Here is a 114,678-nt window from a genome sequence, read left to right on the forward strand (position 1 = left end):
GGAAGTTAATTTAGAAGATGTTTATTTAGAACTTCCAATAACTAGAAACTGGAGGTACAACTGGGAACACTTCTCTGACTTAAAAGGATACTGATATACACCAGAGTTTTAACTTGGAATGAAATGGAAATACTATATGCGATAGTAAATAAGAACGCCTGGTGGCGCTGCAGGCTAGGAGTATGAATGAAGGGCTTTGAATGCCACGAGATGCCTCTAAGCTGGGAATCAGCACTCTGAATGCTTCTTAAAAGAAGGAAGCATTTTAGGTAAGATCTAGGGGCAGAGATCTTCAGATGAGGGCATCATTCTAGCGCAAGTCAGTCAGAAAGATCTAACTCGAGTTTATTTAACAAAATCATCTGGGTTGATGGTATACCGAGTTAAAGAGACTGCACCTTCTTGAACCGGGTCTGAACAATGGAGACTGCGCCATCAAAAACGCTACAGAAAAGGCAAGTTATCTTTCTTGCTGTTTTGTTGCTTTTGTGGGAGGCTGGCTCTGAAGCAATTAGGTATTCCATGCCAGAAGAAACAGAAAGTGGGTCCTTTGTGGCCAACTTGTCAAGAGACCTGGGGCTCAGGGTGGGGGAACTGGCCGCTCGGGGTGCACGAATCCATTACAAAGGAAACAAACAGCTCTTCCAGTTGGATAAAACGACCGGGAATTTGCTTCTATATGAAAAACTAGACCGGGAGGGGCTGTGCGGGGCGACAGATACCTGTATACTGCACTTCCAGCTATTACTGGAAAACCCGGTGCAATTTTTTCAAGCTGAGCTGCAGCTCACAGATATAAACGACCATTCCCCAGAGTTCCTAGAAAGGGAAATGCTCCTAAAAATCCCAGAAAACGTCCAGAGAGGGACTGTATTTTCTTTGAAAACAGCTCAGGATTTTGACATAGGTAGCAACACTATTCAGAACTACACAATCAGCACCAACTCCCATTTTCATGTTGTCACTCATAATCGCGGAGATGGTAGAAAATACCCAGAGCTGGTGCTAGAAAAAGCGCTGGATAGGGAGGAGCAGCCCGAGCTCAGGTTAACCCTCACAGCGCTGGATGGTGGGGCTCCGCCCAGGTCTGGGACCACTACAGTTCATATTGAAGTCGTGGATATCAATGATAACGCCCCTGAGTTTTTACAGTCGCTTTATGAGGTAGAGATCCCAGAAAACAGCCCCCTAAACTCTTTAGTTGTTGTTGTCTCAGCCAGAGATTTAGATGCAGGAACGAATGGGAATGTAGCCTATGCTCTATTCCAAGGTGATGAAGTTACTCAACCGTTTGTAATAGACAAAGTAACAGGAGAAATTCGTCTGAAAAAGGCATTGGATTTTGAGGTAACTCGATATTATAACGTGGAGATTGCAGCCACAGACGGCGGGGGCCTTTCAGGAAAATGCACTGTAGCTATAGAGGTGGTGGATGTGAATGACAACGCCCCTGAACTGACCATGTCGACGCTCACCAGCTCTACCCCAGAAAACTTCCCAGAAACCGTAGTTGCTGTTTTCAGTGTTTCTGATCCAGATTCTGGGGACAACGGTAGGATGGTTTGCGCCATCCAGAATGATCTCCCTTTTCTCCTGAAACCCACATTCAAAAACTTTTACACCCTAGTAACAGAGAGGCCACTGGACAGAGAGAGCAAAGCCGAATACAACATCACCATCACCGTCACAGACATGGGGACTCCCAGGCTGAAAACCCAGCACAACATAACGGTGCTGGTGTCCGACGTCAACGACAACGCCCCCGCCTTCACCCAGGCCTCCTACACCCTGCGGGTCCGCGAGAACAACAGCCCCGCCCTGCACATCGGCACCGTCAGCGCCACAGACACAGACGCCGGCGCCAACGCCCAGGTCACCTACTCGCTGCTGCCGCCCGCCGACCCGCACGTGCCCCTGGCCTCCCTCGTGTCCATCAACGCCGACAACGGCCACCTGTTCGCCCTGCGGTCCCTGGACTACGAGGCCCTGCGCGCCTTCGAGTTCCGCGTGGGCGCCGCCGACCGCGGCTCGCCGCCGCTGAGCAGCCAGGCGCTGGTGCGCGTGCTCGTGGAGGACGACAACGACAACGCGCCCTTCGTGCTGTACCCGCTGCAGAACACCTCGGCGCCCTGCACCGAGCTGCTGCCCAGGGCGGCCGAGCCGGGTTACCTGGTGACCAAGGTGGTGGCGGTGGACGGCGACGCGGGCCAGAACGCCTGGCTGTCGTACCAGCTGCTCAAGGCCACGGAGCCCGGGCTGTTCGGCGTGTGGGCGCACAACGGCGAGGTGCGCACGGCCAGGCCGCTGAGCGAGCGCGACGCGGCCAGGCACAGGCTGCTGGTGCTGGTCAAGGACAATGGCGAGCCGCCGCTGTCGGCCAGCGTCACGCTGCACGTGCTGCTGGTGGACGGCTTCTCGCAGCCCCACCTGCCGCCCCCGGAAGCGGAAGCGGAGGCGGCGGCCGCGGCGCCGGCCGACCCGCTAACCGTCTACCTGGTGGTGGCCTTGGCGTCCGTGTCGTCGCTCTTCCTCTTCTCGGTGCTGGTGTTCGTGGCGGTGCGGCTGTGCGGGCGGGGCGGGGCTGCGCGGGCGGGTCGCTGCTCGGTGCCCGAGGGCCCCTTCCCGGGCCACCTGGTGGACGTCAGCGGCACCGGCACCCTATCCCACAGCTACCAGTACCAGGTGCGTCTGACTGGAGGCTCCGGGTTAAATGAGTTTAAATTCTTGAAGCCTGCTCTCCCCAACCTCCCTACCCGGGGCGCTGGTGAAGAAATAGAGGCAAACGCCACCTTCCGGAATAGCTTTGGATTTAATTAGGGATCTGATCGTGATGCGATGGATTTTGTCAATTATCTCTAATTTCCCCAGACAAAAAATTTGATAACGTCATGGAGAAAAATTCCACCTTCAGTTATAGCCTTGGTTTCCCTTTTGTAATGTCCACTTAACTTTACATTGTCCAGTTTGGGGAAAACTGAATTCTACTGTCACTGAATTTATTTAGAGTGCCATTCCAAATCCTTGCATGCTGTTGATTTTCCTGAAATTTTTGCTCCTTCTGTTGGTATTTGTTGCAATGAGATGTCTTAATAAAATAGAATGTAGAGAAAACAATATTTTGTTAATTTTGTTTCATCACAGCCTAAGTTTATTTGATGCCAATAGCAAAAATGTTAAATGTTTACATAATATTCTTTATTTTGTTTTCAAAGGAATACATGCATATGATAATCAATATGTGAGAAAGCTTGATGAAAACCAACGATCTTCTATTTACACTTCTTTCCTAGCTCTCATCTGTACTGGCAAATATTTTTTAAAACAAACATTTTTATTGAATTATACATACAGAAAGTGAATGAATCCTTAGTGTTCAGCTCAATATATTTCCAGAAAGTTAACATTTTTGGTATCAGCGTTTTGAAGAAATGAAACGTTATTAACATCCCAGGTGCCACACAAATTACCTCTTAAAATCACAACCAGCTCAAGTATAACAAATAACCAAACTTCCAATACTATAGTTTAGTTCTGCCTGCTTTGAATTTATACAAATGGAATAGGAGAGTGTGAACTGTTCTGTCTGGCACCTTGAACTCAGTAATTTATGTTTATGGCATTTACCCATGATACTGCTTTTTAGTTCTTCATTCTCATTGCTATATAGGATTCCACTGTATGAATATTTCACAATTTATTTCCCATTGTACTGTAGATGGATATTTGCGTTGGTGCAATGGTTGGCTGTTTGAATAATACTGCTGTGAACATTCTTCTACATGTCTTTTGACAATGTATGCAATATATATGCATTTCTTTTGGGTATATACATAGGGGTGGAATTGCTACTCTTTTATTAAGTGCATGTCCACTTTTAGTGGATATTTCCAAATAGTTTTCCAAAGTGGTTGTACCAGTGTACACTGCTATCAGCAGTGTCTGGATGTACCAGTTCCCCCACATTCTTGCCAACATCTGGTGTTAATCTGTTTTTCATTTTATCCCTTTAGAAACACTTTTAAACCTTTATTTTCTAGCTTTTAACATATTTACTTCTTTGTCGCTAAAGACTATCTCATCCATCCTTTACACATTTTCTGGTACATCTCACTATTTTCTGGTACTTCTCTGCTCAAACTGTAACCTCCATTTATTGTTCCACTAACTTGTATGAAAGAAACTAAAAAATTCTTTTTCCTGTTACCAGTTTCTCTCTTACACTTTCAAACCTCTGAAAAATGAACTTTTACTTTTATATAGTCAAGATTAATGGCATATTTTACTCTACAACTATACATAAGAATTCCTTGTTTTATCTATAGATCTGTTTTAGAATCTGAAAAGCAATATTAAAAGTTTACTTTTAATGACCATATAAATTATGAATGCCCTGCACCCAAATTCAGCAGGAACATATTCTATCAGAACAAAGCTGAGTTTATTGACTTATAATGAGGGAGACTGCACACCATGGGGAACCGTGAGTCAACTCAGTAACCGTGTCCTACCAAGTAGTTAGACGGTTTGGGCTTATGTTAGGTGATTTGGGGTAGGGTTCAAGGAAGTCTCCTTCCTTTCTTTCTTTTTTAAAAAATTCCCTCTCTTCACTACACTATATCCTCAAGTGGCTTCCTAAGAGAGGGTGCACAAAAATAAACTTTGTGTATATGCATGCCTGAAAACACATTTAGTTTTCTCTTCCACTTCACTGATGTCTTATATATTACTTACATCATTCAATGTCTTACGCTCTAACAATCCATGCCTTTTCATATCTAGGATTATTTCATCTCTAGTATTATTTCCTTAATAGTTGTATGTCTAAGTTTAGCTTTTTTTTCTGAGACTTGTACTTATTGGATATTGAACATTTTTAATTGTTTCTCTATGTTTCTTATATTTCTCCTTTATTTTACATATTTGTTTACATACTTGATTTTTTCTTCTCCATCCTCACTTATAGTCCCTCACTTTGAGTATTTTTATTGAATTTTTAATTTTAGTGGCATATTTAAGTCCCTAAGAGTTTTCTTATTATCTGATTGTGTCTCTTCCATAATTGTATTTAGGAATTTCAAATTTCACTATTTTCTGAATGATCTGTTTCCTGCAGGTCCCATTTTCCCTTTTGTGTTTCTTTGCTGTGTGTATTTTTCATACATCCAGTGAGCAATTATCTGTTTATGTGTAAGAAAGAGAAACTGAGTAGCTAGTGTATGGCAGTTGCTGACTTGTTAAGTCTTCTCTGCTTTTGTGTGATAGGGTGGTCTGCACTCAAGTTTCTGTCTTGAATGGAGATTCTGACAGGGTGCTCCATGTGAGGCAGTGCAGAGCCAGGTTTATAAAATATGACTTTAAGGTGCATTGTGATGAATGGGCAGAGAACTCTTTTAAGGATGTGGCCCTGCAAGTGTCAGGATAAAAAGGTTTTATGCTGGTATTACAAAATCTCCACTAAATATCCTAGTGTTCTCCAAGAAAATTCCTTTTATTTTTTTAGAAATGGGCCCTCATGTTTCTCAAGGGAGGCCTGGAAGGGAAACAATAATTATTAAACGTACATGTTGCATGTAATGTATTATTATTTTTTTTTCACACTTTCTATGCACTTTGCTGTTTCCTAAATTCTTTACACATATTTCATTTAATCTTCAAAATAGTGGAATAATTGGTATCCCAGTTTTAGAGATGAACAAAGTGGACATACAGAGTTAAAGTAATTTGTCCAAGGTCACGTCACCTAGCTAGTAAATGGTGGAATCAGGATTTGAGTCCAATCAGCCTGACCCCAAAGACATTGCTTTTTGTTTTTACTTTTTTCTATTGTGAAATCTATTAAACATTTCAAAAAGTGTATATAATGCATATGTGCAATCTGAAATAATAATAAAATATTCATCACCTAGCTTAAGAATTAGAACTATGCCAAAACCTTGGAAATCCCTGTTTGCCTCCATCCTCATTAAAATCAACCACTATCCTGAATTTTTATTACTTATTTGTTATTCTTTATAGTTGTACAGATATGCATATATCCCTAAATAATATATTGTTTAATTTTGTCTGTCTTTGAAATTTATATAAATGGATCCATGTGGTATGGATCATCTGTGGGCTTGCTTTTTTGGTCATTATGGTATTGAATTCATCCATGTTAATGCCCTTCATTCATTTAAACTGCTTTATGGTTTTCCATCATGTAAATACACCTTTACTTTTAAATTTATTTTATTGTTGATCGACTTTTGGGTTGCTCCAAGAGTTTTGTTACCATGAACAATACTGCTATAAGCATTCTTGAATATATCTCCTCATGCACTTTGACAAGAGTATCTTTTGCATATAGGCACATCTAGGAAGGTACTACCTGGGTCATACCAAGAACTATAACGATATCAAAATGAATAAAACAGACAATTAAAAGATGCCAACACAAAGATGAAATAGATGTTGGAAATATCTGGCAATGATTTTTAAATTGAATTTTAAAAATTGCTTCAATGAGCAATTATAAACATGCTTGAAACAAAAGAAAAATATTCTCAGAAAAGAAATGTAAAGTTGTAGCAAACAGAAGATATAAAGAAATACAAATGGGAATTTTAGAAATTAAAAGTACAATCACTGATATGAAAAACCCAGTGGATGAGCTCAACAACTGGGAAACAAAGAATTAGTGAACTAGAAGATAGCGCAATAGCAACTACCCAATCTGAACAGACTAAAAAATTAACAAAGCCTCAGGGATCTGTTGGACAGTAACAAGAGGTCTAACATTTGTGTCACTGGAATCCCAGAAGGAGAGAAGACGACTTCCCAAATTTGGCAACAGATACAGACCAAGAGAAACAAGAAGCCAAACAAATCCAAAACTACACCAAAAAAAAAAAATGACACTGAAAGACATCATCAAATTTCTGAAAACTAAAGAGAAAGAAAGAAATCTTAAAAGCCATGAGAGATAAATGATACATTACCCATAAGATAACAATCTGAATGAGAGTAGATGTCTCATCAGAAAGGATGAAGGTCAGAAGAAAATGGCATAATTAATACAGAAGGAAAATTTGACCAAAAAATTACAATAGAATGAGTGAGACTAATAAAAATCATGACCAATTCTACCCATACAAAAATGAAGTAGAATCCTAAAATGCTTACTTATGATAGATACTTAATTGCTCCTAGTCCCTCTTAAATAATTTAACTTGATTAGATTACTTCTATCATAAATATTTCTTGGCCTCAATTTTCCTAATAGCCTAATTGTTCCCTTTACCGTGCAGATGTGATCATAAAATAAAGTATTTTGTGCAGGCCATTTTATTTGTCATAATTTAGCAAAGTGATTGTTTGACACTGGTCTTGCTAACCAATTTTTGTTTTGTATAGTTTGTTGATGGGACAATTAAACAGTGTACTTCTTGGATTCAGAAATTACATTGTTCCTCAGAAATAAATTGCACTGCTGATGAATAAACGTTGATTAAGGAAAGTTTATATTACCTGAGGGAATGATTCTTAAATGTCTTAGTATGCATCAGAATCACAAAGGAAAAGACTGAAGTGTGGATTTTTGTTAGCACCCACCGCCAGAAAATTTGATTCAAGATCTGAAGGGGAGCCCATGAACTGACTTTGAAAAAACCCCCAAGACTCCCAGGTAAATCTTTAGGTATGTGGTTCACACACTACAGTTTGAGGGATACTGACTTGTCCTAAAAATCTCAGATTTGGGGATGTGGAACTGACCTGCTGCACTTCAAGAAGTTACTAATTTGAACGCATGGTGGCAGTGCAGGCTAAGAGAGTGAATAAAAGCCCCGCAGACTGTGTAGACTCCATTTCACTGAGAAACTCAACAAAAAATACAGAACAAGCTTACAGCTAGAGCTAAGAGAGAAGTGCTCAGGAAGGCAGTAGCTGCCAGACAAGTTATAAGAACAAAATTGATATTCTACAGAAGGCAATTTGGAAGGTGAACTGTGCACCTGGTGATTGGGATTGGAGACGGATTATTCCCCAGGAACGAGATAACAATGGAGGTGGAACGAGACATAACAAAGGAGATGGAACAAACAAAAATACATCATAAGAAAAGGCAAGTGATGATTTTCATCATTTTGATGCTTTTATGGGAGGCAGGTTCAGAATCGATTCAGTATTCTGTACTGGAGGAGACTGAAAGTGGCACACTTGTGGCCAACCTGACAAAGGACCTGGGACTCAGGATGGGAGAGCTGGCTGTCCGGCGTGCCCGAGTTGTTTTTAAGGGGAATAGACAGTATTTGCAGTTTGACCCACTGACCTATGATTTACTGCTAAATGAGAAGCTGGATCGGGAGGAGCTGTGCGGCTCCACTGAGCCCTGCGTGCTACCTTTCCAAGTGTTACTGGAAAATCCCTTGCAGTTTTTTCAGGCTGCCTTAGTGGTTAGAGATATAAATGACCACGCCCCAGAGTTCCCCGCCAGAGAAATGTTACTTAAAATACCAGAAATTACTACGCCAGGAAAGTTATTTCCCTTGAAAATGGCACAGGATTTAGACGCTGGTAGCAATAGCCTTCAAAGCTACATAATCAGCTCTAATCCTCACTTTCACGTTCTCACTCGAAACCGCAAAGACGGCAGAAAGTCCCCAGAGATGGTGCTGGACAAAGCGTTGGATCGCGAGGAGCAGCCTGAGCTCCGGCTAACCCTCACGGCGCTGGATGGCGGGTCTCCGCCCCGGTCTGGGACCACAGAGATTCATATCCTGGTCTTGGACATCAATGATAACGCTCCCGAGTTTGCTCAGGAATTCTATGAGGCTCAAGTCTCTGAAAATAGCACCCTGGGTTCTCTAGTTATCACCCTCTCAGCGACAGATTTAGATTCAGGATCCTTTGGGGAGGTATTTTATGCCCTATTTCAAGTCGATGACGTTAACCAACCCTTCGAAATAAACCCAAATACAGGAGAAATTCGACTGAGAAACACACTAGATTTTGAGGAAATTCAATCATATCATGTGGATGTGGAGGCGACAGATGGTGGGGGACTATCAGAAAAATGTTCCTTAGTCATCAAGGTCCTAGATGTGAATGACAACGCTCCAGAAGTGACTGTGTCCTCACTAATCAGCCCCATCCCTGAAAACCTGCCAGAGATCATAGTAGCAGTTTTCAGCATATCAGATGCAGATTCTGGACATAACCAACAGGTTATTTGTTCTATAGACGACTATCTCCCCTTTTTTTCTAAGACCGTCCGTTGAGAATTTCTACACCTTGGTAACAGAAGGAGCGCTGGACAGAGAGAGCAGAGCCGAATACAACATCACCATCACTGTCACAGACATGGGGACTCCCAGACTGAAAACGGAGCACAACATTACAGTGCTGGTGTCCGACGTCAACGACAACGCCCCCGCCTTCACCCAGGCCTCCTACACCCTGCGGGTCCGCGAGAACAACAGCCCCGCCCTGCACATCGGCACCGTCAGCGCCACAGACACAGACGCCGGCGCCAACGCCCAGGTCACCTACTCGCTGCTGCCGCCCGCCGACCCGCACGTGCCCCTGGCCTCCCTCGTGTCCATCAACGCCGACAACGGCCACCTGTTCGCCCTGCGGTCCCTGGACTACGAGGCCCTGCGCGCCTTCGAGTTCCGCGTGGGCGCCGCCGACCGCGGCTCGCCGCCGCTGAGCAGCCAGGCGCTGGTGCGCGTGCTCGTGGAGGACGACAACGACAACGCGCCCTTCGTGCTGTACCCGCTGCAGAACACCTCGGCGCCCTGCACCGAGCTGCTGCCCAGGGCGGCCGAGCCGGGCTACCTGGTGACCAAGGTGGTGGCGGTGGACGGCGACGCGGGCCAGAACGCCTGGCTGTCGTACCAGCTGCTCAAGGCCACGGAGCCCGGGCTGTTCGGCGTGTGGGCGCACAACGGCGAGGTGCGCACGGCCAGGCCGCTGAGCGAGCGCGACGCGGCCAGGCACAGGCTGCTGGTGCTGGTCAAGGACAATGGCGAGCCGCCGCTGTCGGCCAGCGTCACGCTGCACGTGCTGCTGGTGGACGGCTTCTCGCAGCCCCACCTGCCGCCCCCGGAAGCGGAAGCGGAGGCGGCGGCCGCGGCGCCGGCCGACCCGCTCACCGTCTACCTGGTGGTGGCCTTGGCGTCCGTGTCGTCGCTCTTCCTCTTCTCGGTGCTGGTGTTCGTGGCGGTGCGGCTGTGCGGGCGGGGCGGGGCTGCGCGGGCGGGTCGCTGCTCGGTGCCCGAGGGCCCCTTCCCGGGCCACCTGGTGGACGTCAGCGGCACCGGCACCCTGTCCCACAGCTACCAGTACGAGGTGTGTCTCCGGGGAGGTACTGGGACTAGCGAGTTCAAGTTTCTGAAGCCGATTCTCCCCAACTTCTCTCCCCAGGCAACTGGGAAGGAAATGGAAGAAAACTCCACCGTTCGGAATAGTTTCCTATTCAGTTAAGTATCAGATTATTATATTAAGCACTACTTAATAAATTTGGAAATCTCTTTTAATTTAAAGCTACATGTTATTAATGCATATCATTGACAGTCCGTTTCTTGATATCTTACTTGTCTTCCATAGGGTGAAATTTTTAAAAAATCAGATATTGGACATACACAGTATTTTCACTATATTATCCTTAGTAGCGTTAAAAATTATTCTTACTCAAATATATTTGAAAACCTGAATAAAAAGTAAATTTTAGTTGCATAATTTAAAGTTTCTGCAATTCAATAATCTATTAATAATTTTACAAAAATTATATTCCAAATTCCTTAAGATTGTATTTCTAAAGAGTGAGTTATCATAATTATTGCTATATAGGGAAAATCTTTAAAATGTATTTGATATTATTTAATCTTCCATCATTAGTTTCATTTTGAGATAACTTGTACAGTGTTAAAAATAAACGCTAAAGATGGCTAAATGCTAAAATAGCCATTCATATTTATATGTATTTCAGCATACCATAATAGTCAATTCATATTTTCTATGAATAGACTTTAGGAAAGTGTTAACACAGTAAATTACAGTTTGTGAGCTTGACCTCTTGACCTTGATGATCTGTTTTTTTTCTTTTTATCCCAAATTCCTATTTATCCCTCTCTCCCCCCTTTCCCTTTGGTAACCATAAGTTTGTTTTTTATGTATGTGAGTCTGTTTTTGTCTTGTAAATAAGTTCACTTGTGTCATTTCTTTAGATACAAGTGATATTATATATTTGTCTTTAACTTACTTCACTTAGTATGATCATCTCTAGGTCCATTCATTATGATGGCCTTTTAGAAACAACAGCAAGTCAATTATAAATGCTCAATAAATATTTGCTAAATGTTATTAATATTCCAATAGTGAATTTAAAAATAACTTTTAAGGAATAAGTAATGCTAATATTCTCTCTACAATATACTATCCTTGCCAATAAGTGAAAGTATTAAATATTACTCTTTACTTCCTTCTAAACAGAAAACTCTCATTCACTCTAAGCTATTACAGAATATAAAGTGCTTGAGGGTACATTTTATCTCCTTGTCTTTGTCTAATAATTTGAAAGTTGAAAGATATTTTTAGTAAAATCCAAATTACATTTTCCAGTATAGTTTCTCAAGCTTCTATATGTGTAATACCTACCAAGACTTAGGTAAGTTACTAGTAGCAGGTTACTGGATAATGTCATGTTTTCCCTTCCAGTGCTGTGTATGCACCATTTATCTTTATTAACCACAAAATAATTTACTTTCACAATTTAACCCATATTTGGTCTTATTTGTTTTGGTTATATTTGTAGTATTTTACAAAAAGTTCTCTTTTCAAGTTCCCATTAAAGTCAGGCAATTTATACTGGAGTGACAATTGAGTGAATTTTTTTATCCTGAATGTAAATGGAATTGGGCTTAACTAAATTATATTTAGCCGTGTTTCATGTCCAAACAAGTGAACTGTCATGGCTCTTTTGTCATGGATGATTACCAATTAGTTCAATGATTGTAGGGAACACTTTCTGTTTTGTATTCCCAGGTATTTACCCTGTCCTCCTCTATTCTTCTTTGGGGGAACTGCTTCTTCCTGCTATTCTTACTGCAACCACATGGCTTTAGTTGGTGCAGTGGATTTTTTCAATAACTCTATATGCATAGTCTTACAGGGTGTATACTGGGATAGGCTCTGTCCGATGCTGACAGGTCAAAATCCTTCCCTAGAAAGTGTATCTTTGACTTCATTGACTTTATTGCCTTCTTCATGTTAGCATCAAGACATTACCTGAATTCAGAACTTACTGATATTTAATAAAACAAATGGCCATTTCCTCTCAACTTTACTGGACTATGCACACAATGAATTTATGAAGGAAAAAAACTTCCCAAAGGTTATGTATCCCAGAGACTGAAAAGAAATCACATTTTCCCCGAAGTTACAGGCACACTGCAATTTGGGAGTAGAAACTGGATTTTAAAAATTTATAACATCTTCTAATACAATAGAACAAATCAGTATTTTTGTAATAGAATGTAAGCTCCTGGGAACAAGAATTTGTGGTTAATTTACTGTTTTATTCTGAGAAGCTAGAAAAATTCCTGCACAGAGAAATACTTATAAAACAAATAAATAAATTTGTCCTGAGTCCAGTTTTATCTACTGAACTTGTACATTTATACGGAAGGTGAATATAGATAAATAGGTATTACTTTGCTCTCACAACTACTGTAAGCTACCTTAACAAGACTGCATCATAGGTGAGGGGGAAAGAAGTTTATTACACTGCATTACCCAAAAGGTGTTCAAAACAGTTTAGCTATTACATTATGCTTTGAAATGAAAACTACACGAAGTTGTAACGCAGAACGCTTGGTGGCGCTGCAGGCTAAGAGAGTGAAAAAGTCTGCAGATTCCTAGACTGCACAAAAGCTGATCAGTTTCTAGCAGCTCATAAGGAAACAACACTGCGAGGGGTAGGTTTCAGAGAGGCAGCTATCCGCCTGTCAGTCAAGGTTAAGAAGAACTAAGTCAAGATTACTAAAGCAAGATAGCAGAGTTGGCTGCAAAGCAATTATTTTGTGATTAAACACTGCATCTTTTGGACTTGGACGAATGACGGGGATGCCAGTACCCAAAGCGACACAGAAAAGGCAAGTGACCACCATTATTATTCTATTACTATTGTGGGATGTGGGTGGTGTGATCATTAAATATTCCGTTCTAGAAGAGAGGGACAGCGGCTCATTTGTGGCCAATCTAGCAAAAGATGTCAGGTTGGGCTTAGGGGAACTGGCCGCGCGGGGCGCCCGGATTCTTTCCAAAGGGAATAAACAGTATTTGGAGCTCGAGCAGAAGAGTGGGAACGTGTTCCTAAAAGAAAAACTGGACCGGGAAGAGTTGTGCGGTGACACAGATCCCTGTATAGTGCATTTCCAGGTGTTACTGAAAAACCCAGTGCAGTTTATTCAAGGTGAATTACAGCTCCAAGACATAAATGACCATGCCCCAGAATTCTTGGAAAATGAAATCGTCCTGAAAATCTCAGAAAGCAGCCACCCAGGGACTGCATTTCCTTTGAAAATAGCTCAAGATTTAGATGTGGGCTGTAACACAGTTCAGAACTACACAATTAGCACCAACTTCCATTTCCACCTTTTCACTCGAAATCATAGTGATGGCAGGAAATACCCAGAGCTGGTGCTGGACAAAGAACTGGACCGTGAGGAGCAGCCAGAGCTCAGGTTAACCCTCACGGCGCTGGATGGTGGGTCACCGCCCAAGACTGGGACTTCCCAGGTTCTCATCCTGGTCCTGGACATAAATGACAATGCTCCTGAATTTGCTCAGCAGCTCTATGAGGTGCAGGTCCCAGAGAACAGCCTTGTAGGCTCCCTGGTCATCACTGTCTCTGCTAGAGATTTGGATGCTGGGACCTACGGAGAGCTCTCCTACTCGTTTTTCCAATCCTCAAATCAAGTCATTCAGGCCTTTGAACTAAACACAGTTACGGGGGATATTCTATTAAAAAAACAGTTGGATTTTGAGGAAATTCGATCTTACCATATGGAAATTGAAGCCTCAGATGGTGGTGGTCTTTCAGGAAAATGCACCGTAGCTATAGAAGTGACGGATGTAAACGACAACGCCCCTGAATTGACCGTGTCATTACTCATCAGTGATATCCCAGAAAACACCCCTGACACTGTGGTAGCTATTTTCGGAATTTCAGATCCAGATGCCGGGGACAATGGCAAAATGATGTGCTCCATCCAAGAACATCTCCCCTTCCTTCTGAAACTTACTGTAGGAAATTTCTACACTTTGGTAACAGAAGGAGCGCTGGACAGAGAGATCAAAGCACAGTACAACATTACAATCACCGTCACTGACATGGGGACACCCAGACTGAAAACGGAGCACAACATAACAGTGCTGGTGTCCGACGTCAACGACAACGCCCCCGCCTTCACCCAGGCCTCCTACACCCTGCGGGTCCGCGAGAACAACAGCCCCGCCCTGCACATCGGCACCGTCAGCGCCACAGACACAGACGCCGGCGCCAACGCCCAGGTCACCTACTCGCTGCTGCCGCCCGCCGACCCGCACGTGCCCCTGGCCTCCCTCGTGTCCATCAACGCCGACAACGGCCACCTGTTCGCCCTGCGGTCCCTGGACTACGAGGCCCTGCGCGCCTTCGAGTTCCGCGTGGGCGCCGCCGACCGCGGCTCGCCGCCGCTGAGCAGCCAGGCGCTGGTGCGCGTGCTCGTGGAGGACGACAACGACAACGCGCCCTTCGTGCTGTACCCGCTGCAGAACACCTCGGCGCCCTGCACCGAGCTGCTGCCCAGGGCGGCCGAGCCGGGCTACCTGGTGACCAAGGTGGTGGCGGTGGACGGCGACGCGGGCCAGAACGCCTGGCTGTCGTACCAGCTGCTCAAGGCCACGGAGCCCGGGCTGTTCGGCGTGTGGGCGCACAACGGCGAGGTGCGCACGGCCAGGCCGCTGAGCGAGCGCGACGCGGCCAGGCACAGGCTGCTGGTGCTGGTCAAGGACAATGGCGAGCCGCCGCTGTCGGCCAGCGTCACGCTGCACGTGCTGCTGGTGGACGGCTTCTCGCAGCCCCACCTGCCGCCCCCGGAAGCGGAAGCGGAAGCGGAGGCGGCGGCCGCGGCGCCGGCCGACCCGCTCACCGTCTACCTGGTGGTGGCCTTGGCGTCCGTGTCGTCGCTCTTCCTCTTCTCGGTGCTGGTGTTCGTGGCGGTGCGGCTGTGCGGGCGGGGCGGGGCTGCGCGGGCGGGTCGCTGCTCGGTGCCCGAGGGCCCCTTCCCGGGCCACCTGGTGGACGTCAGCGGCACCGGCACCCTGTCCCACAGCTACCAGTACCAGGTGTGTCTGAGCGGAGGTACTGGGACGAGCGAATTCAAGTTTCTCAAACCTGTTGTCCCCAGCTTCCTGAGTGAAGGGACTGGTACAGACTCCGAGGAAAACTCTAACTTTGGAAATCATTTTGAGTTCAATTAGGAATCTCACCTGAAATACGTGATAAATGGTAATATTCACTAATGTATTCATTTCCAACCCTTTTATTCACATAAACAGCTTACATACTCATACATCTGTAAGTATTTTCATATTTATAGTTATTTTAACCTAAAGTATTTGAAGTACTTTACAAATATCTAGGTGTTTTATTGTTGCTTCTTTTTTTTAAAAAAGCCCTTCACATTTTGCATGTAAGATGAGACATTTAGCAAATGGTGTTTCTCAGGTTTTGTGAGGTCAGATTTTGGAAGTCACAAATGTTGTGAGGTTCCTGATATTTGAGCTTGTTCGTTGATATCTTGTTATTATTAGAACTGTTTTACGATTATCATCAGCATGTCTAACTATTGTAAATGATGGCTTTTAGTTTTAAAAATTATTTTCACTTATGCAAAAAATTCTGTGCCCCTTTAAATTGTTGGACTTCTGTAGTTTTGTTTCAAAAACACCACTGTCTTTCCTCAAATGAACTAATATTTTATCTGGATGTTTTCTTAGTATTTTCTTTCAAAATTGTTATCACTTAAGTAGACCATCTACTATAATTTTAAAGCATTTAATCCCAGTTAAACAAAAAATGTTGGTAAAGTTATAATTTCCTTTTCACAATAAATGGTTTTTGGTATGCAAATAATGATTCTAATTTTTTTAAATAATGTATATTAATTAAATTAATTTAATTAAAAATTTTAAAAATAATGCAGGATTCAAACATATTCAATAAGAACAAAAGAGAAAGCAAATCAGTATCATGATTCTCCCACTAAGAGATAACTATCAATAAGTCAACATCATTCTAAAATATTTCTATGATGCTTATAATAGGTAGATGGAAATAATTTTATAAAATGGATCTATACTAAATGGCTATCTTTATGATTAAAAATACCAGATTTTACTTGAATGTAATAAAAACAAAATAATATGAAACTATAGAATTTGCTGATACTTAAATAATCTCTGTAAGGTTAATAAACAAGAGTATGATGAATACTGAGATACTAGCATCAGTTAACTACCTGCTTAAAAATGAGGGAATAAATATTCTTACACTTCTTCCCTCCTCTCCTCACTTTACTTTATACTTTTGTTATAGTTACCATATCATTGTTTATAACACTTACAATATATTTTAAAAGGACAGTCTTCATAATTGTTAAGATATTTTATGTTTTAAATACTTGTCATATAATGCTACAGTTTTTTCAAGCTTATTCAAGTCTGATTATTCAGAAGTAACTTTTGAACCTTTTAATTTTTTTCTATGGTATTTGCTTCCATAATTCTAAACAATATGCTTATAAAGTCCATTTTCTCAAATTTAAGTTTTAGATATTATCCATTTACTTCTAAGGGTCACACACACACACACACACACACACACACAAACTTGCACATTTCTTCTACCCCATTCTCTCTCATACCAGTATCATAATTCTGTTCAGTATTGAAATAATTATGACTATGTGAATATCACTTAGACCTCAACTTCAAGTTGTTTCTTTCCTTTACTCTTAATAATTGCCTCATTTTCCACTTTACTTACTGTTCTATGTACGTATTTTTGTTATCCCCGTATTATCTAAAGTCTAAAGCTCCTCATTATATTATTAAACCCATTTAGAAAAACCATCTCAGTTCCACTATTTTTTCTGGGAGCCATCCTGGAGCCACCCAGACTCCTGCTCAGTTGTACAGTATTTGCTCTTTAGATCTACTCCACAGCTGGCAGTTTGGGACTTGCTATACTCTTTATGCTGGGAATTTCTTTTCTCTTTCTCCGTGTTTGATTTCATTTTCTGTATCTTATGTCTTCCTCTTTATTGGTTTACTCCCCTAAGTTCCTTAAGTGTTTGGTGATAAATTTATTGAGAACTTGAACATATGAAAATTGTGTGTGTGTGTGTTTTCTTATGAAGGTACTAGGGATTGAACCCAGGACCTCATGCATGCGAAGCATGTACTCTACCACTGAGCTATACCTACCCCCTCCCCTGAACATCTGAAAATTTTGGATGCCACAAAATCACCTGTTGATTTGATTTTGTTGGATGTAGAAGTACGGATGAGGAATTACTTGCTTCTAGTATTCTGAAGGCATTCCTCCTTGTCTTCTAATCTCCAATGTTGAGATGTTCAACATTCTGACTACCCATTCTCTTCAGAGACTTATTTTCTTTGTAGATCCCAGGTTCTCAATGGAGGGCAATACTGACAGCAGGCAACATTTGGTAATGTCTGGAAACATTTTTGATTGTCACAGTTGGAGGAGATGGCGCTACTGGCATCTAGTGGTGTGCCAGGGATGCTGCTAGATGTTCTTACAACACACAAGACAGCACACTCCACCCAACCACAAAGAATGACCTGGCCCCAAATGCCAATAGTATTGAGGCTGAGAAAACTTAAGATTAAATTAGGTCATTGTATATTATCTCCAGTATATTATCTCTAGAATTTCTTATGTCTCATGTTGTAAGAATTTTGTCTTCTAGTGTGATAATTACTCAATTTGATTTGTAAATCTTGTGACATACGTTCTTTAGAGTAGGACAGGATTTGGGACTTTTGTGTGTGTGTAATTTTAAAAATTATTTCCTCTGCTCAATTTTCTTTGTTTTCTTAGTCTGTAACTCTTGTCAGTTGCATAGTGAACTCCTTGGTTGATAATTTAATTTTTCTTAATCTTTCTCTATTTATTACCTCTTGTCTTTATTTCCCTGGATTCTAACAGTTTTTCTCAACCTATTTTTTAACCCTTCTAATTGAGTTTTAAACTTTTGCTATTATAGTTTTCCTTTCATAAAGCTTCCTCTTGTTCTCTTTTTCTTTCTATAGTAACCTCTTAGTTTTTAATTTTTAATTGAGATATAATTTACATACCCTAACAGTCATATTTTAAGGCTATTCAGTGGTTTTTAGTGTACTCAAAAGGTTGTACACTCATTACCACTATCTAATTTCAGAACATTTTCATCACCCTGAAAAGAAACCTGGTACCCATTAGCAGTCACTTCCCCTTCCTTCCTCCCTCCAGCCTTTGGCAACCACTAATCAACTATATGTTTTGGGTTTTTTTTTTGTTTTGCTTTTGCTTTTAACATTTTTTATTGAGTTTTAATAATTTTACAATGTTGTGTCAAATTCCAGTGTAGAGCACAATTTTTCAGTTATACATGAACATATATATATTCATTGTCACATTGTTTTCTCTGTGAGCTACCATAAGATCTTGTATATATTTTCCTGCTCTATACAGTATAATCTTGTTTATAATTCTACATTTTGAAATCCCAGTCTGTCCCTTCCCACCGCCCACCCCCTTGGCAACCACAAGTTTGTATTCTATGTCTATGAGTCTGTTTTTGTTTTGTATTTATGTGTTTTTTTTTTAGATTCCACATATGAGCAATCTCATGTGGTATTTTTCTTTCTCTTTCTGGCTTACTTCATTTAGAATGACATTCTCCAGGAACATCCATGTTGCTGCAAATGGCGTTATGTTGTCAGGTTTTATGGCTGAGTAGTATTCCATTGTATACATATACCACATCTTCTTTACCCAGTCATCTGTTGATGGACATTTAGGCTGTTTCCATGTCTTGGCTATTGTAAATAGTGCTGCTATACACACTGGGGTGCAGGTGTCTTTCTGAAGTAGGGTTCCTTCTGGATATATGCCCAGGAGCAGGATGACTGGGTCATATGGTAAGTCTTTTCCTAATCTTTTGAGGAATCTGTTTCCCACAGTGGCTGCACCAAACTGCATTCCCACCAGCAGTGTAGGAGGGTTCCCTTTTCTCCACAGCCTCTCTAGCATTTGTCATTTGTGTATTTTTGAACTTTGTCTCTATGGATTTGCCTGTTCTGGACATTTTATATAAATGGAATCATACAGTATGTAACTTTTGAGTCTGTCTTCCTTCACTTAGCATAATATTTCCAAGGTTCATCCATGTTGTGGCACACATCATCAGTACTTCCTTCTTTTTTTATGGTCAAATAATGCAATATGGTATTGATGAATTACATTTTATCAGCTGATGGACATTTGGGTTTGTTTCCACTTTTTGGCTAATATGAATAATGCTGCTATGAACATTCATGTACAAGTTTTTATTTGGACATTTGTTTTTGATCCTCTTGGGTATATACCTAGAATTAGAATTGCTAAATCACAATGACTCTGTTTAACTTTTTAAGGAATTGCCAAACTCTTTTCCTAAATAACTGTACTATTTTACATTTCCATTGACAGTGTAGGAGGGGTTCCAGTTTCACCTCACTAACACCTGTTATTTTCTTTTTGATTACAGCCATCCTAGAAGGTGTGAAGTAGTATCTCATTATAGTTTGATTTGCTTTTCCCAGGTGATTAATGATGTTGAGCATCTTTTAATTTGTGTATTGACCATGTGAATATCTTCTTTGGAGAAATATGTACTCAAATTCTTTGCACATTTTAAAATAGGATTTTGGTCTTTTTATTGTTGAGTTGGAGTTCTCTATTTATTCTGGTTACTAGACCCTTATCAGAGATATGATTTACAAATAGTTCCTCCCATTCTTTGGTTTGTCTTTTAACTTTATTGATAGTGTCCTTTGAAGCACAAAAGTTGTTTTTTTTATTTTAAGGAAGCATAATTTATTTAGTTTTCACTTTGGTTGCTTATGCTTTTGGTGTCATATCTAAGAAATCCTTGCTTAATAATCCAACATCATAGAGATTTACACCTATGTTTTCTTCTAAGTGTGTTATAGCTTTAGCCCTTATATTTAAGTCTTCATCCATCAATGGCAGCCTTTTATTGTTTTATTTTTCCCATATATTTTCTTTCTCTTTTTTGGTAGCCTTTTATTGTATAACAGAGACTTGGTCCTTTCTTACATCTCTGAAGATACTAGTTTTAGGTTTTTAAATTTTTCTTCTGATCCTAGCATTTCATTTTTCTTTGGAATTACTTTTATGCTCTTTGTCTCTGGTCTCTACCCTCATGTTAGAGACTTTGCCTTATCTGTATTATGCTGCTTGGCTGTCTTTTTATGAGACAATAAAAAGCTGATTAGGCAATATTTATATTGCATCATCTCTTGGTTTGCTGGATTTCATCAGGTGTAATCCTTTAAAGAAGAGTTTATAGGTACTGTTATTTCTTGAATTGTCACATACTTGAGAAGTATTATTTGGCTGTGTATAAAATTCTTCAGCCAGCTTTTGCACTGTGGCAGTATTGCAGCCAATGAGGTTTACCCAAGGCACAATTATTGCTAATTGAAAACTTTTCCTAAAATTTTTCAGTCCACTTTCTTTTCTTCAGAGATTTGTTGACACCAAATATTACATTAGCCCCCTTCATCATAGTTTTAGTTCATCTATAAGTTGACTGAATTTCATCCTTAGGTAGTTTTTTCTTTCAGTAAGCACTCATGAATACCAATGCAACGTTTTATCAATTCTTTCTGTTTGCCGCAGTTATCTTTGTACCTGAACAACGTCTTGGCTAGGTATAAAAGTATTGAACCATGATTTCTTTCTCTCGGAACCCTTCAGACATGTCTATTGTGTTCTGGCATTAAATGTTGATGAGAAGAAATCTGAAGCCTGTTTTCTTCACCTGTAGGTGACTTGCTTTCTATCCTTGAAATTTATTATCTTTAACAGGTTATGTCATAATTTTGATAATTTTGTATCACTTTTCCTGATATTCAGTGTACCCTTTCAATCTGTTCCATGCAGATATTTTCAAGGATGTCGTTTATATATTTATATGTGGTCAGTATAATTGGTTTTTAAATCTGTCTGATAGTTCCCATAACTGAAGTTTGTATGGGCATATTTCTGCTGTATTGTTGCTGATTCTTCTCATTCATGTTGTCTTTGTTTCTTTGTGTGAATCATATAATTGATTACCCTTGAAAATGTATTTGTATGGTGTCCTCAAGGCCTCAGTTGCGTGTTCTATCCTTCAAAACTGATTTTCATTTGTTTCAGCCAGGATCCTGGAAACACTGTAAGCAGGGGACCATCACAAACCATGTTTATGACTTGCAGTTTCGTGCAGCTCAAACCATGCGTGTTCAAAATACAAACATACATGAGGACCAATCTGTAACTACAATTCTCCTACACATGTTTTCTTTTCTTTTTCTTGTGCTCTACTTAACACCAGGAACCTTCCCTATAATTCCCTGGAATTGAGGGAGGGAGCAGGTTTAGATTTGTTGGTGTTTCCACTGTGTTTGCATTGTGGATACAGCCCTGTGGGGTCACTTAGAACAGGTAGGATCTTCATACACTATGCTGCACATTCAGCTGGCCCTGAGACTTGATCTTTGATCTCACATAGCTTCAAATCAAAGTCCAAGGGAAAATGTTTTTAAATGCCCTGAGAGAATACTAAGTTTTGTTGTTCTGATATACTGTTTATCCCTCTATTACAGCTTTCCATCAAAAATTAGACTTTTTTCACTATGTTTTTAGCTCTTCAGTATTTTTAAGTGATTTTTTAAAAGTCTTGTCCATTACTTTTTATTGTTTTTCACAGGAGGGTCATCTGAATTATCTATGCCATCAGTTTCAGAAATGAGAAGCTCTGCCTAATGTCTTTTCAAATTGAAGATTCAATTTTGCCATTATTTCAGTGACATATTAGGCTATTTTTTCTTTGAATCTATTAAATCAATTGTTCTATTCATTGGGTACTCTGCCCAGTCAAATCAGTGATCTTGTTTCCGCACTAGGTTATAGTCTCCTCATGGAGAGAGCTTTTTCTATTGTGTTTAGAAAAATACATACTGAAGTAACTATAGATGAATGAGTATTGACTAAATTAGTGAGTAAATTTCAATCTGTTATTTTATTGTCTGGCTTTATAAACTTAAAAACTCTTAACAAAATATTTATTTTTATAAATGCTTATGTACTATTTATACTATTTGATACTTGCTTCCTTCACTTAACTATATATCATTTAGAATATGTGAGCTAGTTATCATCTTTTAAAATGTATGTGATGTTGAGTCCTTTTCTTATTTATTCACAAATAGAGTGCACCCATAATGACATTTTAAAACTAATTTTTATCTATTATATTACACATTAGGGGAAAGAGTTTCTAATTCACTTTCAGACCATGTTATATATTTCTTAAAATATATACATTAAATTTATTAAACACTTTTATCCTTAGTCTCAGGAGTGCACCCATAATTTTTTATTCTTCCCTATTCTTAAACCAAGATGTGTTAGCTTAAGAGAATAGTGCCTTAACTGCTTAATAATTTTATATTTATGTCTTTTCCTTTACAAAGTCTAAGTGAGAAGCTCCTATTCCTTATAATTCAAGGTGTAAATTTTTTCACTCAAATTATAAAGAAGATAAAACTGAGTTTGGGTGACTTATTCAGAGTTCAAGACAAAAACAAAATAAAACAAACTAGAAACCACTCTATGTACATCTAACCAAAGGGAAAAAAGAGATATTTGACAGAGGGAATTAGACGCTTACAAAGTTGGAAGAACTGGACAAGTAGAAGCAAGAGAGTCAACACCAAACTCCTGGTTTTGAAGGCATTCTACCGTTGCTGCCATACAGAAATCAGGAAGCTGCTGCTATTGCTGCTCCCAAAACTCTTGCTGCCAAAATGGCCTCTCCCCTCCCACCTCCAAAACTGGTGACTACACACTGGAACATAGTGTCTGGCTGCCACAATGGCCTCCAGTTCCCTATGAAACTGATGGCTGGACATAGATGCTGACTTGGCTGCAAGCACTCACATCTTTCTGATCTGCTGGTCAACAGCAATGACAATGGAAAGATGACCTCTACCTGTCTTCAAAGGTTCATGTGAAGGTATCTCATTGGTAAAACCTAATTTACGTCCAGAATAATAATTCACAGGATCCTGTAAAATGGAATTTTAAGCTTTGCAGACCCTGAACTTTTAAAAAATTAATAAAAGGAAGTAGGAATGGATGACAGTGCCAACAACACAGTGGGGAAGCACCACTGGTCCAAAGGATCTTGTCCCAGAAATTGAATTTATTACTTCATTACTTTGAGGGCTAAGCTTTTAGTGGAACAAGAAGTTTTTGGCTACAAAACACATCATCAGTATGGAGAAATACAATCATATGCTCATCTAATAACCAATCCAAGTTAGTAGCTAGAAAGTACATGGATAACTCAGTAGACCTGATAAACCAACTACCAATCCTGAAGTGGGAAAAGCTGAGAACCAATCCTGCTTAGACTGCAAGATTTTCAGAAGTATCAGAACTGTCAGCCCTAGATACTATGGAAATGACAACAGGATGCCAAATAAGTAGAATTATGTTAAAATTGCTTCAAAATCAGTTAAACTTTTAACAGTCAGATCACTTTACCCCACTCCAGTAACTGAGTAACCTACTCCCCTGACCCCAGCAAAAGTCTGAAGTTTTATCTTCTGATGACTGAAGAAAAAGAGAGTCATTATATTAGAAGGCCCATGGTCAAAATTGAGGGCAGGGGAAATATGTGTAGCGGAAATAGGTGATCTCTAGATAGTGAGCACTGATTGTTAAAATACTATGATAGTCACTGGGACCAATTACAAATATTTCAGTTCTCTTCTCAGACACATGGTAGAATTTCAGTTCTATTCCCTGTTTAAAATACTCGTGGCCATGTAATTTCATTTGTCCAGTAAAAAATGAGAAGTGACATACTTTACTTACAGGCTGGAACTTTTGGAGACAGTGCATGGTTTAACATATTTAGTTTCTCCACTATAGTAATCATGAAAGACTTGTAGAGATGGAAATCTCCAAAAGCCTAGATAGATCGCTCACTGAGGACTGGGAGGAGGGCCCTGTGCTGAACTGTATGGGATATATAGTGTGAGCAAGAAGTCAACCTTCATTGTGTTAAACTATTAAGATGTGTTGTAACTGTTTAGTACTGAAGCATAACCTAACCTATCCTGAATAATGCAGGCCTACACACCTCTTCCCTCACTCAGTCCTTTATCTTTTCAATCTGTACCTTTTCCTCCTGGGTAGGAGATTTTTAAAGAGTTGGGGAATCTGACCAGCCCAAGGGAAAAGACCTAATCACACTGACACTGGGGTTTCCTCAACCACAAGAGCTCCCAGTTCACCTTAGAGTAATGATCAAAATGTACAAGTCCGGATACCACAGTCAAAGCTACTACTCAGCTCTTTAGTATCCCAAACTAAATCAAGAATAGACACCTGAATTAAACTCCTGAAGAAAGTTTCTAAAAAGAAATACAGAAATAAAAACAAAGCAAAAAGGAAAAAGGTAAATTAAATGAAGGAAATAGAAAGTTTCTAAGAGCTACAGGAAATTAGTTTTTTAGATGAAAGGGCTTACCAATTGTCCTGTACAATGGATGAAAATAAGCTCAAATCAAGATACATTCGCATTTAAGTTTAAAATGCTTGAGACAATAACAAAGTACTACAACAGGAAATAAAAATATGGGTCACCTATAGAAGATATGAAATAAATTCTGCTTTAGATTTCTTAACACATTGGCTTAGGGAACTCACTGACAAAATATTTTAAAATTCTGAGGAAAATTTATTTACAATCTAAAACTCTATGATCAGTCAAACTTACAATCAAGTTTGAGGACAAAATAAAGATAATTTAATACACTCAAGGTCACAATAAAATTTAACTCTCATATACCCTTCTCAGGAAACTACCAGAACATATTTGTCAAAATGAAAGATTAATCTGAGAGGAAGTCAGAAGAAATAGAAAAGAGACAATCCAAAGCAGAACAAGTGAAATGAATCTCCAGATGACACTGAAGGATGATCCCAGGATGACACATGTCTCCAGCACAGTGAACAACTAGTCCAGTTTGAAGATGTATGACTCAAGAGACAGGCATTTTGAAGGATATCATCAGCAAGTCCCCTGACATATTTTCAATCAGATGAAACTACTGGAGGATGTGATTGATTAAAGCTATAGAATAAGCCAAAAACTAGGAAGAAATTAAATCTTTCAAACAGGAAACCCAACCAGAATAAAAGGCAAAGAGAATTCCAAGAATGAGAGCAAAGTAAAGGTCCAGGATGAAAACTGTACTGCAGATGTAGAGAGCAACCACTCAATTTAAAGGAGAATTGATATCTCAGGAGATATGGGAATGACCACGTGGAAAATTGTACTGAGAGGCAATTGGAAGTGTGGGAAGAATAGGTGATAGATAGAAAGAAAACAAGTAAATGAAAAGGCAAGGTTATTATTAACTTCAAGGAAAAAAGAAAGAAGATATAATGAGTACACAACAAGGATCCCAATGATACTGTAAATGAAAGAAGGCATGAAAGAGCTAAAACCTAATCCAACATAATAAGGATTCAGCTGATAATGTCTAAAACTAATTAACCAAAATACAGCAGAATACAGATTAGAGGCAGAAGAAATAACTAAAGAGTTGAAAATGGCTGCTTAATGCTATAATAAGCAAAACAGCATGGTACTCACAGAAAAATAGACGCACAGATCAATGGAACGAAATGAGAGCCCAGAAATAAACCCATGCATATTTGAACAGTTAATTCACAGCAAAGGGGCAAAGAACACAGGAGAAAGGATAGTTTCTTCTATAAATGATGTTGATAAATCTGGAGAGCCATATGCAGAATAATGAAACTATACCACTATCTTATGCCATACATAAAAATCAACTCAAAATGGATTAAAGACTTGAATATAAGACCTGAAACCATAAAAATCCTTGAAGAAAACATATGCAGTAAGCTCTTTGATACCAGTCTTAGCAATACCTTTCTGGATATGTCTCCTCAAGCAAGGGAAACAAAATCAAAAATAAACAAATGGGATTACATCAAACTAAAAAGCTTCTGCACAGCAAAAGGACAACCTAACAAATGGGAGAAGATACTTGCAAATCATATATCCAGTAAGGGGTTAATATGAAAATATATAAAGAACTCATAGAACTCAACAAAGACAAAACAACCTGATTTTAAAATGAGTAGAAGATCTGAATAGATACTTTTCCAAAAAGACATACAGGTGGCCAACAGCCACATGAAAAGATATTCAACCAGCACCAATTTTAGGGAAATGCAAATCAAAACCACAATGAGATATCACTTCACACCCATGAGAATGGCTATTATCAAAAAGGCAAGAAATAACAAATGTTGAAGATGATATGGAGAAAAGGGAACCCTCATACACTGTTGATAATATCAATTGTGCAGCCACTATGGAAAACAGTATGGAGATTCCTCAAAAAACTAAGAATAGAACTACCACATGATCCAGCTATTACACCTCTGGGTATTCATCTGAAGAAAATGAAAACACTAATTTAAAAAGATATATGCACCCCTATGTTCATTGCAGCATTATTCAAAATAGCCAAGATATGGAAACAACCTAAATACCCATCAACAGATAATGGGATAAATAAGATGTGATATATAATACGTATTTTGTATGTATACACACACAAAATGGAATACTACCAGCATAAAAAAAGATGAAATCTTGCCATTTGCAACAACATGGATGGACGTTGAGGGTATTATTCTAAGTGAAATAAGTCAGAGGGAGAAAGACAAATACTGTATGATTTCACTTATATGTGAAATATAAAAAGCCAAGAACAAAACGAAAAACAAAGCAAACAAAAACAAACACATAGATACAGAGAACAGAGCAGTGGTCACCAGAGAAGGTGGGTAGGGGTAGGGCGAAATGTGTAAAGGGGTCAAATGTGTGGCGACACATAAAAGCTAAACTTTTGATGGTGAGCACAGCACACACCTGTATACAGAAGTGAAACTGTAATGTACATATGAAACTTGAATAAGGTTATAAACCAATGTTACCTCAAAAAGTCTCTTTATTGGGAAGGTGAAGAGGGAAAGGGCAGAAAACCATTGTATTTTATTAAAAAAAACTATTTGATATTGAATCAAGGTCATAGATTATTTTGAAAAAGTGTGTTTTAAAAGATCAGAAAAATACAGATCTTGCAAGTCTCCCCAAGAATAAAAAGGAGGTAAAATACTAAATATTACTAATAATAGAGACATAACCAAATATAAATAATGCAAAGAAAATATAATAGCAAAACATTTGCAAATCCAGATAAAATAAATGTTTTTCAAATAAAATACAAATTACTTTAAAAAGAAACAAAACCTAGTGGGGGAGGGTATAGCTCAAGTGGTAGAGCACATGCTTGGCATGCTTGAGGTCCTGGTTTCAATCCCCGGTACCTCTAAAAATAAACAAACCTGATTACCTCTCCCCACCAAGATAAAATAAGATAAAATGATACAACAGTAAATAAATAAAAAAAATTTAAAAAAGAAACAAAACCAGACAGATTAACAACCAAAAATAAAGTAGAAAATATAGTCATAGATTTACTACCCAAACCCAACCCGTTTTAAAAGGAAAATTACAATAAAGCATGTAGAAAGACAATTATAAAGAACTATTATGTTGCATAAAAGTAGATGTAAAGCTTCCTAGCCCATACTACGAGACCAGGATAGTTTAATACCAAAATTACAGACACTACACACACACGCACACACCCATAGAGCAACATGGGCCAGAAAAATTCTAAAACTGTGTTGGCTCATCAAATCCAACTGTGCATTAAAACAGTAATATGTAATATCAAGAGTTCAATAATTAAAAAGCTAAAGAATAGAAGTACAAATTCAACATATGTCAAAAATTGCTCTAAAAATTTGAAAGAATGAAGAAAAATAAGAAAACTTTTTTGATCCAAAGAAGGGAGCACTTACCCCCAAATTGAGATCAGCTATCACAGTTAAAGATGAAATACTAGAAGAACTTCCACAAAGGCAAGGAAGACACCTGCTTGCTACTATCAATTTTAAGAGTATTCGGGGGGAAGGGTATAGCTTAAATGGTAGAAAGCATGCTTAGCACGCACAGGTCCTGGGTTCAATTTCCAGTACTTCCATTAAAAAATAAATAAATAAATAGACCTAAGGGTCTCCCCCTCCAAAAATTTTTTTAAATTAGAAAATTTTTAAAGATTATTCATTGCATACGCTTGGAAATACCAGTCATTGAAATTATATGTGAACACTAATTTATACATATAATGCTTAAATCTAGTGAGTAGTGGAGGTTGAGGGGTAAAAGGTGTTCCAAAAAATATCATGGGTAAAGAGTGAAGACCTTGAAACTGGGAGGGTTAATTAATATACAAGAAACTGGAAAAAAAAAAGGCCAGTTGCTTTGCAGCATTATTGTTAGGCAGTTTACAAACAAATAAAAGGCTCTCAACCAATATTTGTTGACTCTTTGATGGAGACTTCATTTCCTTTTATATTCTTTATTATCAAACTTAAAAACAGGAAAAGGTTTTCTTACGATTTATTCCTGGTAGGGAGCCAGAGTTTAATTCTGTGCACTTAAATTAAGGAAAATAACTGATTTATTTTTCTACAAATTCAGACTAACTAAGAGGAAAACGATGTGAACACTTACTTACTAGGACTACTGTGGCCATTTGAGGAAAAAGATGAAACAGCAAAGGCACTTGGGGGAAAAAATATCACTTCTACTGCAGTTTCTCCTTTAATCCGCCATCTTTCTGTTCTATTCTTGAAAACGGGAATAACATGCACAAAACGCAAGGTGGCGCTGCTGGCTAAAAAGAGAAAAAAATAATCGCATAAAGGATGTTGCAGATTCCAGTGTTAAGAGCAAAACTGGCCAGACCAGTAAAGTAGAGGAAAGGAAACCACTGTAATAGGAGTTGGGGGAAAGTGGGGATCCCTCCCCACAACCATTGCTATTGTCCAGCTCATTTCTAAGGATTCCGCTGATGTCACTTCTGAGAGTTGCTTGAGGCTGAAAGTGTTTTTGAAAGACTGGTTAAATGAAGAATGGAGGCCAGAGTGGTGCGTACTGTGAAGAAAAGGCAAGTCCTATTTCTTTGTGTATTTCTGGGAGTGTCTTGGGCTGGTGTGGAACAGCTTCGGTATTTTGTGGAAGAGGAAACAGAGAGAGGCACCTTTCTGGCCAACCTAGCAAATGACCTGGGGTTGGGGGTGGGGGAACTGTCAGCAAGGGGACCCAGAATTGTTTCAGATCAGAACATGCCATTTTTACTACTTGACCCGCTTACTGGTCATTTACTTCTAAATGAGAAATTAGACCGAGAGGAACTGTGCGGTCCCACAGAGCCGTGTGTGCTGCCTTTCCAGTTGTTACTGGAAAAGGCTCTTCAGATTTTCCGTGCTGAGTTATGGGTCAGAGACATCAACGATCATTCTCCAGTATTTCTAGATAGAGAGATTACCTTGAAAATATTAGAAAGTACCACTCCAGGGGCAGCATTTCTCCTAGAAAGTGCACAGGATTCAGATGTTGGAACTAACAACCTGAGAAACTACACCATCAGCCCCAATGCCTATTTCCGTATTACTGTCCATGATAGTGGGGAGGGGATTATCTATCCTGAATTGGTTCTGGATAGGGTGCTGGATCGTGAAGAGGTGCTTGAGCTCACTTTAACCCTCACAGCCTTGGATGGTGGCTCTCCGGCCAGATCCGGGACTGCCTTGGTACGCATTCTGGTTTTGGACATAAATGACAACATCCCTGAATTTGTACAGTCTCTCTACAAGGTGCAGGTGCCAGAGAATAGCCCTGTTGGCTCCCTGGTTGTCACCGTGTCAGCTAGAGATTTAGATACTGGAAGTAATGGGGAAATAGTTTATGCATTTTTTTACGCTACTGAAAGAATTCTCAAAACGTTTCAAATCAATCCAACATCCGGCAATCTTCATCTTAAAGCTGCACTGAACTACGAGGAAATGCAAACTTACACATTAACCATTCAGGCCAAAGACGGCGGAGGGCTTTCTGGAAAATGTACTGTGATGGTTCAGGTAACAGATATAAATGATAACCCACCAGAACTGCTCATGTCATCATTTACTAGCCCAATTAAAGAAAACTCACCCGAGACGGTCGTAGCTGTTTTCAGGATTCGAGACAGAGATTCAGGGAACAATGCAAAGACAGTGTGCTCCATCCCAGATGACCTCCCCTTCGTTCTGAAGCCATCTATAGAGAATTACTATACCCTGGTAACCGAAAGCCCGCTGGACAGAGAAAAAAGAGTCGAGTACAACATCACCATCACCGTCACAGACATGGGGACTCCCAGGCTGAAAACCCAGCACAACATAACAGTGCTGGTGTCCGACGTCAACGACAACGCCCCCGCCTTCACCCAGGCCTCCTACACCCTGCGGGTCCGCGAGAACAACAGCCCCGCCCTGCACATCGGCACCGTCAGCGCCACAGACACAGACGCCGGCGCCAACGCCCAGGTCACCTACTCGCTGCTGCCGCCCGCCGACCCGCACGTGCCCCTGGCCTCCCTCGTGTCCATCAACGCCGACAACGGCCACCTGTTCGCCCTGCGGTCCCTGGACTACGAGGCCCTGCGCGCCTTCGAGTTCCGCGTGGGCGCCGCCGACCGCGGCTCGCCGCCGCTGAGCAGCCAGGCGCTGGTGCGCGTGCTCGTGGAGGACGACAACGACAACGCGCCCTTCGTGCTGTACCCGCTGCAGAACACCTCGGCGCCCTGCACCGAGCTGCTGCCCAGGGCGGCCGAGCCAGGTTACCTGGTGACCAAGGTGGTGGCGGTGGACGGCGACGCGGGCCAGAACGCCTGGCTGTCGTACCAGCTGCTCAAGGCCACGGAGCCCGGGCTGTTCGGCGTGTGGGCGCACAACGGCGAGGTGCGCACGGCCAGGCTGCTGAGCGAGCGCGACGCGGCCAGGCACAGGCTGCTGGTGCTGGTCAAGGACAATGGCGAGCCGCCGCTGTCGGCCAGCGTCACGCTGCACGTGCTGCTGGTGGACGGCTTCTCGCAGCCCCACCTGCCGCCCCCGGAAGCGGAAGCGGAGGCGGCGGCCGCGGCGCCGGCCGACCCGCTCACCGTCTACCTGGTGGTGGCCTTGGCGTCCGTGTCGTCGCTCTTCCTCTTCTCGGTGCTGGTGTTCGTGGCGGTGCGGCTGTGCGGGCGGGGCGGGGCTGCGCGGGCGGGTCGCTGCTCGGTGCCCGAGGGCCCCTTCCCGGGCCACCTGGTGGACGTCAGCGGCACCGGCACCCTGTCCCACAGCTACCAGTACCAGGTGCGTCTGAGGGGAGATTTAGGGACCAGCGAGTTTAAGTTCCTGAAGCCGATTATCCCCAATCTTGCATCCCAGAGCATAGGCAGGGAAGTAGAAGAATATCCCTCATATCGGAATGATTCGAGTTTCCGATAAAGCATGGGGTATAAAATGCCGGTATTATGCCTGTTATAATCCTATTAAGAAATTTATCTTGATTTACCTGTAAAGGAGTGCTTTCTCACTAGTTGAAGTAGAAGTATTTTTAAAGTCATAGAATAAATTTTTTTACACTTTTCATGATCCAGTTTTAGACCTAAGAACACTCCACAAAGCATGGTATGTGTATTGTCCTCTATTTCAATTATGCTTTGTGTGCAATCTATTACATGACAAATCTTGTTTGAGACATTTTAAATTGGAATTCACTGTCCTCAAACATTATTGCTACTTTTATTTTCTGAGTTGATTAGAGTGCTGTACAATTATACCTACCCTAAATGTATTTTTTTAAAAAACTTACTATGCATCATACACTATTTTAACACTTTATATTCTAGAGGTAAACCTGTAAGAGGAGGTATTTTAGAAACGGGCAAGTAGGTGTCCACAGAGGTTCAGTGAGTTCATTAAGGTCACCAACTAATAAATGGCAGATCTGAGCATCTGTCCTAAATCCTCTGATTCTGGGGCCTGGCTATAATGCTATACTGTTTTCTCTGGTTAGATTATCATCTGGCATGTTTCTCCCTAATTAAGGAGAAATCTTTTTCTCATATTTATATTCCTGTTCAGTTTTCTCTATATTTGGAAAGAATAAGATATGTACTTGTCTGTGGCTTTATTTTTGTATAAACTAGTAATCCAGTTTTTCTGGATCAATTATTCAACTATTATTTTTAAACCTCTGATCTACCCAAATCTCAAGTGGCAAAAAAAAAACGATCAATCTGTGTTTTCTCCTTATTATCTGAACATATGACCTTCATTTCATAGAAAAGATTAATGGCCATGAATAGAAATATTACATAACTTTGATTGCTTTATTTGTTTCCTCACATTGCTGTCATTTTCCTACAGTAGTCCCGGTCTACTCTTTTTAACATGTTTTTCCCCTGTAATTTGAAAGTTTATTTTTTAAAGTTTCTGTTCAATATACTCCAGTGATTGAAAAAGTGTAAGAAAAATAATAATTTAAATATATAGTATTAAATAGAAACTAATTATCACTGAATTACTTACAGATTCTGGAGACTTAAGGAAAAGTCTTGTCTGATATAAAATTTGTAACTGCTTTTTCTTTAACAATTTTCCAGATAATTAATGCAGAATTTTGTATTCCAAATATATCAAAAAGCTAGTGCTGATAATTCATAATAGTAATATTACTGTGCATTACTAATGATATATAGTCTATGGACCAAAAAAGAGAATCTCACAGCAGTAGAACCTTAAGTTGTTTATATAGTATCAGAATAAAATTACTCATTTTTTCCAGCAAATCAATGGCATGGAAAAGGGGAGGAGGGAATTTTACACAATGAGAGAAATTAATAGACATACCAACCAGATGTAAAGGATGGTGGATTGTGTTTGGATCTTGATTCAAACAGCCATAACAACTTTGAAACAATTGGAGAAATCTGAATATAGGTGGATATTAAATAATATTAACCAAATTTCTTAGCTTGGTAAGGACATTGTAGTGTTTTTTTTAAGATGTTAAAAGCTAGAGATGTATAATGTAGTATTTATGGGTGAATATTTAGTTTTTCTGGGATGCGAAAATGTTGGGGAGATAGGGTAAACAATTATGGAAAATAGTGATAATTGTTCTAGTTAGTTATGAGTACCTGAGTGTTCATCCTACTATTTTCCTTCATTATGGGATTTGAAATTTTTCAAAATAAAAGGTTTTTTTGAATTTACCTTGAAAAAAGAGAAGTGGAGTTAACAAAACTATGACAGCCTTCTGAGATACAGAATCAATGCTAGCATCACAGATTATACTTCTATTAGACAAACTCTCCAGCCTTTCCTGTCTAATCATTTGATATGAAAACTTCTGAGATAACCCTGCTTATGCATTCTTCTACCACAAGAATCCTAAGGGTGTTTTTTAGTCATGGCAATGAACTAATGTAAACTTGTGGCATCAAATTACATGCCAGGTGTGTCTGTGTGTGTGTATAAGGTTAATCTTTTTCTGCCTCAATTTCTTTATCTGTAAAGTGGGGAACTCACAGCAGCCCTATGTGGTAAGCACCATTAATATCTCTACCTTACAGATACGCAAACTGAGGCAGAGTTTAAATTATTTGTCCAAGGTACATAGCTACTAATTATTCCCATAGTTCCTGGCAATAAAAGTACATGATTCTGAAAGTTTCCTATGTTACTCAAATTATGCATATATATTTTTTAAATTTCTGCATATATTCTTTCTTCTCAACCAGAATGCTACATAAATATTTTCTTTTTACTCCAAACTCAACTAGCATTTTTCAAAGTAGTCTCTACTAATTTCATTTCTCCTGTAAGGCCTTCAGAAAGTTGTCTCAACCATAGGGTTTGGCGATAGTAAAAAGTGTTGTAACCTTACATAGCTGAGTGGTACATACTGGCAAGAGTTGGGAATACTGCATCCATTTTCATCCCAGAAAATGTACGATCCTCTGAGGACGCGTGGTGGCGCTGCAGGATAAGAAGGTATAAACCAGAACCGCAGCTGCGGCTCTATTTACAGGCAAAACTCCCCAGCAGAACTAGGAAGCCCAAGGAAACCTTGGATGCCACAGGAGAACTGGGTCCTTTGTAAAGGACTACGCACCAGAATATTTCTGAGGTATCTTGTGGAAGAACCAGCCTCTGATACTGAGGGCTTTACAGCACAGCGGAACTATCCTCGCCTGAAGCTACACCGAGGAAGAACAATGGAGTCCAGCAGGAAGCTCATTTGCAGACAAAGGCAAGTCCTTTTTTTCTTTCTTTTCTTGGGCTTGGCTCAGGCAGGCTCTGAACCTAGGCGCTATTCTGTGGTGGAGGAAACTGAGGGGAGCTCTTCAGTAACCAATTTAGCAAAGGACCTGGGTCTGGGGCATGGGGATCTCTCCAGGAGGGGAGCTAGAGTCATTTTCAAAGGAAATAAACTGCATTTACAGCTCGATCAGGAGACTGGGGATTTACTGCTTAATGAGAAACTGGACCGGGAGGAACTGTGTGGTCACACAGAGCCCTGTGTGCTGCGTTTCCAGGTGTTGCTAGAGAATCCCTTAGAGTTTTTTCAAGCTGAGTTACAAGTAATAGACATAAATGACCATGCTCCAGTGTTCATAGACAGAGATATGTTGCTAAAAATACCAGAGAGCACTTCTCCTGGAACTACCTTTCCTCTGAAGAACGCTCAGGATGTGGATGTAGGCCGAAATAATATTGAAAACTATATAATCAGTCCTAACTCCTATTTTCGGGTCATCACCCGAAAACGCAGTGATGGCAAGAAATATCCCGAACTTGTGCTGGACAAAGTGCTGGATCGTGAAGAGGAACCTGATCTCAGGTTAACCCTCACTGCTCATGATGGCGGCTCTCCACCCAGGTCTGGCACCGCTCAGATTTACATCGAAGTCGTGGACATCAACGATAACGCCCCTGAATTTGAGCAGCCTTTCTTTAGGGTGCAGATCCCTGAGGACAGTCCAGTAGGCTTCCTGATTGCCAACGTCTCTGCTACGGATATAGACACAGGAGTCAATGGAGAGATTTCCTATTCACTTTTCCAGGCTTCAGAAGAGATTAGCAAAACCTTTGAGATCAGCCCCATGACAGGAGAAATTCGACTGAAAAAACAACTTGATTTTGAAACAACTCAGTCCTATGAGGTCAATATCGAGGCCAGAGATACTGGAGGTCTTTCTGGAAAATGTACTGTTCTGATTCAAGTCATGGATGTGAACGACAATGCCCCTGAAGTCACCATGTCTGCACTTACCAGACAGATCCCTGAAAACCGGCCCGAGACGGTGGTTGCAGTTTTCAGTGTTTCAGATCTTGATTCGGAAGAGAATGGGAAAATACGTTGCTCCATTCAAGACGATCTACCTTTTTTCTTGAAATCCTCCACGGAAAACTTTTACACCCTCGTAACCGAGAGACCGCTAGACAGAGAGACCAGAGGGGAATACAATGTCACCATCACCGTCACGGACTTGGGGACACCAAAGCTGAAAAAACAGCACAACATAACAGTGCTGGTGTCCGACGTCAACGACAACGCCCCCGCCTTCACCCAGGCCTCCTACACCCTGCGGGTCCGCGAGAACAACAGCCCCGCCCTGCACATCGGCACCGTCAGCGCCACAGACACAGACGCCGGCGCCAACGCCCAGGTCACCTACTCGCTGCTGCCGCCCGCCGACCCGCACGTGCCCCTGGCCTCCCTCGTGTCCATCAACGCCGACAACGGCCACCTGTTCGCCCTGCGGTCCCTGGACTACGAGGCCCTGCGCGCCTTCGAGTTCCGCGTGGGCGCCGCCGACCGCGGCTCGCCGCCGCTGAGCAGCCAGGCGCTGGTGCGCGTGCTCGTGGAGGACGACAACGACAACGCGCCCTTCGTGCTGTACCCGCTGCAGAACACCTCGGCGCCCTGCACCGAGCTGCTGCCCAGGGCGGCCGAGCCGGGCTACCTGGTGACCAAGGTGGTGGCGGTGGACGGCGACGCGGGCCAGAACGCCTGGCTGTCGTACCAGCTGCTCAAGGCCACGGAGCCCGGGCTGTTCGGCGTGTGGGCGCACAACGGCGAGGTGCGCACGGCCAGGCCGCTGAGCGAGCGCGACGCGGCCAGGCACAGGCTGCTGGTGCTGGTCAAGGACAATGGCGAGCCGCCGCTGTCGGCCAGCGTCACGCTGCACGTGCTGCTGGTGGACGGCTTCTCGCAGCCCCACCTGCCGCCCCCGGAAGCGGAAGCGGAGGCGGCGGCCGCGGCGCCGGCCGACCCGCTCACCGTCTACCTGGTGGTGGCCTTGGCGTCCGTGTCGTCGCTCTTCCTCTTCTCGGTGCTGGTGTTCGTGGCGGTGCGGCTGTGCGGGCGGGGCGGGGCTGCGCGGGCGGGTCGCTGCTCGGTGCCCGAGGGCCCCTTCCCGGGCCACCTGGTGGACGTCAGCGGCACCGGCACCCTGTCCCACAGCTACCAGTATGAGGTGTGTCTAATGGGAGATACTGGGGCCAGTGAGTTCAAGTTTCTGAAGCCGACTGTGCCCAATTTTCAAGGCCATTCCCCAGGGCCAGAAATAGAACAAATCCCTAACTTTAGTAAAGACTTTGCTTTCAGTATTAAGTGACAATAATTGTTTTTCATATTCCAAATATTTTAAATTGATAATAGTTCAAGGTGATAGTTCTGTCAACCTCTCATGAATTTTTAAATTATACTAAACTTGCTTGCAAAATCTGTTTTAAAGAATGGTATCTTTTCTTCATTACTATAAAAAGCTTAATGGTCATAAATCTTGCCTCTCAAAACACTGATGAAGTGAATAGTTGTACAAGTCCTTGTTCTGGCATAGCTTAGAAATGTATTAGGGGGGGAAATGGGAAATTAATTCTATATAATTAGTTCTATTTCCTTCAGTTTTTCTTACTAGTTTTAAAACCATGAAGTATATAAGGCAGTACTGTGCTAACACACTGAGTCATGCCTAATTGGTAAGGAAAGAGAACTGATACAGTGATAATTTGGCTTTTGATTTATTATGCTCTCCTAGCACTTTGATCTTACTTTCTCTTAAAATGTTATACTAATTGTGCTTCCTTTCACTAATATGCCGGGTTTAGTTTTAATATAATTATTTTAATTGCTTTCCATTTAGTTTCATTGATGTTAAATGGTGGGGGGTGATGCTACACTGTTTATCTAGTGAGATGAAAGGGCATAGTAGGAAATTTGCGTTTCCCACTTGAGAAACATTGGTCACCTGTGACAGAAATGCAATAGCCACCCAATTTCCATTCATCTTTTCTTCTTTAGTGACAGACCCAAATTTCATTTAGAGCATTTGTGTACTTAGTCAAAAGAAGACATTTTCCCAGCCTCCTTGGCAGCTAGAACAGGGGCATTTGACTGGGTTATTGGCAATGAGAAATATATATAAATGTTGAAGACTTCCAAGAAGTCTGTTAAAAATGAGATGACTCATCTAGGAAGGGGGTCCCTTTTTGTCCTTCTCTAACTGCCCTTGCTGCTTGGAATGTGTGAGTCATGGTTGGAACACAGTCAGTCATACTGAGCCATAAAGCAACACTAAGGACAGAAGTAATGGACCAAGACAGACAGTATAGAATAAACTTCAAAGAGATAAGGATCCCTGATAATCACGAAGTCATCGTGTCATCCCTGGGTTGCCTACTGCTGAACTTTTTTACATGAGAAATAAAGGAACTTCTATCTCATTTAAGCCACCATCATTTTAGTTTTGTGCTACCTCCAGTGGAATCCAATCCTAATGATTTCACAGTAAGATTTTTGTTAAAATATTATATAATACAGTAAAATGCACAAATCTCAAGTGTATAGTTCAATCTAACTAATCTTTGTTAAGTTTTTATTCCTTGATTTCTAGTTTAAAGTAGAGTGCTTTACATTCATTACTTTTCCAATCCTCTGCCAAACCTGAAGGAAGCATATTATCTCCTCTTTTACATATGATAAAACAGCAGCTTTGAGAAGCTAAATAACTTGCTCACAATTCTGAAGTAATAAAAGGAAAATCTGAAATATATTCTGAGTCCACTTGAATTGAGTGCCCCACTTCTTAACCCATACGGTAGGCATTAATTGATATCATTTTCTTCCTAACTAAGGAAGTGAAATCCACCTACTCCACGAATTGAACTCCTGTGTAGAAATGTGACTTTTAGTCTATAGCTTGCATTTGTTTCTATATCAAGGACCACAGTGCTCTGGACCAATAAACCCAATGTTCTTACAGAAGTACTGACTTAAGTAAGCTGGGTCAGACACCACAATCAACCTTCATTATGATCAGATAGCCTGATTATCTTCCTGTACCTTCACAACATATCACATTCGTTGTTGCAGAAATGAATGTCCTGAATAGGGAGTAGAATTACCCTATGGTTGTATTTCTCCCCCAACCCCATTTTTATTTAAAAATCATAGGGTTGTGCTTCTATATAAAGTTTGTGTATCTAGCAATATAAAATACTGGCATATTTTAAAAAAACAAAAAAGAAGTGGAAACTTAGAACCCTTTTGATTCAATGGTCTTATGACTTTAAAAAGAAAAAAATGCAAGACTCAGAATTTTGGAGTGGTTGGTGTGCCTCTCTTCATTTTAATTTTTGACTGGCTGCCTGTATGTTGATGACGATGTAGCTGTGCTGTTTGTGCCACTGCTGCTGCCATGGCCATTTGATGCTGCAAGAATTGCAGTTGTTGGATCTGTTGCTTCTGCTGTTGAAAGGCACTATATGGTTGTATTTCTTGAGCTTCTTGTACTATTCCTTTTTCTGTCAACCCTAACATACATTTCTCTATATTTTGAAAGTTTAAACTTGTTTTATTGTATACATTTTGTAAGTCCCTTATTCACATTAAATATACTCTTTGAAATCAGTTGCTATTCTAGTAGTAATTCTAAATGAAATAACTAATTTCAGAAAAGTATAGGCAATGATGTGGAGGAATTTTTATCACTAAATAATTTAGAGATTCTGGAAATTTAATAGAACTAAAACTGGTAGGCTACAGTTATTTTCTATTAAAATTAACCATATATCTTTGACAATTCCTCTTTAAAATTATGCTGAAAAAAGATTTAGAGGGTCATATATTACTTTAGTTCTGACAGGATGGCTCACAAGAGCTGAATCAGGCATTCTTTAGCATTTGCTGTGATTATGTTATTCTTGTAGAGTGATAAATTTTTGTGGAGTCAGATTCTTGGTGCATAAAAATTCATGCCTATGTTATATATTAGTTTTCACTGCTACTATTAAAAATTATCACAAAAGAAGAAAATTACCACAAATGAAGTTGCTTAAAGCAATAAAAATGTACTACTATATAATTCTCTAGGTCTAATGTCTGATATGGGTCCAACTGGACTAAATTCAGGATGTCTGCAAGAGTGAATTCCCTCTTGGTGGCTCTAGAGGAGAATCCATTTCTCTGTCTTTTCCAGCTTCTAGATGCTGCCTATGTTATTTGACTCAAGGCCCCTTTCACCCATCTTAAAAGCTGGTAACATTGTGTCTCTTAGTCCAGTTCTTCCATAATCGCATCTCCTGATCATAGCCAGGAAAGGTTCTGTCCCACGTAGATAATCTAGAATAATCTTCTCTTCATGAAGTTCTCAATTTAATTACATCTATGAATTCTCTTTTGCCGTGTGAGATAACATATTTACAGACTGTGGGGATTAGTGCATGGATAGCTTCAAATGGGTGACCATTATTCTGCCTTCCCAGGTTAGATGCTTGGAGGAAAATTATTCAGTCTAGCAGTACCACATATGGCCAAAGAAAAGCATATAAAGACCTTTATAACAGGAGTTCAGACCTCAGTGCCTAGATACTTTAACCCTAGACAAGGTGTTTAACAAAATTCTAAAGACTGTTAACAAAAACACTGAATTTATAAAGATATCATTAATCTTTACCACAATCCAATTTAAATTATAAAAATAGAAAACCTGAACAGAAGAATTCAAATACAATAAGCAACTTGTTCTAAATAACTCTTAAAACTCAGTTACAAAAAGACAAGTAACCCAACATAACAATAGGCAAAATCTGAATAGACATTTCTCTGAGGAAGATACACAAATGACCAATAAGCATATGAAAAGATGTTCAGCATCATTAGCCATCAGAGAAATACAGATCAAAATCACAATGACATATGACTTCATACCCACTAGGATGGCTAAAATTAAAAAGTCAGTAACAGTATTAAATAACAAGTTTTGGGAGGATGTGGAAAAATCAAAATGCTGATACAATGCTGTTGAGAATGTGAAATAGTATAGCCTCTTTGGAAAACAGTCTGGAAGCGCCTCATTTAAACATAGAGATAACAAATGACCTAGCAATTCTACTCCTAGAGAAATGAAGACATATGTCCACACAAATATTTGTATATGAATGTTGATAGCAGCGTTATTCATAATAGCCAAAAGGTGAAAGCAACCTAAATGTCCATCAACAGATGAATGGATAATCAAAATGTGATATGTCTATACTGAAATGCTATTTGGCCATAAAAAGGAATAAAATGTTGATACATGCTATTATTTGGGTTAAACATGCTAAGTGAAAGAAGTCAAGTCACAAAACTCCACATATTATTTTTTTCATATGAAAGTCCAGAGTACAGAACTCTGTAGAGACAGAAAGTAAATTAGTTGTTGATTAGGGCTCAGTGCAGGAGGGATAAGGGTATAGGATGACAACTAAAGGGTATGGGTTTTTTTTTCTGATGTAATGAAAATGTTCTAAAATTGACTGTGGTGATGGATGCACTACAGTGTGTGAATATACTAAAAGCCGTTGAATTGTATACTTTAAATGAGAGAGTTGTGGTGGTATGTGAATTACATCTCATTAAAGCTGTTTTTTAAAAAGAATAAAACAGAAGTTATTATTGTCATGATAAAAAAAAATCCCCAAACATGGCAAGCCTAACCTTGAGACTATCTATTTGGGAAATAACTTTCCAATAACTTGAAAGTTTTGAAAACTCACAGCCCTCAGCTTAGGTGTTGGAAAGAAGAGGAAGTTATCTACTCTTTCATAAGGTATTGGTAAGGCATCACTGATTGCTGTTTTGCAGTGTTCACTCATTTGTAATTCTACCATAAAAATGATGTACTTGTGAAGCTGTTCCCATGTTACTGCGGAAATATTTTGCTCCTACTTGGATATTTTTCTCAGCTTAAATGTTAATTAAATTATTGTATTTAATCATTAATCCCAAATAGCTTTAAACAGCCAACATAAGTGAAAGTTTGCTCTTTGTACTCCTCCTGTGCAACAACACAGCTCCCTCTGAACTCAAAAAAAAACCCACACAAGAATAGAACTCAAGTGTTTTATATTACAGAAAACAGTTTATACAAGCTACTTGGTATATTTAGGAGAATTTTGCATCCAATGTTAAACCAGAAAAATAAGACGCAGTGAAAACACATGGTGGCGCTGCAGGTTAAGGTGATGAAAACCAGAATTGTCTACGTAGCTCCAGTATTCAGCCAGTTTCACACTGCCTGGAAGCTGAAGAATCTCAGGCAGAGCAAAAGTGAGTGTGAAACCTCTTCAGAACTATATTTAGCGATATAGTTCTGATTTGCTGGAGTGCAGGTCCCAGCTACTAGGATCCTGGCCATATATGAAGCTCCTGTGAACCGAGTTTTCAGGAAAGAGCAATGGAGATGGGATGGATGCACAGTTGGAGACAAAGGCAAGTCCTAGTTTTCTTTGTTTTGCTGAGCATGTCTGGGGCGAGTGCCGAGTTGGGGCCCTATTCAGTAGTGGAAGAAACAGAGAGAGGTTCCTTTGTGACAAATTTAGGAAAAGACCTGGGGTTGGGGTTGACAGAGATGTTCACTCGAGCGGCCCGGATAATTTCCCAGGGGAGCAAAGAGCATTTGCAGCTCAAGGTTCAGACTGGGGATTTGCTCATAAACGAGAAACTAGATCGAGAGGAGCTATGCGGTCAAACTGAGCCTTGTTTACTATATTTCCAAGTGTTAATGGAAAAACCCTTAGAGATATTTCAGGCTGAACTGAGGGTGAAAGACATAAATGACCATTCCCCCGTGTTCACTGAAAGAGAAATGATTTTAAAAATACCGGAAAACAGTCTGCCAGGAATTTCATTCCCTCTGAGTAACGCTCTGGACCTGGATGTAGGGAGCAACAATGTTCAGAACTATAAAATCAGCCCCAACTCCCATTTCCGGGTTCTAACCCGCAATCGCAACGACGGCAGAAAATACCCTGAGCTGGTACTGGACAAAGAGCTGGATCGGGAGGAAGAGCAAGAAATCTCATTAACCCTAACAGCATTGGATGGAGGCTCTCCGCCTCGGTATGGGACTGTCCAGGTGCACATTGAAGTGATTGACAGCAACGATAATGCCCCCGAGTTTGAGCAGTCGCTCTACAAGGTGCATATTCCTGAGAACAGCCCTGTGGGTTCACTGGTTGTCACTGTCTCTGCCAGCGATGTAGACAGTGGAGTCTACGGGAAAATATCATATACATTCTTTCAGCCTTCAGAAGATATTAGTAAAACTTTGGAGGTAAACCCTATGACAGGCGAAATTCGACTAAGAAAACAAGTAGATTTTGAAACAGTTCTGTCTTATGAAGTGGACATCAAGGCTACTGATGGGGGAGGTCTTTCAGGAAAATGCACTCTTCTCCTGCAGATAGTGGATGTGAATGATAATCCCCCAGAAGTGACAATCTCTGCACTCACCAGCCCCATCCCTGAGAACTCGCCTGAGACTATGGTTGCAGTTTTCAGTGTTTCAGATCCTGACTCAGGGGACAATGGGAAAACTATTTCCTCCATCCAGGACGACCTTCCTTTTCTTCTAAAACCTTCAGTCAAGAACTTTTACTCCTTGGTAACCAGGAGAGCACTAGATAGGGAAGAAAGAGCCGAGTACAACATCACCATCACCGTCACAGACATGGGGACTCCCAGGCTGAAAACCCAGCACAACATAACAGTGCTGGTGTCCGACGTCAACGACAACGCCCCCGCCTTCACCCAGGCCTCCTACACCCTGCGGGTCCGCGAGAACAACAGCCCCGCCCTGCACATCGGCACCGTCAGCGCCACAGACACAGACGCCGGCGCCAACGCCCAGGTCACCTACTCGCTGCTGCCGCCCGCCGACCCGCACGTGCCCCTGGCCTCCCTCGTGTCCATCAACGCCGACAACGGCCACCTGTTCGCCCTGCGGTCCCTGGACTACGAGGCCCTGCGCGCCTTCGAGTTCCGCGTGGGCGCCGCCGACCGCGGCTCGCCGCCGCTGAGCAGCCAGGCGCTGGTGCGCGTGCTCGTGGAGGACGACAACGACAACGCGCCCTTCGTGCTGTACCCGCTGCAGAACACCTCGGCGCCCTGCACCGAGCTGCTGCCCAGGGCGGCCGAGCCGGGCTACCTGGTGACCAAGGTGGTGGCGGTGGACGGCGACGCGGGCCAGAACGCCTGGCTGTCGTACCAGCTGCTCAAGGCCACGGAGCCCGGGCTGTTCGGCGTGTGGGCGCACAACGGCGAGGTGCGCACGGCCAGGCCGCTGAGCGAGCGCGACGCGGCCAGGCACAGGCTGCTGGTGCTGGTCAAGGACAATGGCGAGCCGCCGCTGTCGGCCAGCGTCACGCTGCACGTGCTGCTGGTGGACGGCTTCTCGCAGCCCCACCTGCCGCCCCCGGAAGCGGAAGCGGAAGCGGAGGCGGCGGCCGCGGCGCCGGCCGACCCGCTCACCGTCTACCTGGTGGTGGCCTTGGCGTCCGTGTCGTCGCTCTTCCTCTTCTCGGTGCTGGTGTTCGTGGCGGTGCGGCTGTGCGGGCGGGGCGGGGCTGCTCGGGCGGGTCGCTGCTCGGTGCCCGAGGGCCCCTTCCCGGGCCACCTGGTGGACGTCAGCGGCACCGGCACCCTGTCCCACAGCTACCAGTACCAGGTGTGTCTGACTGGAGGTACTGGGACCAGCGAGTTCAAGTTCCTCAAACCAACTATCCCCAATCTGGAATCCCAGAGTACAGGGAGGGAAATAGAAGAAAATCCCTCGTTTAGGAATAGCTTTGGGATTTAATTATTGATAAAAACCTAGTTAATAAAGATATTTACTCCTAATATTTTTAATTAAACTTTTTATCCACACCACCAATAGGGTATTATTTAATTTTCTCTATTTGGTTTATCCTCAATTTCTATTTTCTGCTTAACTTTACAAGTTTCCTTTTCTTCATATTTTAGTCCAATGAAGTATTTCTCACTAGAATTCCAATGAGTGAAGTTAAGCTTTGTTGTCAAAGTGGAGATCACTTACATTTTTTCCCACTTTATAGAGGTCTTCATTGATTTTGTGTTTACATTTGAAATTTCAGTTTTCCTTTTCCTAGAACTTTGTCAATTATCTGTCCATGGGATCTAGATATTTACTATTCGACATTTCTAACATTTTTATTTCAAAATTGGTGTTTTTGTTGGTTTGTCAGCTTCAATTTTCATTACAGCAATTTTCTTAAACCATGTTACTTTTTAAAATAATTCCCTTCCCCTGTATTGGTATCTGCCTATTTAAAATAGAATATCCCCATTGGGTGCTATAATAAATAAATCTCTAATCAGTCTTATCTGAAAATAACAAGAAACACAATTGTAAGATACTGAGTTTGCGTATGTGTGTTTAAGTTTGGAGACAAAAAAGCAAAATTTAGGTATTCTATAATATCACATAGAAACATTTAATAATTTGTTCCTCTTAATTCTGTTTGAAAAAATCAGAGGTCCCCATTAAGTTTTTAATGGCTAACACAGTCCCATTCAGTTGGAAAAAAAATAAAGAAGTCATCAAAAAGAGGTCTGTATTACATGTTGTGGTGTTTATATTCAACCATTAGTGTTTTTGACAGTAGCTAGCCTTTTCCCAGTACAATAGCTTTCAGTTTAATCTGTATCCTTTGCTTATCGTGGAAAAAATAGTGTCTTTCTAAATATGAGGGCTTGAACAAAATTCTCTGTGAGGCAAATGTTTTAATGTTGTTCTTACTTTCAGTAGTAGTTAGGGTGGGCTTTAGTATGGTCTACTCTTTATTTTGTGCAGAGAAATTAGATCCCACTAAAATTCATTAAGAGCAACATTAAAATAAAAGTCAGTTTCTTTAATTCTACAAGTATTTTAAAGCAATTGTTAGAAAAATAAGGATATATGAAAGAACAAACTGCAAAGAATGAGTAAGTTAAAGAGCAGTTTTCAAATTATAAGGATTTAAAGGCACTAAAAATTATCTCATATCCTACTCACTAGAGTTTATTTATGCATGCCTTAATACAGCAAGTATTTAGTGAATGTCTGATATGCCAGCCAATGAGGAATAAGACATCATTTCCATTCTTAACTAGATCACATACTGAAGAAAGGACAGACTATCATGAAATCAGGGAACAAAAATAGTTACAAGGCAATTACGCAAGTTTTTTTTTTTTTCAGAGCACAGAGGAGATACAGCCTAAATGCTTCCTTCTAGATTATACAGTGATTATTCTATTGAGGCAGTGTAATTAGGTTTTGAAAAAGTTTGTTGAAGAAGGTGTGAAAAGTTTCTTTTGTCAGTTTGGGGGGTTCCTAGGCCCAATTTTGGAAAAGTAAAATCTATTACTTCGATGGTCCCAGAGATCACCATAATTTTCCCCTAGGTTCCTCACAGTGCATAGGAGTAGTGTTTGGAGTGAAAGGCTTAGTACAGAACTAAATCTAGTACAATGAAGTGGACAAAGTTAACTGCTAGAAACATTCTTTTTCCAACTGTTGAATTTTTAACTTTCCCCCATGAAGCAGTAAAAAACTTCAACAATGTGAACAGTTCTCCAACATTCTGTTTTGTGAAACAAAGAAAATAAAAATGAAATATTTAAATGATCCACTAAAGAACAAATTTATAAATATTTACAACCGCTCAAATCAGGTACAGCCATTTGAGTCTGTTGGAGGCCACGCGGTGGCGCTGCAGGCTAAAGAGATGGGGAGAAAAAACAACTGAGAATGCTGCGTAAGTCACTAACAAAACAAAAAAACAAAAAACAAAAAAAACCAAAAAAAAAAAAAGAAAGAAAGAAAGATTGCGGCAGGTAGGCCAGAAGAAAAGCTGTAGCGGCTCAAGATTAGAAAAGGAAAAATCCCAAGACCCTTGCTCCTACATGGATTAGGTCTGGGGTTTGCGGCTGCTGTTTCTTAATGCTGGTATCTGTGGTTGTGACCAGTATTGAGGAAATACTTGTTCAGAAGAAGCTATGGAGGTTGGAAGGTTGCGCTTCTCAAGACAAAGGCAAGTCCTGTTTCTCTTTCTGTTTTGGGGAGTATCCTTGGCCGGTTCTGGGTTTGGACGTTATTCAGTGACAGAGGAAACAGAGAGAGGATCGTTTGTGGTCAATCTAGCAAAGGATCTGGGGCTAGGGGACCGGGAGCTGGTTGCAAGAGGAGCCCGGGTGGTCTCTGATGATAACAAACAACACTTGCTCCTGGATTCTCAGACTGGGGATTTGCTCACAAATGAGAAATTGGACCGGGAAAAGCTGTGTGGGCCCACAGAGCCCTGTATGCTGTATTTCCAAATTTTAATGGATAACCCCTTTCAGATTTACCGGGCTGAGCTGAGGGTAAGGGACATAAATGATCATTCACCAGTGTTTCAAGACAAAGAGACAGTCCTAAAAATATTAGAAAATACAGCCGAAGGGACTGCATTTCAGCTAGAAAGAGCACAGGATTCAGATGGAGGACTTAATGGTGTCCAAAATTATACCATCAACCCCAACTCTTTTTTCCATATTAAAATTAGTGACAGTGACGAAGGCATAATATACCCAGAGCTAGTTTTGGACAGGGTGCTGGATCGGGAGAAGCAGCAAGAACTCAGCTTAATACTCACTGCGCTGGATGGTGGGTCACCACCCAGGTCTGGAACCACCACTATACACATTGTGATTCTGGACATCAATGACAATGCCCCTCAGTTTTCTCAGGCAATCTACGAGACCCAGGCTCCAGAGAACAGCCCAGTAGGGTCCCTTATTGCTAAAGTCTCTGCAGCAGATGTAGACTCTGGAGTCAATGCAGACATATCCTATTCATTTTTTGATGCTTCTGAAGATATTCGAACAACCTTTCATATCAATCCTATTTCTGGGGAAATAGTTCTCAGAGTGTTGCTTGATTATGAGCTAGTGAAGTCTTATAAAATAAATATACAGGCAATCGACGGTGGGGGCCTTTCTGCAAGATGTACAGTTTTGGTGGAGGTATTGGACACCAATGACAATCCCCCCGAACTGATCATGTCATCACTTTCGAACTGTGTGGCTGAGAACTCTCCTGAGACGGTACTGGCTGTTTTTAGGATTAAAGACAGAGACTCTGGAGAAAATGGAAAGATGATTTGCTTCATTCAAGACAATCTGCCTTTTCTTCTGAAACCCTCTCTGGAGAATTTTTATATCCTAATGACAGAGGGAGCGCTGGACAGAGAAAGCCAAGCAGAGTACAACATCACCATCACTGTCACAGACATGGGGACTCCCAGGCTGAAAACGGAGCACAACATAACAGTGCTGGTGTCCGACGTCAACGACAACGCCCCCGCCTTCACCCAGGCCTCCTACACCCTGCGGGTCCGCGAGAACAACAGCCCCGCCCTGCACATCGGCACCGTCAGCGCCACAGACACAGACGCCGGCGCCAACGCCCAGGTCACCTACTCGCTGCTGCCGCCCGCCGACCCGCACGTGCCCCTGGCCTCCCTCGTGTCCATCAACGCCGACAACGGCCACCTGTTCGCCCTGCGGTCCCTGGACTACGAGGCCCTGCGCGCCTTCGAGTTCCGCGTGGGCGCCGCCGACCGCGGCTCGCCGCCGCTGAGCAGCCAGGCGCTGGTGCGCGTGCTCGTGGAGGACGACAACGACAACGCGCCCTTCGTGCTGTACCCGCTGCAGAACACCTCGGCGCCCTGCACCGAGCTGCTGCCCAGGGCGGCCGAGCCGGGCTACCTGGTGACCAAGGTGGTGGCGGTGGACGGCGACGCGGGCCAGAACGCCTGGCTGTCGTACCAGCTGCTCAAGGCCACGGAGCCCGGGCTGTTCGGCGTGTGGGCGCACAACGGCGAGGTGCGCACGGCCAGGCCGCTGAGCGAGCGCGACGCGGCCAGGCACAGGCTGCTGGTGCTGGTCAAGGACAATGGCGAGCCGCCGCTGTCGGCCAGCGTCACGCTGCACGTGCTGCTGGTGGACGGCTTCTCGCAGCCCCACCTGCCGCCCCCGGAAGCGGAAGCGGAGGCGGCGGCCGCGGCGCCGGCCGACCCGCTCACCGTCTACCTGGTGGTGGCCTTGGCGTCCGTGTCGTCGCTCTTCCTCTTCTCGGTGCTGGTGTTCGTGGCGGTGCGGCTGTGCGGGCGGGGCGGGGCTGCGCGGGCGGGTCGCTGCTCGGTGCCCGAGGGCCCCTTCCCGGGCCACCTGGTGGACGTCAGCGGCACCGGCACCCTGTCCCACAGCTACCAGTATGAGGTGCGTCTGACTGGAGGTACTGGGACCAACGAGTTCAAGTTCTTGAAGCCAATACTCCCCAACATTCAGGGACAAGCGCCTGAGAGAAATAGTGACGAAAACCCTCCGTTTCGAAATAGCTTTGGATTCAATTTTAAGTAAAATTCCTTTTATATTTTCATGCGCTTTTGAAATGTTATGTCAATATTAGTTTAGTTTTAAAACTCCAAGTTAAATTATTTTGCAACTTCAAGCCTCAATTTACAGTACTATACTGTATCTATGTTTTCACAACATTATTTCTTCTTTTTGCATTAATCAGCCGTTAGCTTTAATTAGCACCCGTATCTAAATAATAGCTTTAGGTTTTAGTTATTTCCTATTGTACAAGGGCTTAGTTATTATTTTCATTCTAGAAAATTGAGGTTTTGATTTTTCTCCTAGTATATTTCATAGGCTGTATCTCATGATCCTATACACCTATTATACTTCCTTCACCTAAGAAGACACCTTTATTTCTGACCTTACTCTAACATTCCTTTTAACCATGTTAAGAAACCATAGCATCTTGTTCTAAACAATAGTGTTTAAAAATAAATATTTCCTTACTACTCTGCTCATAATAAAAGGAGACATCCTTTTGTGAGCAGTATTGGACTAGTATAATATTCTTGTGTTCATGCTATTATTTTCATTTTAAATATACTACTTATTTAATGTTTTCTAATATTTACTTTTCCTACTGTATAAAACAGCAAAATGTCTTTAAATTGAAACAAAGTGTAATAGCCTGCATGAAAATAAATATAAATAAAAATATTTTGAAAATTTGTGTAAGGCTATTGGTAGATTGTTGGAAAGATATTCACTTTATTTTGTAATATATTTTAATCATCTCAAATTCAAAAAGTAAGATGAACTAAAGATCATAAAGAACAATACTCTTAAATCTCCAGCCCTCTTCTGAGTGGTTTCTCTATAATTTATCTCAATATTACTAAGAAGTATGTTTATACTGCTATACGCTGACATTCAGTTTTATACTTTAATCACTTCTTCCATGATAAAAAAGGATTTAATTTTCTTACTTTTTAATCTCTTAATTACTTGATCTCCCCTTTCTTTCTTTTCTTATTGATATATAGTTGATGTATAATGTTAGTTTGAAGTGTACCACATAGTGATTTGACATTTGCATACATTATGAAATGATTATCACAATAAGTCTAGTAACCAACTGTACCCATACAAGTTATTATAATATTATTGATCATAATCCTGTGCTGTATATAGCCCCGCGGTTTTCAAAATGGGTTTCTAACTGGAGGTTTGTACCTCTTAATCCTCTTTACACATTTCATGCCCCTCTTACTTTCCAACTAAGAAACACACTTACAAACATTGTACATTCCATTTCTTCTATTCTCCCAATTGTGTTGTCTTAAGTTTTTTTTTAAGTTAAACTAATAGTTTTTATCTATATTGTGAAGCTATTTCAAGATATATATTAGTGTAGTATGATTACATTTCCTTTTTGAACATCTTTCCTAGAGCTGATGATTGTTTTTATTTGCATCATTTCTATTAATTATACTGATTTTTCATATTATCTCTTATTTGACTATCAGTCTTTCCATTTAAATATTAAAAACTGTCAGAAACCTATCAATTATATTTCTTTTCTGGAAATATTTTGCTGGGATTCCCCCTATATCTCAGCTTCAGTTACACTGTTCTATAGGCTATCGCCCTAGAACTTTTTCTCCTTTAATACTTTCCTGTGTTGGTCCTCTTTTATAGGAAACAGTATATTCAGTTGACTAACAATAGGGTTTTGAACTGTGAGTGTCCACTTATACGAGGATTTTTTCCAATGTATATACAGCTGGACCTCTGTATCTGGATTCTGCATCCAAAGATCCAACCAACTGTAGATAGCAAACTTAATACACAGTCTGAGCTTGGTTGAATCTGCAGATGCACAACCCTTGCATAGGAAGGGCCAACTATGGGACTTGAGTGTCCTGGGAATTTGATATCCATTGGGCATTGGAACTAATCCCCCACAGATACCAAGGGACAACTGTTCTACTTTCTTAGTTTACTCCCTTATTTAGCTGACACATCAGTCAATACCTCCATAAAAATAGATGCAGAGGAGGTAAATTTTTTTTTGAGATCTTGCCTTGTGAAGGTATCTTTGTTTTCACTTCATTGATAGTTTGACTGGATATAAAATTCTAGGTTGAAAACAATTTTCCCTCAGATTTTTGAAGCAGTGTTCCTTTTACTGATTGCATATAGAGTTGCTGTTCTGAAAACTGTTTCCATTCTGATTCCTGTCTCTCTTAATGTCACCCCATTTTTTTTCATTGTGGAAACCTTGGAAATTTTCCTCCCCTATTCCAAAAATACTTGTTTCAGTTATTTATTTATCTGGTCACATGGGTATAATGGTCACATTAACCCTGTTAATGTTCAGAATCTCACTTTCAGTTCTGAGAAATTTTCTTGTTCTATTTTCATCATAATTTCTCCCTTGAATTTTCTACATTCTCACTCTAACCATAATCGCATTAGTTAAATATTGTCTCACCTGGATTGATTCTCTCTTTTTTTTCAGTTCTTATTTTCTTTTTGTCTCTTGTTCTACTTTTTGGAAAATGTATTTTATCATTCAAGCTTTGTATTTAAGTTTTTATTTTTGGCCAACAAACATTTATTTTTAAGAGCTCGTTTTGGTTCTGAGTGTTTTTCATAGCACCTGTTATAGATCTGTAAATGTAATATCTTCTGTCATCTATAATTAATCTATTTATTCTTTTAAAATGCATTATGCAGTAAAAACTACTATCATATCTATTTTTTAAATGAGAGTGCGTCACCTGGAAATTAAGAACTTGCCTAAGATTATATAGCTAGGAAGTGGCACTTAAACCCTTATCTATTATTTATCCTACAATAAGAATACATACTTCACATTACTGTTGAGATTAAATGTGTAAACACATATGTAGCACTAGAATAATGGGTAGCACAGAGTAAATACTCAATAAATATTAGCCCTTATTAGATTTTACTACTCTGAGGATATTAGACATTTTAAAACACTTTCTTCTATTTTCACTGTGTATCTGTTTCCTCTTATTCCTTCCCCCTTTTTTGGTGATGGTGGTTTTGGCATGTTGTAGGGACTTCCTCATGTCTTGTGGTCCTTGACTGCCTTCTCATAGTTAAGAATGATAAGTTATCAAAATACTGACAGTCAGCTCTTTGAGTATGTGAGAATGCAGCACCTCGATGGTAAGGCATCACTCTAATGTAATTATGGTAGGATAGAGCTATTACCTTAGAAGACCCCCATATATCAGTATGTGTAAGTTTTTATTTGAGTCTTTCATATTCTCTAGATTAGAATTCTGCAATACCATCTGTGGCAGAGAGAGTCAGAGAGTCAGGCATATACCTGTGTCCTGCAAATGGAGAGTATTGCATGGAAAGGGACTAGAAGTCTCACCATTTAGGATGCCAAGTTTTGCTTGATCTCCCTATTTTGAGTTTCACTCTTCTTCTCACACCTGCACTCAGCTCTGCCTAGGGTCTCCAAAACTAGAGGTAGTCCCATTTAATTTCTTCATAGAACAAACTTTCCATTCTCTAGCCCTGAGTTACTTTCCTATGTACGATGCTGAGAGGATTTGAGAATTCAACTCTCCTATATATGTCTATAGTACCTAATAACTTCTTTTTAGTCTTTAATGGACTTCAGCCTTATACACTGGTTTCCTCCAAATCTTGTACCTAAATGGGATTATGTGGGACAGGCCTATGATTTTCTTGTGAGTACCTCTAATGCAGGAACTTTTCTTCAGACATTTCTTGGAACTGATAACTGCTCTTTCATCTGATTTCTGTCATCAAACATATGAGTGTGCATTCTTGATCTTTGCAAGTTCATGTCATTTTTATTAATTTTCTATCATTTATTGGGTATTTTAAAAGGAGGGAGGATAAGTGTGTGTGGTCAGTCCACCTAACTTTTCAAATTCTACCATTTTGTAGTGATTGATTTTTCAACCATGTTTCTAGCTTACATTTTTTAAGAGTGTAATTTGAATTTAACATTCAAAAAATGAGAACTTGTTAGACCCCTCTTCCACCCATTCTTGAGAGCACTTTTGAGACCTTAGTAGACACTGTTGGTGAAGTCTATCCAAACAATTTCCCTCATTATGTAGCAACCATGCACTTTGGTTACAACTGAAACCACCCAAACCTTAAGAGGTGGCCCCAGACAGGATTAAAACAAAGCAGAGGCCAAAGATGGGTCTTCAGATTCTGGAACTAAAATCTTTACCTATACTTCTATACCCCTGAAACAATGATTGCTTCAGCAGCAGGTACATGATCTTAGTTGGTCTGATCAGAGTAAAACTTAAGTCTTTGTTCTATGATTGGGAAAAAGACATCTCACTCTCTCTTCCTGTGCTGAAAGAGACAGCAGATTACCATAGCTGTAACTGGGCTAAATCTCAAGAACCCAAGAGAAGCTAGCTTTAGGAGTAAGCCTGCAATAGAAACTAACATGTTTTGTTTGTGTACTTATTAAATATTTTTTGTAATTTATGAGATGCTGGAACTAAATTGTGGATTTACATAATGTATTCCACCCCAAAATCTTACTTCGTTTCTCTCTCAGCTCACAGTTCATTGCTACCAAGTAAATCTACAGAAAGCCTTCATTTCTATCTGTATATATCTATTTACATTGCACCTTATGGTTAATCAAGTTTCATATCCTTTGAGAAGACTTCTGAAATCACTTATGTACACCTCCCCTTCCTACCACCTAAGGAAGGCCAAGGAGTGATGGAATTCTCTTCAGTTAAACAGTCATTTATACTCTCTTTGTTTCCAGTTTTCAATTTTCTCAGAAAGACTACAAGCTTCTGGGGGCCAGGCATCACATTTTTTATTTCTGTATTCACACAAACTGAGCATTTTCAGTTGTGTGGACAGTGGGAACAGATACTTTAATGCTTTAAAAACAAATATTAACAGCATCACAAATTATAGAGTATAAAACAGTTCTTATGGAAGATGGAATATATATGTACTCACCTAAACACAATAAATAAAACAGTATTTGCTTCTGGTGGATATTTATGTGAATAGAATTTAGGTAGCTTTCATCAAACTCTGAAAATCTGTGGAGACGCATGGTGGCGCTGCAGGATAACGTCGCTGGGGGAAAAAAAAAACCTACGACGAATGATGTTCTGGACATTGTTAACCAGTGCACAGAGAGCACTAGGAAGACAGAAAGAACAAGGCTTCAAGGGGCAAACTAGAAGCTATTCAACAGGGTTAAAGCCCTTAGGCCTCCCAAGATTCTGTGGACATACCAGAACCACGTTTCCCAGAATTGTGAAGAGGAACTGAAGCGATTCAGCAGGAAGCCTTTGGGAAAGGAGTTATGGAGACCGGAGGGGCAGACACTCTGCGGATAAGGCAAGTCCTGCTTCTCTTTGTTTTGCTGGGAATGTCTCAGACGGGCTCCGAGTCTGGGCGCTATTTGGTGACAGAGGAAATGCAGAGTGGGAGCCTTGTAGGCAATTTGGCAAAAGACCTGGGACTGGAAGTGAGTGAGCTGTTATCGAGGGGGGCTCAGGTGGTCTCTAACGATAACAAACAGCGTTTGCAGCTGGACATAAATACAGGGGATATGCTCTTAAGCGAAGCGCTGGACCGGGAGGAGCTCTGTGGTTCCACGGAGCCCTGTTTGCTGCATTTCCAGATATTAATGAAAAACCCCATGCAGTTTTTACGGATTGAGCTCCAGGTCAGGGATATAAATGACCATTCTCCCATCTTCTTAGAAAAAGAAATGCTCCTAGAAATCCCAGAGAATAGTCCTGTCGGTGCTGTGTTCTTACTAGAAAGTGCGAAGGATTTAGATGTAGGAATCAATGCTCTAAAAAGCTACACGATAAGCCCCAACTCTCATTTCCACATTAAAATGAGAGTCAATCCCGATAATAGGAAATACCCAGAGTTAGTTCTGGACAAGGCGCTCGATTATGAAGAGCAGTCTGAACTCAGCTTCATCCTCACCGCTCTGGATGGTGGGTCTCCGCCCAGGTCCGGGACTGCCATGGTTCGGGTGGTGGTAGTGGACATTAATGACAACTCCCCAGAGTTTGAGCAGCCATTTTATGAGGTGAAGATTCCAGAGGATAGCGTACTAGGAAAGCTGGTTGTCACCGTTTCAGCTTGGGATTTAGACTCGGGAAAAAATGGGGAAATATCATACGCTTTTTCCCATGCTTCAGAAGACATTCGAAAGACGTTTGAAATTAATCAAAAGTCTGGAGAAGTTAGTTTAACTGCACCCTTGGATTTTGAAACAACTGAATCATACTCAATAATCATTCAAGCCACAGATGGGGGAGGCCTTTTTGGAAAATCAACACTCAAAATTCAGGTGGTGGATGTGAATGACAATGCTCCTGAAGTGACCGTGTCATCAATTACTAGTCCAATCCCAGAAAATTCTCCGAAGACTGTGGTTATGGTTTTTAGTATTCGAGACAGAGACTCTGGGGACAACGGTAGGATGATTTGTTCTTTGTCAGAGGACCTCCCGTTCATGCTAAAATCTTCACTTGAGAATTACTACACGCTGGAAACGGACAGAACGCTGGACAGAGAGATCACGGACAAGTTCATCATCACCATCACCGTCACAGACATGGGGACTCCCAGGCTGAAAACCCAGCACAACATAACAGTGCTGGTGTCCGACGTCAACGACAACGCCCCCGCCTTCACCCAGGCCTCCTACACCCTGCGGGTCCGCGAGAACAACAGCCCCGCCCTGCACATCGGCACCGTCAGCGCCACAGACACAGACGCCGGCGCCAACGCCCAGGTCACCTACTCGCTGCTGCCGCCCGCCGACCCGCACGTGCCCCTGGCCTCCCTCGTGTCCATCAACGCCGACAACGGCCACCTGTTCGCCCTGCGGTCCCTGGACTACGAGGCCCTGCGCGCCTTCGAGTTCCGCGTGGGCGCCGCCGACCGCGGCTCGCCGCCGCTGAGCAGCCAGGCGCTGGTGCGCGTGCTCGTGGAGGACGACAACGACAACGCGCCCTTCGTGCTGTACCCGCTGCAGAACACCTCGGCGCCCTGCACCGAGCTGCTGCCCAGGGCGGCCGAGCCGGGCTACCTGGTGACCAAGGTGGTGGCGGTGGACGGCGACGCGGGCCAGAACGCCTGGCTGTCGTACCAGCTGCTCAAGGCCACGGAGCCCGGGCTGTTCGGCGTGTGGGCGCACAACGGCGAGGTGCGCACGGCCAGGCCGCTGAGCGAGCGCGACGCGGCCAGGCACAGGCTGCTGGTGCTGGTCAAGGACAATGGCGAGCCGCCGCTGTCGGCCAGCGTCACGCTGCACGTGCTGCTGGTGGACGGCTTCTCGCAGCCCCACCTGCCGCCCCCGGAAGCGGAAGCGGAAGCGGAGGCGGCGGCCGCGGCGCCGGCCGACCCGCTCACCGTCTACCTGGTGGTGGCCTTGGCGTCCGTGTCGTCGCTCTTCCTCTTCTCGGTGCTGGTGTTCGTGGCGGTGCGGCTGTGCGGGCGGGGCGGGGCTGCGCGGGCGGGTCGCTGCTCGGTGCCCGAGGGCCCCTTCCCGGGCCACCTGGTGGACGTCAGCGGCACCGGCACCCTGTCCCACAGCTACCAGTATGAGGTGCGTCTGACCGGAGACTCTGGGAGTAATGAGTTCAAATTCTTAAAGCCAGTTTTCCCCAACCTTCCGCCCCAATGCCCTGGGAAAGAAATAGAGGAAAATCCCACCTTCTACAATAGCTTGGGGTTCAATATTCAGTGACTATAACTTTTATATTCCATGTGTATTTTGTTTTTGCCATTTCCATACCAACGTTATTTTCCCCAATTTGTGTGTATTTGAAGTTATACTGATGTTATTTTTGTTTTCACACGTTCTACCCGCCTTTACTTTTAAGTGAATGTATTTGTGGTTGCAATGGAATAGTAACTTATTCTCTAACCTAGAAGATCTTCATCTGTAATTAAGTTGCCTTCTTAAATAACAACACTAAATCCCTTTTTGTTCATGGCCCTCTCTCCAGTTGAACTTACACTCACAATTATGCTTATGATAAAATAAAGCAGACCACTTTAAAAGTACTTCAAGTGTTCAAGCCTTTCTTCGTTTTTTTTTTTTGCATTTTTTTCTTGTTGTTTAATAATCATTATAAAGAAATGTCATTTTACTTCAAATTCACACTTTTAGTTAACATTTTAAAATGTTTATTACTGCTGAAAATATACGTGAAAAAATCATGTCCTATGATACAGTCATAAACATAATCACTTTGTTAGAAAGGGCCAGAAGGCAATTTTCTTAGCATCTCTTCCTTACTCATCCTAGAGAGTTATTGTTAATACATATTAATATTGTGGCCACTCACCATGGAATATGAAGTTACAATTTTCCAGATGTCTCATTGTTACAAAGGTGTAATACAATCTAGTTGAAAAGAGGCTCCCGAAGAATAATTTGTTTATCATAGAGTTGACTTGTGTGCTAATGTGTATAACTTTTTGCCTCCTTGTGTTCTCCCAGAATTTAATATACATATACACTGGGCACTAATTTTCAAACTTTAAAAACTTACAGCCAATAGAAAAATTATATTGTATATATTACATAACATACAACAGAAAGAAATGTTTTATTAACAGTGTTCAGCTTTTTTTGTGATGCATCTGGCATTGCCTATATTATTCCACTCTCTTTAATTTACAAATGTAGTCATGATCCACTAAGTTGACTTCATGGCCTACTAATGGGTGGCAATCCAAAGTTTTAAAACCACTTTTCTCAGAGATATCTGTAGAGTATTGAAAAGTATGAAAACATAGTCCTTTAGGGTTTTAATTTTTTTAAAAATTCAAGCCATTGTAGGAGGAAGTTTTGTCTCATGCTATACAAGCACCAACCAATCACTCTTGCCTTTCGTGAACTGACTACATTACAGAAGAAAAGGCCTTCATTGTTGGGGGAGAAGTTTTCCAATGAATTTAATCAAAAAGTCTAAAGTCTGTATGTTGAAGAAGGAAAGTACAGATGAACAAAATGAGTAAGGATATAGAGGGAAATTAAGTGTGTGCCTGAGAGAGAGTGGCAGGGCAAATAGGAAATGCATGAGGGTGAGTCAAATTATTGCTTTTATTGATTCTAGTGCCACAGACTAGAATAAATGCCAGAAACTGCCTCTTGAAGATATTTTTATCTTAACATTGTAGAGGGGCTGGGTATTAGTCAGTTACTAATGCCTGGAAGTACAGTCTTTTGCTCTAGCATATCCAAAATAATCTAATGTTTCACTTCTTGAAAGCTAAAATTTAACTACCAGTTCTTTTGAACTGTGTGGACTGATTAATTATTCTCTGAATTCGAGAAAAATGGAAGGAACAAAAGTCCATGCAGACTAACTAAATTCTAATTTTCTATTTTCAGAAGTGGAACTAGGAGTAAGTTCTTTCCTCCCTAAGAAAGCTTCTTTACATAGAGAACAAATACTCATAATATAGCAATATATCTAAGTTAAGTATTAAGGTTACCTCCTATCTTTACTGCATTTAGTGGGGAAAAGATGGAGGATCACTGGCTTAAAGAGATGTACAGTGTTACAGGCTGTCAAAAATGAAGGTGGGGTTGTTCTAGCAGCCTGTGTCCCAAGTAAGCTGGACCTCTCTCATCTATAATGGGGGAGGGGACAAGGGCATTTCAAACAGCTCAAGCAGAAAAACCTAACAGGTCCAACAGCAGAGAAAAGGGTCAGGTACTTGTCCTGTTGCCTTGAGTTTTTCCAGCTATCTGAACAGGAGGACTTGTCTAATTATGGAATGAACTATGTGTTTCCTGACTCTAACGGAGAGAGGCCAGGCCTTCAAGAGCTCAGATGCCCAGATACAAATAACCAACCAGTTCTCTTAAAATGTATTGCTAAAAACAAATTTTACTCTTATGCATAAAATACCTCATTTATAGTTAAATTTAAACCAGTACATAGGAATCAAATTGTATCAGCCAATTTTATATTAAAGGACTGTAGGTGATCCAATGGGAAAAGGTCACTTGTCAAATGGAAATGCAAGAGACTGCCCAGCCTCCCAGAGTGGATTTTCTTGAAAACCATTACCAATAAGAACTAAATAACAATTTAGGTTGGCATTTGCCAAGAGCATGGGAAAGAAAGGACATAAGGACATTTTTCACTTACAAACACATTGTTCTCATCTCCCTTCTACCTCAAGTATCTCTACCACTCCTGCATCCAGTGATTAACCTAACATGGACTCTCTGACCTCTGTTCCAGTTCAGTCATGCTGTACTTTTTCACCACCCAGAACTGTTCAGTCTATGAAATAATTTCAAATATCTCCAAGAACACAAACTTCTATGCCTTTAACCCTCTCATCTTTTTACTCCTATCACATCTTGTCTTGACCTTATCAAGACCTCCATTCCATGCTGCTGCTACTACCTATTAGCTCCCTCCTGTTTTAATTTCCTTCCCATCTAGCTGATTCCCTGTTTTACCACTCCCAATAACTCACATACTCATATTCTCAATACTGTTCAGTGTTCCTTCTCTAAAGGATTTCCTTCACCACCTGATGAAACTCCACGTGAAATGAATATAATTATCACCTTCCTCTTCTCTTACACCTGGGAAGCTGCACTCCATAAAACAAAACTTAGAAAATTATCAATACTATTGCCACTAAGTTTATCACATCCAAACTTAATTGGGCTTTCACAGTCAAGAAATCCTTTTACATTTTCATAAACAGCTTTCTCTTTTATTCTCCATAGCAACTACTTCAAACTTACTTACATTAAACTTCTCACCCTACTACTTACATATCCTTCTAGCATTTGAACTTCCTTACAGAGAGAATATAACCCATCAGATGGAAATTATCTCAATTTCCTCTCTCCAAACCTGTTCTCTTGATAGCATATGTACTATAATTTTCTCTGCTGAGGTCCTTCCCACCTAAGTCCAATTCCTTAGTATATTTGTGGGATCCTATCTTTAACCACTTTCTAGGGGCTTCACATTGATTATATCCTTTCTTTTGAATCTTAATTTTCTCCCTCTCTACTCAAAACTACAAATCAGCATTTAAAATAAGTTCAAGTTTCTCTAGGCTTAAAAAACCCTCTTGAATCTAAATTACCCTCCAGATACTGATTTACGTCTTTTACAGCTGCATTTCTCAAAAGGATTCCATTTTTACTTTCTTATCCCTCTCACTTTTCAATCCAGTACAGTCTAATTTTCATCATAACCACTCTACTGACAATTGCTATTGTAAAGCTCATCAAAGATTTCTGTATAAGTAGTGATAAAATGACACAGTGGCTTATAAAATTGTGTCTCTTTCTTGTAATGGCCACAATGTAACTGATAACTGGGTAGATAGAGCAGCTTTGCTCCTCGCGGTCCTTTTGGAGCCAAATTTTGTTCCAAGTAATTGCTCTTACATTCCCTAGTGCAATATCATAATCTACATGCCTGTAGCACGGTCACTGCCACATCTGGGTTCTAGCTGTCTAGGAGGGAAGAGACACATCCAGAGGTCTTCCATTCCAGACCCAGGAGTGGCAAACAAAAATTCTGTTAACAATCTGTGTGAACTTAATTAGCCACACCTAACTATAAGGGAGGCTGAGTCACCATGTGCCTGGGAACAGTTTGATTACTATAAACAAAAGGAGAACAGATTCTGGCTGGCATATATCAGAGTCCTCCATAATGACCATCTCTTTAAATCCAATGACCATTTTAATACTACTTTTTCTTGAGTTTTTTGAAGCATTTGATCTTTTGTTCTACTGTTGATCTTCATCTCCTGGAAATGCTGTTTGTTTTTGATTTCATGATTCTGAACTCTGGGCTTTCCTTATCTTTTAAAAGATACTTCCTTACCTCTCCTCTAAATGAAGATGTTTCTCAGAGTTCTGTGCTAAGCCTCTCTTACTCTTAATTGACACACTTTGCTTGGTTCTCTTAGAGATTTCATGGTTTCAATTACTACTTTGCTTTATTGCACTTCAATGATAAGGTGTGTTTTACAAATTAAAGGTTTGTGGCACTCCTGCAGTGAACAAATCTATCAAAACCATTTTTCCAACAGCATTTGCTCACTTTGTGTCTCTGTGTCACATTTTGGTAATTCTCACATTATTTCAAACTTTTCATTTTTATCGTATTTTTAAAATTCTGGATGGGGTAATTAGGTTTATTTATTTACTTTTGATGGAGGTACTGGGTATTTTTTATTATATTTGTTACGGTGATCTGTGATCAGTGATTTTTTTAGTCTTTTTAAATTTAAGTAGAGTCAGTTTACAATGTTATGTCAATCTCTGGTGTACAGCATAATGTTTCAGCCATACATATACATACCTATATTCCTTTTCATATACTTTTTCATTATATGTGACTACCAGATATTGAATGTAGTTCTCTGTGCTATACAGTATAAACTTGTTGTTTATCTATTTTATATATAGTAGTTAGTAGCTGCTATTCTTGAACTTCCAATTTATTGCTTCCCATCCCTTTCCCTGCCTATAACCATATGTTTGTTTTCTATGTTTGTGATTGTTTCTGTTTTGTAGACAAGTTCATTTGTGTCTTTTTTTTTTTTTAGATTCCACATATAAGTGATATTATATGGTATTTTTCTTTCTCTTTCTGGCTTACTTTACTTAGGACAATCTCCAGATCCATCCATGTTGCAGCAAATGGCATTATTTTATCATTTTTTATGTTTGAGTAGTATTCTATTGTATAAATATACCACAACTACTTTATCCAATCATTTGTCAATGGACATTTAGGTTGTTTCCATGTCCTGGCTATTGTAAATAGTGCTGCTATGAACATTGGGGTGCATGTATCTTTTTGAATTAGTTTCCTCCAAATATATGCCCAGGAGTGGGACTGCTGGATCATATGGTAAGTCTATATTTTAATGTTTTGAGGAATCTCCATCCTGTTTTCCATAATGGCTGCACCAAACTGCATTCCCACCAACAGTGCAGGAGAGTTTCCTTTTCTCCACACTCTCTCCTGAATTTATTGTTTGTGGACTTTTTAATGATGGCCATTCTGACTTGTATGAGGTGATACCTCATTATAGTTTTGATTTGTATTTCTCTGATAATTAGCGATATTGAGAATTTTTTCATGTGCCTGTTGGCTATCTGTATGTCTTCACTGGAGAATTGCTTGTTTAGGTCTTCTGCCCACTTTTGGATTGGTGGTTGTTGTTGCTGTTGTTGTTGTTGTTAAGCTATATAAGCTGTTTGTATATTCTGGAAATTAAGCCCTTGTCGGTCAAATCACTTGCAAATATTTTTCCATTCTGTAGGTTGTCTTTTTGTTTTTAGTTTTCTTTGCTGTGCAAAAGCTTATAAGTTTATTAAGGTCCCATTTGTTTTTGCTTTTATTTCTATTGCCTGGGTAGACTGCCCTAGGAGAACATCACTAAGATTTATGTCAGAGAATGTTTTGTCCATTTTCTTCTAGAAGGTTTATAGTATATTGTCTTGTGATCAGTGATCTTTGATGTTACTATCGTAATTGATTTTGGGCATCATGAACTGCACCTATATAAGACAATGAACTTAACAGATAAATGTTGCATGTGTTCTGACTGCTCCACAAACTGGCCATTCCCCACCCCTCTCTCTCTCTTTGGGCCTCCCTATTCCCTGAGACACAGCAATATTGAAAATAAGCCAATTAACAATTCTACAATTTGCTTTTAGTATTCAAGTAAAACAAAAAGTCAGGTGTCTCTCACTTTAAATCAAAAGCTAGAAATGATTAAGCCCAGTGAAGAAGGCATGCTAAAAGATGAGACAGGCTGAAAGCTAGGTTTCTTGCACCAAACAGCTAAGTTTTGAACACAAAGGACATGTTCTTGAAGAAAATTAAAAGTGCTACACCAGTAAACACATGAATGATAAGAAAGTGAAACAGTCTTATTGCTGATATTAAGAAAGTTTTAATGGTCTGAATAGAAGATCAAACCAGACACAACATTCCTTTAAGCCAAAGCTTAATCCAGAACAAGGCCCTAACTCTCTTCCGTTCTTTGAGAGCTGAGAGAAGTGAGGAAGCAGCAGCAGGAAAAAAAAATGAAGCTAGCACATGTTGGTTCATGAGGTTTAAGAAAAGAGGCCATCTCCAGAACATAAAAGTGCACAGTGAACCAGCAAGTGCTGATTTAGAAGCTGCAGGAAGTTATCCAGAAGCTCTAGCTAAGACAATTCATGAAGGTGACTAAACATAACAGATGTTTAATGTGTATGAAACAGCCTTATGTTGGGAAAAAATGCCATCTAGGATTTTCACAGCTAGAGAGAAGTCAATGCCTGGCTTCAAAGCTTTAAAGGACAGGGTGACTATCTTGTTAATGCAGCTGGTGACTCGAAGTTGAAGCCAATGCATATTGCCCATTCTGAAAATCTTAGTTTCCTTAAGAATTATGTGAAATCTACTCTGCTTGTGCTCTATAAATGGAATAACAAAGCCTGGTTAACAATACATTTGTCTACAATATGGTTTACTGAATTTAAGCCCACTGTTGAGAACTACTGCTCAGAAAAAAAAAAAAAAGGTTCCTTACAGAATATTACTGCTCATTGACAATGCATCTGGTCTCCCAAGAGCTCAGATGGAGATGTACAAACAGATTAATATTGTTTTCATGCCTGCTAACACAAGCATCCATTCTGCAGCCCATGGATCAAAGAGCCATTTGAATTTCAAGTCTCGTTATTTAAGAAATGTATTTTGTAAGGTAATATCTTGCCACAGATGGTGATTTCTATAATGGGCAAAGTCAGTCGAAAATTTTTCAGAGAGGATTCACCATTCTAGATGCCATTAAGAAGTTCACGATTCATTGAAAGAGATCAAAATATCAAGATTAACAATAGTTTGGAAGAAGTTGATTTCAACCCTCATGACTTTGAGGGATTCAAGACTTCAGGGAAGGAAGTAACTGCATATGTGATGCAAATAGCAAGAGAACTAGAAGTAGAGCCTGAAGATGTGGCTGAATTGCTGCAATCTCATGATAAAACTTTCAAAGATGAGGAGTTGCTTCTTACGGATGAGCAAAGAAAGTGGTTTCTTGAGATGAAATCTACTCCTGGTGAAGATCACTGAAATGACAACTAAGGATTTAGAATATCACATAAACTAGGTTGATAAAGCAGCAATAGGGTTTGCGAGGATTGACTCCAATTTTGAAAGAACTACTGTGGGTAAAATGCTATCAAACAGCATTGCATGCTACAGAGAAATTGTTTATGAAAGGAAGAGTTCATTGATGAAGCAGATTTTATTGTCTTATTTTAAGAAATTGCCACAGCCACCCCATCCTTCAGCAACCACTGACCTGATCAGTCAGCAGCCATCAACACTGAGGCAAGATCCTCCACCAGTAAAACCATTATGACGTGCTGAAGGCTCAGATGATGGTTAGCATTTTTAGCAATGAAGTATTCATAAGTTAAGGTATGTGTATTGTATTTTTAGACATAATGCTATTGCACACTTAACAGACTACAGTATAGTGTAAATATAATTTTTATATGCACTGGGAAACAAAAATGTGATTCACCTTATTGGGACATTTGCTTTATTGCAGTGATACAGGAACAGAACCCAAAATATTTCTGAGGTATGCTTGTATATGCTGATGAATCCCGAAGTCCAAATCTCCACCCCAGATTTGTTTCCTATGTTTCGGTTATATATGTACACACACACGTGCATGCGCGCGCACACACACACACACACACACACACATATTCCACAGGCACTTACCTTAATATCCTCATGTCCCAAACTAATTTTATCTTTTTCCATTTCAATCTTGGTTGGTTTTTCAGCATTCCCTGCCTTAGTGAATGACACACTAACCATCCAGTACCCAGCCTAGAGTTGTATTAATCGTCCTTGAGTCTTTACTCTTTTCCTCTCCATGCAATCTATCATTGGGTCTTAAATATTTTTATCTCCTAAATGTCTTTCTAATCATCCTTCTTTTCTCCATCCACACTAGCATTACCCTCATCCAGGCTACATCATCTCCTGATTGGTCTCTCTGATTCCAGTCATCATCTGCAACTGATTCACTATATTTCCACCAATTTTGATTTTTCAAAAATGAAGGTGCAGTTATGTTAATCAAATGTTTAAAATCCTACATTGTATTTTAATTGCCTCTAGGATAAATTTTAAAATGCATGATATAACCCATATAATTGTTTACATCCTCACTCTTCTTTTTACCCCAGTCTCATTTTAAAATTCTCCCTTTCCATGGTTTAAAGTTCAGTGCATACTTAACTTCTCTCTGTTCCAAAGTAATCTGTTTAGAACACTCCTTCTCCTGGATAGCTCCTTCAGGTTACAACTTGTAGTTCACTACTTTAGGAAAGGTTTCACTGATGTCCAAAAATATGGGTTAGATTTATTTAGTTTATCTTAACAGACACTTAACTAACACTTACTAACCACTTTGTAAATATTAACTCATTAGATTCCTATGATAATAATCCTAGTAGATAAGCACTGTTATTACCCCTATTTTACAGATCAGGAGGCAGAGGTACATAATTTGCCTGAGACTGAAGATAGTGAGTAGCAGAACTAGGATTCTAATTTAGAAATTTTGGATCCAGAATCTGTGTTCATAACCACTATGAAATGCTGCTTCCTAGGTATAAGATGTCCTTTCTAGGTATTTCTATATGACTATTTACCTATGCACACATTGTTACTTTTTAATTACTTGCCTGCCAAATTTTCTAGCCTGTGAGCTCCATCAAGACAACGTCATGTCCTTACGTGTGTATTTTTTTAAATATACAAGTGAAAAAGTAATGACATTACTTATAATTGACTGAAATCTACAAGTATTTACAAGAGTGTAGAGGAGAATATATTTGCTATTATTCAAGAAATGGCCTGAATAAAATATCATTTCCTCATTTCAGGACACGCTAATGATTTCTTCTTGTCAGACATTCAAAATAATGATAATTAAATGCACTGTGTGAACCTTGTCTGGATGCTGATTCAAACAAACAAAAATATTTTGGAGAATACCAAACACAGACTGAGTATAAATTATAACCAGGAATTACTGCTAAATTTGTTGATTGTGATAGCATATAATGTATATTTTTAAGTCCTTATCTATTAGAGATACTTAGTGAAGTATTTAGAAGTAAAAATACATGATGTCTGGAATTCGCTTTAAAACACTCCAGATGTATTTATGAATTACTTGTTCAAAGAGAAATAAAATTACTGAAAAAAATTCATAGAGACACATGGTGGCGCTGCAGGATAGGATGAAAACTGCTTCTACGACACTGTGGGCTCCATTATTCAGGGGAACAGAAAACATCTAACCGACAGAGAAGAGAGCTTCACCTACAGAACGTAACCTTCCAGGAGTTTCCAACTTAAAAAAATATCAGAGCTTCAGCTTGCAAATTAGAGCGGAACTTAAATTTTTCCACAAAAGAGGTTTCCTGAAAGAACCATGGAGACCAGAGAAGCATTCGTTCTATGGAAAAGGCAAGTCCTGATTCTCTTTGTTTTGCTGGGATTGTCTCAGGCGGGTCCTGAGTTAGTGCGCTATTCTGTAGCAGAGGAAACAGAAATTGGCTATTTTGTGGCCAATTTGGCAAGGGATCTGGGGCTTGAGGTGGAGGAGCTCTCCTCACGGGAGGCCAGGGTAGTATCTGATGATAATGAAAAGCATTTGCACCTCGATTTGCTAACTGGGGATTTGCTCCTAAGTGGGAAATTGGACCGGGAAGAGCTGTGTGGCTCCAAGGAGCCCTGTGTGCTACATTTTCAGATGGTACTGGAAAACCCTTTACAGTTTTTTCGGGCTGAGCTGCATATCAAAGATATAAATGATCACTCCCCTACGTTTCTTGACAAGGAAATACTTATTAAAATATCAGAAAGTACCACTACTGGAACCACATTCCAAATGGAGAGTGCCCAAGATTTGGATGTAGGAAGCAATGGTCTCCAAAACTACACAATTGTCCCTAATTCTCATTTCTACATAAAAATTCGAGACAATGAAGATGGAAAGATATACCCAGAACTGGTCCTGCACAGAGCATTAGATCATGAGGAGGAGCCTGAGCTCAGATTAACACTTGTAGCACTGGATGGTGGATCCCCACCCAGGTCTGGGACAACTTTGGTTCTCATCAAAGTCTTGGACATCAATGACAATGCCCCAGAGTTTCCTCAGAGACTCTATGAGGTGCAGGTCCTGGAGGACACACCTGTTGGCTCTTGGATTATCACCACCTCTGCTAAGGATTTGGATGCAGGAAATTATGGGAAAATATCTTACACATTTGTGCATGCAGCAGAAGATATTCGTAAAACATTTGAAATCAATCCAGTATCTGGGGAAGTTCATTTGAGATTACGCCTGGATTTTGAAGTAATACAGTCCTACACGATAAAAATTCAGGCAACAGATGGTGGGGGTCTTTCGGAAGAATGCACTCTTCTGGTTACAGTAATAGATATAAATGACAATCCACCAGAAGTGATCATGTCATCAATTACAAAAATAATTCCAGAGAACGCCTCAGAGACCCTTGTGGCTCTTTTTAGTGTCCGAGACCAAGATGCTGGTGAAAATGGAAGGATCGTTTGCTCTATTCAAGATGACCTCCCTTTTTTTCTGAAACCGACCTTCAAGAACTTTTACACTCTAGTTTCAGAAAAAGCACTAGACAGAGAGGAAAAAGCTGAGTACAACATCACCATCACCGTCACAGACATGGGGACTCCCAGGCTGAAAACCCAGCACAACATAACAGTGCTGGTGTCCGACGTCAACGACAACGCCCCCGCCTTCACCCAGGCCTCCTACACCCTGCGGGTCCGCGAGAACAACAGCCCCGCCCTGCACATCGGCACCGTCAGCGCCACAGACACAGACGCCGGCGCCAACGCCCAGGTCACCTACTCGCTGCTGCCGCCCGCCGACCCGCACGTGCCCCTGGCCTCCCTCGTGTCCATCAACGCCGACAACGGCCACCTGTTCGCCCTGCGGTCCCTGGACTACGAGGCCCTGCGCGCCTTCGAGTTCCGCGTGGGCGCCGCCGACCGCGGCTCGCCGCCGCTGAGCAGCCAGGCGCTGGTGCGCGTGCTCGTGGAGGACGACAACGACAACGCGCCCTTCGTGCTGTACCCGCTGCAGAACACCTCGGCGCCCTGCACCGAGCTGCTGCCCAGGGCGGCCGAGCCGGGCTACCTGGTGACCAAGGTGGTGGCGGTGGACGGCGACGCGGGCCAGAACGCCTGGCTGTCGTACCAGCTGCTCAAGGCCACGGAGCCCGGGCTGTTCGGCGTGTGGGCGCACAACGGCGAGGTGCGCACGGCCAGGCCGCTGAGCGAGCGCGACGCGGCCAGGCACAGGCTGCTGGTGCTGGTCAAGGACAATGGCGAGCCGCCGCTGTCGGCCAGCGTCACGCTGCACGTGCTGCTGGTGGACGGCTTCTCGCAGCCCCACCTGCCGCCCCCGGAAGCGGAAGCGGAAGCGGAGGCGGCGGCCGCGGCGCCGGCCGACCCGCTCACCGTCTACCTGGTGGTGGCCTTGGCGTCCGTGTCGTCGCTCTTCCTCTTCTCGGTGCTGGTGTTCGTGGCGGTGCGGCTGTGCGGGCGGGGCGGGGCTGCGCGGGCGGGTCGCTGCTCGGTGCCCGAGGGCCCCTTCCCGGGCCACCTGGTGGACGTCAGCGGCACCGGCACCCTGTCCCACAGCTACCAGTACCAGGTGCGTCTGAGAGGAGATTCAGGGACCAGCGAGTTCAAGTTCCTGAAGCCAATTATCCCTAACCCTGCAGCCCAAGACACCGGTAGGCATACAGGGGAAAAAGAGAACTTTAGGATTAGCTTTGGATTCAATGATAAATAAAATAATTTATTTTGAACTTACAATCTTTGTTATTGGCAAACTGCAGATCTTTTTTGTCAATCTGTAATAGGTCTTAGGTTGTACTGTAGTTGCATATATTATCATTTCTCATGTTCCCTCACAGTTGCTTTAACAATCTTTATTGGTTGCTATAATGACACGGGGAAATCACCTATCTTCTACGTTTTCACTTATTTGGTCAAAATATTATATTAATAGGGGTATTACTAATATTTGTGTGATTTTTTGGCGGCATTGTTATGCAAAACGATGTTATTATTTGGAGGTACAAACTGAAGTAGTAAGAGGGAATGCCACAGTATGTGTAATTCACTTATAGACATTTCATCAAAGCATAGATAAAGCAAAATTAAAAATGCTGTTGAATCTGGGTGTAAAGTATATTGGATTTTTTGCATTCTTTTTTTATTGAATTATAGTCAGTTTACAATGATGTGTCAGTTTCTGGTGTACAGCATAATGTTTCTACCATATATATACACATATGTAAGTTTAAAGTATAATGGATTTTATTGCACTATTACCTTTAAAAATTTTCATCATAAAAGATAAAAGTGCTACCTCTCCATATTCAGTAGTAGGGTAACTTATTTGCTTTTTGTTACATAATGGTTTTCAAGAATTCACTTTATGACAAAATAAAAGTGACCCCATTGAAAATTACTGATTTCTTAAGTAATTTTCCTTTTTTGTTGTCATTGATGCTGTTTTGGGGCAGGAGTCTTACAATGTTCTGGGATTTGATATTGCTATTCTTGTTTTCTTTTATTATACCACATTTGCTAGTTTAAATTTGTATTATTCTATATTGTTTACATTATGTAACTAGTAGGTATCATCCTGAGTAAAATACTCCTCCATCAGAAGAGTAAAGATAAAAACTTCTTAAGAAATTGAAATGAAAATTCAAACTGTTAAAGAAATAAATTAGGTTCACTTTTCTATTTATTTTTCAAAGTAAATATAAAAAATCCTTAATACTTTGTGACATCTCCCACATATCCACAAATAATGAATGGATCTGTATTAGTGATTTATAAATGCCTCATAGTGTTCCAAATTATGTCTCCAATCTATAAGTGGACAGACAGTTCAACAGAAATTTTGGTAACTGGAATGTAGTGTGGATAGAGCCAGTGTGCATACACATTTTTGTAATTTCTCTCATAAAAAATTTATAGGCTAAATGAAGTAGTAAAATGCAGTTTTGCTTGATATTGTGAAATGGGTGAAAGAAACTCCAATTTCCCTAAGAATTTTTTTCTTTGCTTCATGCGATTTTTACTGGTTTTGTCTTGCAACAGCTATTGACTAGTTGTGAGAATTTTATTTAAATAGACATTTAGTGAAAAAGAATGTTTGGGCCCTCTTTATCTGTCAGTCATAAGAAGCAAATCTTATGCTGCTTATGCATAAGAATCAGTAGATGAGTACAAAATATCCTATTTGAATAATTTGGGAACAAACTTGTAGACTACCAGATAGAATAGAATCCACAGTCAGATCCTTTTGTATAAGAAAGCATGGTCATGGTTGAAGAGGTATCAAAATCACTGGCAGGTGGGGTTGGGACAGACTGATTACTTAGCAATGTTACTGGGAAAATTGGATTCCTTTATAAAGATACAAAATTCTTATCTCATGCCACATAAAAATAAACTTTATATGGATTTAAGAGGTGAATTTGAAATATTTTAGTTGGAAAAATTGTGATAAATCTCAGTAAAAATATCTTTATGACTTTAGTATTGGTTTCAGTTTCTTAAACAAGGCTTTATAAGTGCAAATAATAAAGATAAAAATTGACAAATAGTACTACCTCAAAACTAGAGGATAGTCCAGTCAAGCTAGCAGATGACAGACAGGAGGTGCTACTTGCAGCATTATAACTGAGAAGGATGAATATTTAGATTATTCAAATAACTCTTGGAGATCAGCAAAAATCAAGAAGTCAGGAGAGCCAATAGGATTTTTTTAAAAGGACAAAAAGGAAAGGTAATTCAAAAAGGAAAGGTAATTCAAAAAGGGGGAAAATAGAATGTCTGAAAAAAACATGAAATGATGGTCAAACTCATTAGTTGGTGATACACAAGATAAAATAAGACACCAGTTTATACCCATAGAATTAGTAAAGATGAGAAATTTGGATAAAATCAAGTGGACCCAAAGGAAATTGCATATACAAACCATTTTGAGGGAGTTTCAGTAGTATTTAGTATGTACATATCCTGTGACCCAGCAATTCTACTTCTTACACATATGCATGAGAATGCTCATCTTGGGAAAACAGAGAATAGGAGTCTACGTATAGATTCATTGGTAAAGCAATTGATAAATGTGAAAACAGGTCTGTGAAGGACTACTATGCAGTGATCAAAAGGAGTGAACTAGGTGTACAACCACATGGATAAATTCCAAATGTTTAAAAGGAAGAAAGAGACTGAGATTTATAGTACAGTGCCTATATATATCCATAAAATGCATAATATCATACATGTAGAAATATACAAATATATAAACATACATGTTGGAAGTAAAGAAGGAACATATGTAAGAAAGAAAATGTGTATTTCTACATAGGGGTTCAGAGAGAAGTATGAGCTATATCAGTGTCAATGGCAGAAACTGTTTCTTCCAAGAGATTGTTTAAATTGATTGCAGCATTATAGAGTTGATTTAGTACTGATTAATTGAAATTGCTTTAAAAATACATCTTACTTCTGTCTTCTCAAGATCAATTGCCCATACCCCAAGAAAGCTAAGAATTTACTTGTGATTTTGAGACACAGCAATACCCTTGAGATTGTACATTTTTAATAAGGGTCGTTTAGATTACGTAGACCACACTTCCACTGAAAAAAAATTAGCTAATAAGACACTAATATACTGTCAGGTCACAGACAATGTTTAAAGGTAACTCACAGAGATAAATTAGCCCCAAATCTACTTTTTCCCTGAGAACAAGTGGAATCCTGGGAAATGTGAACCTCTATTTTGATGGTGTGTATGGGGAAGGAAATCAAAGCCTAACAAAATGAGAAGCTAATAGAAGATCCTCACATTAATAAATATAGATTCCTAAGTACTACACCTTTAGGGTAAAAATAAACTGGAAATGAATGAGCCCTTGTGTGGAATTTCAACTTTGTACTTGATTTTTAGCACTGAACTTGATTTAAGGTGGTCATTGACAGGTAGTACTCCCAGATCCTGAGAGAACCAAATGTAACCTTCTATGAAAGAAGGCTTATTCATCTTAAGTATAGAATTATTCATATAATTTTATGTTCTTAACCTGAACATAGATAATTACATGCACAAGGAAGTAAGACACCATGAGTGAGAGCCAGCAGAAAACAAAGAACACAGAAATAAACTGGCAAACACTTCAAATATTTTAATTAACAGTCACAGTCTATAATGTGCTAACAACTTTAACTGAAATAAAAATTATACTTGAAAATATACAAGGAATGAGAAATAATAAAATGTGAAATATTAGAAAAGAACCAAATAGAATTCTTAGAACTGAAAAAATATGAAAATCAAAATTTGAAACTGAATAAAAGATTTAATAAAAAACTAGGTGCAACCAAATAAAGAATTTGTAGAGTGAAAGATCAGAATCTAATTTATCCTTCATGCAGCTCAGAGAGTTAATAAGATGAAAAATACAGAGGAAATTGTTAGAAACATAAAACAGAGTAAAAATATTTGACATTTATTTAACCAGAATTCTAGGAGAGATGATAAAGATTGGATCAGAAACAATATTTGAAAAAATAATGGCTGGAAACTGTCCAAAATTGATAAAAGCATCAATGCAGAGATTCAAGAGACCCAAATAAACCTAACAGGATAAATAAAAGATAACCATACCTGGAAACATCATTGTGAAATATCAGAAGGACAAGGAGAAATCTTTTTATTAAAAAAAAAGATAAGCCATAGAAAAAGACATCTAATCTTTAAACATATGACAGACTGAAAGCTATGTTCCATGTTGACGATTTCTCAACAGTAGCAATGGAAACTAAAAGTAATATAGCTTCAATGTGCTGAAAGAAATTAGCAAACCTTCCAACCTAAATAGTCTTTGCACATGAGTCATCAGATGAGACAATCAAATCAACTGGATGTCAGTTTGATTTTTAAATCAATCAAGATCATGGGAGAAAAGTGGTGTAAAGATATTTTTCAAATATAACTTAAAGTTTTCCTCTATCCATCCCTCGCCACAATTCTGAGTCCAGGAGTCTGACATACTCTGTTTCTAGCCTTCTTCATCTCTAGTGACATCACTTCTACTCTAGTCTAATAGACCTATGACCATGATCTCTTTATGGAGATGGTAGTCTCTTAGAGCTGCATCTCTGAAATCACAACTTTAAACACACTTCTCTTAATCTACAACTTACATTCTTTCTAAAAGGGCTTCAGTCACCACTTATACCAATAAATCCTAATTTGTCTCTGCAGCTCAAACCTCTTTTCTCAATTTATGTAATATATGATCATTTACATAACTGCTTATATAGACAGATGCTGTATGGACATCTCAAATTCAACATGTTTTAAATTAAATATTTATCTTCCTCAAAATCAAACATCTTTTTCAGCTCTACACATGTTCCTCTCTTCTCCTCTTCCCATGTTTATTCTGTTAATAGCACCAGCACTCACTCAGTTCCCAAAGCCTGAAAAAAACACATTTTCACTTCTTATTCTACTCCCTCTATGTCTAATCTATCATCACATTTTGTATCACCACATTTTATCTTTATTGTTCTAATACAACTCTATTACCACATTTCTAAGTGAGAGCAATATCACCTCTTACCTGTATTAATGCAATAAATTCTAGTCTGTTCCTTGCCTCTAGTCATACTCCTCTGTGATTATCCTCAACTCTGAAACAAGGTGATCTTTTGAAAAATGAAAACATGCTCATGTCACTTTTCTATTTAAAACACTTTAATAATCTTGCATTTCTACTGATGTAGAGTCTAAATGCCTTGGCATGGCTTACAGAATGTTTGCTGATCTTTCCTATCTCAACTCTCACCATTTCTCTCCTCTTGCTCTATGGTTCAGCCATAACGATACTATTTCATTTCTTCTAAAACACTTCTTTAATTTTGAATTTGCAAAATCCTGTTTTTAGTTTGTTGGAAATTTTACTCCATATCCAATTTTTATTTGGATTACTCATACTCACTTTTCATGTATCAAATTAGAGCATGATTTTTTCCAGAAAAGTTTTCTCTCTTGTACATCCAAATTCTGGTTAGATGACCCTCATCTATGCTCTTACATTAGTATAAACTTTTGCTATCATGACATTCATTATGCTCCATTTTAAATGTCTGATCACTTTTCTGCCTTCATCTTTCAGGGTAGAAACTATGTCCATTTACTACTCTATCCCTGACACTAATCACCATGCCTAGCACAAAGCATGTACTCAATAAATATTTGCTGAACAAATTAAGGCCTGAGTATACAAAACGGAATTTAGTTCCACAACTAAACTGGGTTCTAGTTTGTTCAACGTTTTAAAAATGTTGACAGAAACTGGACATGTCTTACTTTATTAACTACTATTAAGCATTTACTTTCTACTGCTGCCAGGTAAGTCACTTATGGAGTAACCCTAAATAAAAAGTGCCATTTACCTAGCCTGAAGTGTCCAGCCTCTGCAAAACAATTATCTGCATATACCAGGTTCAGTTTCAAGTACATGACTTTATCCTGTCTTTTCAAAGTGTATTTGCTGATACCTAGAGATGACTAACACCTCTGGTTCCCATTTGCAATTTTCTGGGAAACCTCTTACTAAGCAAATTACATTAAAGAGTCCTATTTTTAATTGTTTTATATATTGTCTTTCCAGAGAGATCATAACTTATTTGAGGTTGGGACTATAGCTTAAATACGCTTTTTATATCTACCACAGCTCTAGAGATTGTGGTTTATTGAGTTAAAGACTGAATAGTAACAGCATCACATATCACAAAGAACAAAACTCACAAAAGAGGAATATAGGAGAAAATATAATTCAGAGTCATCAACATAAAAGATAAAATAATATTTTTTCTCAAATTTACTTGACTTTGTTTAAAACATAAGAATCTACAGAGTCGCATGGTGGCGCTGCAGGATAAGATGGGGAAATTTTGCATCATCAGATGCTCTGGTTTCCGTGAACCAGTGGAACCGAGAGTGCTGGAGAAGCAGTGGTGATAAAAAGAGGCTTCCAAGAGAAAGCTAGGGAGCCAAGAAGCCCTTCGCCACAGGATTGCAACTCTATAAATTCCCAGTGGTCAGGCTGATAGGTGAAAGGAGCTGTTTGAGACTGACCTGAAATATTTCTGAGGAACGATGTTTGGCCAGGGAGCCATGGAGCCGGGAGAAGTGAGCCCTCAGCAGATAAGGCAAGTGCTGCTTTTCTTTGTTTTCCTGGGAGGGTCTTTGGTGTGTTCAGAGACCTGGCACTATTCTGTGGCAGAGGAAACGGAGATCGGATCCTTTATAGGCAACGTGGTGAAAGACATAGGTTTGGGTGTGGAAGACCTGGCTGCACGGGGAGCCACAGTCATCTTTGACGACTATAAGCCATACTTGCTTTTAGATCAGCAGACTGGCAACTTGCTCTTAAATGAGCAACTGGACCGGGAGGCACTTTGCGATTTCACTGAGCCATGTATATTGCATTTCCAGGTATTATTTGAAAATCCTTTGCAATTTTTTCGGGCTGAGCTTTGGGTCAAAGACATAAATGATCACACTCCCACATTCCTAGACAAACATATACTTCTGAAAATCTCAGAAAGTACTGCTCCAGGAACCTCATTCCAGATGGATAGTGCTCAGGACTTGGATATAGGGAAGAATGGTGTCCAAAACTACACATTAAGCCCCAATCCTCATTTCCACCTTAAACTGCAAGACAGTGACGAGGGCAGAAAATACCCAGAGCTGTTACTGGACCAATCTCTTGATCGAGAAAAGGAGCCTGAACTTAAATTAACGCTAACAGCCCTGGATGGTGGGTCTCCGCCCAGATCTGGAACTGCACTGGTGCGTGTGTTGGTCTTAGATATCAATGACAATGCCCCAGAGTTTGAGAGGCCCCTCTATGAGGTTCTGGTACCAGAAAACAGCCCTCTGAACTCCTTGGTTGTCAAGGTGTCTGCTACAGATATAGATGCAGGAATAAATGGAGAACTATCTTATTCATTTTCCCACGTCTCCAGAGACATACGGAAAACATTTGAAATCCATCCAATTTCTGGTGAAGTCCGTTTAAAAGCGCTTCTGGATTTTGAGTTAATTCAATCTTATACAATAAATATTCAGGCCATTGACGGTGGTAGCCTTTCGGGAAAATCATCAATGTTAGTTCATGTTGTAGATGTGAATGACAACCCACCAGAAATAGTCATAACATCTCTTGCCAGTCCCATCCCAGAAAATTCGTCGCCTGAAATGGTGGTCGCTGTTTTTAGTCTACGAGACCAAGACTCTGGGGACAATGGGAGGATGGTTTGCTCAATTCAGGAAGATCTTCCCTTTCTCTTGAAGCCTACCTTCAAAAATTTCTACACCTTGGTAACAGAGAGCCCACTGGACAGAGAGAGCAAAGCCAAATATAATATCACCATCACCGTCACAGACATGGGGACTCCCAGGCTGAAAACCCAGCACAACATAACAGTGCTGGTGTCCGACGTCAACGACAACGCCCCCGCCTTCACCCAGGCCTCCTACACCCTGCGGGTCCGCGAGAACAACAGCCCCGCCCTGCACATCGGCACCGTCAGCGCCACAGACACAGACGCCGGCGCCAACGCCCAGGTCACCTACTCGCTGCTGCCGCCCGCCGACCCGCACGTGCCCCTGGCCTCCCTCGTGTCCATCAACGCCGACAACGGCCACCTGTTCGCCCTGCGGTCCCTGGACTACGAGGCCCTGCGCGCCTTCGAGTTCCGCGTGGGCGCCGCCGACCGCGGCTCGCCGCCGCTGAGCAGCCAGGCGCTGGTGCGCGTGCTCGTGGAGGACGACAACGACAACGCGCCCTTCGTGCTGTACCCGCTGCAGAACACCTCGGCGCCCTGCACCGAGCTGCTGCCCAGGGCGGCCGAGCCGGGCTACCTGGTGACCAAGGTGGTGGCGGTGGACGGCGACGCGGGCCAGAACGCCTGGCTGTCGTACCAGCTGCTCAAGGCCACGGAGCCCGGGCTGTTCGGCGTGTGGGCGCACAACGGCGAGGTGCGCACGGCCAGGCCGCTGAGCGAGCGCGACGCGGCCAGGCACAGGCTGCTGGTGCTGGTCAAGGACAATGGCGAGCCGCCGCTGTCGGCCAGCGTCACGCTGCACGTGCTGCTGGTGGACGGCTTCTCGCAGCCCCACCTGCCGCCCCCGGAAGCGGAAGCGGAAGCGGAGGCGGCGGCCGCGGCGCCGGCCGACCCGCTCACCGTCTACCTGGTGGTGGCCTTGGCGTCCGTGTCGTCGCTCTTCCTCTTCTCGGTGCTGGTGTTCGTGGCGGTGCGGCTGTGCGGGCGGGGCGGGGCTGCGCGGGCGGGTCGCTGCTCGGTGCCCGAGGGCCCCTTCCCGGGCCACCTGGTGGACGTCAGCGGCACCGGCACCCTGTCCCACAGCTACCAGTACCAGGTGCGTCTGACCGAAGGTACTGGGACCAGCGAGTTGAAATTCCTTAAACCCGTTATCCCTAAATTCCCGCCCCAGGGCACTGAAAGGGAGGAAAGCCACACCTTTCTGAATGGCTTTGATTTAAATTAGAGATTTTATTATCATGCAGAACTTTTAGAATGAGTGCTGTTTCTTTGTAAAAATGTATTCATTGTAATGCAAAATTACATTTTGGGTAACTTCATTTTACTTAAGAGTTTTGAGAAATTTCAATAATTTAAATCTATTCTCTGCTCATTAACCGTGAAAAAACGAAGGGAGCTAGGATTTGCTTAGTCTTTCTTTCAAAATGCAACCTCAAATAATTTATTCAGATATACAGCAGTTTCTATTCAACTTAATTGCACACTTGGCTCAGTCATTCTCTGGGTGTTATGGACTCCAGAACCTCTCATCAAGACAATTTTTCCATGTTTGATATAGTATTATTATAGAGGAAAATGGATGGTAGGAATAAAAAACATGCATTTTTTTATGTTTTCAGGTTTTTTAAAAAAATATAATCTTTACATTTCATTTTTCTGCCAAATATGTCAGAGAATTTTTCTGCTTTCAGGTATTTTTCTTCATAAGTATGTTGCTACTAGATGCTGTTACAGTAAGATAAGTTCTAATCTTGTTTGGATTAAGATATATACTCAGCCCATACTTGTCTAGAAACTTCTTGGTACTACCCAAGAGAGGTAATCAATACTGAGATGCTTATTCTACTTTTCTTTACCTCTCCTGGCCATTTTTGATTGGTCCAGTGACAGACTCCTGATTAAAGTGGGAATGGGCACATTCTCCAAGCCCCTAAATTTGTAATTAAGGTATAGTTCATCTATTTTTTTTTCTTGATTGCTTGTAACTAGGAAGTAAATGTTAAGCATAGGCTGAGGTAGCCATGTTTATACTTATGTAAGCTGGCATCACAGAATGGCATCTAGAGAGGGAAGCAAAAAGGGAGTAAGGAAGGGAATGAAGGAGTAACAGTGAGAAGGAACAAGGGAGTGGAGGAATCCGAAGCCTAAAAAACAGTAGACTTAAGACAGCTGCTTGGTGCTAGATCTGTCAGTTCTTGATTTCAGTTTTTCTAAGTCCCCCATGTCAAATTGTCCTTGAGTTATACAGTAACACTCTAGTTTCTTAATAATAGAACTCCTCTGTTTAACCTATCTTGGGGAGGGGTGCATTTCTGGAAACAAAAAGTGACAGAAAAGATACATACAACCTTGAGTACTCAATTAGACTGTATAGTATCAAACCCAGGTCTTTTATTGCATGCATCTAATATTAACTTAATCAATTAATGGAATAAAAATGTGCAAGCTTAAAGATAACTAATCTATACTAGAGAATTTTTCTACAAAATTTTGTAAATAATTTATGAGGTCTTTCGACGGAAAATTGTTACAAAAGGTTTTATAGAATATCTTGTTACCAAGTTTCTCTTCAATATTTTATGTGCCCCAGGATCAGTTTTTAAAAGTAACACTGAAATTGTTATTATTTGGATGTCCATACATTTTCTCAGGATCATCATACCCTCCTTAGCACCTCTTTCTTTTAAAAATTATTTAATGAGTTCAATATGGAATAAATATTTTATCATTTAATGTAAATTAAATAATCTGATTTATAGATCATATAGGTTGATTCATTATTTCATTAATGGTAATAACTATAATTTGATTGACACATAGTCTACTAGAAAGCCTCATGAAAAACATTTCAAGCTCTCTGCCAAGTTGATGGGCTTAAAATTTTCTCCTTAAAAGAGAAAACAAGGAGAAAATTTATCTGAAAGATGGGAATAAAAAACTAATTTTGATCCATTTGCTTACTGACATAGGAAACAGCTTCTATCATTAGTACTTAAGGCCACATTTTCTTGAACATCTAATTCTATAATAAAGAATTTAAATCCATGACCAAGATCTTTCCTTGAGGAAAATTATCAGATTTTCAATTTGACCAGCATGTTCTCACATTTTGAAAGCTTACTAAATCAAATTTATTGCATGGTGTAGAGCAAAACATTTTAAAATATAGTATCAATTTGAGTTATCTGTACCTTAATTAAATCAATACGCAACACAACTTTTACACTTGGCTCACATTGTTTTCCCAGTTAGCCAGGTAATTGGAGTGCCAGAATGTATGACACTGTCCATTATTTAAACATTATTATTAAAATACTGTCCAAATTTTGGTGCAACTGGGGAGACCACAGGTCCTCCACTCCAAGATGTTTTTCCCATCCTTAGGAGAAAAAGAACTTCAGTTCCATGCTAAGGTGAATCTCAGGTTCAACATGTATGAATCTTAGTTTTAGGAATAACTGTAGAAGCTCTTTACAAATTGTTTGGATAATGGAACAAGTCAATGCAATATGCTCACAGATGTACAGAGATATTCCCCTTAGACAATATTTACAAACAGGTTATCCACAACCCCTTAAGCTGCCTGTTGAGTTTGTATAATAGACCAATTCTAGCTGGTCTATCACTTATGTTGATATGGTGAAACATAATGAATGAATCTCTTCATCTACTGTGCTAGCTATGAGTTGAGTTTATTGGTATTTATTCTTTCTTTAGGAATAGACTGATAGCTGCACATCTTTTTCTACTCAATTTCCCCCCAGAACACAAGACTATACAATATAGTATTGTAAACTCCATGGGGCCAGAGAATATACTTGTATTTCCAGAACTTAGCACAGTGCCTGATATATAATATGAAATCAATAAGCATTTGTTGAGTAAACAAATAAAGTTAGCTTTGTTCTTACACCATTCTCAAAGTGTCTGGCACCATTTCCACATTCATAATCTCACAGGAAAACAGAAGTTACCATTTTTATTTATAATCCACCCCATATGTTACCCATAGTTTGTCTTTGTGTGTTAGTCACCCCACATACAACCCGTGGTTTGTTGTATGTGTGCATGTGTGCATAAATCTAAGTAAGTGGAGTACGTTTTGTAGCATTTTCAGCAAACTAGGTCTAAGTACAACACATGGTGGCGCTGTAAGCTAAGGCTGCAAAAAACAGACCTGCGGATGGTTACTGTTTTGGCAGTCACACACAGACCTATCTAACAGAAGAGCAATCTTAACGGAACTTTCTTGCGGCAAGGATTGACTGCCAGAGCACATTGCTTACAGACCCAAAAGGCACCCGGACCCTAAAGGCTTTTGCTGTTGGAGAAATGGAGACTGAAAGGGAGCGCTTTCCTAAACTAAGGCAAGTTCTTCTCTTTGTTTTGCTGGCTCAGACTTGCGCGGAGCAGGAAGATTACAGCATCGCAGAAGAAACCGACAGAGGTTCTTTTGTGGCCAATCTAGCAAAGGATATAGGGCTAGGGGTAGGAGAGCTGTCTTGGAGGAGGGCTCGGGTCGTTTTTAGTAATCACAAAAGACATTTTCAGCTGAACCTTCAGACTGGAGATTTACAAGTAAATGAGAAACTGGATCGGGAAGAACTGTGTGGCCACATTGAGCCTTGTGTGCTGCAATTCCAAGTGTTACTGAAAGAACCTTTGGAGGTATATAGGTTTAAGCTTTTGGTTAATGATATAAATGACAATTCCCCTGTGTTCCCAGAGACAGAAATGATTTTGAAAATTCTGGAAAATACTCTCCCAGGGACTGTGTTTCCCCTAAAAAATGCACAAGATTTGGATGTAGGCATCAATAACATTCAGAACTACACCGTCTACCCCAACTCTCATTTCCACGTTCTTACCCGCATTGGTGGTGAGGGCAGAAAGTACCCGGAGCTGGTTCTGCTCAAAGCTCTAGACAGAGAGGAGCAGCCTGAGCTCAGGTTAACCCTCACCGCAGTAGATGGTGGAGCTCCTCCTAAAACTGGGACTGCACTGGTCCTCGTTGATGTCTTGGACATCAATGACAATGCCCCTGAGTTTGTGCACCCAGTCTATCATGTGCAGATCCTGGAAAACAGTACCCTGGGATCCCTTATTGTCACTGTTTCTGCTAGAGATTTAGACACGGGAATAAATGGAGAAGTATTCTACTCATTTTTTTATGCTGATGAAGAGATTACTAAGACATTTGCACTTAATGAACTAACAGGAGAAATTAAAATAATTAAGAAACTTGATTTTGAAAAAATTATGTCATATGAGGTAGATATTAAGGCCTCTGATGGGGCAGGTCTTTCTGGAAAATGCATGGTCAAAATACAAGTGGTGGATATAAATGACAACAGTCCAGAACTGACAGTGGCTTCACTTATAAGCCTTATCCCGGAAAATTCCCCCAAGACTACCATAGCTCTTTTCAGTGTTCAAGACCGAGACTCTGGGGAAAATGGAAGGATGATTTGTTACATTCAACAGGATGTTCCCTTCACTCTAAAACCTTCCATTGAGAATTTCTACAAGCTTGTAACAGAAGGAGCGCTGGACAGAGAGACCAAAGCTGAATATAACATAACCATCACGGTCACAGATCTGGGAACCCCAAAGCTGAAAACGGAGCACAACATAACCGTGCTGGTGTCTGACGTCAACGACAACGCCCCCGCCTTCACCCAGGCCTCCTACACCCTGCGGGTCCGCGAGAACAACAGCCCCGCCCTGCACATCGGCACCGTCAGCGCCACAGACACAGACGCCGGCGCCAACGCCCAGGTCACCTACTCGCTGCTGCCGCCCGCCGACCCGCACGTGCCCCTGGCCTCCCTCGTGTCCATCAACGCCGACAACGGCCACCTGTTCGCCCTGCGGTCCCTGGACTACGAGGCCCTGCGCGCCTTCGAGTTCCGCGTGGGCGCCGCCGACCGCGGCTCGCCGCCGCTGAGCAGCCAGGCGCTGGTGCGCGTGCTCGTGGAGGACGACAACGACAACGCGCCCTTCGTGCTGTACCCGCTGCAGAACACCTCGGCGCCCTGCACCGAGCTGCTGCCCAGGGCGGCCGAGCCGGGCTACCTGGTGACCAAGGTGGTGGCGGTGGACGGCGACGCGGGCCAGAACGCCTGGCTGTCGTACCAGCTGCTCAAGGCCACGGAGCCCGGGCTGTTCGGCGTGTGGGCGCACAACGGCGAGGTGCGCACGGCCAGGCCGCTGAGCGAGCGCGACGCGGCCAGGCACAGGCTGCTGGTGCTGGTCAAGGACAATGGCGAGCCGCCGCTGTCGGCCAGCGTCACGCTGCACGTGCTGCTGGTGGACGGCTTCTCGCAGCCCCACCTGCCGCCCCCGGAAGCGGAAGCGGAGGCGGCGGCCGCGGCGCCGGCCGACCCGCTCACCGTCTACCTGGTGGTGGCCTTGGCGTCCGTGTCGTCGCTCTTCCTCTTCTCGGTGCTGGTGTTCGTGGCGGTGCGGCTGTGCGGGCGGGGCGGGGCTGCGCGGGCGGGTCGCTGCTCGGTGCCCGAGGGCCCCTTCCCGGGCCACCTGGTGGACGTCAGCGGCACCGGCACCCTGTCCCACAGCTACCAGTATGAGGTGTGTCTGAGCCGAGGTATTGGGACCAGCGAGTTTAAGTTTCTGAAATCTGTTGCCTCTAATCGTCAGGGGTCTGTGAATGATGTAGAGGAAAACTCAAATTTTGTAAATGGTTTTTGATTCAATTAAGAATCTGTTGGTTTTTCAGAGCATTTGGAATGAAAATATTTTCTAAATATACTGTTTCCATTAGCTTTTTGGTTCATATAGACTCTCTTGGGGTTTTGTTTAGTTGTTGATTTCACTTTCCTCCTTAAGGTAATTAGACATTTTCTTTGAGCATATACAAGAGAAAAGTACAAGCTTTTGTTAGAATATATAATTTTGAGAATAATTGAGGATATTTCCAAATTGTAGTTTTTGGAGTGTATAACAGAAATGATAAATTCTACATAAGAAAGTTTTTGAATATTATTTGTGTCATAATAGCTTTAGTGTAAAATAACATTGACAGTGTAAAATGTGTTCTAGAAGAGATGTATACCTTATTTGTAGGGTCATTATAGCTTGTTATTATGCACTTTGTTTTTTATAACATATTCCTTTGCTTAGGGGATCCAGGGGATTTTGCCATTTAACGAAAAAACATTTCAGATCACTCTGAATTATCTCAAATTACTACTCAAAAGAGCATAGAAAAAAGCCATACTGACTTGTTTATCTAGCTCATATAATGAAGAAGGATGTCAGCAAAACAGGGGGCTTCTACATTGGGAGGAGAATCCATCTATCAGAATTTTTTAATTAATTGTTTTTTATTCATTAATCTATTCAACAAATATTTGTTAAGCATCTACAGTGTGACAGGAACTCTTCTAGATGTCGATGGATGTAGAAGTAAACAAAACAAAGTTCTCAAACTCAAGAGTTACACAGAGAATAAATAATTAAATAGGTACATGTATGTTATATAAGATGGTGATCAATGCTAGGGATAAAAAGTAAAACACATCAAGCCAACAGAGTCTTGAGCTATCTTTGAAACTTATTAAGCTGCCCTGCACCAGAAGATGTATGCATTACTCTCATTGCTAGAAGTGTGTAACATTGAACTGCACTAGGATTAATTTGTTTACAAGAAGAAATTAAAACTCTACATTTGGGGTTCACATACTGCAGCTCTATTGAATAATATGCATCTGAATTTTAAGTTGCAAAGGTATCTGAATAATTTTTCATGTGCATATTTTGTTGAATGTTTCGGTTCATGAAAAATATTTAAAGCTTTTTTAAAGATTTCAGTTATTAATGTAACTGTACCCTTCTGCATGGAAAATCATAACCAACATGGCTGCACTAGACTTTCTCAGTGGTATCCAACACCACTTGTAGAGGGCTGCTTTATCACATTAACTGTACTTGGGTGTAGGACTCTAGTGTTCTTCGGTGTACTTCATGGCCTGCATTATCTACAGCACTGTACTTAGATAAAAACTAAAAGAGGCAGTATACTTCACTGATGCTTGTCTGGTAATATCACTTCTGTGCTATTTTTTGTGATGTATGAAACTCGTGTTTTTTACATATAAATGAGTATGGTTAGATTAGTATCATGGTGATGCCTATTTTCATCTGTAGTTAAGTATGTACAGGAGGCACTAATTCTGATTTATTGCAGTGTTTGGTCTTAATTTTTACTTTTACTCTTAAAACATTCAGTTTTGCTTTCAATTTTACATACCTTAATTCTGAGTTAGATCTGCAGATGTGTACAGATAGTTCATATTTATGTATTGCACATAATCATTCTATTCAGCATTGATGCTATATTGTATTATGTAAATAATAAAAGCCATGTACAGAGTGGGAAAATAGCAGGGCAAGAGATATGAGATGTGCCCTCATAAGCATTTTCCCATAGTTTGAAAGTTTCATAAAATCATAACTCCCTGACCTTATGTAGAATAGGTATTATAAACTGGAATTAACTGGTGGCTTTTTCCTTGATGTGATTCAATCAACGGAAACCACAGTTCTGGCGTATACAATGCCTCAAACTTGGAAGGAAATTTAGAGGAATTCATCCTTTTTGCTGAGAGAATTTTAAGAAATTACAAGTATATATTGTTATTTTTACAAGATGAAATGATGATCACTATTAAGTCTTCTTTCACTTCTCAATTCTCCTCAGAGCATCCCACCCAGACTATAGGTTCTCAAAGTTAGGGACAATGCCTGGATTGCTTGCTGGTGTATTTCAGAACATATTAAACAGATATGAATCATATTTCTTTGAATGAAGGAACAAATAATTATAATTGCATGGTTTTCTGACTATATCATCTTCCCACACCATTTCCAAACTTCGAATAGCCCTCTAGATTATCATATATGTATAATTGTAGCCGTTCTTTTCGAAGACAACGCATGGTGGCGCTGCAGGCTAAGGCGTCAAAAAAAAAAAAAAAAAAAAAAAGACCCAGGAAATGCTACGAGCTCAACTTCACTTCTCCAGAGGAAGAGAAAAGCCTTAAGCAAAGCTCAGGACCAGTAAGTCTGCAGAGAACGCTACTCACCGACATTTCTGGACAGGTTGCCAACTTGGAGATCCATCATTGTCTCAGTCCCATCGCTCCCTAAGGTAGAGCTGGGCCCTGTTCCTGGAAAGGCGTTTGTGGGAGTTAACATGGAGGCTGGAGGGGAGCGCTTTCCTAAACAAAGGCAAGTCCTGATTCTCTTTATCTTGCTGGGAGTGGCTTTTGCAGGCTGGGAATCCCGTCGCTATTCCGTGATGGAGGAAACAATGAGCGGAACGTTGGTGGCCAACCTGGCCAAGGACCTGGGGCTGGGAGTGGGGGAACTAGCTGCGCGGGAAGCCCGGGTGGTCTCTGAGGATAACGAACCCCGGGTGCAGCTTGATCTGCAGACTGGGGAGTTGATATTAAATGAGAAACTGGACCGGGAGGAGATGTGCGGCCCCACAGATCCATGTGTAATGCGTTTCCAAGTGTTACTGAAAAAACCATTGGGAGTATTTCGAGCTGAGCTAGTGGTGAGAGACATAAATGATCATTCTCCTGAGTTCCCTGAAAGAGAAATGACGCTGAAAATCCTAGAGACCAGCCCTCCTGGGACCGTGTTTCCTCTGAAAACAGCTCAGGATTTGGACGTGGGCAACAACAACATCCAAAACTATAATATTAGTCCCAACTCTCATTTCCACGTTTCCACCCGCAGCTGGGGGGACGGCAGGAAATACCCAGAACTGGTGCTGTACAAAGAGTTGGATCGCGAGGAGCAGGCCGAGCTCAGATTAACCCTCACAGCGCTGGATGGCGGCTCTCCGCCCAGGTCTGGTACCACCCAGGTCCGCATCTTGGTCTTGGACGTCAATGACAATGCCCCTGAGTTTGCACAGACGCACTACCAGGTGCAGGTCCCAGAAAACAGCCCTGTAGGCGCCCTAATTGTCAAGGTCTCAGCTAGAGATTTAGACACAGGGACAAGTGGAGAGATATCGTATTCCTTTTTTTATAGTTCTCAAGAGATAAGCACAACTTTTGAGCTAAGCAGCATTTCGGGAGAAGTTCGACTAATTAAAAAACTAGATTTTGAAACAATATCCTCATATGAACTGTATATAGATGCATCTGATGGTGGGGGACTATCTGGAAAGTGTTCTGTCTCCATTGAGGTACTAGATGTTAACGACAACTCCCCAGAATTAATTATTTCATCACTTACCAGCCCCATTCCTGAAAATTCCCCTGAGACAGAAGTGGCCCTGTTTAGGATTCGAGACCGAGACTCAGGGGACAATGGAAGGATGACTTGTTCCATCCAGGATGAGCTCCCCTTCCTCCTGAAACCATCTGCAGAGAATTTCTATACCCTGGTAACAAATGGGGAGCTGGACAGAGAGATCAAAGCCGAATATAATATCACCATCACCGTCACAGATCTGGGGACACCAAGGCTGAAGACTGAGCACAACATAACCGTGCTGGTGTCTGACGTCAACGACAACGCCCCCGCCTTCACCCAGGCCTCCTACACCCTGCGGGTCCGCGAGAACAACAGCCCCGCCCTGCACATCGGCACCGTCAGCGCCACAGACACAGACGCCGGCGCCAACGCCCAGGTCACCTACTCGCTGCTGCCGCCCGCCGACCCGCACGTGCCCCTGGCCTCCCTCGTGTCCATCAACGCCGACAACGGCCACCTGTTCGCCCTGCGGTCCCTGGACTACGAGGCCCTGCGCGCCTTCGAGTTCCGCGTGGGCGCCGCCGACCGCGGCTCGCCGCCGCTGAGCAGCCAGGCGCTGGTGCGCGTGCTCGTGGAGGACGACAACGACAACGCGCCCTTCGTGCTGTACCCGCTGCAGAACACCTCGGCGCCCTGCACCGAGCTGCTGCCCAGGGCGGCCGAGCCGGGCTACCTGGTGACCAAGGTGGTGGCGGTGGACGGCGACGCGGGCCAGAACGCCTGGCTGTCGTACCAGCTGCTCAAGGCCACGGAGCCCGGGCTGTTCGGCGTGTGGGCGCACAACGGCGAGGTGCGCACGGCCAGGCCGCTGAGCGAGCGCGACGCGGCCAGGCACAGGCTGCTGGTGCTGGTCAAGGACAATGGCGAGCCGCCGCTGTCGGCCAGCGTCACGCTGCACGTGCTGCTGGTGGACGGCTTCTCGCAGCCCCACCTGCCGCCCCCGGAAGCGGAAGCGGAAGCGGAGGCGGCGGCCGCGGCGCCGGCCGACCCGCTCACCGTCTACCTGGTGGTGGCCTTGGCGTCCGTGTCGTCGCTCTTCCTCTTCTCGGTGCTGGTGTTCGTGGCGGTGCGGCTGTGCGGGCGGGGCGGGGCTGCGCGGGCGGGTCGCTGCTCGGTGCCCGAGGGCCCCTTCCCGGGCCACCTGGTGGACGTCAGCGGCACCGGCACCCTGTCCCACAGCTACCAGTACGAGGTGTGTCTGACGGGAGATTCCGGGAGTAATGAGTTCAAATTCTTGAAGCCTGTCTTACCCAATATTCTAGGTCAGGACGTTGGGAGGAAGCTGGACGTAAAGCCAACTTTCCAGAGTAGTTTAGGTATATGAAACTTCCCCACTGTATACATTAGCTTTGTCTCCTTCACCTTTCCCTTTCTTTTTTTCAGCCTGTAGTAATCTTTAATTCTTATTTTCGTTCTTCTCTAGTATTTTCCTTAGTAAAGTTACTCATTGTTTTGTTGGCCTTGTTGCTGTGTAATTTTTTTCCAATTATTGTGTTAGTAAAAAATTTTACATCAGGAAATTTCGTATTCCTGATTAAGGTTTAGTACTCATTCCTAAAGGATAACATGAAAGTTAACCTCTCAGTATAAACATAATTTTACTTTTAAAAGTAATTTCTCACTATATGACACCACCTAATAATGTCTGATTCCTTGTTAGTTTTTATTATCTACGCAGCTATGACTTTTCTATAACCTCTTTTCTCTTTGGGGGTGGAATCAATTTATGTTTACCTATATCCAGTTTCTTCTAAGCTTTGTTTGGATTTTTGTTTTACTGTTAGGCAGCAACATGTATAATTCTGTGCTGCTTATTTCAAAATTAAGCTTGTAAATCATTAGACTTTTGCTCTAAAATACATATGCCATCTCATGAAAATATAACTGTCATCTGTTCTTTCTTATCTAAGTTAATGTTGAAAAGACTTATGGGTTCTTCCTTATATCGTAACTTATGAAGTTATGATCCTGTTAAGAGTTCTAGACAGATTTAATGATACTCAGATTGACTGTGTCTAAGGTGTTTTTATATACTCTAAAGGACCAAGTAATATGTTGCCTGCAATGTCCCTTGCTATATTGCAGATAGATTCTCAAGCAGGTTCCAAATTCTGGGCCTAGAGGAGCTTTTGATGACACAGCATGCCAATCTATTTGCCTATGGGTGACATTGTTCTGGTTGATAACGAATTTGAAAGAAAATACATTGTAGAATTAATACTAACTAAAGAAAACTTATTAAAGGATATGTTGGTGAAGGGATTGAATACTTGAAGAAGTAATCAGCTCTGTTGTCTGGACTCGTCTATCTCCAGGAGCCTCATAACTTTGCGGATACTATAGAATGCTGTGGTAGGCAGAGCAATTGCCCCCTAAAGACATCAGCATCCTAATCTCTGGAACCTGTGAATATGCCATGTTGTATTGCAAATGGGAGTTAAGGTTCAGAGGAATTAAGGTTGCTAATCAGCTAGTCTTAAACTAGAGAGAATATCGTAGGTGATCCGGGTGGGCCTTGTTGAAAGGCCTTAAAAACGGAACTGACTCTTCCCTGAGATGAATAAATTCCAACTATGGGCAGCAGCTTCGGCTCATGCCTCAGACTTCCAGTTGGCCCTTTCTAATTGCCTGCTCTACAGATTTCGGACTTAGCCAGCCAGCTCCCACAACCTTGTAAGTCACTTTCTTGCAATAAATCTCTTCATATATTTATCTCCTGCTGACTGATTGAACCCTGACTGATACAGATTTTGGTACCTGGAATTGGAGTGCTTCTGTAACAAATAACTAAAAATGTCAAAATTGCTCTGAAAGTGGGTAGTAGGCATAGACTGGAAGAATTCTGAAGAGCATGTTACAAAAAGCATTGATTGCTTTGGACCCACAGTTGAAATACAGATGTTAGCAACTCTCTAGTGAAGACTCAGAAGGAAGTAAGGAGCATGGTAGAGAAAATATATTGCCTTATAGAATACCTGAATCAAAGCGTAAAGAGACTTAGCAGAAAAATGGATGTTAAAGTCACTGCTGATGAGGGCTCCGAAAGAAATGAGGAAAATGTTATTAGAAACTGAAGGAAAGGGAATCTTTGCTATATAATGGTAGAAAATTTAGCTGAATTGTGTCCTGCAGGGGAAATAAGGGGTGGGGAAGGACTTGTAAACAATGAACTTGGATATTTAGCTGAGGAGATTTCCAGGCATGGGTTGAAGTGCAGCCTGGTTTCTTGCTGCCTATAGTAGAATGTGAAAGGAATGAGATAGACTGTTAAGCAAGAAGGAACCAGAATATGATGATTTGAGAAATTCTAAGCTTAATTAGGTTATAAAAGATGCTAAAATTAGGAGATTTACTATTAGGAAAGCATATTCTTTTTCTTGAGAAAAAGCCAAGGGTGTCTCAGGTGTACACCATTTGTATTAGGCATACACACTGAGTAGTTGATACTGTAATGAGATGAGATCTTTGGGATTTTATATATATATAATATATATATAATATATAATATATAATTATATTATAAAATAATATATATAAGTAGCAGGGCCATATATATACTATATATAAAATGTGGAATGGATGTGGATCTTTGGGGACCATAGAGTGGACTGTGATAGGGAAAATAATAGCCCCATAAAGTATGTCCTAATCTCTGGACCTGTGAATATCTTATAGTATGTGACAAAGGGGAATTAAAGTTGCAGATGGAATTAAGGTTGATAATTAGCTGATTTAAGATAAGATTACCCTAGATTATCCAGGTGGGTCCAGTGTAATTGCAAGAGTCTTTAATAAGAAGTAGAAGTGGGAAGCAGAAAAGAGTCAGTGTGGGAGTGATGTTAAAGACTGAACCAGCCATTACTGAGTCTGAAGATGGAAGGGAGCCACAAGTGAGGGAAAGCAGGCAGCCTCCAGAAGCTACAAAAGGCAAGAAAATGTATTCTTTCTTAAAGCCTCCAGAAAGGAATGTAGCTCTACCTTAACTTTAGCCCAGTTTAACTTTTGACCTCCAGAACAGTAAGATAATAAATTTGTGTTTTTAAGCCACTAAGTTTGTAGTAATTTGTTACAGCAGCAATAGGACATGAATACAAATGACTATCAACAAAACCATCTCCTGACCAGTTTTTCTTTGCCTTCCCCTACACTAGGCCAAAATATTCATAATCCTGTAGCCCCTTGCAGGTAGGAATGTCATATGACTCTGTTATTGCTAGTGATGTGAAAGTGCAGACAGGAACTGGGCTTAAGGGAAATATTTTTGGAAGGGCTAGTCTGGGGTAGCATGTTCCTTAGGACTTTTGCCCATTTTTCTTTTTCTTAATTGGCATGGATATTGCAAGTAAGCCTAGAATTGAAGCAGCCAACTTGCAACCATGAGATGAATATCATAAAACAAAGGTCTGTATACTAATTATGATAATATGGAAAGCCCTTGGACTTCTTGTAGCATTGTTAAGCTGCTGCAGCATCTCTACACCACCTTCTCCCAGGCTTTATGTTGCATTTTATAAACTGCTATGTCATTAGACAGCTATAGTCAGGTTTTCTGTTGACTACAGATAAATGCATTCCAAACTGACACATCTCTCCTCTTCATGAGTAAGGTTGATTTATACAGTTGTCTGACAAGGTCCCAGATTTTCTATTTAAGGTGTATGAGATGCTTGTCAGAAAAGTAGTTTTGCTTTCCCTTAGCTGTTATCAAGGGATGGTTCTCTGAGTTACTGTGGCTGACCTTCTGTCTTCATTCAGTCATCTCTCAATTTGGCTAATACAAATATACACAAATAATTGAACTTTCAAAGAAACCTTCTTGGCTAGTAGCAACCCAAAAAGTTGAGTTTTGGAGAATAGAATGAGAAAGTGAGCTGATAAATGCTAGCTATACTTTTAAACCTGCACTAGTGGTGTTCTGACCAGCAATGCAGCAATCCAGAACACTGGTTTCCCTCTCAGGCAGGGAAGTAGCAGGGCCAAAATTTTTACTTAGTAAAATAAATTGACTATGAGTCCTAAAAATCTTTGAGAGGAGATCAGCAATCTACATGTTTTGGTAGAAAATGCCTGGTGGAAGGAATAGAAATTCCTAACAGCCTTTTCAATATACAGAGAGATGTGTTTTGAGACCCCACTGTGTCAGTAGCCATTACTCCTCTCCAGTCTGACTTTACAAATACTTCATTGGTGTGTGTAGAATTTAAAGGCATCTCCAAAGGCTTACTACTTATACCTTTCTTGGATTCATCTGGAATACCTTGAAAAGAGCATTACTTCCAGTTATATGAAAAATCAATAAAAAAACCTTATGATACATGAATGGTAATGCCTCAAGAAATTTTAGAACTCCTCAGCTGCACTCAGTGTTTGTGTATTTGTGTGTATATGTGTGTGCATTTGAGCATGTCGGGGTGTGGCGTGGTGGAGAAGGTAGCTCTAGTAGATGGTGGAGGTGCACGCATGCACAGATATATAACAGAATAACATTGGTTTTCCATACCTTTTTCACATTGTAAAGATAGTTCTCATTTAATGCATAAGTGTGTGTAATAAAATTGCCATTAGTAACATATTCTAAAGTAGATTGTGTTTGCAAACTAAACATAATTTTCTCTGTGTAAATTTTCTCTGTGTAAATTTAACAATGCCAGCATTTGTGGATCAAGAAGTTTGGTAGCCCTCTTGACTTTGAAGGAGCAGCCCAAAGAGGGAACTGTAAAGCAGATACAGTCATTTTTTTCCCCAGTGACCTCAGGAAACAATAAAGTTGACATCAAGATGTAACAGGGTTGTAATTAGGGTGAGGCCAAGTTGTACAAGTGTGGAATTGGATCATGTTTTTATTTAAAATTTTGATATTTTGTTCATCATTAATTATTTCATGAAGTATGATTTTTTAGACTATTGCATTAAATGATATCTATCTTTACTATTAAGTTTTTGGGTGACATATTAATTTTGCTTCTGAGACACATGCCTTACCCTGGTCCTGGTCCTGTTGGTAGTTTCTAACTTGTAAGTTCAAGTGGGGATCATAGCAGTAGTGATGGTGTTCACAGCTGAAATCTGAGTGGTGAGATCTGAATCAGGTCCCTCTTCATTTCCAACATGAGACAGCAGAAGCAGCAGCAATAGAAGAATACAAAAATCCAAGGAGATCCGAGAAACTGGAGTCCTGCAGGCTGGGGATGGAAGGGCACCTGTGTGGCTGTGATTCCTCAGGCAAGCTATTTATATGTTTTTCTCCCAGGCGACATACAGCAGTGTGAAAAATGTCTGTTCAGTAGATTCAATTTGTTGCTACGTTGTTGAGAACTTTTGCCTCTATGTTCATGAGGGATATTGGTCTCTATATTTTTTCATTTTATTCCCTTGTCAGGTTTGGTTTCATGGTTACACTGGTCTCATAGATTGAGTCAACAATTATTTATTCCACCTCTCTTTTATGAAAGAGTTTGTGTATAATATTTATTATTTCTTCTTTGTGTATATGATAGAAACTGCCACAGAAGCCATCAGTGGCTAACATTCTCTTTGTGGGGAAATTTTGAATTGCAGATTCAATTTCTGGAATAGGTATGCTGCAGTTCCAGTGTTCTGTTTCTTCTTGTGCCAATTGGTAACGTGTTTTTTTTTTTAACATTTTGTCCATTTTATCTAAGATGTTAATATTTTGGCTTGAAGTTATTGATACTATTCCTTTATTATCTTTTCAATATATTTAAGGTCTATAGTGGTGCCCCTCTTTCTGAATATTAGTAAGTATGTCTTCTCTCCTTTTATTTTATCAGTAGTGCTGTGAGTATATCAATTTTACTAATCTTTAAAAAAAAACCAATTCTTGTCTTTGTTATTTTCCTATTACTTTCTCTTTTCTGTTTCATTGATTTCCACGCATATGTTATTTCTTTTCCTATACCTACTTAAGCTGTACTTCATGAATTTTGATACATGGTGATTTTATTACCATTGCTTGACTTTATCTGTAATTTCCCTGTTGATTTCTCATTTGACCCATTGCTTAGCTAGAAGTGTTGCTCAATTTCCAAATATCCAGGGCTATCATTTGTTTTGGTCTGAGAACATATTCTGTTCAATTTCAATCCTTTAAAATTTATTGAGTTTTGTTGTTTTGTTGTTATTATCCAACATATGGGTTATCCTGATGAGCTCATGTGTGCTTGAAATAAATATGTGTTGTACGGTTGTGTATAGTGTTCTATAAATATCAATTAAACTGAATTGCTTTGATAGTGTTATTGAAATATTCTATTCTTACCATTTTTTCCTACACGTTCTATCAATTACTGAGAGGAAAATGTTAAATTCTTCAGTGATTATGAATTTGTTTATTTCTCCCTTCAGTTCTAGCATTGTTGTAAGCCTCATCTATTTTGAAGCTCTGTTATTAAAATGTGCACATCAGTAGGATTATTGTATCTTCTTGATGAATTAACACCAATCATTATGAAACATCCCTTTTAGTCTCTAGTAATAGTTTAAATTTGATGTTAATAGAGTCACTTGATATTTCTATGCTTAGGATTTGCATGATGTGTCTTTTCCCATCCTTTTGCTTTCATCCTGTATTTATATTTTAAATACCTCTTTGGTAAACTACATAGAATTGGATCTTGCTTTTTTATCCAATCTTATCACTTCTGCCTTTTAACTGGGGAGTTCATTTTATTTATATTTAATACAATTATTTATATAATTCTGTCTATTATTTATTCATACCCTCTGTTTTCATTCCTTTGTTTCTCATTTTCTGTTTTCTTTTTGGCTTAATTCTGTATTTTTTTGGTATTTCATTTTATATCCTAAATTGACTTTTTACCTATAACATTTTGGGGTGTATTTCCTCTAAGGATAAGAATACACAACCTTCACTTACCACAGTCTGCTTTATATTAGTATTATACTACTTCATCTAGAATATGAAAAACTTCCTATTATATAATCATCATCCTTTTGCCATGGCACAGATCAGTCTAAGACACAGTAAAGATATTTAAGAATTCATATGGTGGAGAATCTTTATGAATATAATCAAATTGGAAAATATTCCAGAAATACCTTAGTATCTACTGTGTAGAAGGTATTTCATGCTAGAGAAAAATATAATGAGGGTAGTTATTATGGAAAAGCCTTCAGTCAGATTCCAAATTTAAAAGTGCATAAGAGAACTCATACTGAAGAGAAATCCTATGAATTCAATGGATGTGAGAAAGCCTTCATTTATCATTCGCTTGTTAAGTCACACATGGGATCATGCACTGGACACAAACCCTATCAATGTAAGGAATGTAGAGAACTCTTCAGCTATTCCTTATGTCTTAGGACTCGTGAAAATTCACATTGGAGAAGAATACTATGAATATACAAAATGTAGGAAAGCTTTTATTCATTGTTCGTACACTGCTGTACATGTAAGAAATGACAGTGGAGGGAAGCTGTGTATTCATATAATGTGAAAAAGCTTCCATTTTCTCTCATCTCTTAGAAAATATGAAAACTCTCATCGGAGATAAATTCTACGAATGTAAAAAATGTGGAAAAATCTTCAGTTGTCCTTCATCCTTTAGAGCACATGTGAGAACTCATATTGAAAGTATGCCCAATGAATGTAAAAGAATATGAGAAAGTCTTTATTTCTCCTACATTGCTTACAGTACATATAAGAACTCACACTGAAGAGAAGGCTTATGAATATAAGGAATGTGGGGAAACCTTCACTTGTTCTTCAAAGCTTACTCTACAAGTGAGAAAACACCAGAAAAGATCTCAATACATGTAAAGAGTGTACAGTTCCCATTCCTCTTTTAATGACCACATGAGTACGAACACTGGAGAGAGGCCCTATAATTGTAAACGATGTGACAAGTCCTTCTGTCATCCTTCACATTTTACTGTACATGTGATAATGCACATTGGAGAGAAACACTATATGGAATGCAGATATGCCTTCAGCTGTTCCTCACCACTTAAGAAACCTGTGAGGACTCACACTGAAGAGAAATTCTATTAATGTTTGGAGTGTTGGAAAATCTTAATTTACATCTAATTCTTCCAAAGCTATGTGAAAATTCATATTAGAGAGAAACCATACTAAGTGTAACAAATGTGGGAAAGTATAATTCCTAACACTTTAGTGAATATATGAGGATACACACTGAAAAGAAACCATATAAATGTAAAGAATGTGGGAAAATCTTCAGGTCTTTCTCATTCTTTAGTCAATAAGTGAGAACTCATACTGGGAGATAGAACTGTGAAGAATGGAAAATCTTTTAGTTTTCTCTACTACTTCAAAAACATGTGGAAACTCACATTGGAGAGGAACCCAATGAATGTAATCAATGTGGGAAAACCTTCAGGTGCATCTCTTATTATGCATAAGGAAATTCATACCAGAGGATAAAGCTTTAAAATGTTGTAAATATGGAATTGCTTTATCATTGACTCATCTTTGAAGTGATTACTAGCTCACAAATTGTAGTTTTTTATTTTCTAATATAAACCTCTATGGTAATAACTCTTGCTCCCAGTTATGGAACTACAAAAATCCTAAAACTTAACATAATACTTACTGGTAAAATATTGAATGCTTCCCTGTAATATTGCAGACAAGATCAGAAAGTTCTCACTCCTGTTCAACATTATAATGGAAGATCTAGTCAATATAAAAAGCCAGGAAAAATAAATAAAACACACAGATATTTTAAATATTTGTCTTTATTTATAGATGGCATAATTGTGTATGTTTAAAATCCCAAAGAATCTATAAGAAAACTACTGGGACTAATGAATAGATTTAACAAGGTTGCAGAATATAAGATTAATATATAAAAATCAGTTATGTTTCCATATAATTGCAAATAATAAATGAAAAATAAAGTTAAAAACTACCATGTACAATAGCATTGGAAAGATACATAATTAGAAATAGATTTAACTAAAGATGTGCAAGACTTCTACATTGAAAATTATAAAACATTGCAAAGAGAAATTGAGAAGATTTAAGTAAATGGAGAGAGGTACTATGTTCATAGATTCAAGACTCAGAATTAAGATGTTCATTACCAAAATGAGCTCAACAGAAATGCAAGTACAATCAAAATCCACGTAGACTGTTTTGTAGAAATTGGCAAGTGATGAGCAAATGTATATATTTTCAAGAGATCTTGCATCTAGACACAGTAGTATTGGCAAAAGGATCAATAAATAATTATTTAAAGAGAAAACTAAATTATTTAAAAAGAAAATAATCAACTTTTACTTTTTAGTATCATTATATACTTGTGGCATTTATGGACTTAACTTGTTTTAATCAAGTGTACATTTTTGGTCCAGTTTTGCAATTAACCTATCCCAATTTGGCCAGCAGGAGACTTCTCAAACTGGCTCCTGCGGGCTTTTTGCCCAACTTATAATTTTTCTTTTTTTTATTGGAGTATAGTCAGTTTACAGTGTTGTTTCAATTTCTGGTGTACAGCATGATGCTTCAGTCATATAAGAACATACATACATTCATTTTCATATTCTTTTTCACCGTAAGTTACTGCAAGATATTGAATATAGTTCCCTGTACTATATAGTATAAACTTGTTGTTTATCTATTTTATATATAGTAGTTAGTATCTGCAAATCTCAAACTCCCAATTTATCCCTTCTCATTCCCTTCCACCTTGGTAACCATAAGTTTGTTTTCTATGTCTGTGAGTCTGTTTCTGTTTTGTAAATAAGTTCATTTGTCTTTTTTCATATATATATTCCACATGTAAATGATATCATATGGTACTTTTCTTTCCCTTTCTAGCTTGCTTCACTTAGAATCTTCAGGTCCATCCATGTTGCAGCAAATGGCATTATTTTGTTATTTTTATGGCTGAGTAGTATTCCATTACTTCTTTATCCAGTCATCTGTCAATGGACATTTAGGTTGTTCCATGTCTTGGCTATTGTAAATCGTGGTGCTATGAACATTGGGGTGCATGTATCTTTTTGAATTAAGGTCCCCTCTGGATATATGCCCAAGAGTGGGATTGCTGGATCATATGGTAAGTCTGTTTTTAGTCTTTTGAGCAATCTCCATACTGATTTTCCATAATGGCTGCACCAAACTACATTCCCACCAACAGTGTAGGAGGGTTCCCTTTCCTCTACAGTCTCTCCAGTATTTATCGCTTGTGGACTTTTGAATGATGGCCATTCTGCCTAGTGTGAGGTGATACCTAATTGTAGTTTTGATTTGCATTTCTCTGATAATTAGCAATATTGAGCATTTTTTCATGTGCCTATTTGCTATTTCTATGTCTTCATTAGAGAATTGCTTGTTTAGGTCTTCTGCCCATTTTGAATTGGGTTACTTGTTTTTTTCTTATTGTATGTGCTGTGTATATATTCTGGAAATTAAGCTCTTGTCAGTCTCATCTTTTGCAAATATTTTCTCCTATTCCATAGGTTGTCTTTTTGTTTTGCTTATGGTTTCCTTTGCTGTGCAAAAGCTTATAAGTTCAATTACGTCCCATTTGTTTATTTTTGCTTTTATTTCTGTTGCTTGGGTAAATTGCCATAGGAGAACACTTCTGAGATTTATGTTAGATAATGTTTTGCCTGGTTTCTTCTAAGAGTGTCTTGTCTTATGTGTAAGCCATTAAGCCATTTTGAGTTTATTTTTGTGCGTGGTGTCCAACCTATAATTTTGAAACATACTTGTTTTCTGGAAATATAAGAAGTCACAAAATTATTCTATTTTCTAATAATCCAGATGTGTATCTAACTATTCCTTCAAAGAGCCTTATTTTTTTCCCATTGAATAAAGGTGTTAGAGAACAAAATCTTGGGGTCCTGGAAAGCTGGAAGATTGAGTATAAGTAGTAATGAGTTAGAAGCATGTTGAATATATACAAGTAAACTCGAAGTGTGAAGACCTTTATGTGTTAAGTTGATGGCCACCAGAGGGCATTCCACCAAGGAAGGGTCACTAAACACTGAAATAGACAAAATTATTGATCCATTTGACATCACACAGCTTCCTTCATCAGCCAGACCACTGCTAGCATGATGAACACATGAACAAAGAGGCTGCAGTGACAAAAATAAAAGCTATTCATGTACCTCACTTATCAGGGTTGATCTAGCTGCTTCCACAGCCAAATGTACAAAATGCCAGCAGTAAAGACAAACACTAAACCCTTTATATGGTAGGAACGGCTACAGTTAACATTGCCCCAATGACCTGCTTGGGAAATTTGTGCTTCCCATTTCAGAAACTCTGGGGTCTGCAGAGTTAGAAGACTTTATCCCTAAAAGAAAACATTTCCACCAGGGGACATAGCAAATTCCCTCTATATTATAAGCTAAAGCTGTAACCTCAGTCCTTTGGGTTCCATTTGACTAAGGTCCAACAGACAAGAGTGGAGCCACCAACTTGACAGGAGAAAGTGACCCTGATCATCAGGAGGAAGTAGGGCTGCTATGACACACTGGGCGCAAGGGAAAATATGTTTGGCACCCAGATGACCAACTTGAGTGCCTCCTGGTACACACTCGCCCATTACTTTGGTAATTGGATATATGCAACAGTCCCATTTTGAGAAGGGCATGATGACAAGGGCTCATATCTCTTGGGCATGAAAGTCCGGATTATACCACCAGATAATCCACTGACACCAGCAGACATGCTAGTGAAGGTGAGGAGAAACCTAGAATGGATAGTAGAGAAAGGAGACAATGATTATCAGTTCTAACCCTGAAACCATTTTCAGTGGTAGGGACTATAGGTCATCCCATTAAACTTTCTCCTCTAAGTATCCCCCAGGAAGAAAGGCCCAGCAGAACCATGAAGGAGCTGCTCTCTGAATATGTGTGAAGAGGATCTGAGCAGCACAGAGAGTAGATTGTAAGGACATAGACATGCACCTCTCAGATTCCACTTCCATGAAAGACTTGTTTCTGGGAGTGCTGCTGGGAATGCCAGGGGTGCTGTCAGTGGGCACCCTTCAGCTGTCACATCCTTACCAGGGCAGGCCACATCCGATGACTGATTAAGGTGGAAATGTAAAGACCCAGCCATTTCAGCCTAACACAGCATAGCTCTAAAGGGCCATTTTAGCTTCAGAATTCTCCATTTCTCTCTCTGCTGAATCCTGCTTCCATCACCTCCACCCCACAGATGTTAATCTCAAAGAACGCACTAGCAAACACCCTACACTCTATCCCAGAGTCTGCTTCCCAGAGATCTTAACAAAGTAACATAGCTCCTGGCTTGCTGTTGGACCACGGTAGAGGCTGAACCCCTGACTGTAGGACATAAAGTGAGCATGTCATCTCAGATGCCTGTAATTTACTGGATGTTACCTGATTGATCAAACCATAAAATTGCAGTATGTGTAGCAGCACTCCATCTTCAAGTGGAAGTAGTAATACAAGATCGTATGTGAGCAGGTCTGGAGAGCATAAATATGTTTCAGGAGTGGAAGGTTTACATTGGCAATACACCTAATGCTCCTGCATTACCACTGCTTTTTCACTTTACATCTGTGGCCTCATGGGGAGTTCCTGGTGATCAGATCACTAAAGAGGGAAAATCTGAGCCTAATTTAAAAATATTTCCACACAGAAATCTGGCACAAACTATAAGGAGGCTACTAGAGTGTTATATCCCACAGGACTGGCTCAGAAGGGCCAAAGGGAAGGGAACCCCTCATGAAGGAAAGGACTTTGTAGGGTGTTTTTGGGTTTTGGTTTTTAATTGAAGTATAGTTGACTTACAATATTATTTTACTTTCAGATGTACAACATAGTGATTCAATATTTTTTAGATTGTACTCCATATAATTTTATTATAAAATATTGGTTAAATTCCCTTTACTGTACATTATGTCTTTGTAGCTTATTTATCTTATACTTAGTAGTTTGTACTGCTTAATCCCCTTCACCTACCTTGCCCCTCCCACTTGGTAAGAAAGCATTTTGAGTGGTACATCTGACTGTTCACTTTTCCTGGAAACAAAGATGGCCAGAGGTATGGATTTGCATTTGTATTTGTTTTCTAGGGCTGCCATAACATAGTACCACAAACTGGGTGGCTTAAATAATAAAAATTTATTGTCTCAGTTCTGGAGGCCAGAGGTCTGAAATCAAGGTGTTAGCAGAGTTGGTTCCTTATGAAGACTGAGAGGAAGAATCTGTTCCAGGTCTCTTTCCTCGGCTTGTAGTTGGCCACCTTCTCCCTGTATCTCTTCACATGGTCTTCTCTCTATGCATATCTGTTCCTATGTTTACATTTCCCCTTTTTATAAGGACATCAACCCTACTGGTTTAGGACCCATCCCAACGACCTTGTTTTAACTTGATTACCTCTATTAAGACCGTATCTCCAAATTAAGTTACATTCTGAGGTACGAGGGATTAGGATGTCAATATATCTTTTTCAGTGAGGACACAATTCAAACAGCATTTATTCATGGAATAAAAAGGAATAAGATTAGAAGGATAGTAACAAGAAAATCTGGGTATCATCTCTTGCTCTGAGCCTCTTTTGAGGTGTTAATGTCATATTGAATTTCCCTCATTACATAATCCATTTATTCATTACTTTACCAATAACTAGTATTTTTTCTTCTCTCCATTTAATCCCAAACTTTTCCACCTTTGGGAGGAACATTAGGTTCAGCCACTAGGCTCATGCAGATTGCAGACAGCAATACTAGTCTAACAAGTGCTTCTTCCTCTGTCCCCTCTTGTTACCGTGGAGTAAGGTACATAGATGCAGAACTAGTGGGCTATCTCTACCACCAGGCAATATAACTGCATTCACTGTTAATCCCAATTTTACCAGATGGGGTGAAGGTATATCCTGCCCCATTAGGCCCTTGAGAATTCTGACATAAAGTTAAAAACAGAATTATAGTTCCTTGCTTAGGAATCCATTCATGCTTCCTGCCCTTTTAATTGCAGCGCTGGTCCTATGACCAATGCATCAAGTAGGAGGGGAAATAGAAAAAGCTGAGATTATGTGGAGAAGAAGGTATACCAGCACCTTCCCCAACCCTCCTGCTCCAGATCCACCAGGAAAACAAGAGAAATCTATTCAGTGGGGACACTCCTTTAGACCCCCTCATGTTGAGTGTGAGCACAGTGGTGAAGGCGTGTAAGCAAGCCCCTCATGCTTTTATCTCTCCCTGTTTTAGACAACCAGTGTTTTAATTGCCTGTTCTAATTCTGTATCAAACTATTACTCTGAGGAGGATATATCTCTGCCCATCGTTGGACACTATGGGCTGTAAACTGAGGTCACTGGTCTGAAGAAATGATGATCAGCCATTCAAATTGGTGGAATATCTTCTGTTCCAGTTCTTTCACAGTATTCTAACCACCAGGTAAGCAAAGCCCAGACCAGAATCAGTATCTATTCATGTCAGGACCCATTTACAAACCCCACAGGGCTACCAGTATCAGCCAGCTATATTCAAGGGCCTTCCCACCAGGAAGCTGGTCACACAGCTACCTGCAGTCTTTGTGTATTTTATTGGCAGTTCTTACTAGCATTTTGTTCCTCAGAGGGTGCAAGAGAAATATGTTTAAATTCAACCCATCTCTGCATAGCTGCAGACCCTCAAACTCATGGGCCCATGTGGCCACCTGAAGCAAGCACATGGGGATACCTGCTTGTTGATTACAATAACCTTCTAAACCTGGAAGGGAGCTCTTCTGATGGACATCAACATGTCCTACTTTAATCCACCCCTCAAGTTTCCATAGGGCATCCCTTTAATAGGCCAGGTGTCCACTGCCCTCCTGCCTAAACTATGGCCAGGCCATTGGTCACTGTGCATAAGTCAGGAAAAATCTCTTTCCACTGTTCAATTCTTCCAACACTGCTGGGTAACAGAATGCAATTCAGCCCTCCAAGCTGATTTGTTTTTACCTTCTATCATCAGAGCGGTCGCCTTCCGAACAAGATGTTGTCCATTCACCTTGGAACTATCACCTCCAAACCCAGCAACTCTTTGTCAGTCAGTCAAGGGCTCTTTATAGGGCACAGCCCATGTGACAACAGAATCCAGCAACTCCTCATGCAGTTCCAGAGTCAATACTAGGAGAAAAGAGGCTCCCTGCTGGTGAGTATCTCCTGTATTTCCCAGGCATCGTGATCCTGTATAAACCATTTCCATTTTATAATGGAACTCTTCTGGGCACTGCCATCCCCATTAGAGCTTTTCTCTGACATCACCCTAGACATTATGAGTATTTCAGGTTTCAGATCACTTTATGTCCTTCATTCACCAATTAACATCTGATAGCAAGGGAGTAAATACCCCTCAAATGGTAATTCTCTTGTCCAGAGTCCCAGTAGTCATCACGGGGAGGCACTCACAGGCTCTTGCCATAAGCCTCAGTATACACTGAACACAGGGCTCTCGCACAGAGAATTTGTCCCCACCAGCATTTCAGCTTCCCTTCCACACCGTGTGGTTCAGGCAGTCTTACTGATTCCCATTTAGTATCTCCAATTAATATTGCTTGAAGGGGTGGATGTACATGCCTTCTGTTTTATAATTCTAGGTAGGAGAAATGTTCTCTGTCAGATACAGTGTCCATTCTCAAAATACAATCTGGTAAAAGAGATGCAACCACTTCACATAAAGCCTGTTCAAACATACCAATTCGCCTATAAATTTTTACTGTAATTCCAGCAACTTATATGTCCCTAATGTAGACTCTAGTAGGACTGCATCCACAGGTTTTAATTTTACAATACTAGGTAAAGGAATTATTCCCTAGCCATACATAATATGCATTCCCATAAAATGTTCAGGTAAAGTTAACACAAGTCTTTACGTAGCACATAATTCCAACTTTTGTAACCCTATCAACAATTACGTTTTTAAATAATTTTAATCTAATTGTAACCTGAGTTGGGGCTTCACCAATGGGTAATTTGGTACCACAGTTGAGTCCTGGAAACTTCTCTTCTCCAGTCCCTGACCATTTTGCCCACTCCAGTGCAAAAGACTTTCGGTCCCTGGTGAGGAGTCGAGCCAAGGGACCCTGGCCCTTTTGTCAGTCTTGTAAATTTGCCTGCCACTGCCCCATATGATTGCTGGTCAGGTTTCTCACTGTAATTTCTACCTTCTGACTTTTTAAATTTCTTCAAACGGGTAAATAGAGTAGATTTGTTTGGGGCCCTTTAATGTTAGGAGACCAATGAGGAGGTCCCTTTGGCCCAACCAACCTTAGGTAGTGCTGTATTAAAACTTTTATTTTAACCCCATCAATGTCCATTTCATTCATCCCATTTTTTAATAACCATCTAAGGATTTTTTCCCTGCTGGGATGAGTCCTGTGACTCTTTTTCTTCTGTTTCCTCTTTGTTTGCTCCTATCAATACTCACTTCATTCATCTTATTCCTTAATAACAGTGTAAAAATTTCCACATTGTTGGAAAGAGTCCTGTGACTCCACCCTTGGCCTCTCCTATTCTCTTGTTAATTAACTTAATGTTTTTATTAGCATCTGTAAGACCCAGTGAGGAGAAGCAGAGACAACAAATCTGGTGAGGTTTCCCGAACTGTTTTTTGATTTTGCAACGATAGGATTATACGGGATGCCCATGTGAAAGGGACCTCTTTAACCACAGAATTTACCATGACCTGGGCAGCGGGCAAATACGCTGGTTATCATAAAGCCAGTCCCACTTGGCTTGCATATGAAGCATATCAACTGCTTCATCTGAAGTCTTCCACTTGGCATTCATGGGGGAAGATGAACAGTCCCCTCAGGGTAAACAAACCTTACTTTTATCCAGTCTGTCAGACTGACTGTTCCCTTAGGAATAACCTCCTGTGTATCTGAATCACATATTGTCAACTGTGATTGTTCCATAGTGAGCCATGGGCTCAAACATGCTCTGCTACTTTGCAGCACTCAAAACCAAAGACATAGCCCCCAAATGAGTTACTCTCACAATCCATTTCAGTAAAGGTTCTTCAGAAAGCTGATGATACTGATCTACAAAGCATAACAATTTCTTTACTCTATAACTCTGGTTCCAGGAGTTTCTTGGTTTTGTCCTTCCCCCATGTTGACTACTTTCTTGGTGACCAGAGGTCTTAGATGTACTTTCTGTTGTCCCTGCACAATTTTTACAATGGGGACAGCTTTGAGGCTAGTGGCCCAAGCTCAGACTCACTGAAATCTGAGTTTGGACCAGCATCCAGGTCTAACTCAGCATTCTCTTTTACTGTTTAGCTATTACAGATAACAAGAACCAAGGGACTGTATGTTTGGCATGCTTCTTGTTATTTTGCACTTCCTTATATACCCCAGGATTTGGGTTCATCTCTAAATTCTATTAGTAACTATTACCTTTAGTAACTGACTGCAGCACAGCTGCTGTTCCGTACCCTGGGTGACCATGTGGCCCAGGAATCCAAGGTTCTTCATCCCCTGACCTTTTCATCCTTTCTTTTCCCGAACCACATGCTTCCCTAAGCCAGGGCTAATTCTAGCAAATCCCACTTCACTGACACCAACTCTTTTGTGTTCTGAGCACCCAATTTCAGTGCAGGGAGAGGGGCTTTTCCTCCACACCTCCAACAAGCAATGTTCTGATACCAGGTGGTTATCCTCCAATTCAGCTCAATTCTGACACCATCTACCCAGAGATGGCATCAGATTCCATAGGTTGAGGGCTCAGTCCCACTAGACGGCTCCCCCCCCCAACAACTTCAGATGCCAATTGCAAGCCCGAATTGTTACCTGTGCTTCTGACCAACTGTCTACAGGTTGGAGGTTCCCAAGACCGCCCCCCTCAGATTCCAGATACCAGGGGCAAGCCCAGGTTACTACCAGTACTTCTGACCACCTGACTATAAATCAGAGGTTCTCATGACCACCTCCTTGGGTTCAGTTAATTTGCTAGAGCAGCACAGAACTCAGAGAAACATTTTACTTACTAAATTACTGGTTTATTATAGAAGGACATAACTCAGAAACAGCCAGATGGAAAAGATGCACAGAGCAAGATATGGGGAAAGGGGCACAGAGCTTCCATGCCCTCTCCTAGTGTCCCACTCTCCCCAAATCTCCATGTGTTCACCCACCCAGAAGCTCTCCGAGCCCTATCCTTTTGGGTTTTTATGGCAGCTTCATTACATAGGCATGGTTGATTAAATCATTGGTCGTTGGCGATTAAACTTAATCTCTAGCCCCTCTTCCCTCCCCAGAGGTCAGGCATGAGACTGAAAGTTCCAACCCTCTAATCATATGGTTGGTTCTTCTGGCAACCATCATCCCATCCTTAGGTGCTGGTCCCAAAGTCACCTCATTAACATAACAAGAGACACCTTTATTGCTCTCACCACTTAGGAAATTCCAAGGGAGCTCTGTGTCAGAAACCAAGGACAAAAACCAAACATATTTCCTATTATAAATCATAATATCACACTGGGTGAGAGATGTTTATAGAACTGTCTCAGAATAGGGCAGAGTGTGTAGATATACGTGCCTCATATGAATGCTCCCTAAATGCTCAACACCGCGGTTGTGAATTTTAAAACTGAAATTAGAAAGTTCAACTATGTGGCTTTTTACTTTAAAAACACTTCCATAATGCTTACTATGTGTCAAGCATAGTTCTTAGCACTTTACAAATATTAAATGTTTAATCCATAAGGTATTGAACAGCCCTTTCCCTACTATGGTAGCATTTGATGGGCCATGTACAAAGTGACCATGGCGGGGGGAAGGACGTTATACAATAGATAGGTTCAACAAAATGAACATCTCTTCATCAAGAGATGTGGTTACCACCAACATTGCTGTGTGCCAATCTGTCATCAGCAGAGACCAATGTCAAGTCCATACCCTAGGGAGATAGCCAGCCACTGGATGTCAGGTTAATTACCCTGGACTCATGGCCAAGGCAGTGATTTGACCTCATTGACACAGACGTTTATTCTGGACATGGATTTGCCTTCCTGCCCTCAGTGCCTGAGCCAGCACCACCTCTATAAAATTACTGAAAAGCAAAATGGTTAGATAAAACTTTTTAACTCATGATAGCATATTAGCTTTAATGCTTAGAGATTTATCTTTAAATAGATAAATATATTACATTTTAGCTTCTCATGTAAAAACACATGTAGCCATTCTTCCAAATACAAATTTCAAAATAAGTTGTTTTATGTCTTTTATCAACATAAGATTTATATTTTAAAATAAATCAAATAATTTTAAATGGCTTTAATTAATTGGCTGCTTGAAGTATATCTTTTCCAAATATATTGATGGGGTTCAGGATACACTACCCCAAAACACCTTAGCATACTGAATATTTTAACCTGAAGGAATTTGAGAAATGGCATGTGCATGAAGGACTTTCCGGCCCTCCCCTGAAGCAGGTCATAAAACCCTCAATTTGGCCAAGGTGGGGGTCCCTCTATACCTTGAGGAAAAGTGCATCCTTATCTCTGAAGACAAAGGGACATAGAGAGGAATCTGAACAAAGAGGCCTTGCTAAATTCCTCCAGTTTATTATACTCAGCTCAAACCTTCCATCTTAATGTGTTTTCCCATGACTTTCCCTTCTTCATCAAACCTAATATAAAAACACTCAGGTTTAACTATTTCTTCCAGTGTGCATTTCCTTATGAAGGTCCCATGTCACATAAAACTTAAATAAGTTTTTATGCTTTATTCTTGTTAATGTGTCTTTGTTACATGGGTCGCAGATAAGAACTTAGAAGTATAGAGGAAAAGGTGTTTTTCCTTTCCTATAATACATTGAGACCAAATTAAATATCCTTTTATAACTTTCTCTAGTTGATAATCCATTTACATAAATATAGAACTCAAATGTCATAAGTCTTAGAAGAATCAAATTCTTGTCTTTAAGTACAGATTTACACATATTAAAATACGTTATAATTTAAAAGTGATAAATACAGAATAAACATGGATAAAAAACTTAAAGTTGTAATTAACTCTGAATTTTAAGTTCTATAATACCTCCTGCCATCTTCTGATCAGAATCCTGGTTGTTTTCTAGATGAGTATGCATATGTAAAGGAGTTCTTTGGGGACAGATATGCCACTTTTATTTCTTAAGAACTTTGACACGTAGTACTTTCTGTTTACCTTAAGAGTCCTTAAGACTCTTCAATCAGTATTTCCACAAGCATATTCTTATATCTTCAGGATATGTTCATTGAGACTGGAAAATCTATCTCCTGTGATCCTCAAGGATATACCTAAGATGCAAAATCTTATCTCAAGTTATTTACAATGAATCCATTTTCATTAAGAATCTATAGCTTTTACACGCACGTTAGATATGCCAAAGTTCAAAGCATTTCTTAGCCTCCATACTTTAAACATGAAGTATTTCTACTTTTCAGCCTAGGTTCAACCTGAGTGAATTTGGGTTTACCCAGGGGACTCTTATACACTCAGAGGAAGAACACGGTCAAACTAAGTTCACCCTTGGGTCAGAGATTCCATTTTACTGAGATTTTATACCTTTTGCCTGGGTAACTGCACTTGGGAAAGTGGATTACCCAGACATCTCAAGGCAGGTGACATACAGTTCTTGAGAAGCCTCTGATAAGAGGTGACCTAAAATACCATAATGGTCCTCCAGTTATAACAGAGGGTTATATAGATCAAGAGATGAATGGAATTTAGGCCCATATCCATTTCAAAATGGGTTCAAAGAATCCACAGACCTGCCATGTGATTATTTCCCAGGTCCCTGAGTGTTTAATTGGAATAGATACACTCATCAGCTGGAAGAACCCTGTGCAAAAAAGAGTTACTGTGGCAGACCTAATACTCTAACCCTAGAAAACCGTGCTTGCAAGATTGGCCCTTGGCTGTTATCTGGAAACTTGAATTTGAGGAACATTTCCACTGTCCTTCACTACTCACTGGCTTTCTTGGAATTCTGAACTCACAGATCCTAATTGCCTGGGCCTGACCCTAAGCTAAAATCTGATACTACCTTCTAAGAGCCATTTCAGTTTTAGTATGAGCCGTGCTAAACGGAAAGCAGGCCCAGGGTCAATAAAGGGATCACGGACTCTGTGACTGTTGCAGATTGAGGTTACCCCTTTGTGGGGCCTTAAACAGTGACAATATCATGGATGCTGCCTGGACCATTTGAGCCACTTACAGATGCCCACAGGAAAGGGCTAATTTTCTGATGAAGCTGTCTGAAATCGAGTTGCTAATTATCGCTATGTTTCTGATGTAGAGGGAGATACAGAGACTGCACTTCTAACTTGTGAGTACTGTGGAAAGCTGCAAGCTAAGGAAAGGCACATCACAACAACTGTGACCCCTCCACCCAGTACGGACAGATCAGACTCTGGACCCCTAATGGGGGGGATGTTTTAGTGCTGCTGACTTAGGTTCAGATTTCTAGATTGGCTGCAGTTTCCCTCAGTGAACTGATAGTGTGACTTATTTCCCTTACCTTTTTCCTGGTACACATATCTTATTAAGGCAATTTGACTTTTAAATATAATTGTTTCCAGAAAGAGATTGATCTGTGTTAATCCATTTTGAAATCCTTTGAAAATTTAGTCTATCATCATGACCAATTCCTTAACACGATATGACTTTCTAAATTAAGTTATATAAGCGGGGAGGATATAGCTCAGTGGTAAATTGCGTGTTTAGCATACACAAGGTCCTGGGGTTCAATCCCCAGTACTTCCATTAAATAAATAAACCTAATTACCACCCCCCAAAAAAAACAAACAAAAAAAGAAAGAAAAGAAAATCAGCTATACTTCAATACAAATTTTTTAATAAATTAAGTTACATAAAAATGTTTTCTGTGAAAATGCCTCTGACCCTTTTGCATACAACCCTTCCAGACAAAAGATCTGAGTAAGTCTAGGGGATGACTAAAAAAAATCAAGTTATAATTGCTGAGTGGGACACATTGGGTTTTTTGTTTGTTTGTTTTGGGGGGAGGGAACTAATTTGATTGATTGATTGATTTTTTAAGGGAGGTACTGGGGATTGAACCCAGGACCTCATGCATGCTAAGCATGAGCTCTACCACTTTGCGCTATACCCTCCCCACACTGGTTTTTTAACAATGAAGAAAATACATCTAGTACCTGGGGAGGCACAGATTCAGAGGACATTAATGATCTTTTTTTTTTTTCAGAACTGTTCCTGGAAGCTTCCCTCTCTTCTTGAAGGTAAACTCCACAGGCTGCCTTCCTAAACTGCTGTGAGCATTCTGAATTCAAACGGACTGCTGAGCCCACAACCACACCAGGCGGCGCTGACTACGAGGCAGCAGAGAATGGCTCCAGCTCCCGCACTTCCCATGCAGAATGCTTCCAGATGTTGTCCGTACACAGGAGGTGGAGAAACTGATATTATAGACAAGCAAGACAGCTTGGAACTGACTGTCTTGGGAGGTCCCTTTCAGACTGGATTGTTTGGACTGAACTATCATGATACTGCCTCAGCCCTACAAGGCATTTGAGTCAGCTTCAACGTACCGACCAGAGTTGTGCTGTGTCTGAGTTGATGCCTTGGGCCAGGTAAAAAGATTACAACAAAAACTGAAGCAGGAAGATACCTGGCTTTCTAAGATAGGCCTTTATGGTTAGTGAGATTTGTTTAACTGGCCAAATCTAGGACCTGCAACTGCTGTACTTAGAAAGACCTTCTGGCAAGGCTGGCCCTTTGTTTGCATCTAGGATTTGGATTTTAGGAGTGTCCCCAGCATTTCATAACTGATGTAGGTGGTTTATTGTGCCCTAACTGTATATACAGACGATGTAGTTTATGCTAGGCAGGGGATGCCCATGTGACCAGCACCCAATAAAACCCCCCGATTTCTAGACTCAGGTAAGCTTCCCTGGTAGACAACACTTCATATACATTGTTAAAATTTGATGCTGGAAGAATTAGCACATTCTATGTGAATCCAAGGGGAGAGGATTCTTAGAAATTTGTATCTACTCTCCTCCAGACTTTCTCCTGTGCACATTTAATCCCTTTGCTGATTTTTCTTTGTATCCTTCTACTGTATTCCTTTACATACTCATATACATGAGTATGATTACATGCTGAGTCTCAGGAGTCTTTCTAGCAAATCACCAAACCTGGGGATGGTCTTAGGGACCTCCAAGGCCAAACCCTTTCATTTGTTCCCTGACTGGTAGAGTAAGAAACATTACAGCGGAAAACCTGAAATTTCCCTTTCCCTAGCCAAGATAGTAGATCATAAGTAACATTGCATCCTAATAAGAATTTCAGAGATTAGCACTACATCCTAAAACTTAAAGCATGCAGAGGTAATAGTCTGCATCATATCCTCATTTACTTCACCTGTTCACCCCGACTATGATGGCTCATAGTGATGACAGTGGACTGCAATTTACTGAACCAATTAGTTGCTCCGATTACAGCTGCCATACCAGTGGTTATCTTTACTGAAGTAGATCAATATGACCTTTAGCACTTGGTGGGTGGCTGTTTTCCTGATGAACGCATTCATCTTAAATCCATCAGTGAATGAAATCAAAAGCATTTCATCTTCTCATTACAGGATAGCAAAACACATTCACTGTCTTGCCCCAGAGCTATGTGAACTCTTTTACTTTCTTTTGTAACATACTCCACAAAGACCTCAACATTGAACCTTCTGCAGAACATAATGTTAGACTACTGTGTTGATGACATTGTGCTAATTGGGCCTAATGAGCAGTAAACGAAAAGGACCCTGGATGACTTAGCAGGCCCATGTATGTCAAAGAGCAAAAGATTAGCCCCATGAAAATTAAGGGGCCTGCCCCATCAGAGATGATGCTAGGGGCCTGGGCATGCCAGGAAATTCCCCTGAGGTAAAATACAAGTTATCGCTTGCATCCCCTGCCACTAAGGAAGAGGCACTGTTTTGGGGGACCTCTTTAGATTTTAGAGGCAACATATATCATATGTGGAACTCAAAATGCTGCAAGGTTTAAGCAGGGCCTGGAGTAAGAAAAAAGATATGTAGGAGATCAAGGCTATAATACTAGCCAATCTAATGTGACCTAGTCAATCTGAAGTTGCTAGAAGTGCCCATGGTGGTTAAGGATGCTGTGTGGAGTTTCCAGGAAGCCACAGTAGGAGAATTATAATGCAAACCTTATAGTGGAGATCCATGCCTTCTATAGCAATTAACTTCTCTGTGTTTATATAGATGCTGTCATGCTCCTGAGCCCTAGTAGAGACTGAGTGGCTGACTATGGGACACTAAATGATCATCATGCCATCAGAGGTGCTCATCGTGGGCTGGTATCATCAGAGCCTTAACCTTAAACATAAGGTTAGGTAGGTATAGGAGCTGAGCAGTAGCAAATGAATTTGCTGGTTGGCTTAGCACCTGGAAGCCTGTGGCTTAGCACAATCATTATATTAGAGACAAGAAAACTGATTTACTGAACAAATATAAAGGATCAAATTCAGCAAGTACAAAATGCATGTTATTTTCTTCATAATTTATAAAAATTGACTATATTGTATGCAAAAAAAGTTTCAACCAATAGCTAAAGAGGGAAATTATATGAGCATATAATCTGACCACAATGAAATTAAGCTAGAAATTAATAACAAAAAACATGTTTAGAATATCCCTATGTTTGGAAATGTTAAAATTCAATTAAAAATAACCTGTGGGTTGAAGAAAGCATCACACTCAAATTAGAAGTTATTTTGAACTGAATTATTTTGATATATCATAACAAAACATGTAGGATGCAGTTAAGCGGTATTTAGAGAAAAGCCAATAACCTGGAATAAATACATTAGAAAAAGGGAAAGGCTGAAGATTAATGAGTTAATTATCCTACTCAAGAATGAAAAAAAAACAAAAGACAATAAAGCCAAAAGAGGACAAGGAAGAAAATAATTAAAAAGAAAGTAATGAAAAATCCAAAAGAGAGAATCAAAATATCTAAAAGTCCATTCTTTGAAACATTAATAAAATTGCCAAATCTCTGGCAATATACAATAAAACTAGAGGGAAGACACAAATAACCAATATCAGAAATTGAAATGGGAATAGCAACTCAAATATTGTAGACACAGGCAATAAAAAGGTAATAATAAAATATACACACGACTATGCCAACAAGCAAAAAAATTAATTGGAATAAACAAACTCCTAGAAATAATATATTAACCAAACTGATTCATCAATATTAGAAAAAACAGAAGAGTATGATAACTATTAAGTAAGTTTAAATTGTGGACTAGCTGATTGTGAGTACTACAAATAATTCGAGGAAGAAATAATTCCAATCTTATACAAATTCTACCATAGAATAGGGAGAAAAAAAGGAGAAATGTTCAATTAAAAATGGTTTTCCATACAGGAAAAGATTAAACTGGGTCTTAATTTGAAAATCAACTCCAAATGGATCTAAGACTCAAATATCAAAAACAAAAACAACTTTCAAGTTCTTGGTGGAAAATACAGGTAAATATATTTTAGACTTTGGGGTAGAAATAATTTCTTTAAAAAGATAATGACCATAGAATAAAAGATTAGTACATTTGTAACAAAATCAAGAACTTTCATTCATCAACAGACATTTTAAGATGTGAAAAGGTACAAACCAGGAGAGGATACTCACCATATACACACTGACAAAGAATTAATGTGAAGAATATATAAAGAATTCCTGCAAACTAATGTAAACAAAAATAACAATTGAAAAATGATAAAAGATGTGAACAGACTTTTCACAGAAGAAACATATAACCAAATAGACACTCAGATATTATTTTGCTGTAATGAGAGAAATACAGATCAAAACCAAGATAAGATAGATTTTTTTACACACGTTTGACAAAATTTTAAAAGCTTGACAATGCCAAATATTGGAAAGCATGTGGCTACAAGAGATTCAGTCCTATATATTGTGAGTGTGAAAATCAGTGCAAGTACTTTGCAGAATAGTTGAATATTATCTATTAAATTTAACAATTACTCCTAGATAAATACTTGAGAGTCCCAGAATTTATATTTCTAGTTATATACCCAAGAGAAATTCTTGCACATTTACATCAGGAGGTAGATATAAGAATATTTACATTGACAATGGGCAATAGGAGCAAAAATCAGGAAACATTCCATATGCCTGACAATGGAACGAATAAACTATGGTATATTCACAAAACGGAATGTTTTACAGTAGCCTAAATAAATGAACTCCAGTAATACAAGATTATTGGACTTTAACAATAAATATTAAGTGAAAAAATATAAGTACCAAAGAATCATATACATTATTTTATCCTTACTATAAAATTTAAAACAACTAGATGAAAAATATATATATGGGGGGGTAACATATAATACAGGAAAAACATTTGAAAGAGCAAAGAATGATGCATATAGAATTCTGGATAATATCCTCATTTGGTGGGGAGCAGGGAGAGGTGGGAGGGACCATTTGTATGGTTAGATGTAGATTACTACCAAGGTCCTCCTTTGTGGGGAGGTGATTTGTTCACAAATTCTTATTACTATTTTGATAGATAATTACATATATAGATAAGCAGCTAAATGATATTGGAAAGGTAAGTAAATAAAAAATGCAGATCATGTATGGACTATGATGACAGTTTATCATAATCCAGTTCTGTGAACTTGAGGTCCAACAGGATAAAAATAA

The 114,678-nt window shown here is 40.5% G+C and overlaps 12 protein-coding genes, 1 long non-coding RNA gene, 1 other non-coding gene and 2 pseudogenes across 15 annotated transcripts; 15 read left to right on the plus strand and 1 right to left on the minus strand.

Annotated features, from left to right (window-relative positions):
* Positions 1-215: 215 nt before the first annotated feature.
* On the plus strand, positions 216-3,077 carry PCDHB5 (protocadherin beta 5). Its single transcript, XM_031449187.2, has one exon. The coding sequence runs from the start codon at positions 421-423 to the stop codon at positions 2,815-2,817; it is 2,397 nt and encodes a 798-aa protein (XP_031305047.2). The 5' UTR covers positions 216-420; the 3' UTR covers positions 2,818-3,077.
* A 4,785-nt stretch (positions 3,078-7,862) lies between these two features.
* Positions 7,863-10,652, plus strand: PCDHB6 (protocadherin beta 6). The gene is given in 2 exon segments (XM_064484382.1): positions 7,863-9,245; positions 9,247-10,652. Coding segments are annotated over 2 exon segments (2,424 nt in total). The 5' UTR covers positions 7,863-8,039; the 3' UTR covers positions 10,465-10,652.
* A 2,191-nt stretch (positions 10,653-12,843) lies between these two features.
* Positions 12,844-16,080, plus strand: LOC116152305 (protocadherin beta-17-like). The gene has a single exon (XM_031449183.2). The coding sequence runs from the start codon at positions 13,096-13,098 to the stop codon at positions 15,502-15,504; it is 2,409 nt and encodes an 802-aa protein (XP_031305043.2). The 5' UTR covers positions 12,844-13,095; the 3' UTR covers positions 15,505-16,080.
* A 1,359-nt stretch (positions 16,081-17,439) lies between these two features.
* TRNAA-CGC (transfer RNA alanine (anticodon CGC)) lies at positions 17,440-17,511 on the minus strand. Its single transcript has one exon. It is a non-coding gene; the product is annotated as a tRNA-Ala (tRNA).
* A 3,225-nt stretch (positions 17,512-20,736) lies between these two features.
* LOC116152406 (U4 spliceosomal RNA) lies at positions 20,737-20,865 on the plus strand (annotated as a pseudogene).
* Positions 20,866-29,140: 8,275 nt separating this feature from the next.
* On the plus strand, positions 29,141-31,924 carry PCDHB7 (protocadherin beta 7). Its single transcript, XM_031449185.2, has one exon. The coding sequence runs from the start codon at positions 29,462-29,464 to the stop codon at positions 31,859-31,861; it is 2,400 nt and encodes a 799-aa protein (XP_031305045.2). The 5' UTR covers positions 29,141-29,461; the 3' UTR covers positions 31,862-31,924.
* A 2,338-nt stretch (positions 31,925-34,262) lies between these two features.
* LOC105098141 (protocadherin beta-8-like) lies at positions 34,263-39,338 on the plus strand. Its single transcript, XM_031449180.2, has one exon. The coding sequence runs from the start codon at positions 34,495-34,497 to the stop codon at positions 37,042-37,044; it is 2,550 nt and encodes an 849-aa protein (XP_031305040.2). The 5' UTR covers positions 34,263-34,494; the 3' UTR covers positions 37,045-39,338.
* A 2,381-nt stretch (positions 39,339-41,719) lies between these two features.
* Positions 41,720-45,559, plus strand: LOC105098140 (protocadherin beta-16-like). Its single transcript, XM_031449189.2, has one exon. It carries the CDS (start codon positions 42,148-42,150, stop codon positions 44,548-44,550), a length of 2,403 nt encoding a protein of 800 aa, XP_031305049.2. The 5' UTR covers positions 41,720-42,147; the 3' UTR covers positions 44,551-45,559.
* Positions 45,560-45,634: 75 nt separating this feature from the next.
* Positions 45,635-49,780, plus strand: PCDHB10 (protocadherin beta 10). The gene has a single exon (XM_064484383.1). It carries the CDS (start codon positions 46,752-46,754, stop codon positions 49,155-49,157), a length of 2,406 nt encoding a protein of 801 aa, XP_064340453.1. The 5' UTR covers positions 45,635-46,751; the 3' UTR covers positions 49,158-49,780.
* A 3,883-nt stretch (positions 49,781-53,663) lies between these two features.
* LOC105098138 (protocadherin beta-12-like) lies at positions 53,664-57,209 on the plus strand. The gene has a single exon (XM_031449188.2). It carries the CDS (start codon positions 54,472-54,474, stop codon positions 56,881-56,883), a length of 2,412 nt encoding a protein of 803 aa, XP_031305048.2. The 5' UTR covers positions 53,664-54,471; the 3' UTR covers positions 56,884-57,209.
* Positions 57,210-58,786: 1,577 nt separating this feature from the next.
* On the plus strand, positions 58,787-64,571 carry LOC135319287 (tigger transposable element-derived protein 1-like; annotated as a pseudogene).
* A 1,800-nt stretch (positions 64,572-66,371) lies between these two features.
* PCDHB14 (protocadherin beta 14) lies at positions 66,372-69,767 on the plus strand. Its single transcript, XM_010990750.3, has one exon. It carries the CDS (start codon positions 66,672-66,674, stop codon positions 69,081-69,083), a length of 2,412 nt encoding a protein of 803 aa, XP_010989052.3. The 5' UTR covers positions 66,372-66,671; the 3' UTR covers positions 69,084-69,767.
* A 5,545-nt stretch (positions 69,768-75,312) lies between these two features.
* LOC105098137 (protocadherin beta-18) lies at positions 75,313-78,275 on the plus strand. Its single transcript, XM_031441914.2, has one exon. The coding sequence runs from the start codon at positions 75,486-75,488 to the stop codon at positions 77,904-77,906; it is 2,421 nt and encodes an 806-aa protein (XP_031297774.2). The 5' UTR covers positions 75,313-75,485; the 3' UTR covers positions 77,907-78,275.
* A 1,686-nt stretch (positions 78,276-79,961) lies between these two features.
* On the plus strand, positions 79,962-83,410 carry LOC105098136 (protocadherin beta-15). The gene has a single exon (XM_031449190.2). The coding sequence runs from the start codon at positions 81,014-81,016 to the stop codon at positions 83,387-83,389; it is 2,376 nt and encodes a 791-aa protein (XP_031305050.2). The 5' UTR covers positions 79,962-81,013; the 3' UTR covers positions 83,390-83,410.
* A 2,258-nt stretch (positions 83,411-85,668) lies between these two features.
* LOC116152306 (protocadherin beta-15-like) lies at positions 85,669-94,225 on the plus strand. Its single transcript, XM_031449186.2, has one exon. It carries the CDS (start codon positions 85,896-85,898, stop codon positions 88,296-88,298), a length of 2,403 nt encoding a protein of 800 aa, XP_031305046.2. The 5' UTR covers positions 85,669-85,895; the 3' UTR covers positions 88,299-94,225.
* Positions 94,226-99,206: 4,981 nt separating this feature from the next.
* Positions 99,207-112,476, plus strand: LOC116152308 (uncharacterized). Of its 2 annotated transcripts, XR_004135897.2 has the most exons (4): positions 99,207-102,363; positions 102,925-103,104; positions 110,166-110,550; positions 112,200-112,476. It is a non-coding gene; the product is annotated as an uncharacterized LOC116152308 (long non-coding RNA). The 2 variants fall into 2 exon arrangements; XR_004135896.2 differs by having other exon boundaries at positions 110,166-112,476.
* The last annotated feature ends 2,202 nt before the right edge of the window (positions 112,477-114,678 follow it).

This window comes from Camelus dromedarius, chromosome 3 (assembly GCF_036321535.1).
Source record: "Camelus dromedarius isolate mCamDro1 chromosome 3, mCamDro1.pat, whole genome shotgun sequence".
Lineage (NCBI taxonomy): Eukaryota > Metazoa > Chordata > Mammalia > Artiodactyla > Camelidae > Camelus > Camelus dromedarius.

Excerpts from the sequence above, each read along its gene's own strand:
- PCDHB5 (XM_031449187.2), top strand. The coding sequence starts at position 421 with ATGGAGACTGCGCCATCAAAAACGCTACAGAAAAGGCAAGTTATCTTT.
- LOC116152305 (XM_031449183.2), top strand. The coding sequence starts at position 13,096 with ATGACGGGGATGCCAGTACCCAAAGCGACACAGAAAAGGCAAGTGACC.
- PCDHB7 (XM_031449185.2), top strand. The coding sequence starts at position 29,462 with ATGGAGGCCAGAGTGGTGCGTACTGTGAAGAAAAGGCAAGTCCTATTT.
- LOC105098141 (XM_031449180.2), top strand. The coding sequence starts at position 34,495 with ATGCCACAGGAGAACTGGGTCCTTTGTAAAGGACTACGCACCAGAATA.
- LOC105098140 (XM_031449189.2), top strand. The coding sequence starts at position 42,148 with ATGGAGATGGGATGGATGCACAGTTGGAGACAAAGGCAAGTCCTAGTT.
- PCDHB10 (XM_064484383.1), top strand. The coding sequence starts at position 46,752 with ATGGAGGTTGGAAGGTTGCGCTTCTCAAGACAAAGGCAAGTCCTGTTT.
- LOC105098138 (XM_031449188.2), top strand. The coding sequence starts at position 54,472 with ATGGAGACCGGAGGGGCAGACACTCTGCGGATAAGGCAAGTCCTGCTT.
- PCDHB14 (XM_010990750.3), top strand. The coding sequence starts at position 66,672 with ATGGAGACCAGAGAAGCATTCGTTCTATGGAAAAGGCAAGTCCTGATT.
- LOC105098137 (XM_031441914.2), top strand. The coding sequence starts at position 75,486 with ATGTTTGGCCAGGGAGCCATGGAGCCGGGAGAAGTGAGCCCTCAGCAG.
- LOC105098136 (XM_031449190.2), top strand. The coding sequence starts at position 81,014 with ATGGAGACTGAAAGGGAGCGCTTTCCTAAACTAAGGCAAGTTCTTCTC.
- LOC116152306 (XM_031449186.2), top strand. The coding sequence starts at position 85,896 with ATGGAGGCTGGAGGGGAGCGCTTTCCTAAACAAAGGCAAGTCCTGATT.